The sequence below is a fragment of the Xylocopa sonorina genome, chromosome 9, assembly GCF_050948175.1.
Source record: "Xylocopa sonorina isolate GNS202 chromosome 9, iyXylSono1_principal, whole genome shotgun sequence".
NCBI classification, from domain to species: Eukaryota; Metazoa; Arthropoda; class Insecta; order Hymenoptera; family Apidae; genus Xylocopa; species Xylocopa sonorina.
In genome coordinates, this window is record NC_135201.1 from 5,598,599 (window position 1) to 5,713,887 (window position 115,289).

A 115,289-nucleotide genomic window follows, 5' to 3' on the forward strand; every position below is an offset into this window, starting at 1 on the left:
CAACCGCCTCCGCTAAACCGCCCTGAGGCTGCTCCTCGCGACTCTTCCAGCCACCGTCGACGTCGCGAACACCTAGAAAGAGAAACGCCGCTGTAGTCGAACGGGACACCGGGGTTGGCGAGGGGCGCCGCGTGGATAAGGGTGGCAACTTGGACGGTTAACAGCCGAGGCAAGATGATATTTTCTTATCTTCTCATTACTTAATTTTACGATTCCCACCGATAGCGGCCCCGTCGCCATGGTTACTCTCCCACCTTAAGTGCTCCATAAAAAGATGAATCGCTAGCCAACCATATTTCCAGCCACGGAGAACTCTCCGCTTCTACTTCTTCCGCTCGCCCTAGACTGGTCTGGGAATGGCGGTCGCCTTCCTGCAGGACCGCATGTCGTTTTATCGCTGGTCCTTCGTTTGTTACCGCCCTCCGGGGTTCGATGAATCGTGCTTATTATTGGCTCTGAAGAGACATTTCGGTTGGAACGAACGTTTTGTTATCGGGAGACATTGAGTAACCCCTTTGTATCTTTAATTATATATTTATTCATGCTACTTATACTTAGATTTCTATCTTGTTTCTTGTGATACTCTGTAGTCAGATATTCTGGTCTAAAATTACTTACTATGATGAAACATGCACGTTTATAAGCAATGCATTTACATCAATGTATTCTATAAAAGTTCCAACGAGAGGAAATAATGAGATTCGAAAAAGTTCAACGAGGAACTATCGTTCATAGAATCTTCTATCAAGAAAAATACAAATCTTTTCATACGTACATTAAATAACACCGCAAAAAAAATAGATGCATCTCCTACAGGATTAAAGTCGACCAGAGTCACAGTTGGAGGAATTAAAGGAACATTAAGAGCGCGATGAAATCGCGGCGAACAGAATAACAAGCTTCCCGCGTGCACTCGAACCGCGACTTCGCCAACTCCGCGAGATCGTCAGTGTCTTACTGGAAACTTCCCCTAATCCGTTCCCTCAGAGCAACGTGAACGCGAAATGAATTTTTCAAAAACCGCCCCCGTTCGACCACGAACGACAGACTCATCTGAGATCCATCCGATCGCAGCCACCCTGTCTGCCATTACTTTCACCCTTTGAGGAGCAGCCACGTTACCTCGGGAATTCAACAGCCGACTAGATAGCGCCGCGAGAACGAACGACAGCGATCCGTCTCGGTGAACGGAATTTATATATCGCCTAAGAGAGCTGCACCTACCCCCAGCATTTCGACGGCGACCGCGGCGCAGGTATAAACCCCCGTTCGAAGAAGGGACGAAATTGATCGCGGCTGTGTCGCGCGATTAGACAGCAGCGCTGTCGGAAATCTTCCGCGCGATCAAGTCCTCTTCTGAGCTATTTCTTGCTGATCGTCGAGAGCGAGGAACCATCGGGGGCGATCGACGGGGGCGAGGAAGCGGCCGCTCGCGTCCCCCGCACTCTTCTCTCCTCGTCGACGTCGTCACGGCTGCCTTCACCGAGCGTAGCTCCTTTATCCTGCAGTATCTATCTTCATTTTCTTAATCGCTCCCAGCCGCCGCCCTCCTGCGCCACCCCGCGCTTCTCCCCTTTCAGCTGGCCAAGATGGCGCCCGTTGACGAAGACGTATTACCCGCCGCGCTAACGGCTGAAAGGGATCGGCTACGGATTTCTAAGAGATTGGACTTGCCCGGGGGGGGAACGAATAGGATTTCTTTACGCTCGCGATCGCTGGTAATATCGACCCCTTCGCGCCCCTCGAGGAGATTAACGCGGTCCCACGATCGTTTCTGGGTCCGAGTCTGGCGGTCGATGGAACGATTTCTTCTCGAATCTCGTGATATACGTAGAAATTTCTTTGTAGAAATATGACTTTCTGAATACCATGAAAAAGGAAGCATTAGATTTTTTCGTGAATGGATGAACGTTACTTCCTTCTATTCTATGGGAAATTAATGAATAATGAGTTTGAATTATTGTCAAATAAATTTCACGTTCAACGCGATATCGTACAAGTTGAAGAGAATTAAGAAGTTATTAAAGAGAATGTATAATCGTGGACCATCGATTAATTTCTGTTCGCCTACCACCTCACAGAGATCCACCGATTCGATCGTTCTCTCATTAATCTCTGGAAGCGCGCGCGTACACATGTTAACCGCGCCACGTGTTCGAGAGTTCTCTCGCTCGGGAGGTAATCCGTAGACGAGCGAACGCACGCGTGCACGCACGTACCGACGCGCACACACTCGTCGGAGGACACACGCACAGCCACTACCGGAAGCCGGGAGCACGGAGGAAGCCGAATGTGGGACAAACTCATACCCCATTCATCCGAACCACGCTAGCCGCGTTTGCCTGCTGGTGAAAGTCGAGGAACCTGTCTCTGTCGCTCCGTCCGCTTCGACCCTGACAATTACCCCTTCGTCCGGCTTCGCTTTCGCCGTATCGATTTTTATTTCGACGACGCACTCGTCTCGCTAACTAAATCGGCAAGAAGAAGAAAAAAGAGACCACGAGAGGAGACGTTCCTCGCAGCTGGATCGTCCCTTTGAGAGGAGGAAACGGTGCGGCGAAGCGGAGAGAAATTGGACGCTCGAGGGTGGCCTCGAAGAGTTCCAAAGACGGCGAAGTCGCGAAGAAGAGGAACAAGAAAGAGAAGAAGAAGAAGAAGAAGAAGAAGAACGCGAACGAGACTAGGTGGGCGGATGAGTGGGACGCGGAAGGGGGACGGTTGAACCAAGTTGCCGGTGAGAAAACGAGTTTCTGCCCGGAAAGTCTGGCTACGACCCCACCACCCCGTTCCCCCCGTTTCGTAGGAGGCACGGTGCACCTCACCCCACCCTGAGCGGTGGCAGTATCAACCCCTGTGCCCAGCGCGGCTGCCGTCCGTGTAACTCTCTCCGTAGGTGTGCAAGAACGAAGTTGCCGGTGTCGGAGAGCGCGCGGAAAGACAGAGGGCGAGACGCGGAGACAGAAGGCTGCGCGGGAAGAGCGACGAGGACGGACGTGGGAAAAGGGAGGAAGCGAAACGGCGAAAGGGTACCGCGGAGAAAACGCTGGGGGGGAACAGAGAGAGACGGCCGGTTTTCCTTAGCTCCGCGAGTGGGGGCGGCCATTTTCCCGAGTTCTTAATATTTTCATGATGGCGGCCGGTGCTGGCGGAGCCGGTTGGAAATGGGTAGTAGTGGGTGGCGGTGGGTAGCGGGAGCAGGGTGGCCTGGTGCGCGGGGTGGATGAAAGAGGGTGGGCAAGCGGAACGGAGTACCAGAGGCGGGCTAAGGGGGGCCAGGCGCGGCTAGAGGGGAGAAATTAGAAAAGGGGAGATTTAAATATCAAGCTCCGAGGGGCGGACCGTCGTTCTCTCTTCGTTTCCCTCTGTCTCGCTCGCCCTTCCGTTCCGCCGCGTATACACACCCCTCGCACTTTCCACCCTCTTTCTCTCGTCTCTCGCCCGGTTCTTCTCTTTCCACCCTCCTCCTCCCCCTGGCCTGTTACCCACCGCCACCCTCGCCCGTTCTTCGCTTATGCACCGACACACCCGCGGCGGCGGACCTACATACACGGACGGCGTACACCATCACGCACACACACGTCTATCGATCCTCGGCCAGAGAAAAGGCGTCTTAGAGCCGTTCGACGTCGGAGGACGCCGCTAAGGCAGTGCTACGTGCTAATTGGACGGCCCCTGCCGACGCTTTTGTCCTTCCTGGACCCGACACCAACTTTGTCGATATAATGACACCGTGAGCCCGGCGAGCCGCGCTCCTATTCCTTGCCCACCGCCCCGTGGATGCTACCAGAATGCACCGCCGTTCAATGCTGGCGAGCATATACGTTATTCGGAAAAACTATAGACGGGGCTGGGCACCCCCTCGGTGCCGCTGGAATAACACAGGCATCCCATTGTGCGGAGAATCCTCCCAGGCGACACCTTCAATTTTCCTATACACAGCCTCGCGGAACTTTGCTTCTCTCATCTTTTGCACCGGGGCGAAATCATCCGCTGGTGCTCGCGCGATCGGAGTTGCACCTCGAATTCCTGTATCACGCCGCGGTGAACAACGAACACTAATAACTGCGCTTAATTCTCGCGGAAAGAACGCGCGATTATTAACGAGGATAATAGGAAAGGCTGAATTTACAAGTAACGCGCGACCAAGGGGTTGATGGAGATCTCCCGTTAATTGAAAATCCGTTTCGAGGACCTTTCGTGGGCGGATCTTTTCGACGGGGAAACGCGAACGACGCGATACGGCGAGATTGGTACGACACGATATCCGGAGCACACATGCGGCGCATCACGTGTGCGGTGTGTCACGTGTTTGATGTAGGTCAATGTCTTCGTCTCGGTTCGAAACGCGCGACGCCACAAATCAAACACCCGACTCGGTTCCACCCTGTTCGTGAATCGTCCGCGGACGTTTCCCACGGAATTTCCAACCGGTCCATCGGAAGGCGCGACGAACGATCAGGCCGACAGTTGTCTACGAGAATCGCGTCGTGGAGACGAACCTGGCGAGCAACGTTTAAAATCCTCAGCAGAGACGCTCGACGTTTCCAACGGGGGCGGAATATTGGTTACCCTTTCAGTCGTAAGCGAGCCTCGTAAAATTATTCACCGCGTTATTCCTCCGCTGCTCCTCGGAGGAGGGCCTGATACGGAAGTAAGGAAACTTATGAAAATCTATATAAGGAAAATTCTCAAGAGTAAGATCGTCGTGGGTGGAGGAAGCCTGGGGGCGGCTGGGTAGTTGCCGAGCGCTTGAAAGGAAGGAAGAAGGCGAAAGGGAAGAGGGCGCGAAGAAGGAACAGGGCTAAGGGTGTAGGAGGGGGTGGTGCGAGGGGTCGACGAGTCGAGGGGATGGAGGAATAGGTAGGGAACTCGAATTCGTCCTTTGAGAGGCCGACAGCAGGCGCCAGCCGGAGGAAACAGAGTAAAATGTCCTGGAAACAACGAAGTCTTTCGCTACCCCGACCCTCTCTCGCAGGTATAATACCCCACCTCCCCCACCCGCCAAACGTCCCAAGAAGCTTACCCGCCCTATATTTTCCGTATCTGGAATAAGTGTGCACGGGCTTGCAAGACTGTGTTACGCCCCCTTCTTTAATTACGTTCAGCCGCCCCTCGCGAGCAACTACTCCACGAGAGGTACCCCTTCCGAGCGAGAGCCACCCTCGTGGCCCCGACACCGAACATCGCCACCGCCACCCACCCCCGCCCCCTTGTTCCTGGTTCGCCTCGTTTTATCTATTCATCCGGCTGGTGTCTTCTGTTTTTAGAGACGAAAATTTTCATTGGGATTTAGACAGCGTTCCCGCTATTTCCGGTCGGTGTGCGTGCATACGTGCGCCTCGTTTCCAACGGTGCACCCTTCGTCGCCCTTCCCCCCTGGACGACGTGGCTGCTGCGCCTCTCCCTCTACCTTGGCCGCGCTTCCGTTTCCTTTCGCGAAAGACTCGAGAGGATCTGGTCCCTCGCGCAACCCCCGCGACTTCGAACAGAACCGATAATCCAATAGACTTCGCCTTCTGGAAATGGATGCATATTAAACGAAGCCTATCGCTTCCACGGCCATCGTTCCTACCAACCCCCAGGCGTCGACCACGATTCGGGGGCGAAAGTATCTGCTCGTTTTTCGAAGGGATCCCTCGTCAAGCTGGCGCAATTAGAGCCGCTTTTCTTGGAACGTCGATTCCTTGTCAGAGGTGGAGGCGGGCGGACGGGGGTGGGCGCGAGGGTAGAAAGGGATAAGGGGTTGGATTACTTTCTTACTAATTGCAAAATCGATAGAAGACGAACGAGACGGTGCAGAAGAAGACGGCGGCTGGGTTCCTCGATCGACTGGAAGGGAAAGAAGAGGGAAAAAAGTGTTGGCAGGAAGGTGGTTAATCAGAGATACCGGTGGCGCGCGTGAAACGACGCATCGGCATCCCCTATTTGTGACAGTCCACGAGACCTGTAGGCTGCTGCGCCTCTGTGTGTACGCGTGTCGAGGCAAACTGCCGTGTGTTTGCTCCCGAAATAAAGGACGGTTGATTACCCTGAATTTCGCTCCGCTGCCTCTCGGGTGCCTCTGTCTCTCACGGCACGTGCTTCTTACGATTTCGTCGAGAGTTTTCGACGCGGACCAACGGGAGAGCCACCACCTCGGACGATGATCCGACACTCGGTCAAACGATTTCGCGTCTCGCGCACACGTACGAAACATAAAATTGTATCACGTTTCCAAACGAAAAAGCCACCCTAGCTGACCTTCGCTTTGTCTTTCAATAAAAATCCCTTTTCTAATATAACGGCGAAAGTTCTCAATTTTCCCTTCTAGTCTCCCTACTAGACAGTCAAAGAAGCTGAACTAGAGTCAGTCAGGCTCTCGAGTAGAACTCTGAGAAGCGTCTTGGGAAGAATTCAAGGAGCCAGACGGAGAAATGATCGAACTCCTTTATTCTCGCAGACGAAGAACAATCGCCAGGGAATCGTCTCTCGACTACTTTCAAGCGGTGGATCGAACCAGTGCCTTCGACGAGGACAAGGGAACCGCGGCGGCGGAAAATAGCCGGGTCTGAAAACATTTCCGGGCGATTGAAACGCGCAGATTGGCCCGCGAGAAAGAACCGTGGCGGCCAAGGGGGTTAGGGCGAAAGGAAGACGGGAGAGGGATGGCCGATGGAAAGGAGCCGGGCGGTGGAACCGCTCGATTGAGTCCACTGAAACAGTTTGTGTCTGCGGTCCACCGAAATTGATCCGGCAACACCGCGGCAACTGTCTCCAACACTCTCGAGCCCTGCGCCCACGCTCTCCCCCGCCTCCCCTAGGCACGTTCGATCCCTCTTTCTCCCTTTCCGCCGCCATCGGTAACCGCCACCGCATCCTCTCTCGTCCTCGTTCCAGCCGCGCGGACACCTGTGGTACGCGTCCTCCCGGAGGGTTTTGACCCTCTGCGACGATTTTATCCTGCGCGTCGCTCATGGGGATGAAGAGGACCCGTAAAAATGTCTTCGAAGAGAGAAGAAGGGTATAACGTAAAATTCTTCGAGGTCAGCGACGATTCAAACGCTCGGGAGAAAAGAGGGTTGCGACGAGCGTCCACTGTCTGTCTGTCGTTCGCATTCTGCGAAATAAATTTCAATAGTCTAAGACAAGAGAGAGGGGAAGACGCTCGTAGAGGTAGCGAGAGGTGACGGCGAGAATAAGAAGATCTAGAAGGACAGGGTTGCAGGGTGCTCGTTTCCTAAAGGTCGAGCTTTCCGCGCGCATCGAAGCGAGACGAGGCTACGGGGTGATGGAAAGAGAAGAAAGAAGGAGAATCGAGGGAAAGAAGGAATGAAATAGAAAGCAAGAGCCAGAGAGAGAGAGAGAGAGAGAGAGAGGGAACCGAGAGGGCAAGCAAGCTTGGCGAGGCAAGACGGATGGAGGTCGTAGGACCAAACTCGGAGGAGACGACGGAGACGGAAGGAGAGGTCGTAGGAGGAGAGGGCCGAGGTGGAGGGTAGGAGAGAAATAAAGATGGCCGCTCGTGCCTCCGGGGCCGAGCCACCCACTCGAACCACCTTACTTCTCACGGCAATAAAAGGAAAAAGGGGAGAAAACTGAGGAGCAGAGCTGAAGGTGGTAGGTTGGCCTGCGAGGGTGCCGTGAACGAACAGGGAGGCACGGGCGGGGGGCATCCGCGGGGGAAACAGTTCTTATTGATTCAGAGGAGCCCACCCTCACGGAGGAGCAAAAGCCTGGTGGACCCGCTCCTGGACTTCTCTCCTTCTCGGTCTTCCCTCGCCGTCCCTCGTCTCACCCCGTGCGTTTTACTGAACGAGGGCTCGCGGATCTCCCGTGTCACTTTGCTCGACCTTTTTTCTCCCCTCTCTCTCTCTCTCGAGAGAGAGAGAGAGAGAGAGAGAGTCGCTCCTTTGACCGTGATTTTTTCCGATCCCTTGGCTCGCTTACGCAAATTCTTTTTGCCTCCCTTCGCATTTTCGCACATCTCCCGTTTCCTTCTTTCTCCACGGATTGATTCGTTTAGAGTCTCGCCGCGTACGCGTGTCTCGAAAGAATCTGGGCCAACGGTCAATATTTACCAGCGATTAAAAAGTAACGAGCCCCGCGGAGTGACGTACAAAGTTTGCAGGGGTTATTAAAGGGTAGCCAGGTTCCGCGACTCGCCAGATTGAAACGAGCACATAATTGCCGGTTACCTTTTTCTCGTTTACGGGTAACGCACGACCCGTGGCTGGTGTCCGCCCTTATCCCTTTGGCTAGGTTTACGTTAAACTGCGTAGGTGGCCCACGGGCCAAATTGACTCGGACTTTCCGCCCCCGGCCGGTTACGCTCCCGCGTAAGAGGCGGACGGAGTTTGCGGAGGGAAAAGCGGTTTCAACCACTTTTTTCCGGGATGCTTGTTTACGCTGCCGGCACACGACTCCTCCTCCACCTCCTGTCGGCAGGTGTGCGCTTGCTCGCCGCTGATGCGTCGTCAAATATAAAACGAGTTCGCTTAAAAACCCTCCGCGTACCGCTGTACCCCACTTTGTGATGGCTGGCAAAGTGGACCGATTCTAACCGTCACGAGTGCGAGATACGAGCTTCAAGGGATCTCGTCCAGCGCGTACAGACCTCGAGAAAAACGCTGCACTTTGGTACGATCGCAACGAGTTCTCTCGAAAAGTGTTACGTAGAAATTCGAAGCTTGGATTTTGTTGCAAAATTGCAAATAAAGTGAGACACGAAGATTGTCAAACCGATGAAAGTATAAGGTACAGGCTCGAGAAGGTTCCTGTAAATTGGATCGCAAGTAGAAAAGAACACCCCTTTCGCAACGAAGATCGAATTCTCTAATCTCTACAAATCTAAGAACATTTTGCCATAGATTAATGATAGACAAATTAAACAACGATATTTTCTGATCGTCAGAAGTGATAATCTGAGAAGAAGTCTTTGAAGAGAAAAAAAAAAATGAAGGGAGAGTTCGAACGAGAACGCAAGTAGAGGAAGGGGTGGCTGACGGCGTTCGTCGATTCCTCGAAGCGGATGCAGAAAGGAGAAAGGCAACGTCGTAATTTTGTACGACTTTTCCGTGCACCAGCACCGGCTGAGTCGCCTCCCCGGCCTGGCCCCCTCAACCGCCCCCCTTTTCTCTTTCTCCGTTCCTCTCGCGCCCGTTCACCCGGCTCTCTGGGCAAATTGACTTTTCCTAATAAACCAACTCGCGAGGCAACTTCGGCGAAAATCATTTAAAACTTTCCCAGACTCGAATTCGCCTCTCGTTTTAATGCGGAGGCCCGCAGAAAGCTTGCACGAGGTGCGTGCACCCTCTCGCCCCCACCCACTCCGACATCCCGAACCGCGGTGGAAAGCCTTTCTTCCGCTCTTTCCGCGCCGCTTACACGCCTCCATCGCTCGTTCGTTCGCCGTTTTCTCGTCTCGCATTGTGCCCTCCTCCGTTTCCTCTGAAAAACCAGCGGAAAATCGTGCGGCGAACGATGGAACGGGATGGCGGCCGCTCGATACGGGTCCTCGCGCGCGAACGCCTTTGGTTTCCGGTTCACGGAAGTCTGGTGCTCCTTTTCCGTCGCGTATACGCTAATAATGAAGGGTAGGAAAGAAGAATCGCAAGTAACGATATGGTTCCTTGTGGTATCGTTGATACGAAACATTGACAAATACAAAGTGAATGTATAATCGATGGTAATTGAATTTCTTGCAAGTAGAAATATAAGTGACGTGAACCATGGAACTTTCAGGGTTCTGAATGGGAGCGAGGCTTTGTCGAGAGGCCACGAATGAAGACAACCTATCAATGAATTTCTTCGACGCAAAGATGCACAGAGAAAGTCTCCGTGGATTCGAGACAATAGCTGTTCAAAGTTCAAAAGTTCGAATTGGAACCCGTGGGGAGATCGAGAGAAGTCGAGCTTCTCGAAAACGTTTTTTACCGGTCGGAAAAACGAGCGCGAAGAAACTCCGCCAATATTTGCCAGGCCCCCAAGGATCAAAGAACAACTTTGCTTAACAAATAATCTTTCCCGAGCAAATGTTTGCTCGACTTCCGGCTTTTGAGGAATACCAAACGCTGGGCCGTTCGCGCTTCGAGGTCGGACGCGGCGATTTTTCCGCGCACGAGAATCGAACGAGTGAAAATCACGAGAGAAAGAAAAGAACGCGCACCCTGTAAATTTCGAAAATTGCTGTGAAACTTCGTTTTCATACGGTTAGTCGAGCCGAGCATCGTCTGGCGGTAATTTTTCACGAGCGCAGTATCCGGTGTATCTGAGAGGCTGCGCGTTGGTTTCTCGTCCGCGAGCTTGTTATTCCTGGTTTATGGGTTCTCACGTCGTGCTGCAACAATGTCGGTGGTCGCAGGGGGTGGCTCGTACGTACGGGATTCCGTTACTATTTATTTCATGGCACACGCCCTGCGCGAGATCGCTCCGAGAACGAGAGACAACCGCGATGGTGTACGTTACGAACGCTGGGAAACAGCGAGCAGGGAGCTATTTCGATTAAAAATAACACGCGAATTTCGATTCATTTCGTAGGGGCGGATAGGATAGCTTGGGGACGGTCGTGTTCCGCGTTTGTTGCTTTTAAATGAACGGCTCGTTTCAGTCGCAGACTCGAGGGAGGATTTTAAAACGCTCGATGTAAGATAACCGTCCTTCCTTTCAGCCCAGAAATGTCGCAACACAGCTTCGCCAGGAAAATTAATTTAAATAAACCATTGTCCAGCTGAGTGACTAGAAAACAAAATTCGATAAAGTTGATCGCATCGTTTATAATATATCGCAAGCTCTACACGAGTAATTAGGTACAAAGAGAGCAGAAGAGCAGAAAGTTTTTCAAAATGAAACGACCTCGAGATTAATCTAAATGCAATCACAAATACATGAAAATATCGCAAACCACCAGGAGAAATTATAATCCACAGCCGAATACGAAGGGCATCGAGCGCAAGGAAGAATTCTTGGCCAGCGGCGATCTCGTTTAAAATTCAACCCCTGACGCGCGCGACGATGGGCGCGGAGGGCGCTGGGCGAGTATCTCGAGATAATAACGAGTCGCTCCTTTCCGTTTCCTCTTTTTCTCGGCGATGATACAGGCGCGGGGCGTCGGGGGCCGCGCGCGCGGTCTCGAAAAATTAATTATATCTCGAAAGTTAAAATCGAGTTTGGGGGCGGAGGGGTGGCTCGCGTGGGCGGTAGCGCGTTTGTTTTTGTTCGGCGTCGACCCCAGGCCGCCGGGGAACGGCAGAAATTTTAAACGAAAGTTTACTAATGAAGGCGACTTCCCTTCTCGCCCCCGCGGCACGTCCCTCGGCCTCCTTCCGCGGCAGCCGACCGCCCTGCGCCGCCAACGTTGCAACTGGAGACAGCGGCGCCGGGTATGGAGGAGAGAAAATCCGGCACCGCGCGCGAGACCTTCCAACGAACGGTAGTTTTCCGCGCGTATCATCGCCCCGCGACTCATCTCGAGCGCGTCCTCCTCTCTTTTTTCGCGGACGCGTCCTGTTTCAATGGCGCCCAGCGAGGCGAGACGAGGCGAGACGAGGCGAGGCGAGGCGACGCGACGCGACTCCCTTTCCCAGCGAAGACACACCGCGAGAGCCACCGTGTAGGAAACGCGTGTTTTTCCAAACCGTTCTCCGTTTTCAATGCGCTCTTGTTCCCGCGCTCGACACGCCCGTTCAACCCTCCGCTGGCTCGTTACATCGGTTGTCCCTCCGCTCGATCGTCTCGCTCTTCGTCTCCTCGTGAACAGAACGAAAAACAACGACGAGACGCGGGGGGATGAACGCTCTCGATACACGAATCAGGGAAACGGATGGATGATGATGGTGTGGAGATACGAGGAAACATTAATTGGCGCGATCTGATCTAACGAGGCGAGCGAAAAGGGTTGAACGAGCTGATATCGTGGGCGAAAGTCGTTCGCCAAGACGATCAAAGAGACTTCCAGACAGAGGCACTCGATTCTCCGTCGGATGCAGCGTTTTTCAAAGATCGATAAGAGAGAGTTCTTCGAGCCGAGTAGAGGGAAGCCGAGGGACCGAGCATAATAGAAAGAGATCCCTCCATTTTGCCAGCCATCTTTCGCGCAGGGCCGCCTAACCCACCCTCGTTCCACTAGCTTTTCTTTCCCTACCCACACCCCCTTCGGCGTATCTCTTTCTCTCGTCGTAACACCCGGCCGAAACAAACCACCCCCGGTGCCGTTGGAACCTTTCTCGTCCGGGGGTAAAAGCTACGAGGAGAGCTCGCGAAAGTACGAAGGGTCTCTGGCGAAAGTAAGGGCTTAAAAATGCCCCTCCACGCCCTCCTTCGCCCGTCACGAGGAAGCCTGCCTTCCCTGGCAGCCCCCAAAAATCATTAAAACCATCCCTCGCCGAGGATCCCCATACCAACCCCCTCAGAACAGGCCAGAGACGAGAAATTCCGTCCTTCGGAATGATCCTTCTGGAGATTCTTTCCACGGGGAAGTGGCACGATAAAGGGCGCCTAGGAGATGTTCTACCACCTCCTTGACAAACACCCCGGTATAATCGAGAGATCCGCCGCGCGAACTGTCGGGGAATTTATCGGACAAACAGCGGGGCGGATGGAAATTTCTTGCAATCTTCGAGAGCGCCGGGACGCGTAGCCTCGGACGGCAATTTTATCGGCGACGAGGATCCCCAGGGGGGGGGGGGAGGGGGAGAAAATAAGCAGTTATAGGCCGACAGGCCTTCGATAATTTCCTTGCCCTCGGTACAATTACCGGCGTCGGCAAAAATGACGGAGGCGAGGGTGGCGCGCGGCGAACGATCCTCCCTTCGCGACGCTGCGAACGTAGCTGCACCACCCCTCAGGCTGCGGAAGAAAATTGCGGAATCACTTTCACCGGTGTCGTGACTTATTCAGCCGATGGGAGCCACGACACGTGACACGCGGCGAGGCGTCGCGTGTTACGGCGAGAGGACCGGATGCGAGGGTGGTCCCGAGTGGAAAAAAATCCGTGAACTGGGTTAAAAAGAATCACGATGCGTTTGGGTCGACCAGATGCCGCGTCATGTGGACGCGTGCACTCGTCAACTCCTCGTTCCCCACAGGATGCACCGTGGCCTTGCGTTTCCACTAAGTCTCGCGAACATTTCGAAGTGCACGAGGAAACGGAAATCGATCGTCTCGACCACTCGGATAGAGAAGTTTTAAGGAACCAAGGTTCGAAACACATTCGAGAGACTTTTCTTCGTCGTGGAACGTTCCACGACGAGGATGGCGATATAAATTCGACCGATCTAAATCGAGTCGGCTTCAATTTCGGATCCAGCGACGGGCCTCGCTCGTCTCCGTTTCTCTTCGCCTGGCAATCCTCTGCCCGGTTGCACCTTGTATTCCCCGACTCCTCTCTCGCTCGCACCGCCGTCATCCGCCCCGTTCTCATACTCGCGAGTCCTGTTATTCCAGGATTCCAGTTGCCTAAGACGCCTTCGCCGACCGCAGAGTAAAGTATGGGGCCATACTTCACCCGCGGGGGCTTCCTCGGCTTCCCTCCGCCGCCCAGCCGCCAACCCCCTGCGCGCATCCAACCGGCGTCTAATGAAACTTTGAAAAATCACCGGAATTAACCGAATTTGAATTACACCGCGCTGCTCCCTCTGCGAGCCAGGGGGACAGACGGAGAAACCGTGAGAGGGTGAAAAGTGACGTAACGACCGTTGGAAGGGTCTCTGGATTCCTCGAGGTCCTCCTTTCCACCCGACTCCACGTTCTCTCCTTTCCGTTTCGTTCTTCCCCCGTTCTGTACGTCACCCTCGCACAATGTCTGATACGTACGTTCACAAAAAATATCGCGAGGAACCGACGCGTGAACCAGCAAACGACTGTGTCCAGTAGTACAACGCGTCGAACGTCGACCAGTAGACTGGACTCGCTCGAAAAAGTGACCGTCGCGATAGTTTCCCCGTGGCTGGTGACCTCCCCTCTCCCACCCTGGCCGGGTGGACCTTCTCTTTTTGGGTCCAGTCGCGGGGACGGCCAACCCTAACGCAATCGTATAAAGGCGCAAAACTGGACAAACCAGTTTGCCGTTTTCGAAATCAGGCTCCCTGGTCGAACGGGACCCGGGACTGGCCGATGTCCAGTGTGTCCAAGGGGTGGCGCGCGCGGACACCGGGCGTCCGACTGTTCATGAATAAGTCGCAACAATGTCGTCGTGCCCGCGACCGGTTCCTCTTTCTTTTCCACGGCCATTGTCGTCGGCTGGGCCTTCGAGGGCTGCTGCTGGCCGCTCTCGAAATTTATACAGCACGTCGCACGCGGCGCTCGATGGCGAACGGTCGACGCGTACCGCGCGCGCGATTGCTTTAGAAATTTCGTACGAGGAGCCTTGCGCAAGGGTGGTGGTAGACGGGTTATAAGTAAGTAGACGAAGGGGTGGAAGAGGTGTGCGATGAAAAGTCGGTAAAGGAATCGCGTTTGGACGATCAAGTTCTTGCCTTGGTCCGGGCGGCGGAGAGCCCTGGAACGGAAGGGTGACACGGCTCGCGCGTCACGAGGATTCCGAAGAACGCGCAGTGACACGAGAGGGATTAGTCGAGGACGTGGAAGAACGAGAGGTGGACCAGAGGCGAAAGCGAGCGTGTGCGGGTTTGGTGGTGGCGAGAGGGGGCGGTGGTGAGAAGAAGGTGGTCTCTCTCTCTCTCTCTCTGCAGGCGAACAGGAGGCAAAAAGGGGGCCGCGCAGCATCCAGGAGCCTCGGCCGGGGCTCGTAAACACAGCGACAGAGTCTCTTGTTTTCTTATCTACGGCGGCAACAATGGGCCCCCAAGAAACAAAAGACGAAAGACGGGCTATTTATTTCGGTCCATTGTTTCGCAGTAGCGCGGAGTCAGGCTCGCTAGGTTGCGCGAGGCGTACAGCCGCCTGTGGGAGCGGGATGGCGAGCGCGAGGGTGCCAGGGGGGGACAGGGAGGGGAGGTAATGTAGAGAGAAGAGCTACCTCGAGATGGCTGCAGAACCACACGCCATAAAGACTAAACGCTATGAAACGCTCCGCGGGTCCTCCTACCAAGCCGTACATTGCCTCTCGCCAGAGCCAAGGGTCTATCGTACCTTTTGCGGAGATAACGAGCTTACGAGCTTAATACGACGATGAAATACTTACAACTATAAGTATCGCGAGCTCGTGTAATTATGCTCGTGCATCGTTTCAAATTAACAAAATCCCATTTATAGAAAGTAGAATCGGCTGTCTCTCTCTCTCTCTCTCTCTCTCTAGCTCTGTACGTACACGTGTGTGTGTGTGTGTGTGTGTACATGTGCGCATGACGCTTTCAAGAATTCAAAGGAGCCCAGAATTCATTGGAACCTTTGCCAGCCTTCAACAACCGCGATATGCAATCTTCCCGCGCGTCTCCCGTTTGGTAAACGCAATCTCCCTCCCTCGACCGATCGTTCCGTCCTCGCCGGGCAAAGGAGACCCGTTTTCGATTCCGCTAAACGCGAGACTAATCGACCGCGGCCGATTATCCGCAGAGAATCGAATCGCTGGCTGTTGATCGCGAATAGAATCCTCCAGCATCGCCGCTGGGGGCGTCCTACGGTTCCGCGTTCTTGTCCCCTATCTCTCGCGGGGGTTGCCCAGCGGTGAATTAATTAAAATTTTCGCAGCCACGGTCGAGAGAGAGAGAGAGAGAGATGAAGAAAGAAAGAGAGAGAGAGAGAGAGAGAGACAGGCAACGGTGGGCGAGAGGCTAATTTTCAAGGCAAGAAAATTCTGATTCTAATTTCATGCAAATGGCCGCCTGTGTGCCGGGGCACCGAAAGGGGTGGGAGACGTTCGAGGGAGGACGGAGAGGGTCGCGTGACGTGCGAGGGTGGGGGCTGGGGTGGCCCCCGCGCAACCTCCCCCTAGCCGGCGACACGAACCACTTCTGACGGGGGTGGGCCAGGAGGGGCGTAAGAAGAGCGACAAAACAATGGAACGAAATTTAAATTATGCTCCCCGCAAAATGGCGATCGTATGCAAAAACGATGCTTATCCAACGGAGTAGAAAGTGAGGAGAGGCGCCCACCCCCGACTTTGCAGATGCCGGCGAGCCTCCACCCCCGATGGCCCCCTTCCTTCGTCAGCCTTCTTTTCTGTCGTCCCGCGGTCCCTCTTAATCTTCTCCCCTTTTCTGCGTAGACGTACCGAGTAGGCGCTCTCCGAGGACTGCACCTTGCGTGTCGTACGTGCACGCGACTTCCCTTTCGCTGTTTCTTGCCTCGATATTTATTTATTTATCGTCAGGCCGCCTCGGAGGGTGATGCACCCTTTGATGTACGCATGCGACGATAACAGACCGTGGAATAAATATTACGCGTGTGTCTAGGCAATAATATATATAGGAAACAAAGTGGAGGACCATGAAAATTTCCAGGCTATTCATTAATAGACCAATGGATACTCGTGTCTTATGAGAATCTACGAAGGAACGCGCGTAAATGGTCGCGGATGATTAATCAATTATTTCTCCGTTGCAGTGGCGGATGATCGGTAAAGGTGTACGATTGGAACGCAGAACGCAAATAAAGCATCGCAAGAGTGTAACCACGTTATGCGCACGGCCGAGAATAAACTTCGAACGATGTCTGATGTAATTCGAAGCTTCCGGGAGCGATCCGACCGTTCCCAAGACCGTCCTGGACGGAGCCGCGTCTCCGTATGAAATTTCCCCGCGCGATTAAAAAGGCAGCCGACGTCGATCCGATCCGGAAAAACTGTCTGATCCGATCTGCAAGCGAGGTACAACGTCGGACGTAAAACAATTAAACGGACGATAATCCGATACCGGATAAAAGTGATTGATGGTAATTGGCTCGTATCGAGGAGGGGGATTTCTTTTCGTGGCGGGACGACGGCGTTTTAAGAATCCCCGGAAGCCATCGTGTTCGCTATTCCTGTTGCGGCTGATTTCCTCCGCTCCGCGTCTTCAGGGATAAGACCAGAGGGGGCGGAGGTGCGGGTAGGAACGACGGAGAAGCGGCAACGGCGGGGGCAGGAGGATGGATTCATTTATCTTTCCCGTAGATCTAGCTTATATTTCACCGCCCCCTGAGGCAGATACTAAGACGAATGGTCTCTCGAGCAGATCTTGCAAAACATCACCCCCGCGCCGCCCCGCCGGCCGCCGCCCCTGCCGGCCCTCCCAACGGTGACTTGCCATCGAATGCAAATGTAAAACAGTGAAGAGGCGAGCTGAACTCCTTCAACGCGGCGTCAACCGGTGTCGCGCGTTCCGTCGAACCGCAAAAACCGCCATGAATTACGTACGAAGATCAAGATTGATCGCGGGGTGGACGATACGTTGGAGGAAATCGTACAGAGGAGAGGAGGATCCCACGATTGACCTTAACGTCGATCGTTTTCATATAATCGCTGGTGCAACGAGGATTAACACTGGAACTACTAAACGAGTCTACAATTCTCTAATTCACCTTTACAAATCGTCCATGGTATCCTTCTGGTACCAATCGGTGCATGGTAGGTTTCAGTATCGAATCGCTGCGATCCAGAACACGTGATGCGTTCGCATACGGGCGCGTGTCGCGGAATTAAGAAGCGGCAACGGTTCATAGAGTCGAATGGGGTTCGAAATACGGGTGGGGAGGTGGAAAACGGTGACCCGGACACGGGGTGGCCAGGAAGTGACCACCTGGACGCACGTTCGGCTGACCGGTCGGACGGGTTCGCGATAAAAATTCGATGGAAAAATTCCGGGCGTGCTACGCGTCCGATAAACCGGTTCCCATAATGCCGAAAGCCGGGGGTTCGCTGACCGTTGGCCGACCCTGAAGGGTTGCTCGCGGCTAGTAGGGTCGCCTAAGAAAGGCCCAGGTCACGATCGAAAAAAGAGGCCGACTCGTAGCTTCAAGGAGCGACAGCTTTCCCACGAGTGCGTTTCCGTTGGATTTTTCTTCGACGAACTTGGACGCACATGCAAGTGGGATCGAAAAAAACGAAAAGAGATGAAAAACACTCGAAAACTGGACGAACGTTCGCGAGATATATAAGAAATCGCTTCCTTGCGCGCGGTGCGAGTTGGAAATAGCGATAAAGAGAGAGAGAGACAGCGGAGAGGGTGAACTGAGGGGTGGGCGAGAGGTGCAGCGAGGGTAAATTGGTAACTCTAGAAGATCAAGATGAAAAACGAGCTAAACACTCCCCACCTCTCGACCGGCATGGTCCTTCAACCACCCACCCACGTTCACCTCTCCGTGGAAGCGAGCACAGTCTGGTATACACCAGCACCCCTCTTTGAAACAGCCCTCGCGAGGCCACGCTACCGTTTTAATATTAATGGAAAGGCTGATGGGAAAGCTGAAAGGAAGGAAATTGAAGGAAAATAAAAGGAGGACCGTTCTAATATCCACGCTGCCTTGAAACTCTTCCTGCTGGCTCCTCCGTCCATCCCACTGAACATTTCTTTCGACCATATTTTCCACCCCCTCCGTGTCGTTTTCAATTAACCTCTTCGAGCGTGCGTGTTACGACCAGCAATTTTTGTATGCCACGAGGAACACCATAACGCGGTTCACGAACGGTGGCTATCGGTCCGTTCGACAGGAAATGACTGCGCATCAAAGACGGCTCGATAATTCCACGGGTCAGCTGACGCGCGGCTCGCAAGATTGGCGTAAAAAGCGCGCGAGACTAATCTCGAGCCGCGCGATTAGGAATATGAAACGAGCCGGAGGAATTGGAGGACACGCGCCAGTTGGACGATTCGATCGTAGACAGGGAATGATTTCCGATCCCGCGACCGAGGTCCTCGCTCGACCACCGCCGGATCCGTCCCGATTTGTGAAAAGAGGACGGTGGAAAAGTTGGTTTTCGAAAGTGGACGATGGTCGAGGAACGACCGCAGCCGCACCGATTGTTAATACCATGGGTAATTAACTTGGAACCGAGTCTCGTTTCGGAAAACTCAACTTTCCGCCGAGCGACCGCATCAAAAGGTCGTACCATCGCCATGGAAGAGTTGTTTGATTATCAGACCGTAGGAGGATCGAATCTTTTTTCAATTTCCCATCGCGTGTAACGTCATCAGCCTCCAGTAAAATTATGCAAATCTACTTCTCCCTCGACATCGATATTTCCCCGATCGTTTCAGGATAAAATCAATCCTCTTCCACAGGAAAACAGAAATACTCGATAACACTCGAACATCACGCGCTACGTTCAGCTGGGATAATCGAAGGTATTCAGAAATTTAGCGTAACATCCTTTGGAATAAATGTAACGACGAACGAACACTATAGTCAGCTACGAGAAAATTTCGTTCCAACGTTGCGCATCGAGGGAGGAAAAGTAAATATACGAATACGAGGCGCCTCGATCTTTAACGAGTACCAAATGGACCGTGGATGCGCGAGACAAGCCGCTGCTAAGGTGAGATGGAAAAAGGATGGCGGTTCGTGGCTATTCAACGCGGGACGCGACAATTCGGTCAACGGGCGATACGGCCGCGCGAGCATAAATCCGGGAAGGGTTTCATGAATGTTATAGAACGCGGCGGATGGTCCCGCGGTTCGTCTCCAGGAACGGCTTTCGTCCTTTTATCTGGAACTGCGGTAGCGCTCTCGCGCGCCGGGCAAGCCGGGCGTCTTGGAGCGGGCGTCTCCTGGACGACGCCTCGGATCAATACCGACGCCCAGCGTCTCATTGGCCCCTTCTCTTAGGTGCCATGGAAAATCGCCCAGGAGATGACGGCCAGGAAGAGGCAGGAGGGTGGTTTGCCGTACGAGGGGGAGGGGGACGAGGTGGGAGGGGTGGGGGACGTGGGGGGTTCGTGAGGACGGTTCTAAGGGGGTGAGCCGAGCGGACCTTCCTTCCTCCATCCTTCCACAGCCTCCAGCCATTCTTTGCAGCCGCTTCGCTCTCCGACGCCTCCCTCGGTTCCGTCTTCTTTTCTGGCCACCGTTCATTTTGCATAAAGTGCGACACATTTGACGAGCGACGAATCGAGTCGCGATGCTTTTTCTATTTTTTTTTTTTTTATTGTCTGTTCGAGTATTGGTTCATTGCTCGACGTCTCTCGAGTACGCTCGATACTGTCATATTTCTACCCGTCTTGAAAGATCGTCGTTGCGCTTGAAGAAGCATCGTACGAAGTATCGTTTTCATTGTGAAACGTAGGTATTGGTGTTCCTCGTGTAATAAAAAGGTAATTAAGGGGATCGATGTACTCCGAGTCGATCGAGCGGACCACGGACAGATTCGAGCCACGATACAGGTAGCAGAATCACGAGGTACTCTCCATTCACCTTTTTCCCTCGACTTTAATCGAACGAGAGGGTGTCTCGGTCCGGTTCATTAGTACGCGCGGTAAACTACACGACCGCGTGTCACCGCCGTTGGGGCTCGCTTTAAAAGCCCAGCCGTGAGCTCCTCTTTTTTCCGCCCCGTCCCTCGCAAAACTTCCACGGCTATCGGTGGTGAATCAATGAGAGAGGTGGATCGGAGGTGGATCGCGCGCGTGGCCAAGTGATTTTTTGCGCTTTCAACCCCTTTTTGCCGGTACCCGCGCCACGCTCCTCGCGGTGTCCCTCTTCGACCCTCGTCCGGAGATCCTCCAGCTGGACCTTCTCCACCTTTTTTCCCTCCCCGTTGGCCGGTGAGCGCAACGCGCGCGCCACGGGACACATTATTAGCTTAATAACTCCAAGGGGACCTTTTTTAATCCCCGCCACCCGTTTCACAGGCAGAAGCCGCGCGCCCGCGCCGGAAGACTTTAATTAAAAAATAAACAAGCGACCGGCGGCCCGGTAAACGGCCGCGCGACGAGAGATTTAAAACCCCCGAGCGTGGAGTGCCTGCGGGACATTTGCATTCCCGATTCTCCGTTGCCAACGATCCCGTTTCTTCTTTATCGCGTGTCCGCCAGAGGGACGAAGATTTGCCCGCGAGAACCGCCGCGGGACGGTTCCCAGATTTTCGTCCTGTTCCGTTCTCTGTCGCGGGGCTCGAAAAATTCAGCAGCTCGCGCGTGGCGATGAATTATGAAGCAACACACCCGCTCGGTATCGGGCGAAAAGTTCAAAGGCGTGCAAACAGGTGTATTTACCGCAGCCGACGAGGGGGTGTGGGCTGAGGGGTGGAGGATGTGGGCGATGGGTGGAACAGCGCGTATCGCGAACCGCCAAACAGCGTAAACAGTTTGCATTTTGTTGCATGGCCGACCGTTTAATTAGCACTTAATAAATCCGCTGTACGCGTCTGTGCTCGCGCTCTTTCACGCGCCGCGCACTGATAAACAATCGACTGGCGGAATTTGATGGAGCGAAACCCCGCGCGAAAAGAGTGTCCCACCGCCTGATTGATCCGCACGACGTTTTCTGTTAACCGTTTTCGAAGAAATCTCATTTTTTCGACGACGCGCCAATCTCGATGTATAAACGTAGCCTGTTGGTTTCGATGAAACCTCGCCAAAGCATCCCCTAAGGAAAAAGAGTAACAAGTTCTTTCTCGACGAGGAAGGAATCTTACTCGACCGTAATAATTAGTTATTTTATTTTGTAGTTGACGAAATTATAGTGAATGATTGGAACAATTTTAAGAAGGAGAAATTATCGTCGATATAGAAGAGATTAAAGAATTGTTTTGCGACAAGCACCAAATCAATTAACTTTTTCAGCTTAATTTCTCGTACAATAATATCGTAATAAATTAGAACTATATCGAGAGGGTGAAACGCGAGACAAGCCTATGTATGCGGTTTGAAATTTCACCTTCATCGATACAAGCCTGATACTAGGATACTAGTAATATTGAATTTATTGCAGGCCAAATTTGCGCACGATTTCGGTTAATTTCCTCGACTGCAATTATTCTATCAATTAACCAAATTTCGAATGCACGTACTCTTGACATATAATATTTCTTTCCACAGCCTCGTTTAAAATTAAAGCACCTACAACAGACGGATCGTCGTCGAGAACAACGATCGCCTCTCGCATCGTTACAATATTCCAATAAAATCATCGACTACGCGCTCCTCGTCTAATTTCCAATCGTCGAGCGCACCGACGAACTTCGTAGTTCGCGAGGCACCGAGCACCAGCGCCCACTTTTGCCCGATATTAATATTCAACGACGCCAGACGACGGACGATAGTTGGCCCAATCCCGGAAAACGGAGGTGAACGAGGAAAGATATACCATTTTGTACGTCGAATTTCCCGCAGACAAGCTAAAGTCCAAGTTAGCCACGGCTTAAGGAGAGCCAATGGTAGCGTAGAGGCCCGGCAAGGTGTCCGGCGGCTTATTTTTCCAGGAGGGTGAGCGAGCACCCGGGTGGGGATAAGTCGCGAGGGCGGCCAGGGTGAGTGGGATGGCCAGCTACGAGGCGAACGAGGGGAAAAGACTGGAAAGTGGGGTAAAATAGGCCGCAGGGTGGGGAGGGAGCGACACTTAGATGGTTAAATCGAGGGGGTCGAGGGTGCGGAAGAACAGAAGGCCGAGGGAGGGTTGGGTGCCCCGGTAGGCGTCCGAGCGACTAAGTCTACACTTCGTTAACTCGTTGCAATGTTATTTAATTTGCAAAGTACACGACGCGACGAGAGACTCCGGGTAATCTCGATATTCCAGCGCGCGGAACGAACGTTCAGATGATTCTCCTCCGCGGGAACACGCTGCGGAGCGTTTACTGGGAACGTCGATGGAGAAAAAAAAGAAAAAAATGGTCGACACACATAGACGAGAAACCGTCTGAAGTGGACCCTCGATGTTTTACAAGACAGTCGTCTGAAAAAAAGGGACTAACCGCGGAGAGTCTGTCACCCTGCGGAACCCACCCCTCGCAGGTAGCAAAGTGATCAGCCGAAAATAAGGCACCCCAGAGGAGTTTCTTTCGCGACAGGTGTGCAAAAAATCACGGTTGGAAAACAAGGGTGACGATCTAACCCTAAACGAGAGGCTTTTTTTCTATGGGTAGCCTCTAATCTGGATTTTTTGTCCACGATTTTTCGCACCCCTCGTGGCGCACAGGTAACAGGCATTGTCGTGCACATGCGGACGGTTCGATGGGGGATAAAAAAAAGGAGAAAAAATGGAAGGAAAAACTGTTCAACCCTCGAGTGGTGATGACAGTTCGGTGTTTATATTTATAAGGCACACCGGCGCAGACGATGATGATTTATCTGCACAGATGCACGCGTTCGCCCGAAACGTTCGGTAAATATAAAATCTCGCGCATCCGACTGTTGACTGATGATAGTAAAAACCGATTCGCCGAGCAAACACGACGGGCAATTTCGACGAGGTCTATTTTACGCTATTCGCCGAGCCGTGAAATCCGTACGGAAAGAAGTATCGAAGTATCGAATGCATCCGATATGGGAAATTAAATAACCGATCGTACCAAGTGAAATTTTACATTATCGTCTATTGTGTACGATCTCTTTCACCAGTCACGAATCGCAATGGAGGTGTCGTTCTATTTTTAAAAAATTGTTCAAGAGTGAGAGAGGTGTTGGATCGTGGTAAAAAATGAATTAGATCGGCGCGGATGCGAATAATAGCCGAGAAGCAAACCTTCGAAAACGAACGTCGCGCGGAAAGTAGTTGTGCGATCATCAGTTGGTAGCGGAGGCGCCACGGGTCACCTCGATCCAGAAACGAGAGCGTCGTGTCGGTAAAAGGGGATTATTCCTGGATGTCGTCCAATCTAAATGGATTGTTCGATCCTGCCCCCAGCTGAACCGCTCTCGCGGAGTCCTTTCTCGCGGAACGAGCGATCCTCCTCGCGACGAGTCGTTTCCAGCGCGCGGACGTCTGCGCGAGCATTAGAAATTGACGACGGACGATCGACGACGTTACGGATATCGCGATCGTTCCGCGAGACGAGAACAAGTCGACGTGAAATTTTCATGCGAAACATTAATGGAATACCTCGCGGAAGGTTCATTTTTAATAAGGAAACGTCTGCGGTTCAACAGCAATCCTTTGCGCGTTCGCGCGATAAAAATAGAGAGAGGACAAAGGCGAACGGTTCCAACGGCAGAGAATTCCGCTCGCGAACGCGAGAGATACGCAATTATTTTTCTTCTTTTTTCTTCAATTTCGCGCGTACAGGGTATGGTCAGTCGAACGAGTTATTTTCATCAAGGCCTCCGCCTCCCATCTCCCCCGTCCCCCGATTTCTTTCTCGTTCTTTTTCAACGGTGCATCTCTTTCATCCCTCTCTCCTTGGCTGTTCTAGACGTAGGCAAAATCCGACGAGCTCGCACTCCGCCACCGATGCTCTACGAATAATGCGCCGCGCCTCCCTCTTCTGCGTACCCGATAAATTGACGAAACGTGAATAACGACGTAACGGCTGGCTGAGAAATCTTTCTAATTCAATATCGCCTATATTTCACGAGCCGATGCATCTCCTTCGCGTGCGTGTTCCGCGTCCACCTACGCCTCCTGGGTCCTCCTTCGTCCCGTCGTTTCATCCTTCTGCCTCCGACCGCTTCAGAATTCACCCTACAGCTATCGCGATATATCAATTCTCCGGCGCAACGAAGGGGATGATGCATCGCGTGCGTTCTGTCGTGGCTCAACGATACCAACTCTCTCTCTCTCTCTCTCTCTCTCTCTCTCTCTCTCTCTCTCTCTCTCTCTCTTTACGTTCTGTCTCTCACCTCGCCACTTATTACTCACTATCGCGAATTGCGTAAGCCTCGAGAATATCGATAGTCTAATAATATACGTTGTATTCGCTTGTTCGTGGCCCATCAACGCTCGCCTTTTTGTTGTTCCTGTCGTTCCCGCGTTTTCGGACGCATTCCCCGCTATTTCTTCACCGGACGCCCTGGGGTCCCTCCAGGGAGGCCGTTTCCTCCTCCCAGCTAGCCATAGAGAAACCCAGGGATCGCCGTGTATTGGCAAACCTTGCCCCGCCAATTTTAGATGCTTTGCCTTCTCGTATATTCCTTCTTTTTTTCCTTTCCCTCTCTCTCTCTCTCTCTCTCTCTCTCTATCTCTCTCTTTCTCTATCCCTCTTCTCTTTTCTCCTCGTCGCACTCGCCATCCGGCTGTCCCGTCGTCGCTCTGCGCTTCCCGCTTCTCTTCTTCCTCTTCGTCTGACCACCTCGCTCGCGCGCCGGTTGCCATTTTATTTTCACGAGCGCGCCCCGCTATTTTTGGCCGTTCTAGAAAACCCGCCTCTCCTTTTTCCGGGTCTTGGCAACAACCGCGTCCGTGTGCCGATCGCGGGCGGGTACCGCGCTCTGCGCGGCGGGAATTTATTCTTATGCATGACCGCCGGAAAAATGATTGGGCGATACCGGCGTCTGCCAAAAAGCCAGCGCAGGTTCGCAATTTTTGAGGGTCGCGGGGGTCCAAGCGCGCGTCGTGGCGACCGCTGTCTCTCTTGCCTCGCGAAATCTTTCCGCTTCTCGCTGCTTGCCAAAAGCCAGCAATTCGTCTACATTGTAATTGTCCTCGAGGTGACGAAAAACGCTACGCGGTTACGAGCTCCTCTCGCGTCCCCGTCGCGAGGGACGAGGTCTCGCGCGAGAAATGCACGCGCTCGCGATGCGCTTCGCGATTGCGAACGGACTCGAAAAGTCCAGCGGGGATGGGGCGGGCGTGCAACGCCGAAAATATTCAATTCGATATGTTCGAAAGGGTAGAGGCAACGGAACACGGGGATAGGGAATTTATTTAACGCATTGTGTAAATAACACGGTGCACACGGCGGGAGCGAAACGCGGTGGAAGGCACGGATAATGTGTGCAGTCCCATCAGAATTGTGAGTATTGATCGTTTCGTAGTAAATATATAGTTTGCACTAGCGCGTCCTAGTGTATCCTAATAAATATGGCGGAATAGTGTCCATCGGATGGTGGCCTGGCGAGAAAACTGAACATTTCGTTTCTTCTACGTGGCGAGTGAGGGGAGCGAAAGGAGGGTCAATGACCTCACAGAAAATCGATCGACTCGAGATCAGAAAGGACGAGGGTCAACGTAGAAATTGCAATCTCGCTAATAACAAATCGCTCGAGTATCGCACTGCACCGCGAAATATCGCACGCGTACGGTTTCGAGATCGACGAATTCGTAGATCGCGTCGCTTAAAGGACGGCAAAGATCTCTCGAGGGTCGATGCGAGGGAAACACGAAAGAAAAGCCTGCTATCTGGAGTAAAGCTTGCGCGTCGAGTCGAAGAATACTATTTTCACGATCGACGTGCACCTCGCGCACCCTCTTTAATTGCAATAAACGTACGATAAAAAAAAAAGAGAAATATTAATGAAACTTAGATACCACGCGATACCCATGCTCGCGGCGAGACGTAACATAGCAACAAGGCAAAAAGGTAATGTACTTTCGCAAAACCTAAATTGATTTTTAGCGTATCTCGGTGCAAGTAGACTATAACAGATGCCTATAACAACGCACTCGAGTTCTTCAACGCTAGCGACCAATAGAAACCAATTTACTTAGCACGATAGCTACAGAGGCCGGGCTGCGGAGCAAAACCGCATCTCCCCGTTATTACGTCCATTAAAAGATCCAACCTCTGTTACGGAGAGGGGCAGGAGAGGGAGAGAGAAAAAAAAAAGGAAGAAACCGGAAGAAACGAACCGGGTAAGTAACATGCGCGTGCGAACGTGTAACGAGGGAAAGCTCCGGGGCCTGGGTCCGGAAATTTCCCAAATACCCGGGGAAAACTGGCGTCGAACGTGCGCGAAACACGTACGCGTTAACAAAGCGCGGTGTGCATTCTGTCGGTGCAAGTGCGTCGAGGTGCACGGGGGTCGCGCGATCGAAACCCAGGGATCGAGGAAATCTTTTTTGCAACGCGGAGAGCTAACGCGCGCGTATTGGCTCGGCGTGTTTCGTATCCGCGTATTTTCGGACGATTTTCTCCTCTGTCCGTCGCGCGCGAGAATAAGAGAGAAAGAGAGAGAGAGAGAGAGGGAGAGGGAGGTGTGCTCCTCTCTTCCGCCGTGCCGAGCCGTTCTCTCGCTTCCCTGCCCCTTTACCGCCTCCCATCCCTCCGTCTCTCTCGGTCGCGTTCGCTCGCCCCTCGACGCAACACGCTCGCGCGTCTCTCTACGGAACGGGAGGCAACGGACCAGCGTTTAATGTAAATCGCCACGCACGGGCCGCGCGCGCGAGAGAGCAAGAGGGATGCTTTCGAGCGCGAGGAACGCGGCGGGCGAAGGGGGTTGCGCGGGGGCGACGCCAGGGACGAAGAAACATACATATGTATAGGTAAATGTATACCTACGCCCGCATCACTCTCTCTCTCTCTCTCTCTCCACAGCTAGCCTCATCCTTCTCTCACCCTCTATCATTCTCTTTCCCTTCCTCCCACATCTCTTTCACTGGATACTTCCATCCCGTACGGCGGTCTGTCGGCTCTCTTTTTCGTTCCAGCTCCATCCCTCTCGCGCTCTGCCCGCGTTCGATCGTTCCCGCTCGTTCTGCCCGCGTCGAGTCGCGCGTTCCACCCTCCCCGGTGGAAACCCTCTCTCTGTCTCGCGTGACCGTTCCCCCGGTGGACGAGAAACGCGACTCTGCTCACTGTGTGCCCGCGCGCGCTCTTTTTACTTTCCCGCCGGTTCGTTTTTTTCCTACCCTTTCTTTTTTCCGCTCTCTCCCGCTCTTTTCTTTCGTTCATTTTTTTCCCCCACTCGTCCCGCCGTCCTCCGTCTCTCACGTCCCCCGCAGCACCGCCCCCACGGCCCGACTGCGAGTGATTTTTATAATCTGCTACTTGTTGCGCGGCGGCGGCAGCCGGCGCGCGGCCCGGCCGGAAAAACCGGAAAATAGAGGAAAACAAAAGAGCGCGCGCGGGCCGGCGCGGCACAGAGACCGGCGGCCACGTACGGAGAACCGAACCGGGGGTGGCCTGGCTGGCCAATGGGGTGGGAGGACACCGGGGTGGCCGTCCGCGCGTTCGAGTGGGGACAGGGGGGAGGGTGGGAAAAAAAAAAGAAAAAGGCACCACGGGACGGATCAGCCGCTCCGCTCTGCGCGTTCGCCTCTGTGAAGCTTCTGTTCTCTGTCCCGCGAGCCGCAGCCTGGAACGCTTTTTTCATCCATCGCTGCTTTTCCCGTTTGGTCCCGATCCTGAACTGCTGTTCGAGAGAGAATTTCGCGTACGCCGCGAACATGGCGGAATTTCGCAGGCGAAGTATTCTAGTCGTCGATGGAGGAAACGCGTTTCGAAGAAAGTTCAACGAAACGAACTGGGGATCGACGATGGTCATCCAGAATCGCGAAGGGTAGCCCAAAGGGTTGCGCGACGGAGGGTCGTCAGGGTAAAATAACTCCCGTCGAGGTTGAATCCTCTGGAAACACGCGGTGGCGAGCGTGCGAGAGACGCGCGGGAACTTTGTCTCGCGCCGGCGAGGAGCCGTAGAGCCACGCAAAATGGCTTCCTCCTTTTCAGGAATTATCGCGATGTAGGAAGTCTCGGTCGGCGCGGTGGGGGCGGAGGTGGCCGCGGAGCGGCTGTCGGCCGAAAGTTTAAAATAGAATATCTCGCGAGTAACTTTCATCGGTCGTCAAAAAATCATGCAGTGTCGTACCTAGCGGGGGGCACGGCCTCCCACCCACCTCGCGGCCGCGTATACGCGACGCGCACGTACACGCTCGCGCGTGTACACACACGTAAGCTGTTCAAGAGCGACAGAGAGAGAAAGGAACGAGATGGAGGAAGGGAGTGGGGAGGGGGGAGGTTATCGAGGAGGAACCACCGCGGGAAGAACGAACGGCGGGTACCGCGAAGGAGACGTCGGGGAGCGCAGCCCTCTCTTTCCCCGTCGCGGATCCATCGCGGCTCTAGGATAGGCAAACGCCGCGGCGGTTGTGGCGGTGGTTCGACGGTGGAAACGGCCGAGTGTGCCTACTCCCGGACACATGCACGCGCTCGAACTGTGCCGGCACGCTCGCTCGATGCATCGCCCGGTGCCCGAGAGAGCGCACGCCGGCGTTCCGCGCGAGAATTTACCGCCGGTAACCGCGCTCCGGGCAGGAAGTTCTCGCGGGGCCGAGGAAAGATATTTCAGAGCTTTTGTTGATCACGCCTGCTGATTCCGTAATAGGAATTACCACGGTGGCTCTCCACGGTTCCGTGGAATCGAGCCGTCCCCCCCACCCCCCGTTCGGGACCTCGCCCGGCAGGTTGGAATTTTAAATGTTCGGGGGTTCGATCGGGCGATCGGGGCTCGGATGCACCCCGCGTCACGACGCCGCGGACTTACACGCGATTCGCGGTGCATGCGAGCGCTCTCGAGCGCTCGCTACCGGGGAAATTACACGGTACACTTCGCTCCACGGCTCGAGGGAGATCGAGTCCGACTGAAAATTGTACGTTGAAAATCGAACGATCGGGAAGGATCTACGGGAGCGAGGATCGAAACGGTTGATGGAGCCGCGATTGGCCCAATTTCAACGTCGCCCGAGTTACCTAACTCGAGAGTTGTGTATATACGCCGTTCGTCGTGCACGTCGCGACGACACCCTTTCCATCGCGGAGACGAAGCGCGAGGCGCGGAAACTGGCCGCGTGTGTCGCTTCGTTTACCGTTCCTGATACAGTTGCATAGAACGGCTGCTGCATGGAGCTCTGATTTTCACTCTCCACGCCAATGAATGACGTAGCGAAGATACACCGTGGCGGTGGCGGCGGTGGCGGCGGTGGCGGCGGCGGCGGCGGTGGCGGTGGCGGGTCCGCTCCGCTCGCTCATATTCGCTAGAGCTCGCGCTCGCCTAGCCGCGCGCGCGAGTAGAGTACACACGGGCTGATTCTCGTGGGCGCATGCGCAAACGCGGTGCGCGGCTACGACTCGGCTCGACTCGCCTCTCGGCTCTCCGTGGCTCGCCCTCCCCGCCGCCAAGGTGCATGCATGCATTCTATGCGGCGTGCACCGCATTAGATGCATTTCTAAGTCGCGCCGCAATAAATCGCAGAAATATCGAAGTGGAGAGCCCCGCCGCCTGGCCCCGGAGAGAGCCGCGATTACCGAACCGTGCGCCCGCCCTGCCGTGACACGCGCCGCAACCCGATTTCGACGACTTTCGATCATCCGTAAACCCGAGTGGAGGAGAGCAAGCAGAGGGGACGGAAGGAAAAGGAGACGAGCGACGAAAAATAAAAAAAAAGTACGGCAAATCAGGGAGAGAACACGGGACGGCGAGGAGGAGAAGCAGCCGGCCCAAGGAGGAACGCCGACCAAAGGGGGAGAGAGAGAGAGAGAGAAAGAGAGAAAGAAAGAGAGAGAAAGAGAGAGAGGGGGAGGAGAGAAAGATAGAGAAAAGAGACGCGCGAGAGCTACGTTCGCTGCTGCTCGATTTTCCTAGAATCTGATAAACTTGGTGCGCGTTACGCGAGGGACAATTCGGCTCCGTTCTCCGCTAGAACGGATCCTCCACGACGGCGATCGCGTTTTCGTGGCAGCGTGCGCGCAGGCTACGTGCACACGCACGTGCGAAACTGGTGACGTCTTTGCGACGTGTATATCCCATAAATCCCTCTCTTGCTCGACACCCGGTGGTGGTAGGGGATAACGCACAGGGGGCTGCACGGGACGACGACGACGACGGCGGCGACGACGACGACGCTGCTGTTGCTGGTGAAAGCTTCTTCTTCTTCTTTTCCACGGGGACGGGCGCAGGTGACGAAAAACGGAAACGGAGACGGGAGGAGAGACAAAAGGCGGCGTGAAAATCGAGAGGGTTGGAGGGAGGTGAATAGCAAAAAAAAATCGTAGTCGTCGGGCAAGTGATCGACGAGGCTGTCCGTGGTGAACGCGCACCGTCGACGGTCGAATTGAAATAATGATCCACGGTTGTCGTTCGCCGGGCAGGAAGTGATAAAGGTTACGTTCAGCGACCCGGCCGCGTGCGAGACGCGAGTCGTGCAACGCGGGCAATTTCCACGGGAAAAGGGCCAGCAGGCACGGCCGCGGGAGCAGATTCGAAGGAGGAAGAAAAGAATACGACACACTCTGAGTCACGTGCGAACCAGTCCCTCCCACTTGCGGACGCGGTGCCGCGGATTTCAGTGCACTGAAAATCGTAACATCGCGAAGCGGCATCTCCGGCAGGCTCCGCTTCCTGAAAACACGCGAAATCGACAAGCGCGAGAACAATACCGTCCGCGACCCGATAACGATAGATCGCGGATCGCGACCCGCCTATCGTCGTGCAAGACTGATCGCGAGTGGATCGAGGATCGAGGTGGCTCTCGAAATCGTCCGGGATCGTGCGCCTCCGAGAGAGCTCGCCAAAAAGTGGACGAAACGAACGAGAACCGAGAAGATAGAGAAACGGTGTGCGAACCGCGTCTCGCGGCCCTGTGGTCCACGATTTCGCCGGCACGGTCGCCTCGCGAAAATCGTCGCTCGCGCGGAGAGTTAATCAGGAAGGAAGCACGCACGTTTTTCCACGACGCACGAGATCCGACTGGCGAGGCTGGTCTGCTGCACGAAGAAACAGTGTCGTCCTCGGCGTAACGTCGCGTGGAACGACGAGAACGAGCGCGGCCGGAGCGATGCACGCGGAGATCGGTGCTCCACAGTCCCAGCGAGATCTCTGAAAGAAAACGGGAGAAAGTGAGAAGAGAATCGTCGCGGTCTAGCATCGGCCCGAGCGGATTCTTTCGGTTTAAGCGCCTCGATAAGAGGAGGCGTGCCGCGCGGACCGTTCCGTGGGACTGATTTTTCGCCACCGTTCGCCACGTTTTCCCGTCCGATGATAGACGCTCGCGAATTAGTGACAACCGAGGGACGCTGATCGGTTTCGCGTGGCAGTGTCGGATGAACTGGGAACACGGATCGCGGCAAGTGGAAAAGGATGGTGAGGAGGAGGACGACGACGAGGACGGTGACGAGCATGACCGAGACGATGATAACCAGCGGCTGATTGATCGAGGATCGACGAGCCACGAGTTCCTGTTCAGGTAAACTTTCATCGCTTTCGTCCTAACGGCTACGATTCCGCTAATAGTCGAGCTTCGCGGTATCGTCGAACGCTGACGTCGAACGAGTCCATCGACGATCGAGTCGCGAGGCGCTCTATCGAGTGATATTACGTACGTTCGATGAAACTGGCGGTAAACTTTTTTTTTAAATTCGAGAAAACATCGCTCGACGCGACAGCGTTGATTACTATACTTCAGTCTGCACGTTTTAATCGATCGTCGCGATGGATCCCTTCGACGAGACGTCTGTCGCTTTGCACTCTCACTAACAACTATTAATATTCCTTGCTTGCAGAACTCTGACCGGTACACGCTTTAGCCGCAAACTAACAAACCGAACGCACGCGGATTGGAAGAAAATGGCTGATCCGGACTCTCACGCTGCTCTCGTTTCTTCTCTAATCTTTCTCAACCTTTCGATCGTGTCGTCTGTCCTAGCTTTCTTCGTTGCTTCGCCTGACCCGATTAAACGATCCAACCCTTCCACGAAAACGCACTTTCGCGAGAAAACTTTTCCCAGCGCCATGAAAAAAATCGTATGAAAAAGAAAAAGAATGAAAAAAAAAAAAAAATAGCGAAGGAGATCGCGAAAGTTGATTCGATGCGCGACAAAACAATCGAGGATCCACGATACGCGGGTCCAAGCCGGGCTTTTGTGGAACGATCGATCGAATAGGCGTCGAACGGGGGGGGAGGAGGGTGGTGGGTGGCGGGTGGGCGAGGGTGTGCACGGACGAGGGACGCAGCGCGGGGGCGTAGCACGGTGATTAGTCGCTGTGTTTTGGAAAACAATGCGCAGAATTTCGCCGGCGATAAATAATAAAGAACGGATAAAGTGTAACGTCAGGCGAGAGTGAAGTGGCGCTCGGGTCGCGCGGATGAATAAACAACGCGGGCATATGTAATGCGCCGGCGTCGAATAAAAATTAAATAAAACACGAGCGGAGAGGTTGTCGTATCGAAACTTGAAACATTCATTGTCCCTTCAACGCGTTACCTTTCCCCGCAGCGTAGACCCGAACAATCCGAATGCTGCGGCGAGTCCATTGCCCTCTGCTCTACTCGCTCTCTACCCTCGAACGCGCCGATATACCTCCTCGACGAGACGAAACTCTTCCCTCTTCTTTCTCTCCTCCTCGTCTCCGTCAAAAATCGTGGCTCTGCGCGCAGGCTAGGAGAGGACAAAGTGGCGGAAAGCGCTCCAGGCCATTGTTACGTGTAAATTTACCTGGACCCGTGGGCCCAGGCGATGTTGCGATTCACGCAACGCGCACTCCTCTGTCGTACCGCCGCGCTCCACCCCGAGGAACGACCCTCAAATTAAACCCTTAAACAGGTCCGACCTGGTGGCACTTTGAAACCCGGCTGGTCCGCCGCGAGGAGACGGAGATAATACTCGGATGGAGGGTACGCGAAGGAAAAGGAGGAGCTGACGATGTGTGCGTCCAGATGTGTACATATACGTGTATATATAGCTGTACGCGAGGAGGGTAGGAGATCTCGATGAAAAAATGGAAAGAATATAATTCGAGAGATACAGTAGGTTGCGACGATGGGTTTCTCCCCTTTTACCTAGGCCCCCCCACCTCTGGACACGGGGCATCACGAACTCGCCCTTCCCTCTGGGCCCCCCCTCGTTCCACCCCCCTTTTTTGAGTGGCGGCCAGCTGCGGGGTCAGTTTTCGACGGGCGCGCGGCGCATTAAGGTGTTACGCGAAAAATTAGTCATCGTCCTCCGTGGTGTCTCTCCGTGTTCCTCGTGGTCGCGTGAAAATTCGGTTACCTCTCGCGCGCGTACCGCGCGTAGGAAGCAGGGTGGTAAACGGGCAGCGAGCGATCTCTGTACCCCGGCGGCACGCAACCCCCGTTGCGAGAATCCCCGATGGAGAGGAACGGACAGCGGCGCGAAGGAAGAGCGCGAGAGAGAAGGGAAGAAAAAACAGCGTGGCGCGAGAACAACCACCGGATTGCTTCTGCAGTGATGAACGCGTGATGGATATTAAATGGGCGCACGGTACGCATCGACAGATTAATTCCATTTCCAGCAGGCCCTGTGCTGCTTCCCGCGAGCAAGGTTTTAACAAATACGCGACCGCGCCGCGAGCCAGACGATCGGAAATATTAAACGTTCGTTTCTTTGTCGCTCCATCTCTCTCTCCCTCTCTTTCTCTCTTTCTCTCTCTCTCTCTCTCTTTCTGTTCCCTCCTTTTTTCGTGTTTGCCGTTTTGTCGATGCTCGAAATTTCATGAGCAAATATTTTCCGAGCATCGATCATTCCGCGCGGAGAGTAAAACGGATGCTCGTTATCGTCGAGCGAGCTGTTTTTCACCTTTAAGCAGTCGAGTCGAAGCTCGTGGCGGGGCTGTCTTCGTAAACCTTCGAACCGAGAGGAAAAATGAAAAGAGCGACGTGTCTGGATTTTGATTCTCGTCAAATCGATCTCGCGATGTGGCTCGCGTCGTCGTTGGCCGCGTGTGAACATTGCAAACCCGGCCGGTGGCAGGAAGTTTGAACGCTTCTTTGATACGCGGTCTGTCAACTGAACCCTGCTCGTTTGCCGTGCCAATCGCTCTGGCGTCGAGCAAATAATTAATCGCAAATAATACCCGGTTTTCCGTGAAAGCTGCGAAAGGGTCCCACCCTAAAAACGCGCGGCTATATCGGCTCGTTTAATTTCGCTAATTTCTTTTCTCGCGCCGCCACGGCCCGAAAGGGTTGCCGTTGCAGCCCTCTCCAACGGCTTTCCTTCAGCTTCGTCCGCGGGAGAGACGAGAGATGAGAGACAATGGAGGAGGAGGAAGGGTTCGCGAGACGTTAAAAATCTCGAGGGGGCAGGCGAAAGTAGGCCGTGAAGAGAGGGTAGAGGACGTCGTAAGAGATGAAGGACCGGAAAAATAATTACTTCTCGTACGCGGCGGACGAAAAGAGCGGCTCTAACCACGCGGATGGCTGTGGGGCGCGGATGAAATATTTTGCGAGAGGGACGAAAGTTTCAACTTCGTTTTAAATTCTTTAACTTGATACAGATATAACCTTCTTCAAACGTGCTTCCATCGATACAGTTTACACGCGAGTTTGAAGACAAGAGAAAAAATAAATTATCACACTGTGTAGGAATTACCATAAAGGGAGGAGAAAATTGTTAAAAATAAATGAAGAAACCGTGTCTAAGGGGGAGAAGGATAAAGTGTTTCCTTTGAACGGAATAAGATATTGAATAAGTACCGATTTGCGAAAACAATGGACCGTTCAATTAGCGCAGAGGCACGGAAAAACGTCCCCAAAGAATTCTATTATCGTAACGACCGATCGAATCGGCCAATCATCGCGCGGAAATTGGATCTCCTCGTTCCTTTTTAAGCGACAAAAACTGCCCTTCCCATCTTCTTATCGCCGAACTGCCTATAAAAGTTCCGAATAACAGGCTCGTCGTCAGAGAGCTACTACCCTCGACGCGAGGGCGGCTAATTTCGTACGGCACTCGAACAAATCGCAAAATCTATTCCAAGCGAACGAAACATTCCATCCTTTATTTATTTAACAACGAAGGAATCGAACGAGCAGCGTCGCGTCCAACTTTTTTCTACTTCGAATCCTCCGCCATCTTCCACGGACACCGTCGAAGCGTACAAAACCGCCTCTTCCTCGAAAAGTAAAATCTGCCGAAAAAAGTAAAAGAACAACGATCGTTTCGCGTTGATTCACCGTTGCGTTATTGATTAAAGCAATCAAAGAGAACTCTGTTTCTGCGACGCGACTTTCGAGGGAACCGAGAAGAGCGAACGACGAACAGCCAGTTCGCAGAATAACAGAAAGGGACAGAGCTACGGGGCATCGGAGGGTGGATCGACGGCGGGAAAAGATGGCGTAAAAATGGAGGGTGCAAAGTAACGGTGGGATGGGATTACTGGGATACCCCACCCTCGACGACACTCCTTTCTGCGGATGCCCCGGCGGGAATACTCGCGAGATTTCCAAATTTCGCAACCCGGGGGCAACTTTTTAAGGCGCCGTCCATTAGCGACCGCCGTTCGTCCCTACGCGCGGTCGCTTAACCGCGCGATTTACAAATGGAAATTCCCTTAAGACGGCTCGTGACCGTCCATCGAACGAAAGGGCTATATCGCCTCTATGAAAAATTAATATATTCTCCGCGAAAACCGGTTCGACTGAGGCGCCGTCCAAAGGGTAGCTGGCTCGAAAAACGCAGCCCAAAATCGCGTTCCTCCTCGATCTTCTCGATACTCTCCGCGGTCGAGTCCGTTGCTAGACGAGACAACAATGGACGAGCAGCGGCGGTAAAGCCTGTATCGGATCGGAAAAGCGGAAGATCTAATTTTACAAATATTCTGACATTCCGAATAATTCAAGGCTGCGCCGGTTAGGGCCGGGGGGATGGCGGCAAGCAGGTAGACGCGCGCGGACGTGGGGAGGGTGGCGGCGGGCACCGAGTTAAAACAAACATTTTTGCGCGTGCGAGGTTCGGCCATAAAGCTCTGCCCGGCCAAATGCATTGGCCGGCAGTTGCATAACACTCTAGAATAGCTTCGGAAAATGGTGGACCTTCTCTCTCGCGGCTGGCTTTTTCTTTTTCGGTCTACGCCGCCCGTTCTACGTCTCAATACCGGGAATACGGCACCCCTCCCGTTTCCCCCTCGCGGCTGCGATTCGACGAGATTCGTCCCGGATACACGGACCGTTCTCCTCGCTCGGGTCCAGTCGAAAATGGCTGTTAATACGCGGCCGGCTGTCAAACAATGAACGCTGCTCCGCTGGCGTGACAATATTTCAGGGGATGAATCAACCAACGCCCGAGCGGGGAACGTACAGTTCGACCAATATAGATGGGATGTGTCTAGGCGTTTAAAGAGGCGGATAACCTCTTGCCAGCGAAATATCGAGCCACGCTTAGCAGGGAGACGCGAACTGTTAACAGCGCGACGTTTACGCTCTCCTCCATTCTTCTGTTGGACGGAACGATACTGCCGCTACTGTTTCCTTTAAAATCCCCACACGCCTTGATACACGATTGGCACGAGAGTTGGACACCGCACTGGCCACGCGCGTACGTTTACACACTATTCGCGAACGTACCTTCGCGTCACGCGAAATAAGTCCATTAGTCACTTGGGTGAAAAATGACAGGGTTGACCTAGTGCTAGTTGCTTGGTCTTGGGCCGCGCGGATTCCGCGGGAAAAGGAGCGCAGCTTTATCGCTATTTCGCGATTTCGATAACCACGACCGCGTGTTGCGCAACGACGTGTACGCGTCCGAGAATAGCGCGCGAAATGGCGGATATTTTTTGGAGGGCTCGAGGGAGGGACGCGTGTATCGGTGGCGCATCCTTAGCCAAGCGCGCGAGTGTCTCGAAAGCGGCGGTGTACAACCAGCGACAGAGTTCGTTTGCGGTTCGACGTCCACGCGGAGGGACGCGTCTCTTCGTTCGCGTCGAACCCCTTTCGAGTTTAGAGGCAGGGTCAATTAAAATTATTTATTAAAACGCGCCCAGCTCGAATGTAAACAGAGAGCGAGACCACTGTGGCGCGATCCGATTAAAATCTAATTTTTCACGGATACTCTCTTAATTAAAACATTAAATTGATTGCGTGGTAAGGTCGAGGCGCGGGGCACCGTCTTCTCGAGCTGGGGCGAGCTAACCGGAGGCAGGGTCGAGGAAAAAGAGAGGAGATCGGGAACGGTGGGAAACGGGGATTGAAGACACGGAAGGGGGTGGCCGGAGGTTCGCGCGAAAATAAATGAAAATGAAATCAATTATAAAATTGTTTGAGGAGACTCCGAGGAGGAGCCAGTAACCGATGGATGGATGGATGGACTGGTACAGGTCGATCTTGAATTTTCTTAATTAAAAATCTACAGACTTTGCTTTCAATTAAAAACCGAAACGCCACGGGTCGTTCGTTATCGACGACGAAATAGCGTCTTGTCGCGATCGAACCGTCGTCGATGGAGCAATAAAATCGTCTCCGTTTAACCAACGAAAGAAAGAAAAGTCGAGCGAAGATAAGAGCGTGCACGGGGTTGGTTGAATAGCTTCCGCGTGTCAGTGGAAATTCGTCGAGTCGATTCGCGAGAGAAAGGGCGAACGAGTGAGAGTGGCTCTCTAATCTCCGCGAGATTTTCGCGGCACGAGGACGCCGCCTCGATTTATGATCCTCCTAAATCTCAGCCGTCCTCCCCTCGGCTAGGCTCCTTTGTCCCTGGACACTTTTGCACTTTTAAAACTTACTTCGCCGCGGAAATTTCATTAGAAGTGTCGCGGGCTCTCGTCGCCGGCGATAAGGCGACGCCAACTTGCCCGAGCCCCGTGTTCGCCGCTTTACATCGCGGTCTTTTGAAATATCGCCGTGGATTTCGCCGCCGCGACCGCCACCACGGCTGTCCCTGCCTTCTGTTTCGGCTCGACTTTTCCGCGACTTAATCAGCGCGAATGCCCCGGCCACTTTGCAGATAAACAACGTTATCGCGCGCCGCGAAACGCTGAACAACACAGCTGACTGGTACCCCTCGCGGATGCGAGGACGCAGCTCTTCGTGGTTATCGAGGAAACTGCAACGAAAATCGAACCAAACATTAGGACGCGCGTCCATCTGAGAGTGAAATCGTCGCTGATCGTTCTCGAGCGACAAACTTGCCGATCTACGAGCTAGTCGCGATAATTTCACTCTCAGATGGACGCGCACCCTTGCTCGCATATATACTAGAAATTAGTCGCCGCTTACTACTCGCACAATCCCACGGAGACAATGGAAGCTCCTCTCGGGTCCTTCGTCGCTCTACTGCTTTTTTCTCTATTTCTTTTTCCTTTTCTTCTTTCTTCACGGCCCTCTGCCCCTTTTGTTCCTCGTCGAAGACAGAGCAGACACGCGAGCACAAAAGGAGAAGCGAGCGGCGCTGGCCAGGAACGGTTCGCGGCGAGATCGACGATTCTGAAACGGAAAGGAAGGTCCGTTTCTTAAAAATCTCGTAGCAACCGGCCACCCACGCCAGCAGCTTTCCGAATGATAACGCATCACCTCCTCCTCTTCTTCCTGGGTTGGGTTCCGCGCTGATCGCGGGCGTGATCGCGATGCCCCGGCGTCGAAGAGTGCAGCTGCCGCTGACGGAGGCAACGGCATATGCCGCGTGGTCGGCGGTGCTCCTCCGATTATCCACATGCTACGCGTATACCTTCGAGAATGGACATCTGGCCTGCCCGCGGTGCTTTGCGGATTATTTGCTCGTTTGTTCCGCGCCGCGTACACTCGATAGACGCCTCGATACGCGACCGTCCTGCGAAATTTCCACGCGCTCGCCAAACTTTCATTGAATCGCTTCTCGGCCGTGATTCGTGTTAAACCGTACGAGATTTGTTTGCCTGGAAAGACACCACGGCTTAACACGCGACTGCTTCGAAATTGAAACTGAGAGATGTCTCTGCCACGCTATAAAGTCACGAGCTGGCTCCTCGCGTTTTTTCCAAGACTAAATCGAATTATAGACTACGCGAGGATAGTCGAACAATCGAGACATTTCTCGACGCTGAGAAACTGCTCGAAGCTGGTCCGTGGAGCCTATTTTCACGCGACGAGCGAATTCGCCTCGTTCGATTAAGATATCGGCTAATTCGAATCGCGGGACGAAAGATAACAGCGGTAAGATTCGACGTACGACGGTTTCACGGTGAAATTTGCAGCCCCTAACGAACCGCAGAGCAAATTTCTCCGATAAAATCGCGCCGTCCCGAAAGAATTAACATAAACGAGGCACCTGGGCGGCGGGGCAACAGCGAAACCCCCGTCCCCTGTATCTTCGCGCAAAGTGTCCAGCGAGCGTTCGCGGACGGGGCAGGAACGCGGCCGAAGAATGGCCGTCTCGCTGGAGGGGTGGCTCTCGAGTTCGCTCTCACGGTTGAATCGGCCGCAAATTGCGGCGAAAAAGGTAAAAGTTCGCCCGCGTAACTTTCTTCCGCGTCGAGGTTGGCCCGTCGAGATTTTTGTTTTCATTTGATTACCTCCGTTCACCCTCAGCCGTCGTTCTTGCCCCGTGGTGCACGACGAGGAGGAGGGTAAAGAGGGGGGTGGAAAACGGCTGGTTAGCAACGTGGTGTAGGGGTGCGTGGAAGTTGGCGAAAGCACGCCACGAGATTCCGTTATTTTCACGGGGCCAGAATCGATAGGGGCCACCCGCGCCTATTTCAACCCCCTCTGGGGGTGCATGCCGGGGCTGTGTGTGTGCGCGCTGCCGAGCGGTACGTCGACGCGTCAGGTTGGGTTAGGTTAAGCTCGCGCTTAGCCCGATAGCGCAGCTAGGTCAGATCGCACGCTAGCTGTTTACATCGGGGAAGACCACGCGAGGATCCTAGGTGCCATGACCTACCGCGAAAAAGGAGTCGCGTGCCCAAAATCTCTCACTCTCCGGCCGTCCTGAATCAACTCCACCGCGGCGCACGGGTCTGCCCGTCGAGCTTGCACCTCTTCCTCCTCCGGCATCGAGCCTGGCTTCTCCACCTTCGCGGTTCGTTTCTCACATCGCCTCTCCTCCCGCGCGACTTCGCTGGGATTACTTTCTCATTTAGATTTTATCCAAGGCGGCCGCGCGCGCGCGCGCGCGCTGCCGCCGCTTTTCTTACGTTCCACTCAGACGGCCGTTACCCGGCACTTTCTCGCGGCCAGCCGTCTCCTTTGTTTTTACTAATTACCCGGGACAAGTGAGCGCCCATCCAGCTTCCTTCCTCATCGTTCCCTCCGTCTTGTCCGCCGATCATTAGGCGGCTGGCCAAGAGGGTGTCCCTCGAGCGACTTGCTCCTTTTCTCCCTCTCCCTCTCTCTCTCTCTATCTTTTAAATAACGGGAACGAAATTATTGTTCCAACCGGGTATTGTCCTTCGTCGAGATGGTATCCTCGATATCGGTCGACGCAACGTCGAGCGCGCTGGTCGCGTGGTAACCCGTGGCTCGTGACGCTGGTAAAGGGTAGCGGGCACGATCAGCCGGACCGTAAGGGTTGAAAGCGCGCGAAACCGTCCGGATGATGATGGCCCGTCCGGCAGGCACGAGTCCGTCGATTCGACAGAGGTCCGTTGCAGCTGTCCTCGCAAAAAATCAGCCTCGATTGTTTTATCTGTCCCAGCGGTTCTATCCTCTGGTCAACCAACCGATTCTCTCCTTATTATGATTATCCTAGGCGAAGGGTCGTCGATGATGAGGGTCGGGAACTGAAACTCGTCCCTGTTTGATCGAACTTTGTCGCTGGCTAACGTCACGTTTCTCCGTTCTCGAGAGAAGGGCCGATGGAAATGACACAGAGTAGAGAAGAATCGACGAAATTTCATTACTTCTCTCGGTCCTTTTCTCCTTTTTAAACGCGTGTATCTCGCGGTTAACGGCGAGCAGAGTAGCTGTGTGGCTGATGAAAGGGACGCGTTCGGCTGGGATGTACCACGTGTCACGGTGCCGCTTGTCCGTGTATGCAAATCAAACCGGGCCATTGTTTCCCCCTGCGACCCCCTCCGCCGATTCTGGTCGACAAAAAGATCCAGGTCAAACTTTCATCCGGTTAGGAATTTTTATTTTTCGACCAACGAAACAATAAAAGGGGTCAACCCTGACGCGGAGGCCCGAAGTAGAATGCCGGCAGCGTCGCGTGGTGGGGAGTTTTAGGGGATGGAAGCGGTATTCACCTTTCGGGACGCTCAACGGTCGGGACAGTGTCGTTCTAAGACAATCGATACAATTACGAGGAACCGCCATTGACGCTGGGAAGACGGAGGCAAAAGGGTCGCCGGTGGAGTCCCTCTTTTCTCCCAGTGTGGCCCACCCCTTACGAAAAAAAAACTCGTCGAGAATAAATACCCCGTGGACGATTTAAGAATGTCGATATTACTCGATCGCTTCTTGAGAGAATCGTGCTCGAGAAATAGAACGCGAAGTACAACGAAAAAAAAAGAAAGGAAATAGTACGAGAGGAAAGAAGAACGTTTGCGGAAAAGTGTAAAGCGAACGTGCATTCCGGTTACATTTCGGTTATTGTAGTCTACCGATGGTAATAAGATCTAGTCTATCGACGAAAGGCTCGCGCTAGGGAATGCCGCTCGAGAATTTCCAGAGGCGAGGCACGCCGTTTTGGGGGTGGTCGATCAACCCCCGTGGAAACGCGATGGAGCGAGTTGCGGTCAGCGCTAGGATTCGAAATACGACGGTGTACGTACTCTGTTACGTCGCGTACGCAACGATGTTATGTTAACCTTATCGTTGGGATGGTGGGCTGGCACGTAGTGTCACGCTAACACCCACCAATTGCTATTTGCCACGACGACAAGGCGAAATCTTCCAGACCGCGGCTGGGGCTGGAATTCTCCCGTTAAAACTTACCTCGAAACTCCTTAACGACAACCAAGCGAAATCCACCCACCCCCTCGGATCGAATCGAGTCACCGGCGCGTTACAGGATTATTTACTAACGAAATAGTCGTCCTTCGTTTCCCTCTAGGCGAAAGCGGCGCGAGATATATTTTTCAGCGATTTTACAAATCTTCGCGCGACCTTCGAATCTACCAGGCTTCATCGGCTATAAAGACTAATAATCAACGATGTAGCGAGCGGGGCAAAGACTAGCGCGGCGAGAGACAAACGTTCGATCAACGTTAACAGAGGCCGCTTCAAAGTCCTGGGCTAAGCCAAACATCTCTTCAAAGTAATGGCTGACTTTACCGGTAACCGGTCCCTTGGATCTTTCTACCAAAACCCAATAAAACAAATAGGCAGCGTTTCGCTTGGCCCGCGCGAACCTTCGCATTCTCTTTTTCACCCGGGAAAGAGGGACGCCGTCTCATAAACCGAAGACGAGACGCGTTGCGGTTAACGGCGGTATTTGAAATACACGTCGAACGCGAGGTCCATTCTGGCGTGTACGCAACAACGGCGTGCTAACCTTACTGTCACGCCGGGGCCAAAGGGATGTAAAGCCGCGATAACGCCTCCGAATCGTTATTGGGTGTGATAGAGAAGCCACCCCTCATAGTTTACAAACCACTCTATCGTGGAAACGGAGCATCGTAAACGGGGTACAAAAGCCGCATCCCCCTCTTTGGAAAGAAAAAAACAAAATGACTGAGAGCGCAACAACGACGATATCGATACATCAGATTGCGTGTATAATTACACAACGAACTTGTAAATTATTTAACGGTCGCGTTTTTTACGACTCTGCAACATCGACGAGGGAAATTAATTACACTCTTGAATACCAGATATTGTTCAATGTGAAATTATGCTGAACGAAAGAGAGGGAGTGGAGGAGAGGAAGAGGGAGTGCCTTAAAAATAAGAAAAGATGGAATATTCTTTTATTTCGTACGATCATCCCCTCGCAGCATTCCTCGTATCGAAGAAAAAACGGCTGCATTGGTCGGAAAAATTCCGGGGATACCGGCGCTCGAATAGCGAACAATGTATCGTGAAATGAAATTCGAGGCAGGAATTTCAGACTCATGGATGCTCGTGCAGCCGAATCACCGGCGTAGCAATCGAAATAATCGATAAAACGAACGCACCCGGTGGTTACGGCCGTATAACGTTCGAAAGAGCGAACGGTGGCCGAGGCTACGTCCGATCCCTCCGCGCGTTGGCGTCTTGCGACGCGCGACGAAAGTGTTACGACCCCGTTCCGCGCCTAGCAGGTAATGCCCTCCGCGATATCGCTGAAAAGTGATTTATCCAGGAAATCGGATGTATCCCTAACGTCGATCGTTTTGCAAAGACGACACGGTCAGAGAGAGAGAGAGAGAGAGAGAGAGAGAGAGTGAGAGAGTGAGAGATCGAAAGAGAGAGAGAGAGAGAGAGAGGAAGGAGGGACGTGGCAGGGAACGGCAGAGAGAGCGAGTGTGAGAAAGAGAAGAAGAGAGATGATCGGCGTAGGCGCCTAGTACGTCGTTATCCACCTGGCGGGGTTTGCGCAGCGCAAAACGCAAACGCAGGAGAGCGCAGAGAGAGGCGCTTCAGCGCATGGGGCAGCAGCGCTGGCCGCGGGGGCGGACGGAAGAGGGGGGGTCCGGTGGTGGATGGCCGAGGACGGGACAAGGTCCGGCAGAGAGGGCTGGATAGGCGCGAGCGAGACGGTTAGAGGGCCGCGGGGCTGTTGGGGGGTGGCGAGGGGTGCGCGTCCGAGAGAGGGTTGGTGGCTCGGTGGTGTGATAGAGGCGGCGAGGAGGTGAGGTGGGGGTGCCCGGCACGGGGCCACGGCGCAGTTGCTACTCAGACACGGGGATGCTCGCAATGCCTCTATCAAAGGTTACCGAAAATTTCCTAAAATAACCGCGTTTCGTAATCGCGAGCCGCGTAGAAACCGTGTCCGGTGCGCGCGCGAGGTGTTCCAAAGCCGCGGAGAGAAGAGTTCCGGGTTCACGCGGGTCCCCATGGAGGAATTCGGGAGGGGGGCGCGTCGCGTACTACCGCGAGCCGTTCGACTAAATGAAAGAGGCCCGGAGAAGGATCGGGCCACGGTTGATCGCGGGACCGTCCGGTGGTGAGAGATCGGCGTGTTTCGCGAGGCGACTTCGCGATGGGAACCGAGGGCGCGGGACGAGGTGAAAGACCCAGGAGAAAGAGAAAGGGAGAGAGAGAGAGAGAGAGAGAGGGAGGAGGGATGAAGGAGGAAGGAGGAAATTTCAAGGAGGAGCGAGCGAGGTGGAAGAAGGAGCTTGCTTTCTACCAAGATCACCATCCCGCGACGTACCAACAGACACTGGCGAGTCGCGAGGAGCACGTGGGGGAGAAAAGTCCGGGAAAGCACGAGGAGCGAGCAAGAGAAAGAGGCTACCACCGTCAGCCGATGGGAGAGAGAGAAAGACAGAGACAGCCTCCCGACGCGTCTTACTACGACGCGCAAGGAACGACGCCGCGCGCCTCCCTAGAAGGGGAACTACGGCCCTGGAGGGGGTGGAAAGGGGGTGCCCGCGGCGGGGGTAGCAAAGACGCTCATTCGTTCCTCGGGTCACGTGGGCCCCTTCTTATAACCAAGGTTTTTCATTGCGTCCCGCGGGAAATTCGAACCCCTTTCACGCCGGCTGCTTATGCATCCCTCGGAAGGGATGAGACGCTCGGTTCGATACCGGACGATCCCGCCTACGATCTATGCCTGCACGATGTATCGATGATCGTCTCTTCCTCTTTTCTCGCGATATCACCGCGCGTCTCGATTTCTCTGTTTCGATTTCGTACAATTTTCCAAATTTCAAATCCGATCGATTCGTCCTTTGCGTCGCGTTTTCTTTTTTTTTTTTTCTTCTTCTTTTCTCGTCGACTACGTCTCAGAGGGGAAGGTGATTTTCTTCGATTCTCGGTGGTCGAATGGAACGCCGCGAGGCGCGCCGGAATTGGTTAATTTCGCCGGTGTATCGTCGATACGAATCGATTCCGTTCCGTGTGCGGGGGGAGGGGCGGTTGGTAAAGAATCAGATCCTCGTCGAGCTCCCCCCTCCGTATTCTTTCTGTTTCAGACGCGTCGCACTGTGTTGTTATGTGTTGTCATAGTTATTTCATTGAAAAATTAATTTCACCGTTTTCGAAACACGCACCGATTTCTGTCTGTGAAACACAAAGTCTGAACAACTCCTCTTAAGTTTCTGCCGAAACCGGACTTGATTATTTAGACAAAGCTTTCGTTCGAGCGTTCCTCATTTCGAAATTACGACAAGTAAGAAGACGACGAATAAACGAAAGAAGAAGAAGAAGAAGAAAAGGAAGAAGAAGGGGAAGAAGAAGAAGAAGAAGAGGGAAAAAGGATATAGGAAACCAAGAAAAAAAAATCACAAAAAAAAGCACAAAAAAAGAGTGAAGAGAAACGAAATTAAATTAAACAAAAAAAAAGCATTGCCTTAAGAAAGAAGAGTATACCTACACCGTCGAAGGAACAAGCAAGAAACACAGGGGGGGGAAAAAGAAATAAAAAAACAAAATAACAAAAAAACACTTTAGACGCCTAACAAAGTAAATTGTAAAGATATGACTAAAGTATATTTTTAACAAGTTTTGAGAAACTTTAGATTTTAAACGTAAATTTTAAAAGCGAAAAATGAAAAAAAACGATAAAATTCTTAATAACTAAAAATGTGATCTAAAAGTCGTTGCTACCAAGAGAAGCCTTATGTCCTTGTTTCAATTAGTTCGATTCCAAACGTAAGTACCAGAACCAATCTCGCAACAATCATATATCTATATATATATACACGTATATACATGTACATGCATGGCATGCTGCACGGTACCCACCCCCACCACCCCTAACAAAAATCCTCCACCAGTTCCTACCTCGAAAACGACAAAAAAAAAGAAGAAAAAGTCTGACGCTAACGCGGTCCCTCCTTCGATCTCTCGCGTGGCTTCTAAAATCATAAATCGTCATGCGACTCCCAATAATGACAGCCCTTTTGTGGAACGGCACACCCAGCAACGTCCGCCACAAAGTTGCCTCTCGTAATTGTACACTTTCGTGCGTACAGCGCCGCTTGCCACGGACGTAACACTTATTATAGTAAATCGGTTAAACGCGAGAGCGTCCGTAATCATAGCAACTACACGGTAATCACTACTGTTGCCCGGTAGTATTGCCATTACGTGCATTATCATTCTAATTCGCAGATTATTAAGTAGCATGCAACGATACGACGACCAGGCGGTCTCGCGTCCCAGGGAATCGCGTTCTTCGCGAGTTTCGATTCGACAACGTCCAAACACGACCGGAAGAAGCTCGAGGAAGTTCGATACGTTCAGAAGATTCGCTAGCCTTCGCGATTTCCGAAGGAAACGACCGCTCAGAGGAGTTTAACGCGTGTTCTCGCGACCTCGCGAACATCCAACGAATCGGGTACCGATTTCCGATCAGTAGCCGTTCGAAAAGTCGATTACAACCGACGAAATGGCGGTTAAACGGTCGTCGCGATGCGAGCGCGGAAAAAAAATCGCGTCCGAGATACGAGCGTAAAATCGTCGATCGCGGAAAATGGGGGATCAGCGAGCCTCTCGCCGAGGAAAATTTATCGTCGAGGCTCGAAAAACGAAACGCGATGGGGGAGGTTGAACCGAATGAAAACGAGAAAAAAAAAAGAACGAAAATATAAAAAGGGGTGGAGAGAGAAAAATTGCCAACCGGCCGGAGAGCTCGGTCCGAAAATCATTTTATTTTCCACGCGACGATGACGCACCGCTGCCAGGTCCGGGGGTCGTTGCGATGATGGGGTGGGTGGAGGGGGTGGTGTGCCGGGGTTCGATTTGAAATTTGCTATTTCGCAACCGGAGGCCTGGCTTGAAAACCGGCCGCCGCATGCAACGTAGCAACGCGGAGCACGCGAGCGTTACGTTCGTTTCGGCGAACGAAAATGACGGGTCGAGGGGGTGGTGGGCCTGGGGGGTGGTATGGCGCGCGCGATGGATTTGCAACAGCGCGGCGTTCGTAACGAGCGTTCCTCCTTTTTCATTCCCGTCCCTTCTCATTTTTCTCGATGATTTTCGAGCGGAAAGGGGCGCAGCTCGTTCCGCTCGCAGACTCTCTCTCTCTCTCTCTCTCTCTCTGGCGCGCGCGTGTGTGCAGGATTTACGCGCGTCGGAACGCTCGCCGTTCGAGTCTATCATCCCATTTTGGCTGGGTTCGAGGATGGTCGGTGTTGTTGCGCCGAGAATGCCAGTGGGGGGGGGTGGAGAGGCGGTAGAGGCGGTGGACAGGAGCGGAAAGGCGTTAGGGTGCCCCTCGGTGGAAAGAGGAGGCGATGCGACTCGGTGTGTCCGGTGGTAGCGTGAACTAGGGTGATGCGAGCGGGAGCGAGAGAGCTCGAGGGAAGTAAGGGAGAGAGGGCGAGGGTGGCGGGCTTGCATGCATTTTTTTTCCACACCCCGCGTATTGATCCCGGAGTCATTCAAAATGGCGGCCGGGGCCGAGTCAGCCAATGACTGCCTGAATCGATGACTGCAGCAAGCCACCCCCGGACCGGCCAATGGGAGGCCAATGGGAGGCCGCCGCACGGCGTTCTATGCGGGAACCACCACCCCGGTGTGCGAGACACCGGCCTACCACCTTCCTAGTCCGGCTAGTACGTGCACATGCGTTTGCACGCGTGTATGTTCCCTGTTCCGGGTTCGAGCTCGTCGATGACCCGGGACACGTCGATGATTTCCACGGAAAATTCCCCTACCAACAGCCGTGCCCGAGCTGCGTTTCGAACGAGCCCCCCCAAAAAACCGTTCCAACTTTCGACGATCGCACCGGCCGCCCGGCTATTTCCGTCCAGACCGTTCGCATTCGCTGCGATTAACGGCTTGCCCACCCTTGCCCACCCTCTTTTATTCCACCCTCGCGGAACAACTGGAATCGGGAATCGAGCTTACAGCCGAATCGAAAGGATCGTCATCCCGATTCTCGTCTATCCGCGTCCTCGAATCATCCACCGTGCTGACGACGTTGACCCTTTTCAAGCTTGGATCGCGATTTTTTCCCTCGCCAAAGAGTTCCACCCTCTTGAGAGGCTCTTCGGTTACGATTCAACCTCCGTACGAGCCATTTATCTCGCTCACCTTGATCTTCGATACGTATTTCCTTATCTTATCACGCGCAACTCGTTGGATATATCAATCGCCATCGCGAAGGAACGCGCGGTCGGTTTCGTCCTACGAAGGATCCTCGAAATCGCGGGACGGCTGCCGGACAGGGACGAGAGACGCGTGCAGGGGACTATCGGACGGTGACTGTGCCTCTGAATCGAAGCGCATCAATTTTCTGCCACGACACTCGTTGCCGCACTTTGTGCATAACGCGGGGCAAAGAGAATGTCGAAACTGCACGAGGCACGAGGCACGATTGCATCACGGTCTATAGAGCGTGCAGAGCGCGCCGCGTTACATCTGTGTGTGCATATGTACTTAGATTGGCTCCTATTGACATAGCGACACAGACGACGGTGGTGGTACAGTCGGGAAAAATTGCGAGCGACGCGTTCCACGGCATCGTCGCGACGTTGTCCGCGCGCCCGCCGCGTTCCATCCGACCGCCTCTCCGCTTTGATCTCGTCGAACGGCCGGACGGGCGCAATTCGCGGTCCCGATTTTCCGTCAGAATGAATTAATAGGAAATCGAGCGTACCTCCGCGCCGTTTCCCACCCGGCGTCCGCCCGCTCTGGTATCGGCGAAAAATCGATCTCGCGCGCCGCGAGCGTCGCCATGGCTCGATGATTCTTTTATCTTCGCGCGACGCACGTGCCACACCGTGGTATCTCACTGCCGTTCCAAATTTTTACGCGCCACTCCGCATCTCCGCGGAGGTGCGCGTGCGGGACGACGCCTCGCGTCGAATCTCTCGTGGATTTCCGTTCATCGACGCATCCGTTTTCCGACGATCGAGAGAGATCTCTCGCGGAACGTTTACCCTTTTGTTTTTCTCGTTTTATCGCCCGTTTTATCTCGCTGCAAACGAATCGTTCGTAAGCATCGCGAGATATCATCCGATGGAGAACTGCGAACGAACGGTGTTCAGGTTTTTATGAGAATTCTTCTCGTGTTCAGCGCTCGACGAAGGGTTAGAGGAGCTCGTCGTGGCACTTTCTGCTGCAGCTGTACTAAACGCACGATGGAACGGTTTTTCTAGCGCGGGCAGTTTTTCTATTAAGCTTCATTTGTTTCTTTCATTGCGTAATGCGCCGGACGCGTCGCTCATTTCATCCTACTGGCCAGCACTCCTACCGTTAGAATTCTTAATCCGGATTGCAGTTTAGTTTCGATACTTGCCGCGATGTTTGCTCGTCGAACGGATTTAACTCGTCCTAACGAATTTAGCCGCCCGTATTCTTCTCTCGCTTTTGGTATTATCCAATAATAGACGAGGCTACGAGTGTACGTTTTAAGGGAAAAGGGCAGCGAAATCGGCGCGATTCTCCTCCGCGTCGTTTCGAGGAGGATCGCGTTCCTCTAAAACGATCGATATCTTCGTACGGAACGCTTAGCACGGACAGAAACCTAATAACGAGTCACCCTTTTCTGTATTCATTCAACCCTTGTTCGTTGCCTCGCCACCAGGCGTCACTTCATCACGGGGTGGTTTTCTCTCGAGGGGTCGGAATCGACGAGGTGGCTTCACACGTACAGCAGTCGAAAAATTCGTCTCTCAACGCAAGTCGTCTCTTGACACCCAAATAAACCACCAAACAAATCGAAAATACGAAATACCCCAAATGCAAAGTAGACAATTTTTTGTAACAGAGGGGAAGAAAAATTCTTTCGTACGAAAATCACGAAAGGAACGTACCACTTTCGCGATCGAACGCGAGAAAGAACGAGGAACGGTTCATTCGACCGCGTACGCGAGAAAAAAAAAGAACGGGCCAGCAATAATGCAACGGGTCTCGCAAAATTCTATACGCTCAGCAGGAAGCGGAGGTTACGATCTGACAAAGTGACGGTTTCGCCGTGCACGCACGGTATTCAAAGAGTATCGAGAGAAAACGCATCCCGCGCCGGTTGAACGGCGAGCGAGCGCGGGTCGAGGGTTCTCGTTTTGGCGGCGGACAATCGTACGAAAGAAGGCAAGGATCAGGGCCAGAAGACAAATGTCTTCCTACGCAGAGCCGCGCGTTCTATCGGGGTAGTCGATCGAGTCGATTCAACGAGAGGAAAAGGGTGAACTGGGGAGAAAGATAGACAGAGAGAGAGAAAGAAAGAGAGAGAGAGAGAGAGAGAGTGAGAGAAAGATAGTTGCATCGCAGCGGCACAACTGGCCGCCAAGATGCAAGTGCACGTGCACGTCGTGCGCACCGACTCCGGGTATCCCTCTGTGTCGGTTGGCTCGTCGAGGTTCCAGCTGCCGATCGGGATCGGGGGAATCGGGATCGGGATTGGGATCTAAAATGTTACATGAACGTGTGCACGTACGTAGGTGCAATTGGTCGTTCTCGCTCGGACGGGCCGTGTGAACGGGCGTACACGCGCGTTGCATATGTGCGCGTGCACCGTTCACGGATCCACCCACCCCATCCGTGAAAGAGCCTCGACTCTCACCTGTTTTTACCCCGTCGGTTCATTTGTAATTTAAAACGGGCCTCGATTGCCCAATGCCCGGTCCCGCCTATATCCCGCTGCCCCCGCCCGCGCGTCCCACTTATCGCTGGCCAGTCCATAAATTTATACGTATTTTTCCCGCCTTTCAAACTTTTTGCGGGCTACTTGAAAAGGTATGCATCCTCCCTGTGTGTTGTTCGATTCTAGAGATAGCTAGAATTCCTCTATCTCTCTCTCTCTCTCTCTCTGATCGGATAGTAAACGATGGATTGATGGATTAAGAGACGCGTGGTTCGCCTTCCGCGGTGATCGAGGGTGTTCAGCGAATTTCGTTGCGAGAGTCAGTTGGGGAATTTTGGACTCGCGTATGGTGGGTGATGAACGGAGAGTAGTCGCTGGAAGAGAGGAAGCGTGTACTTAGTTTTCTCTTCCGCAACCTCGTCGGCAATTCCTGGCACGGTAACAACCTGTCGCGACCGGAAGTTCGATCGTGATCGTGGTACAGGGGACCCCTCTCGTTCCTTTCGTGCACACCCCCGCGCCGTTCTTTCGCCTGTTTATGCAGATGCGCGTTGTCGAAAAAATGCTCGTGCGATCCCGCGAACATCTGTCAGATTCGCCGGTAGATAGATCGCGCGGCATGTGCGGACGTTTTCGAACGCGATGTACGTTTTCGTACGAGTCTCCATTGAAGAAGCGCGCGCTCGCTCGCTCGCGCTGGTCCCAAGGTTCTCTCTCTTCTTCTGCTCTCTCTCTCTCTTGGCTGGTTACGCGAAAGGGGTTGGACGATGCGGAAGATCGTTCACTCTTTGAGGCGACAAGCGCGGGAGAGACGGCGAGGTCCATCGAGCACGCTCTTTACGCGCCGTTGAACGTTTGCACGCGCGTGTCGCGTTCGAGGGTGGCGCGGGTTTGGGTAGGGTGCGCGGGCGGAGGCCGAAAAATCCACGGATGGGCTACTTTCTCGCGGTGGAATCGGTCCACCTGAAGCGTGGAAAGCTGGCTGCCTCGTGGCAGGTAGGCCGCCCGTGGAGGGTGGATGCTGTGTGTACGCGGCGAGTGCAACCGGCCGCGGTGGGGGTTGAAACGAGGAAGGAAAAAAACGCAGCGAGGGTGCGCTTCTCCGCCCTCCGGACTCACACTTCCACGTGTACGCCACGTGGAAAAAAGGACGAGACTGACGTAAAAATGCTACGCGTGGGGGGTTGTCGTGGCGTTCGTCGTGGTGGTGGGGAGGGTTGAAAGCGGGCGAGCGAAGGTAGGGAAACGCGGGCAGAGGAAAAGGACGGACTGAACGGGAGCGCGGAGAGAATGCGTCGGGCGAGAGTAAGTGACAGCCGGGGAAGGAAAGAGAGGGATGGCCGAAGAACGAACAGAGGGGAAAGACGTTATCGTGGCAGGAAGGGATGGAAAGCTTACACGGTGGTGGGAGGTCGGCGGACACGTTAGACGGCCGTGGAGAAGGGGTGAGATGAAGAGAAGGGGCCGTCTATTTGACGAGGAGGGTGCGTAAGACGAGTAGGATGACCATCGACCAGCCGAGGCTATGAAATGAACATCGGCGCCTCCGTTGAAAAGTCGACGTCCTCCGCGAGGTCGACGATCCATCTTTCGATCGAGATCTCGATCGAAGGGAGAAAGGGGTGTAACGCAGTCTTCTTTCGTGGTGTGAGTGATTCAGAGCGGAGACTGTAGGGATGAAATTCAGACGATTAACGATGACGAGGTGGATTCTATGGACCACGTACGAAAGGATATCTAGTATGCAACGGCGGAAAGAGTTAGGGTCGATGAAAAAATCCGATTCGTAGGGTCGAGCTAGTGGGAAGGGATAAAAAAGAAAGCGCGTCCCACTCCCCCTCGTTCTGGTTAGTCACGCGTGTGCGGCCATACGGAGCATAAGGGAGGAGGCCATTTTTATACGACGGTCCCCTTCTTTTTATCCGTACCTCAGACTGCCGCTACACCCCCTTATAGAGGAGCCCTCGACAACAATTTTTCGGTCAGTCGAATTCATCCGGTCGTGACGTTCGCAAGTTCGTGGACGTCTCTCCGCGTAGACCGCCTCGAGAGGCGGATAGCGGCACCGAAAAGTTCGCTAGGAACACCGGGGAGGATCGAAGGGTGGTCGAAGAAAGTGGCGGTTGTCTCGGAGGGGTATGGCGCGGACTACGTTGCGACGCGTTCAGCTCGCGGCGGAATTTTCAAGGGCAATCTTGTAAGAACGAGAAGAAAAGTAGGAGACAGAGCGCGCGCCCCCGCGTGTGTGCGTTCACGCTCGCGTCTGAGGACGCGTAAGTTTTCGTGGCCAAGTCGGTGGCTGTGGCGACGATATCCAAGGTGTGTACACGGAGGAGAATGACGACCGGAGAGTTGTTGCACCCTGGCTCTCCGGGTCCTCGGTCTGGGTACGAACGAAACGGAGATACGTCGCGAGGGGGGTAGCAGCGAAAGGAAAACGGGCGAAAAAGGGAAAGATACGCCGTGATACGCGGAGAAGGGAAAGGTGAAAAAGAGAGAACGCCCCACTCTCTTTCTCACCCCTTAGAAAGGCTACCCCCCGTAGGAGACGTCGGCGGAGTCGGCAGCGGAGTGCCCCCCACCCACAAAACGGGTAGCTTGGGCAGAAGGAAGAGGGCGAGAGGGGTGGCCGAGAGTGTTGAGGAAAAGGGGGAGACAGAGCGCGCGCCTCGTCGTAGCTGAGAGTAGTGGGGGCAAAGGAAAAGAGGGGTGGCTTGAAAACTGCTGTCCTAGGGCAGGCTCAGTTTTTCGTCCTCTCGGAGGTAGATTTTGGTCGTGGGAGGACTGGTCAAGGGTCGGACGCCGGTCGAGGGTGACCTGGGCTGGGGCCCAGGTCCTAAGGACCCTCGCTCGCGAGTCTCTTAGACGGAAAAGGGAACTGGCAAAGGGTGCCGGAGGCAGCCAGAAATTTCGCGACCGCGCACCACCTAAGACAACGCCCCTACCCGAACACGCGTTCTTTAAGGCACGAGGGGGTGGCTTTTAGTCAGACGCACGCGGTCTGAGAAGCGCGCCACCACCGGCCCCCGACGGAGAAGGACTTAGCGTTTCTCGCGAGCCGCAGACCCGAGTCAGTTTCGGTTCCTCCTCCGTCAAGGACTCGAGAACGCGGAAGAGGAGAGTGCTTTTTCCTCGATCGTATACACGCGCCGTTGTCGTCGTCGTGAAGTCGTCGTCGTCGTCGTTGTCGTTGTCGTTGTCGTTGTCGTTGTCGTTGTCGTCGTCGTCGTCGTCGACGTCGTGGTGCACATCTTCGTCTTCGTGACTGCAAACGGGATACTGGAACCGACGCACACGGTCTTGCCTGACAGACACGCTTTGCACGCTGCGAGGAGAGAAGTCGACCAAGTGCGTTTACACGATCATCGTTTTCCTCGAGACGTCTTCTAAACCGTATCGACGATCGCCCGATATCTGGCCCCGGTCCAACGTCCGATCCGATCGGAATCGTACGGGGATCTTGGATTTTTCCTTCGATTACGCGCTGCGTGTCCTCTTGCGCGTGTTCTCCTCAGTGCCTCGACCAGACGCGGGACTTTGAAAATTGGAAACCACCGAGTGACTCTCCGCCTCGAGCCCACGGCACACGCTGACGGGAACGTGCGCCCGTGTGGTCATCCCCTCGATCGTACACTTTCTTTTTTTCCAACCGTGATTTTGGTCAGTTTTCCCCTCTTTCGACCAACCACCGGTGATCCACCCCCTCCATCTCGCTTCCCCGACATGCCCGGTACACGTCATCGTCGTCTGCAGTGTTTCGTCGCGATCGTAGACGGCTCGATCCTTTCTTAATCCCCGGCACCAGGCCGGAAATGGAGTGCCTTGTTAAATCGCGGCCGAGCGAACGGGAAAAGCCGCGTCGACGAATCACCGGGACGATTGTCGTTGCCTCTTCGTCGCTGGTCGAACGACCAGCCGACAATCGCGACCGATCGGCTCGCGGTGATCGCGATTCCGTCGAATCGCGCGGCGACGTTTAGTCTCCCGTCGAACGAGCAAAGAAACGAACAATCGATGCAACGAACGATGCTGACGTCTATTTGGAAGGTGATGAGACAACGTCTCCTCTCCTGTCCAGTGTGTCGTTAGTTACGAGGCTGTCGCTCGTTCCGCGCTCACCCTCGATCGCGGATCGTCGTTGCGGTCGAGAAACGGTTCCGCGGTGTAAAATTAATAGGGAGCGAATTTTTGTCAGCCCTCGCACGGCGAACTTTCGACCTGTCGCGCGTCCTCGTGAAACGGAGAATTTTAATAACTCGCGTCGTAGTCGCGTGCAACTCGTCCCCGTCGAATTAATTAATCCCGTTGTACGAGTGAGCAAGGTGCAAAAGAACACGTCGGATCGCTAATGGATGGCACGGTTCGAACCGCGAGATGGATCGCTGTTTCGATGTGAATGAAACACGAGTGCTCGCGAGAAACGCGACGACGAGTCGAGGAATCAAACGATCGAATAACGATTCTCACCCCTTTTTTCTCCATCGAACGTGTGTCGCGAAGTACGCGTCTCAAGGGTGTTCGCGAATTTCCTCGCTGGTTGGTGCAATGTGACGCGACGGCAAGACGTTCCTTGGCTCACGTGTTCTCGCGAAGAATCGTTCCTCACGGGACTCTAATCGTAACGAACCTGAAGGGAATCGTGTTCAGAAATTCGCGTTTCGACGAGTGCAAACCTGAACACGTTCCAATCCGAAGTGACAACCCTGACTTTTCACCAGACGATTATCCAAAAGTTCCTCTCGATCGTTTTCCATTCGGTAGAGATTGAAATCGCGTACAACGAATCTTGTTTCCGTCGCGAGTGTCAAAACGTGTCTCGAGTTGAGAGAGGCCAGAGTAGCTCGACGGATCGCGTTCGCTGTTGGCCTGTCGGAAACGTTTCGATTCGCGAACGATTAGTCCTAGTTGCATGCGTAGAGAGCTGGCTATCAGCGCGAGAGGGTAGTGCTGTGCATAAAAATAGCGTTTTCTTTCTGAATTGCAGCTTCGAGCGGGAGACGCGTTGCAGCAAGAGATTCCCGCGCAGGAGAGGAAGACTGGACAAAGCGGAAGAAGCAGAATAAGACGAGCAAAGCAGAAGAAGCGGAGGAACACAAGAGTAAAAGAAGAGCGAATGCGAGACGCGTAGAAGCGGGGTTTGCGACGGAAGTGACTTAACGGAGCGAAGTTAGGGATAGGCGGAAGTGTGATTAAGATTGAGAACGTGAGAGATAGGGATAGAGAGGAAGTGAACGAGAGAGGAGACGAACAAGCGGTAGAAGAGAAGAAGTGGAAGAAGAAACGAAGAGGAAGATCTGGGATTGGGATAGATCCGAAGCAGCGACAGCAGCAGCAGCAGGAGCAGCAGAAGAAGAAGACGAGGAATAGGAAGAAGAAGAAGAAAAAGAAGAAGAAGAAGAAGCAGAATAGGAAAAGGTGTGAAGAAGAAGCAAGTGAAATATCGTTAGAGAAAGGACGAAGGGAAGAGGGGATAGAAGAGAGAAGAAGCTCGTTAGAGAGAACCTCGCGCCGCATACATATATATTTCAGTGTGTTCAAAAAACGAGTGTACCCAAGTGCAATATTATTAAACCTAAACGATAATAAGAAGCAACCACAACTACCATCGACGATATCGGTAACGATGAGCGGTTAATCGATAATCCAATAGAATTCCTTTTAAAGAGTTAAAGAACCCTAGAGTCGCATTTCGAGGAGGAATATCGTGAACGGACGCGAATAGAAGGTAAAACGAGGGGCCGAAGAAGGTTCGCGGAACGGAAGAAGGCTACGGCTGAAGCACGGGGTTAGAGAAGATCGACCAGCGGCGGATGCCAGCATCTTCGACGGCGCACTGTGCAGACGGGGTGATCGAAATCCTCGCCGAGATAGAAGAACTGCCGTCCCGGTTCGAATAAATCACACGACGTATCACACGCGAGAGCCGACGGGCGAGTCCCTTTTCTCAACGATTCTCGACGGACGGAAGGGCTCGCGCGCGTTGGCGTACGCAGGTACACGCATATTACACACACGAACACGCACATCGACATTACGGGGCTACTAACTACTCAGGGCAAAACGGGACGAGCAGTATCGAATCGACGAGTGCGATTTCTCACCCGGCAGCATAGAGGGCTATATAATACGACGACGTACTTCGACCGAGAGAGATTCGCGTCTGCACGGACTGTCCTTCTCGTTCACACCGTCCGGGCTGGGCAATCCTGAATTTTAACCTGAACTTAAGTGTATGATAGACTTTAAGTTAGATAGGACAAAGAAATAGGGTGTTCTCCGCTGTTGGAGGACGTCCGTTCGCGCGCGCATCAATTCATCAGTCACACACACATACACACGCACACACACACACACAGATCAGTCACGCACAAACGGTCTTAAACTGCGGTCACGCAGCAGAGACACACTCGCATACACGCGCACACAAGTGTACACACGTAGAGGGGAAGAAGAATAAAAAAGAAAAGAAAAAAACAGACACGTATCGAGGGTAAATGCAGACCGAGAAAAGGAGGAGCTGAACGAAGAAGAAGAAGACGAGACGAGACGAAAGTGCAAAGAACCACCGAACTGCGGATACGCGCGTACCAGGTAGAGACGCGCGGTGACGGATATCGATCAACGGGGATCGGTGATCGAGAGTTACGGGAGTAGACGTTTGGTGAGACCGCGAAAAGTGGAAGAGGGGCCATCGATCGCGAACCGGTGTACCGATCGTTGGTGTGCACGGGGAACACGAGTGGCCACGAGGAACCGTAGGTGCGACGAGCGAGAGAGTCGAGCCGAGAGGATCGTCGGACCGGAGCGAGAAGCGTACGGGAAGAAGAAGAGGCGAGGAAAAAAAGGGGGCCAGAGGTGTATCGAGGGAAAGAGTTTCATGAGCGAAGTAGCGGGAGGCAGCAGCAGCAGGCCCGGGAAGTCGAAGCAGGTGGCGAGTAACTGACGTTGCCCGCCGCCCACGTCGCGAGCGTAGAGAAGAGGATCGTTGCCCTTAAGGACGGTCCTCGGGTAAAGGAGACCGCGATAGAGCGTCGAGGAAGATAGGAAGGAACGGCGGCGAGCGCGGAAGTGTGCCGGCCGTCGAGCTGCTTACCGGAAGGGGTGCGAAAAAGCGGGCAAGCTGCGCCGGAAGGGGGTAGCCCGGGCTTCTCGCGAAGGCCTCAAAATTTCGGACGCGACGGCGGCCCTGGACCTACGTGCCCAGACGCAAGCCCAATCCGACTTTGGCTTGGACCACCACCAGCAACAGCATCACCACCAACAGCAGCAACAGCATCAGCAGCAGCAGCAGCAACAACAGCAGCAGCCGCAGCAGCAACAGCATCAACAGCAGCAGCAGCAACATCAGCAGCAACAGGGCCAAAATCCAGAGTCGCGTCCACACCATCACCTTCAACAGCATCATCATCATCATCAGCACCACCCCGGGAATCATCTCCACTCTGGCGATTCGGGGGGTGGGATAGGAGGTGGAGGAGGTGGCGGTGGACCCGGTGGAGGTGGCGGTGGACCCGGTGGCGGAACTGGCGCCGGCGGTGGAAGTGGCGGTGGTGTTGCTGGTGTTGCTGGCGGCGGATCGGTCGGGCCCGAGTCCGATATAGTCGTCAAGATCAACGACGAGGACGACGAGGATATCACCGAGAGGGAGGACGAGGAGGAAGACGAGGATCCCTGCAGCTCGCCGGAACCGGACCTCGAGAACGAGCCGGAACCAATGGAGGTCCAGGCCTCGGCCGTCACTACGGCGGCCGCGAATCTCCACGCGCTGCGACAGCATGTTTTCAAGATGTCCGAGTACTGGCATCAACCGCAACGTGGGCCGCCCCAGCACTCGCCTGGGATACAGCACAGCCCGATCTCGAACTCGACGCAACAACAGCAACACCAGCAGCAGGTGCAACAGATGCACAGCCCGCTTGGCCAGCAACAGCAACAACAGCAGCAGCAGCAGCAGCAGCAGCAGCAACAGCAGCAGACGAACGTCTCGCAGGTGCAACAGACCGCGAACGCGGGGTTAGGCCAGACCGCCAGTCCGCAGCAACAGATGCAGCAGCAGCAACAACAGCACGCGATGTCGATGGGCCAGCAAACGCCCCAGGGCGGGCAGCATCAGTCGTCACCGGCACCGACGACACCCTCGCCGCAGGCTGACCATCAGGGCGCGATCGCGTCCAGCATGGCCCAGAGTCTTCACAGCCTGGCGCAGGCACAACAGACCATGTCGCAGGCCTCGAGCCCGTCGCTGGCCGTTCAGGCGGTCCAGGCGGCTCAGGCGCTCAATCAGAACCTCGGACAGGCGTTGACCCAGGCGTTGACGCAGAACATGCAGCAGAACCTCGGGCAAACTTTGCAGCACAACCTCGCGCAAAGTTTGACGCCGAGCCTGTCGCCGCAGCAGCAGCAACAGCTGCTCAATCAGCCGCAGAATCTCAGCCAGGCGAGCCAGAACCTGCAACAGAACATCCAGAGTCAGGCGCAGAATCTGTCGCAGACGTTGCAGCAACAGGCCCAGAACCTGACGCAGAACCTCGGGCAGAGCCTGAGCCAGCAGGCGCTCCAGCAACAGGCGGCGCAGAACCTCACGCAGAATTTGCAACAGCAGGCGCAGAACCTGACGCAAAATCTGCAACAACAGGCGCTGAGCATGGCCGGCAGCATCGCGCAGAACGGCGCCCTCGCCGGGATGAACATGTCGACCAACCAGCAACAGAACTCCCAGAACTCGATGCTGAGCCCGGGTGCGACCAGCCAGGACTCCCACGACGCCAGCCTGACGGAGAAACTCGTCAACGAGCTGCAGGTGAGAATGAAAAGCGCGTTCGCGACTCGACGCTCGGGACGAACGACGGTTATTATTATTATTATTATTATTATTATTATTATTATGCTTTCTCTCTTCGTTTCTTCGTTTTTCATTTTCTCTCGTTCCGTATCTTTCTATTTTTTCTTTCCGTTTTTCTCTCTCTCTTTTTCCCCCTGTCGCTTCCATTTTTCTCGATCTCGGCTAGGCTTCCCTCGTTCGTAACTGCGGAGAGAAGAGATAAATAACTGGGACGAGGCAACCACCACGATAAAAGTGCATAATGCGCCGATAAATAGGGTCATTCACTTGGACCGACTGACGCCGGACAATACTTTCAAACAGTTTCTACCAACGGAGAAAAATACGCGGCTCGTCTTTCGACCTCGCGGAATCTTCTATTCCCGACTCGCTCGTTCGATCGCTCCGCGACGATCCCAAGACCGATTTTCCGGTTTCCGCGTCTCGCGTGCCCGCCTAGGCCAGCCTAAACGAGAGACGTTGCGATTTCGTTCGCGGTTGTCATCTCAAATCGACTCGAACCGCGATCTCGACGCCCGTTCGTGGATGAGACGAGGACAGAAAAAAAAAGAGAAAAAAAAAGAGTAGCGAAAGAAAGAAACGGGGAAAAGAAACTGAACGACGTGGAGAAAGATGTCGGAGCTGTCGGAGCGCGACAGGATACGACGAAAACGTCGGTATCGGCTTAACTGGATGACTTTCAATAAATCGCGCTACATCGCCGACAATTTCGCTGACTGTTTGAATCTGCGACTGTACCGAGATACACTGACCATGGTTCACGCACATCGGAATACGTTGACTTACCACATCGCGTACTTCGACACGCGTACACGGACAGGCGCACGGTAACGCACGTACACGGGCGAACGGTGGTGAACGAGCGAGCGAGAGAGGGAGAGCGAATGGGAAAGAGAGCGAGCGAGCGAGAGAGAGAGAGAGAGAGAGCAAGGGAGAGTGAATGTTCGCGCGCGCTCGCGCGCGCAACGGCTAGCAGCCGAGCAACCAGCCCAGCCACGCACACATTAGAGTCACGGGGCCACAAATGCAAACGCGGCCCACGCACACCGATGCGGGGAGATGCAGATACGTAGTCTCTCGGGGTTCTTGACCCGCGCAACACAGATAATACTATACGCATACGTCATACGGTACGCCGAGAAGATGTTCTCGAGAAAATATCGCGGCGTGCTTCTGCGATGCCACAGTCCGCGAGCTTCGATACGAGGAAACTACAGTAAATATATCCCCGCAGATATGACTCGGTCTCGCCGCTAATAGGAATCGGAATCCCTTTCAGCTTTTTCTGTTTTTTATTTTTTCTTGTTTCTTTTTTGTTGTTGTCGTCAGCGGTTTAATTACTTTTGATTACTCTCGCGATTGCTCGATTTAATTTCAACGTGCGATGCGATCTCGAAAGAGCACACTTCGCGACCACGAACAGCGTGTATAAAAATTGGTAGAGGAAACAGTCGAAGAATGTCGCGTTTAACGAATCCTCGGCTCTTCTCGACGACGATGTTCGACTGTTTCCTCTGCCAGATTCCTCTGATCTCTTTCAGTTTTCGCGTTCAACGGACACACAAGCACGATGTGGGTAATAATTGTTTTCCCCCGCGAACGGAGGGATGAGCGAGCTTTACGCATCTCGTCGAGTACAGGGGGGCAGTTGCACGAATTACTCTAAGTTAGCGCTTCTCATTCGCTAGGAAAAGTTAGCGATTTTGTAGTATTGCCGGCTAGAAGAAAGGACAGAGAAAAGTAAACTAACACGAGCCTCCTGTCTTGCCCGATAGTCTCGTGCCTCTGCGGCGGGACTCGGAGGTGCGGGAGGCGCCGGCGGAGGCGGAGGAATGGGCAACATCAGCGAACGCACCCTCGAGGAATGCTGGTCCACCCTGCAACGAGTGAGTTGAACACTCAGCCCGTTCAAAATCCCCTTATTATTTCTCCTCGTCACACGTACACAGCTTCCTGCAACTTGTTACATTTTTCTTTTTTCTTTTTATTGCCAAATCGTGAATACAGGACCGACGTGTATTTTTTCCCCCCTCTTTCACTCTCTGTCTCTCTCCTCCTTTGACATTTTCATTTCAAGCTAAGTGTTGCTGCTCCCGCACGTATTATTTCTTTGGTTCCAACGCGCGACGCTTCGTTTTCGTTCTCGACACCGAGAGTTTCTCACCGAGAGAGGGAGAACAAGAGTCACCCTCTCGCCGATTTCTTTTCTTTTTTTTCCAATCTCTTTGTACCTCGTCGTTTTATTTTTCTCTCGCACTTTTTTTTTCGTCGATTATCTGTCACCCAAAAGCTGGCATGCTCCACGTGCGTGTACATGCGTGCATCTCTGTGATTTCTTTGGAGAGCATTTTTTTTAATTTTCCACTCGTTCATTGAGACGTGAACGCACAGCCGATCGGCTGACATCGAAACGAGCGACGCTACCCGACGCTGTGTCGTCGATGTGAACGTTGACCGCCGTGGCGGTTCGAGATCGATTCAGGTGATTCGCGGGAGGATCGAAGGAGGCGGGATTTTTCGTTCACGGACAAGAATCCGTAGGTAGATGACCGGGAGCGTCTCCGACCAACGGTACCTTCCGTGGCCCGCGAGAGACAATACCGCGTTTAATTGTTCCGCGGCGCGTATTCCACGCACGACGCAACCGATTTAATGGGACACTTCGTCGCGATCGATAGTACGACTCCGCGCGTATATGGGCGTTTGTCCTTTTACGAGGCAGAACCGAAATGAAGGAAGGGGGAAGGAAAGGAGGCACCGCTAACGAGCCGTGAATCCAGTTCGACTCTGTGTCCGTTCGACCACCGCGGAACGAGACGTCCAACAGGAACAAATAAAGGAGAGGGGATAAAAAAAAAGGGGGGAAACAAGACGAGGAGAGTAGAAAGAGAGAAACGCGGCTTCTTGGGAAAACTTTTAAATTCCCGTCCCGAGTAGCAAAGCAACAATTTGTTTCGCTAAGTAGCCGTGGCGCTCTTTTGTTTTTGCCACTTCTTTTATTCCCCGTTAACTGCGAGGGGATGAATGGAGGAGGCGGAAGAGTGGCGGGTTCGGCGGAAGCGGTACACGGGGCACCCTCGTCCATCGCCACACCTTGAAAGCGAGTCCGCGGCGGGGCGAAACTTTCGGAAAATCGCAAAAACGCCGCGCGATGGCGAAGTTTTCACGTTTCGCCCGGATTTAATTAAAACGTTCGCCTCCTTTGTGGAGGGGTCCCCCGTATAGCCGGTGGATCCTCCCATCGGGAGGAGCGCGCGTCCGTTCACCGGTCCGTTCCGCGACAAAACGTTAAAAGCGACGCGGTGCGCGCGGCTTAATTGACTTTCCTACCGAACGATCCGGCCGCGATCGAGATCGATCGGACGACGGCGGATCGTGGAGATCGCGACGGAACGGCGGCAGCGGCGGTTGGTTACCGTGGGAAAACAAAAGGGCGCGAAAAAAGGAAGATGGAAAGTCGAGGAAACATTAATGCGTCGCAACGTTGTACAAACACTCGACGTCGAGCGATTCTCATGGGTCTCTCTCTCTCTCTCTCTCTCTCTCTCCCTCGATCGAGGAGAGCAGGGATAACGCGGCATATGTAGTGTTTTTGTTCTTTCGCCGGGACGGAAATTAAAATCCAATTATTTCGACACCTCTGAACGACCCTCAGGCGATTCAAATGAATTTTTTGCGCCGACTCTTGCCCTCCGAATCACCCATTCGCACCCCGGCTCGGTTAAACCGGTTCACCGTCGAAGGTAGAGCGAGCGCGGGGCCATAACGGCCGCTTACCCTTGACCGATCCGGTAGAGACCCGATTCTCAATCAGCGACAGCTGCCTAAACCGGAACTGCGCCACGGGGAAAAGATTAAGACGACGAAAGGAAAGGGTGCGCGGGGCGCCTTAAGAGACAGAGGGAGGTAGAGAGAGAAAGAGAGAGAGAGAGAGAGAAAGAGATCGATACTTGTGGAAACTCGGTGGCGAAATAAGGCGAACCACTCGGATGTGCATCGGAAAAGTTACCGAGTCGAGACTTTTGAATTGATCACGGATCTCTATCGACGATCTTCGATCGCGAACGAAGCGTTCGCCGATCTCTCGAACGCGAGACGCGTCTCGAACCGCTTTCTCACGTTCGGTTTCTGCGTCCCCTTCAACAGGCAGCTCTCGTTTTTTTTTTTTTTTTTTTCTTTTTCCTTCGCATCCAACCCCGTAGAGGTTCCATCGCGTTATTTAAATAACGGTGCTCGCGCGTGTGCCATTGTTTCACTAACCCTTCTACTATTACGGGGAAGGGGCGGCGGAGAGAGGGTTAGAGGTTTCTGTTTCGAGTCGAAGAAGAAAACAGCGAGTACGAAAGATATAGAGGCCGGGTAAGAGGGAACGGAGAGAACTTCCGTGCCGCGTAGCCGTTATGGCGAAGGCAAAATTACGACATCTCAAGTCCAGGGGCAACCATACCTCCTGCCCCGTTCGGTACGTACAAAGTTTCCTGGCTTTTCAGTAATTTTCTATGATTTTCGGATCGCATGATCGCTAACAATAACACGGCCAGCCCCGTGCCGGCTGTTAAGATCCTGCCTAATCGAATTGTTCGATCTTCGCCGAGAGACTCCAGCGAATCCGAGATACGTAAATAGTGAAATTTCAAAGAAACTCTAATCGTCGAATATCTTATTTCGACGCAGAAAGGAACAGTCCCAAGCAGAGGAACTCGTCCGCGTGGGATATCGGCGCGGATCTGTGCGAATCTCATTTCCTGCGCGTTCAGCAACGAGGGAGGGGGGGTCGAGGAAGAGGAAAAATCGTGGAAAACCGGATGACAACGTTAGCCGCGATGATGGGTGTCTGATTAAAGTAGCCGAAAGCGAAGAGGGAAAAGCGTAACGCGTTCGCGAAGTGGCGTGTCGGCGAATACGCGGAGTTCTTTCTCACTCTTCTTTTTTCGCCGCTTCCACGTCATTCGCTCGCGCGGTTCCGCCATGACCTACCCCAAGCGCGGTCGCCGTGGAAAAAAAAGAAGAACCGGGAGGAGGAACGATCGAGAGAGATAGAAAGAGAGAAAGAGAGAAAGAGAGAGGTATCGCGCGCGCCCACATACGGCTGCGAAGTCGCGACCGGGAAGAAGAAGAAGAAGAAGAAGAATCGCGCGCGCTGCCGCGAGTCGGAGCGGGACGCAGCTACGGAACGGAGAGGAAAAAGGGAGGGCGAGGTGCACAGAGGAACAGAGTTTATTCTTTGTGTCGCGCGTATGGCTACGCGGTTTTTTTTATCGTCCGTTGACTCCGTTCTGTTCTGCAGTTCGCGTTCACCGCATCGCTCTCCGCGATAAGATTACATTCACAGGGGCGGTCATGCGCGATGTTCGCGCGGTCCGAAATGTCCGGGCAGATTTTCCGCGTCGAGATCCGCTACGCGTCCACCCAATTCGCCAGGCGTTCTCCGACGAATCTCTTCTCCCCGCGCAAAATCGTTGGTCCCGCGGACCGCTTAGCCGCGAGTCACCCTGTATATAACAACGAGCATATTAAACAACCGTTATCCTACGTGCCACTGGTAATTATTGCAAACACGAAACGCGACGCGTAACGCGACGGCCATTAGCCCGCGCGGCGGTTCCAGTCGAATGCAAAGTAGCTCCTCTCGACCGCGGCGGCGGCGGCGGCGATCGAAGAGAGCGTGGAGGGAAGAAAGAACGGGAAGGCGGGAAACCGAGGAAAATGCAAAACGACGGAACGCCAGGGCAGACTCCTCTGCGCGGAGTTGAGAAATCTCGGCGGCCGGTCACGAGAGCCTTTCCTCTCCTCTCGTTCGAGCTGCCGCGGCAAAAGATCGTTGCCCTTCTAAATATAAGTTTGCAAAATCGAACAGCAAAACTGCCGAGTTTTGCCGTGGTCTGTGCGGCTCTGTGTGTATATTGCCGGTAGATCAGCCCCCTTCTTCTTCTTCTTCTTCATCCTCTTCTTCTTCTTCTTCTTCCTCTTCTTCTTCTTCCAATCTTCTCTTCTCGTCTCTTCTCTCTTCCCTTCTCTTCTTCAGCCGACCGTACTGGCCTGTCGCTTGGTCCTCCTCCGCTAGACCGTATCCTCCGTCGACTCTCTCCTACTCCCTCGAGAGTCTTCGCCCATATCTACCACCTCCTTCGGATCCCCTCTTCGGGTACCACCGACGCCGATCCCCACTGCAGCCCCTCTGACCTCGAAGGTCCGCGAATCCGCTCTTTCGTTCGCGTTGACTTTCGGACAAAATTCGCCTGCTCCCCTGAAACGTAGTCGTAGGTCAGGATCCGGGCCGCGTCACGGCTGCTCCGTACGGGGAACCCGGACGCGCCGTCCCGGTCCCTCTTCCGGCGAAACGACGCGTCCGCATCGATGCTCGCGGTGGTACCAGCCGTATTTCGGCGCGTGGCCGCGCCAGCATGAGAATCGCTCGCGGTAACTTGAGTCAGGGAGGGAATCGTAGCTGCGAAAAAGCGAGAATCGATACACGGTTCAGGATCGATCGACTGGTTGTGCATGGAACCATCCGCGTACCGTTCTCGCGTCAATTTTAGGCGCCTCCCGTTCGCTACTCGACTTAGAGATTTATATCGCGATACATAACTGGAGAGTCTCTCTCGAATGGGATCGCTTATCTCGAAGACGCGTTCGCGTACGAGTTCCCGTTCGAGGATCGAACGGAAAGAAGGCAATCGAAAACGGGATCCCCGTTTCGAGGAACGGATGGAGAGACGCGTATCGGGGGCGAATTGCAGAATTCATCGGTAGCGTTTAAATACTGATGAGAGAGTCGGTCGTTTCTGGCGCGAGGGTTGCACGACGAAGTTGGACGCGTTTGCGAGCGTGAGAAAGAAAACGAAAAAAGACCGACCGCTTTGAAGACGATGAATAATCGAGTCGCGAAGGGGAGCGGAAACTTTGCAGGGAGAGGAGGATCGCGGGTGACGGGGAGCGAGACAAGAGAGATAACAAAAATCCGGCCGCGTGGAAAAAATAACCGTGCCGGAATCTGGGTCAGCGGGGCTGTGCAATCGCAATGTGCCAATGTCAGCAGCATAGATCGCAAGGCCAGTAAAATGGTGAGCAGAGAAAACTCTGTTCGATCGTCGCGAGACGCGATCGAGGAGCAGCGCGATAATCTCGTCGCTGGTGCTGGCCTCGAAAAAGCTCGATACCGCGTAAATCGCGATCCGCGTTACTGGCGGAGATCGCGAGCCTCGATCCAGAGGATGCAGCGTCGCGCGACCGTCGAGGAATTTCGACCGGGCGATGTGTTTCCTTTTCACTTCTCCAGAGGAACGCACACGCTCGTCTTCCATAAAGCGTACGAAAGAGCAAAGAGCGCGCTCGCGGTGTACACGTTGCAGCGGCGAACGGCCGGCGTCATCGTCATCGTCATCTCGTGCATGCGTGGGTGAATAGCCTGGTCGGTCTCGAGCAACGCGTCGCGCACGCGAGACAGAGAGGGGGTGGTGCCACGAAGAGACCAAGGCGGAGAGAGCGAGAAGGAACGCGAGCAAGCCGAGAGATCGGAACGGAGAAGTGTTCTCTGCGAGAGAAAGACAACGAGCATTGCGGCGGCGAAGGGGGACGGGAAAGTGGGCCTGGCGAGGAAGAAAGACACCCGACGCACCGCTCCTCGGAACCTTCGGCTTTCTTTCTCTCTTTCGTCTCCTGTAATTCATTCCCGCGAGACGGGCGAAACCTTGGCGTAACTTTGGAACGCTTCGAGTTTAAGGGAGAACCGGCAGATTTTTCTGCTCAACGTCGAGACCACCGTCGAGCCAAGAGGGTGGACCAAGCTCGAACGAAGCTAGGCTCGTCCTCTTCGCTCCACGGTCCGTTGCTCGACCTATTTCGTGGGTAGTCTCTCGCGTCGACGAAAACGATCACCCCTGTTAGCCCCAACGTAGGTAAGACGTACGCGATTCGCGTTAGCGGGATAGTAAAGGCGCAACCCCACTCCGTACTCTCGTGGATCCGCTCTGGTAGCTTCTCGAGGCGAGCGTTCTACCTTCGGACCTTCGCGCCAGTGCCCCCCACCGGTTGGTATCCGGCCAATCGGCCGCGAGGACGCCGGCGTGAAGCCTACGCGGCGGCGGGCAGGCCGATTCTCGCCGGCGCCCCAGCATTTTATACGGAAAAGACTCTTTAACGAAGCACAAGGTGCGCACGCACGACCAACTTCACGCGACACCACGCGCGCACCGCGTCACACGCACACGGGGAGGCGAGAGTGCGACGAAGACGACGACGACGACCACGACGACGACCACGACGACGACGACGACGACGACGACGACGACCACGACCACGACGAAGACGAGGACGAAGACGAAGACGAAGACTAAGACGAAGACGACGACCTGTGACAAGATTTTCCATACCCTCCTTCTCCTCCTCCCCCTCTCGAAGCCGTAACTTTTTCCCCCGTCGACGAAATCGTAAGGATCGGTGAGGACGGAAACAACGACGCATCCGTTAAACGTACGTCCCATAAAACGTGTCGTGTCTGATTGGCGATTGGAAACGGTGGGACCGTGGGGCCCGGGAAGGACACGCACGCACAGTGGGCACAGGAATGTCGGTCCGTTATCAGGAGGTGGGCATCGAGGAAAGATCGGATAATCGGGACGCGAGGAAAAACCACGCAAGATGAGTGACAACGTGCGCGGCATTGACAGCTGACAGCGCGCGCGTACCGATCCTCTCTTCGTCCCATCCCAGTGTGTACCGTTCTCCACCGGTGTGTGGTGCACGCGCTTCCTTTTCTCGTGTCCTGTGTCCTCTCTCCTCTTCGTCTTCGATTCCCAGTGTCCCCGCGGTAGTGACTCGGTTCCTTTCTTACTCTATCCGCGGCGTCTGCTGGCTCCCTTCGTTCCGCATCTCCTTCGTCGTTCTCCTCCGGCCGTGCTTCGCCGCCCCCACCAGTAAGCGACCGCGCCGCGAAGTGCCGAACGATGAACTCGGGCAACAGTGTGCCATATTTTGTGATCTTTTTACCTAGCTCCTACCACCGCGTTTTAACTGTGATCCACCTACTCTAGAGAACCGTGCACGAGAGGTAAGGAGACATACTACTACTCTTCTAACCTATCGGTCGGCCTGTCCGTCCCGTTTTACCCTAACGAAGGCGGAGAGGACCCAATTGGATGGCGGTCGCGATCCCTGGCTCGCTCGCGGGTCCCACCTCGACGGATCGCGCGTGTGTTCGAGGGGAAAAAAAAAAAAAGACGATCGAGCGTACGCGTCGACGACGGATCGACGGCCAGCCATCCACGTGCGTCTCGCCTCTGTTTGTTGTGCGCGAGCGAACAACCGATTCCGTCAGAACCGTCCTTCCGAGGAATCGCGTACGCCGGCTTACGCATTCCAGAACGAGGACGACGCGCTCCTTCGAGCGCGAAACACCGCCAACTGGATCGGCTCGAAGTCAACGTATCTCGCGGGAGAAAGATCCTTTCGTCTCCCCCAACGGGAGAAACGTACACTTCTCGCGGCTTGTTCCACGCTACCGCTCTCTCGAAATCGAACGCAGCCAGAGAGAGAGAGAGAGAGAGAGAGAGAGAGAGAAAGAGAGAGAGAGAGAGAGAGAGAGAGAGAGAGAGAGAGAGAGCCTGCGGGCTGGTTCCCTTCTCGTTTCGCGTCCTCTCGTAAATCGACCGTTCGATCGAACTTGTCGCCGATTCCCGCTACTTTTGCCGTCCGACGTACCGTCGTGCCTCTCTTCTTCGTTTTCGGGGTGGTAACCCGGTTCCTCGACCACGACCTACTCCAACAAGCGATCGAGGCACCGATCGGAGAGCCTCCAGCGCCTCGACGCTCGCCGTGAAACGCGTCGCGAACAATTTCGTACACTTATCTCCTCTGTACACGGTGCCAGCACACGCGTCCAGGCATTTCTTCAGCGGAGCTCGAGAGAGCCACGGTCGCGTGGAAAGCGACTCTCAGATGGAGAGACACCATTTGCATGTGGCTGAGAGAAAGAGGGAGAGGCGGAGAGCTTGTTCGAGCGATAGAAGAGCGAGGGGGAGAGAGCGAAAGACCGAGAGAGACGGAGGGAGACGGAAACAGACCGAGCGCTGGTAGGAAAAGAGCAGATAAACGGAGAGAGATAGCGCCGCGTATGCAGATCGCGACGTGGCGTTCAAAGAAAAATTCAGTTGCGGGCAAAAACTCGACCCTTTGCCGCTGAGCGGTGGAGCCGTGGGAAATTTCGTTGGCCGCCGCGGTAGGGAACCGCGATTCGCGTTGCACCCCGCGCAAAAACACCCTAGAACCACCGCGCTACTCGCCTCGCGCCTAGTCGTCTCGTCGCGTTCCCTCTTCTCGCTTTTCTTTCCTCCTTTCTTTCTTTTCTCCTTCCCTCTCCCCTTTCCCTCGTCACGGATCGAACAATTCGACGGCGGCTCGAGAAATGTCAAGGAACATAGTCACCGCCGCGTTGGTGGCGGCACGCGGCGTGCAACGGGGTAGAGGGCGAGGAGTCGAACGTGAAAAGGGAGAGAGACGGGACGCCAGAGCTGAGACTCGGACAGATTGAAAAGGGAGAAAGAGAAAGAGCCGAGGAGAGCCACCAGACGTGGCAACGGCGCGAATGCAGAATGCACGCTGACATAAAACATACATATATGCAGGATGCAACGAGCAGCATCCAGCCTTCTCTTCTAGGAGTACTGTAAACGGTGCCTGGAACGTATCGTCGGTCGAACGCGGCTTTACTACGAATCGCTGCTAAACTCGCTCGAAAACGCACCCTGCGACCCTTTCTTCACCCCCTTCGACACCCAACGCGTGACTAACCAGTGTCACGAATCGACTGTTGGTCCATTTCCGTTACGATTACCGTTTCGTTTCGTTCTAATCCCACTTTCGACGTCGAAACCCTCGATCGTAAGATCGCAACGATTTTTCCTTCGCGTTTAACGACTGTACGCGCTTGCGATAGGTCGCGCGACCACATGTTACAGAATACACACCCTGTATACTGGTAGCGCGGGAAACGAGGTCGTTGACACGCGAGTTTGCTGATTTTTCGCGGTGCCAAACGCGGTCCTCTCTATTCTACTCGTCGGGGCTCGATATTTTCGGCGTCGAACCCCTTTTCTTTTCTCTGCGGCCGTGGCCGGGCCGAAACGAGGGACGCGGTCGAAGAAGCGAGGGAACGAACGCATCGTGGCTGCTGAACCTGACCTCCGACAATACGCCGGCGTCGGCGGCATTCCGTCCAAGCCTCCGTGTGCGACTCAGCCTCTCTTTCTCTCCCGAGTCATCGCGTGCTCGTTATTGAAATAAATTAGAGATCGCGGGAGACCGTCGCGCGGCCCTTTCTTTCGATAACGCTACGTTTCGACACCGAGCATTCTTTCGTCCCGCGAAATTGCTGTTCCGCGATTAAAAGGAACCGTGTTAAAACGAAAGGGAGAAAGATAGAGAGAGAAAGAGAGAGAGAGAGAGAAAAAAAAGGGAGGGGGGCGAAAAGCGAGCAACGCAAGACTTCGCGAAAACTTTGTTCGTGCCAGGCTATGGGAACCGAAGGACATCAACTTCTTTGTCCTTCGCCCGTGATTTGTACGCTGTTATGCGAATGCTTCAGGGTCGTCTCCAGTGTCGAGGATTCAGCAATCGGTCGTGCACTCGGTCAAGGTTGCGCGATTATCGGCGCGTTAATACCTTGCTGATCCGCTGTGCAAACGTTCCAACGATAGATACTAACGGCTCGCGCTTTTTATCGTTCTCTTGCGCTCGTTGTGTTCTCTTTAACTCGTTCGAACGCGCGTTCCACGGAGCAACAGAATGTCCGTTTGGGGAATAAAAATAATTCCATCGGAAACGATTGCAACGTTGAGAGCGGCGAGGCGAACCGCGCTCGAAACTCGAGTAGAATCCACGTCCGCTCGGGGAGCGGAGCCCCGATGGAACGTCGTGCGAGTCGAAACGTGCGACACGCGAACGAAATGGCGGTAAGAAGAGCGAAAGAAATTATACTCGGCGCACTCTCTGGCAACAGAACTGACCACGGGCAAACCCGTTCATATTGTCTTACCTTCCCGCAGCCGCGGCCGCGACCGGGCCCGGCGTGTATGCGCGTCGGCGTGTCGGCTGTTAGCATACGCACGATATGATAAAGAAACGTGAAAAAACGCTCTGCACTCCGCGAGCACAAGGTTACTGCCACGAGATGGTGATACCAGCCCACCCCACCAAAGCTATTACCCCCCCAGTCTCCGCTGCGAACGCAACATCGACGCACGTTCGGACGCGTGAAAAATTGCAATCGATAAAATATATACCTCGTCCATCCTCCTTCGACGGAGCTCGACTACGAACGAACGAACGAACAAACGGAGGGAATAAAAAATTTTCGCCTCATGATATCGGAGAGATGACTAACGGCTGCAAAGAGAGGCGGCCGCTGCGAATAACTCGGTGCGAGACGCGAATCCTATGCAAATCCCCGGTGCATCGGCTCGATTAATATCGCAGACGCATTTATAGCAGCTTGTTTAGATCCGGAGTCTCCGAGATTGTGGTTCTGCAACAGGCTGTCGGAGTAGCGCGACCTAAAGAGCGCAAAAAGAAGACGAAGAGTACAGCGGGATGAAAAGGGTGAGGGGAGAAAGACAGAGAGAGAGAGAGAGAGAGAGAGAACTGGCGCGTAATCCGACACGTTCTTACATGGATGCAGCTGGATCTTATATTCAATACACGCGTACTTTTTCCCGCGACGAACGCAGCGTGCGTTCAATTTTTCTCTCTTTTTCCCCGTTCCTCTCGCTGTTTTTCCATCGGATAATTACTCGGCGACGTAACGCTGATCGATCGACGATCGTCCCGACCGATTAAGACCGTTGCCGGTTAGCCTAGAGTACGGTCGATCTTTGGATTCGATGAGAAAACCGTTAGTCGAGAAAGGATCCTGCCCGGTCGCAGTCGTATGCAAAACTAGATGACGCCATGCGGCTGCATCTCCTCGGTCCTCGCGCCTCCTCCGCCGCCGCCGCCGCCGCAGCCAGCCGCCGTTGCCGCCGTTGCCGCCGTCGCGATCGTCCTCGCTTATAATTCGCAAGAATGCGGAAACACCAAGTATCCGACGGCACCCTTCGCGAGGTTCCGTGTACGGGCTCAGAGAACACCGTCGCGTCCCGAGCGTTTCTCGGCTCTTGATACCGAGATTTTTCAGTATGAAACACGATGATCGAGCCGAGCGCATCGGCGGAAGATTGTAAACGGATACGATCCAGACACGCGGCTAATCGCGTATCCCGTGTCATCGCGTCCAAAGGTGTATCATCGATCGCTGATCCAGCCTCCGCTGTTGCGATCGTCGGCTGCGCGAACAAAAATTCCGACCGATCGGTTTGCTCCGGTGCCAAGTGACTAACGGCGAGAAAATTCGTACGGCGAGTCTTCGTTAAAAGTTGGGACGCTCGTCTCGCGTCCGCGCGAGCAAACATCCTCAGTATGCGGCTCGATTTGTACAATGTCCCCTGATAAAGAAGTAAAGCTTCTCCATTGGAATCCGACGCGCGACAAAATCGCGTGTACATATTTACATGTGTTACACACTCGGTGGGCTCGAGAAACGCGAGCCGCCACCTCCGCGGCGGGTTTTCAATTTTCCTCTCGGCCAGTCGGAGGGAAGAACCAGCGACACCCTTAACGACGTGCCGCTCGATGCGTGTCTCCGATGGAAAAGGGAGGAAAAGAAAGAGCCGGGAGGCGGCCATAAATAAGGCGGTAGAATTTGCCACGTGGATTCGCTAATAAACATACCACCCATCGAGATGCCCGGTATATTTGTATGCAAATCGATTTTAATGTGCGACGAGGGGGCCCGGGGGGGGCAGAGCAGTGGAGAACGCGCGGCGAGGGTGGACGAGGGGGGTAAGTGGCGCGGAGGAATAGCGGCAGAGTGTAAATGCACGCTCCCGACGTCGGTCGTACGCAACACGTACGTACAATATACATATTTATACGCGTACAGAGTGTAAAGCACAAACGCGTGCACGTTCGAATACGCATGCGCGCGCGAGAGTGCATGCGTGCACGCATGATGACTCAGAAACGAGTCCACGCGACAATGGGCGCGTGTAGTGGTAGAAGATGAGGTGGAACGAGAGACGAGAACGTAGAAACGAGGAGACGGGGGAGGAGGAAAGGAAAACGAAACAGCGAGGAAACGAAGAAACGGAAATCTTCGAAACCGCTTTGACCCCTATCTGGTTGCCGCTTTGTCTGATCGCCGGTTGCATCAGATTGGCTTGTTCTACTGTGACGCCAGACAGTCTGGAGCAGCGGCTACTTGCCGCTCTCGCCCGGTCGGTCCCGAAAATCTGCGCTGCCTTTCGACGATATCGTCCCACCAGCCTATCTGGCCCTACGAAAACTCGTCGACGCCTACCAGGCTACCGCTAGCTCTTCCTATCCGGGCGACGAAACCGGCGAGACCGCTGAAAACTTCGTTTCCGCGTAAAAACCGCCATCTCTCGATGGGCGCTGAACGTGATCGCCGGTTTGGAAAAAATTCGTAGTCGATTTTTTCAAGATAGCAAAGGCCAGGCCGGCGAACTATGATAAACAAATGAGACTTGGCAACGCGGCTCGCAACGACTGCAGCAGCCAAGGCCTGTCAGACTTTTCTCTCTCTTTGGTCCTCAGTTTTTCTCTTCTTCCGTCTCGCGGCCGCTGCGCGGGCTCCGTCTTTCTCCCGTTGAACGGTGTCTTTCTCTCGTCGATGGCAGGATTTCCCTCTCCGCGGGTCCCGCGGGCTCTCTCGGCTTCTTGTTCATTGCCTCCCACCTCCCCCTCCCCCTCCGCCCGCCCCCCTCGTGCAACCGGCACGGGTGGAAACGCGACGGGAACGAGGAGAGGCTACGCCACTGTGGTAGGGAAAAAGTGGAGGAGGAGAAGGAGGAAGAGGCACACAGAGACTCTTATTTGCTTCTTTCGTTATTCCTCTTATTTTCTTGCCCGCCTTCAGCAGCGGCACCTTCTTCTTTCATTGCTCTGCTTCTTCTGAACAGAGCTAAGCGCGGAGCCACGCAACTACGCCGCGGCTGCGGCCACGGTGCCAGTCTTCAGCCCCTCGCGAGACGCGCACACTCGTACACGCACACGTACACGCGGAAAGAGAGCGAGAGAGAAAAAGAGAGAGAGAGAAAGAGAGACCCGACCCGCCAGAGCACGGTGGTTTATTTTTATTGCGATCATCTCTCCCCCTCGGCCGGCACTCTTGCCACCGCGCCTTTCCACTCTTTCCCTCTCTGGCCGTGCTTCTTCCCGTCTCCTTTTTCTTTCGTTTCCTACCCGCCTCCTCTTTCTTTTGCTTTCTCTCCCTACCGCGTGCTGGAGTTGCCCGTGGTCAGTACTTTCAAAGAGGGATGGCGTCGGGAACGAGCGCGCACCACGGCCTTCGCTGGATGGCGTTCTTTATTTTTTTTTTCTTTCTTTCTTTCTTTCTTCCCCTCCCTCCCCGCGCCACCTTTCTTTCTCGCCTTCTTTTTTTCCACGAGCGCTTTTATTTATTCCCCGGATAAGCGAGCGCGAGCGCTAACTACGAAAATAATCGTGGCAGGTGTCGAACGCGGTTAAAACCGTAAGAATGCAAAGAAGGATAAAGGAGAATAGTCTGAGAGTACTATTTAGGACCGCGACTGGTGGACCGGCACGAGTCGCGTCCGATTGCTCGACACCGTCCTTTAAACGCCGCGTTTCTCACGCGCGCCCAATCGATGAAGGTCCTTCGTTATCGATGGAATTATCGTAGGACGATTTAACCGTGCACGCGCTCAGGCTACGCTGCGCGTCGACGATGCACGAGAAAACCACGATGCACGTGGTCAGTGCGTAACAGATAGACGGTACGGGGAAACGAAACTTCGCGTTATTTTTGCGCGACCTTTAATACCTCGGTCAACGCTGCCGGCGGACTTTGAATGCGGTATCTCGATTGTCCTGCATTGCACGATATCGCTCGATACACTTTCTCCGTAGCCGCGATGCAACGGACCGTTCGATTCGCACAGATCGAACCGCACTTCCCACCATTTTCTGCGCGCCTCTCTTCTGCTGCTCGCCCAAAAATCGGCTGCTGCTCCCTGTAACACGCCACGGTTCGCACGTAACGCGCGCGATGGCGTCCACCGAAATCCGCGCTCTCGCGCTTCCCCCTCGAACGCGCGCAACCGGAACCGATGCGACCGAGAGAGGAAGGAGGGTCCTCCGCGAATAATGATCGTTTCGAGTGGAAAGTTCTCGTTCGAACGCGATTCGATCGGCCGGGATTTTGACGAAAACGAGACTCGATCCTCGCGTTTCTTCTTACCCCTCTTTCTCGAGAGGAGACGACGAAACCGACGAAGAAATGGCGGAGGGAGTCGTCGAGCGAGATAATAAAGCCAGAGTAAATCGTCCGGCTCGATCTTCCGTTCCCGTTGGAGTCTCACGAGCGATATGGGTGTCCCTGTGCGTGAATGTCTTATCGTGACGTCATTGATAAAGCGGCCATGATGGATAGGCAAAGTCTGCTCACAAAGAGACCCCGCCCTATTTTTTCCTTCCCTGCCTCTAGCCGGACACACGCTTTTAGCCGCGTGCTTGACTATGGCACTAACCTTCGCCGCGCTCCACGCCCAAAATAATTTGTACAACGCCGCGGAAGGAAGATGGCGAACCGTCTTCGAAGAACCGTCCCGGCGTCTACACTTTTTCTCGTTCCCTCGCAGCTTATTTTCGTACGCTCCGCGAAACCTCGACGCGTCCGCGGGTTACGCAAGAGACGAGAGAAGAACCCCCTCGAGCGTGTCAGTCGAAAACTGGCCGAAAACTGGTGAAACCGTGAGAGAAAAAAAGAAAAAAAAAAAGAAGGGGAAGACAACCCCGATTCCTCTATTATGCCCCGCGAGCGCTCTCTTTATGTACGATTTGATTCAATTACCGTCGAACAATTGGGCAGATGCCAGGGCTGAGAGCACGTTACGAAGTCGGTGGCGTTCGCGAGAAAAATGACCGTATTAACGAGCTGGATCACGAAACTCCATTGAATTCGGTGTTCAGTAGTGGGTGACTCTATCGACGGCTCGATTTCAAAAGCCCAATTCTCTCTCTCTCTCTCTCGTTCTCTTTACGAGCGAGCACGAGCACCGTGCGAGGTGTCCTCTTGAACGGGTCGTTCACCATGGGCAACTAAGCACGCGCAGCCCCCAAAGAGGCCGAACGTGGCCGCGTGGTCGCGGTGGAAAAATTTTAGCGGGTCGCGGATGACCGTACGGAACAACGCGCAGTGGATATACTTCCTGAACGGCGTCAGCCACGGTGTGCCCGTCTCTCGTACCCCGCTGTATCGCGGGCATTTTCCTCTCTTTCTACCCGTCGGTGTCGAGGGTGGAGGAAGAGAATCAGCCACGAATGTTGCGGCGGTGGCAGTAGAGTACGAGCAGCCACGATGAGGAGTAGTGGAGGAACACACCGTAGGAGAAGGAGCGAAAAGGGGGGACGGCGGAGGACGCGTATGACGAGAAGAAGTAGGGGAGAGACTGCGAGGGAGGTTGTGAAAGAGAGATAGAACCGGGCCCGATTGGCCCCTTCCGCCGTGTCAGCGGTGCCGATTGGCTCGCGTTCCCCGGAATCGTGTTATTTCAATCGATATCTCTTCGAGTAGCCGGCGATTTTTCGTCGCCGCGCGTTATCAGCGCCTTTCCACCTTTTTTTCTTCCCCCGTTTAGCACACGCACAGCGCGCGAGACCAAGAAATCGCTCTGTCCCCCCCTACGATCGGCTTAGTTCGCGAGAGACGCCACACGCTGGCGCACAGCGCTGCGTCCGCGCTTTTCTGTACACGGACGCGCCAGCTACCCCCCCGGGTGCAATCGCATTTTTTTTTTTCTCTATTTCTTTTCCTCCATCCGTTTTCTCACCGCCGTTCTCCCAGCCCCTTGTTCGCGCGCGTGTGTTTCACGCGGAAACGTCCAAATTACACGGCCGGGCGAGTGATCGGTTCGTTCGGTGACACCACGTAGGACGCGCTCGTTCCTTCGTACGCGACGATCCCCTCTCCTCTTTGTCCAATCTAGTTGCCGATTCTTCCGTCGTTTGGTTTGCTTCATTTCGAGGGGGGAGTTATCGTGGTAACACAGTGATCCAAGCCAGAAGCTTTATAAGTATACGTGAAAACAGTGCGTTTCTACCACCGTGTGTGTTCATTCGGTAACCGTGACTAGGGATGTAGGGCTCGATAGCTTGCGCCGGTACTTTCCTCGCGAGAAGAGAATCACGCCAAAGATGTAGTACTCTCCGCTTGGTATCGATGATCGTCCATCGTACCAATCCCTCCCCCGAGCAACGTGGAAAAGAGGACTTTGTTCTTCTAATGGCAACGTGTATCCACGCGGCCATTACGCTCGATTCAGTTCTCTAATAAGTGACTAAATACCAACGGATCGATTCTGGGGCGAGAGTACCGGGGCCAGGGTTGCCGGGACGTAACCGCGATCCGCCGAAATCGGCGGTTATCGTCGTACGCGGGCGACCGCTCGTAAAGGCGCGCGCGTAGTTGGAAAGTACGCGAGAACTCGAAAAGTAAGCACGTGAAAGTGGAACGATACCGTTCTCACACGGCAGGATACTAGTCGTCGTTCTCCTCGTCGTCGTCATCGTCGTCGTCGTCGTCGTCGTGGTCGCCGTCTTCGTCTTCGTAGTTGGACAAAAGAAGAATCACGCCCTCGCGCCTCGTACGTGTGCCTGGTAGAGAGACTGTCGCATTCTCACGCAGCAATTTCTCCACGCCGGTTGCGCAAATATCGGCGGCTCGCTTTAATCCACTTGAAGCTGGTTCCCTCGCCAGTAGAAAGGACCAAGCGTTATTATCCGAGGGAAAATATCTGTATCGACACCGTGGTCGCTTACCTGGAGTTGTAACAGAGAAGGAGGAGGAACGACAAGTCCCAGAAGCTCGATCGAAAAGTACCAAGCGTAGTAGTACGCGCATGTAGAAAAAAGTGAGAACCGGGAAAGACACTGTGGTGAGACAATGTAGACGTCGTCCACGGGGAGGTTTGTCGCCCCGGAATCGAGCTCGCGTTCCCCGGTGCGACCTGGAATAAGGGTAGCCATGTCAGCGTCAAAGTCTTTCGTATCACCGTGCGTGGAGGGCGGGAGGGACTCTTCAGGTCGCGTGCTCGAGATTCTTCCCTGAAGATGTATGGCACCAATGAAAGCCACGGGCTGAACCACGGGCCTTGGACGCCGCCCCCTGCGCCCCAACCGCTCCCGCCGCAAGCCCAGCATCAAAACCATCCCCGACCTCACCCCCACAACCATCCGAGCCACCCGCCGTACGTACCGCCGCCGTATCAGCATCCTCATCACCACTTGCCGCACGAGGTAATTATTGACGATATTCCTGGCTGCTTGAACCGGCTATCTTCTCTACAACTCCAAGAATCTTTCGAAACTCGCTACCCCCTAGCCACGTACCAGACGATCGGTCCCCTGAACGCGTTCAACGTCCGCTCGTCGGCACCACCTGCGTAACGTGACGACCTGCGACGACGAGTAGACACCGTGTGGTATCGTTCGCGCGACGTGGAAACGCGTGGAAACGCGTTCCGGTAATTGGCTACGCGAGGAACGGGGCACAGCTCGAAAGGATCCGAGCTGAAACGGACGAACGGCTCGTCATGGCACCTCTGACCTTTTTTTATCTGGCCGTTATCCACGATGCGTAGCCGTCGATCACCTCTGATCTACGTACGCGGGATTTAGACGCGCGATGGCGAAGCCGGAGTGGACCGTTTAAGGATACAAGTCGAGTAGAAAGTGACCGAGTCGCGAAGTATGTAAAGCCGTCTGTCGTTGCCCTCTTATTGGGCTAATCGAGCTACGTTTGATCGAGGATTAGAGATTGTTACTCTGTAGCTACACGGCAAGGCGTACGCGTGATTAATATCGTAAGGGAAACCTACTACGATGACTTTAACTGCCTATAGCGCAAGTTCGCTTCCCACCACGACCGTCGACGTACGATCGCGGGTATAGAGTGTACCGCGTTCACGAGACAACTATCGACGATTATTATAACGTGTTGCCAGTCCACGTTCCCTGCATGCTATTTTGACACCGACTCGGGTTAAACACTGTCTGGTAATACCTACATTGAAACGGGTTCTCCTCGACGGCGGTGCTCGCTCGCTCGTTCCTTTAGGGAATTCAGAATCTTTAATTGCTCGCCGGTGGATCGCGTGTACCCGAAGGACGCATCGAAGATTAGTTTCTCGATTATACGTCCGGTACGACAAAGCGGACTTGTCGTTGACGAGGTACTTTCCCTGCTTTCCTTCTCCCCCTCTCTCTCTCTTTCTCTCTCTGTTCTTCCTCTTTCTCTGTCCGATGGCTCTTTGCGAGATTAACGAAAAAACGATTTAGCGACACCTCTTGGTGCGTGTCTCGCCGTCTCGACGAATCCACGATGTTTCTTGCGAAATCCGTGAGATCGCATTCGGCGAGCAAATTCTCAGTCCCCTCTAAACATCGTGGCGACGTAGACGTCGAAGGCAAAGGCAGCAAACGTACAATTACCGCAAGGTCTCCCACACCTCTCACAATCGCTTACCGCGAAGAGAGAGAAAAGGAAGAAAAAAAAAGACAATACAGGGAAACAAGCGAAAACGTCGGACAGCAGTAGCAAAAAAAAAAAAAAAAAAAAAGAAACTTGGACACACGGGGCGAGAGATCGGTGGTGCCCTAATTGGTAGCAGGCTCGTGGGGATCCACGCCCACGAGACGCGTCGATATTTTCGTCAGGTGTTGCAAAAGTCAGGGTCGGTTAGGGATCCTCGAGACGGAGGCATCGTTCTCGCGAATCCCCTCTAATCAGAGCGTCGGGATCGAGGGATACGGAAAGACCAGGTTCTCCGATCGGCAGGTTAACCTATAACCGGAAGCGTAGGGCGCACCAAGTGACGGGTCATGGTGCCGCGATTCAGACAGATTAAAGTTGTCGATTATAGAGTAGAAACGAAATAAAAAGAGAGAGAGAGAGAGAGAGAGAGAGAGTGAGAGAGAGGCGGAGAAGGTCCACCTTTTCCTTTATATTACAGCACTATTCGCGAGCACAGTTTAGACAGATAGGTGGGTAGGTAGGAGAATGAGTCAGGCAACGCTAGGTAGGTTAGATTGGACGTTGTCTCCGCGTAGACACACACGCAGACGTTCGCACACCCACATATGTGATCGTATGCATGGAGAGAGGGAGAGAGAGAGAGAGAGAGAGGCGGAAAGGCGCGCGCGAGCGCGAACGTACCGAGAGGCACACATACCTTCGAGTTAATAGCACATGCGAAGTGCTAGATGGCCGGCGTGCGTGGGTGGACGGAACACGTTACGTACGTATGTGTGCCATGGAGAAAAGGCATATGGTCAGCAGGTGAGACCTTTGCTTTGTGTTCCAAGTGTATAAAGTAGCCTACTTCCAGTGACCAATGTTATTCCGTCGTAATTTACTGCGCCAAGGGAGAGACAAAGGGTTGCGTCGCTCGGATCCGTAGGATCCCCTCCGAAAACCGGGCCAACCACTCCTGGCGCCTCCCTCTCGATCATCGCGGGTAACATTCGTGAATCGTGAACGAACCAATTTTTACGACCCCGTCACCAGCTTTCTTCCACGCGCGGCGGAGAAAGAGAATTGATCACGGGGTCGGTGTGCGCGGGAGTAAAGTCGAAGGGCGGGGAGCAGATGGCGAAATCGGTACGAGGGATGGTTTTGTACGAGATACACGCGGGGGTGTCGCGTGATATATTTTTCCATTATTAAGGACATTAAGCCGTCCGGCCGGCGGGCAAGCAACTCTTTCCGCTTTCTTCCTCGCCGTTTCATTTCTACCCGCAGACTTACCCGTTTCTCGTTCGCGCTCTCCTTTTTTTCCGCGGCACCGGGGCGGCGATAAATCAGAAAAAAAGATTCAAACCGCCGCCGCCGCCGCCGCCACCGCCGTCGCCACCAAGGGCGACGGAACGTAATTTTCCGTCTAGCGGGAGATAAAAATGTGATTAATGGACGTATGGCCTTGCAGTTCGCGAAAAACCAACGGGACCGTTTGTCGGACGCCGCGTCGTTGAATTAGCATACGCGGAACGCGGATCCGACGCTACGGACCGGGCGACGGGTTCCTTCGATCCGATCGCGAGCAGAGTTTTCTCAAAAATCTCGACGGCCCACTTGAGACGGTCGTTAAAAATTCGCAACTCGACTTCTCTACCGTCGAACCGTTTCTCGCCCTCTTGACACAACCCTTGGCCTACGGTTAATCGTCGCGAAAACGACCTCGCGCGCCCATAGGTTTGTACACCCTTCCACGCCAAGGAACCGGAGGGGTGCGTTGGAATAAAAAAAAAAAAAGAAATTCCATTAGAAAATAATCAACGCGACGCGGATGGGAAAACTCGACTGGCGAAAAGCCGCGCAACGATATTTCCATTAAACGATGAACGAGCAACACCGGCAATTTTACTCAAATCGACGTGAAATACGACTCGAATTGATTTGTCTCCGGGCAAAAGAATTAGATCCGGGTGAAAAAACAAGGAATAAAAACGAGCGGCAGCCTCTCCCACTCCCACGGGGATTAAGAATCAGGGATGCCCAGTGTCGAAGGTCGCCCGTCAAATATCCAACGCCGCGTCCTCCCCGGAGCGAAAGAAAGGGTTGAAAGTCGTAGAAACTTGAGAACCCTCGGTGACAATTTCAATTCTCTCTCCGCCTTTTTCTCCCCGTCTCTTTCTACCGGCGCGACCCTGTCGGTCGTCGCCAACCCGTTCCTGGACCTGTCCTCGTCGCGGCCGCGCGAAGGGGTGGCCCCTAAGATTCTTAAAACTTCTCGCGAGAGATTTTTCGATTTTAATTACAGTTTTAACATATTTTAATAAAATCCTTCCGAGCCGGTCCCTCTGCCCCGTCGTCGTCTTCGCCAGGGCGCCCTTCTTTTTAATTCGAGCGAAATCCTCCGCGGGGCCAGAGGAGAACCTCCACTCGACTTTTGCCACGTACTGTACACCCTCGGTTTTAACGTTAACCCTTTCGTTCGTTCACCTACACCCACACCGTGGACGGGAGCAACACCTGTTCCCTGAACGAAAACCCGAAATCAAGCGTTCCTCGTCGATCCACCCGTCCGTGTTCTCGGACCCTTCCACCAGTTTCACGTTCCTCCTCATCGCGTCGAGGAACACCGAGGTGCTTTGAGCGGTGCGCGTCGCGGCTCGCGTTTAAAACCGTGCCTCACGACCTAAACGCGGCCTACACGCACGTGTACGCGTGTAAATCGAAAAACATCGATCGGATGGTTTGCTTTCGAAAACCACGGCGACGGACGTTGACCCCTTTTGCGGCCAGCTGTTACGCACTTCCTATTAAATTCATGGAGAACATTCTGCGTACGTATACGCACATCCGTGCCGATACCAGGCGATATTAGCCGTTGTAGCGTGCGCGAACGTTTAGCGAACGGTTCTGCCACGTTTCGCTCTTTCTCTCTCGGTTACTGAATCGATAAACTAATAAGGGAAGGCTGAAGCTCCTCAGATGGAACAACCAGAGTCGACGAAATGCCTCGTATAGAACGCGAGGATCTCAATCACTGAATGATTCCAATGACGATTTCTAGAGAGCGTGTCCGTAGCTCGAGTATCGATTAGGTCGCGATAAATTTCAGCCAATAAATCTCGCGTGAAACTTTCGACCGTCGAATCGTAGGGGACGAACGACGGAACCACCAATCAACGGACCCTGCTAACGAGTCGAATCGCGAGCAGGCAGCCGCGAGCTCGCCTCTATGAATAACTAAAAACGTAAACGATAACGGGGTACACGGTGGTCTATGCGCTCGCAGTTTCCGATTACCGTTCCTCTATAATTGCATAAGAAAATCATGGCGATCGCTCGAACCGTCCACGTACAACGAAACAGGCGAGGCTGAACGTTTACCCGCGCGTTTGCCAACTATCTCTCACCTTCCCCTATCCTTCGTAACAAAAATCGCAACGAATGAAAAATCATCAAAATTCTAATCACCGAAAAAAGCAAATAAAAAAAAAAAAAAAGTAAATAACTCTAACGAAACTGAAAGAAAAAAAAACAGAAAGAACACGCGGGATAAACGTTTCAGCCGAGCCTCTCGGAGGCCAGGAGGCGATGGCGATCGGCGGTAGTTGCGAGCGGTCAGAACTTCCGTCGACTGGCCCATCCTCCGTGTTACGACCAAAAGTGCAGCGTACCAACTAACTGTGGCAGTTCTTCTCGCAGATCTTCATGCACAAGAGCGCGATGCAGATGCACGCGAGGGAGCTCGGAGCGGCGGGCGCGTTGACGGGGAGAGCTGGCGGCGGCGTGGCCGGCGGGCTGGCAGGCCTAGGCCCGATCGGAGTCGGGCCAGGCGGCATGATCGCCGGGAACGAGGTAAAGCCGCACCAGTGCCAGCAATGCCTCAAGTCATTCTCCAGCAACCACCAGCTCGTACAGCACATCAGGGTCCACACCGGCGAGAAACCGTACAAATGCAGCTATTGCGACCGCAGGTTCAAGCAGCTCAGCCATGTACAGCAGCATACCCGCCTGCATACGGGTGAGTATTTGTCCAACCCTCTACGACGATGCCTTGGCGAAATCCTGCCTGGACCGGCGACGGCAGGATTCTGGCTTGCGCGGGCTTGGCCTTCAATTTTCTTTTCCTTTTTTTCGTCTTTCGCTCGAAGAAGAAATTAGTCACGATCGATGGCCACCCCCTTTGACGCACGACGTTGTTTTTTCTCAATCGTTTTTCTGTCGATGTTAATGATCGCTTTGGATTTTGCAAAATAAGGTCAAATAGATATCGGTATCGAAAGGAAGAAAAAGTTTGCATAGGAAAAATTATCTTCGATCGATCGAAATTTCGCGAAGCAGTCGCCTATCTTATCAAACGGAACTATACGGTGTTCAGTTTTTTTTTTTCTTAACTACAACATGCGTCACAAATGTCAGTCCTAATCACGAGGCAAAAGATTGAATTACAATTCTATGAATTTTTAGAGTTTCCAAAAACATTTTCTTGAAAAATGAAGAAGCTGCTTCTACGGTTTCTCGACTTGGAATAGTAATTCTTTTTCCTACTTTTCTTTCCTGTATTTTTTTTTTTTTTTTTTTCTTTTAATTATTACGAAACGATTCGTCGATCTCCAGTGATTGCAGTAAACTGAACGAGCAGCCGTGCTTAATGCATGCATTCACAGTATCCCCGGGACTGATAGTAAATTCTATGAATACCGCATTGCATCGCGACCAGTCGATAATCAATAAATTAATATACTATTATAATCTGTACAAGCGATCGTGCGTTCCGATTGTGGCTAATTTTAATGCATGCTGCGAGATTGCTCAATGCGCCTCGTGCTCCGCTAGAACCGTGGTTTCCAAGACACCGTTGACCGAACACGTTGTCGCACGGTATGCATACAAGTTGCGTATTGCAGATAAGTTCAATTCACGCGGGGCGAACGATCGAATTTATTGAACAGCCGCGGCGTTCGACTAAGAATAGCAGTGACGGAAAGACGCGGAGAACAGACGAGGGACCTGTAATAATGAGAAAATTCGACGGCAAAGCCAGCCAATGGGTCGCGCCCGGGTAGAAAGAATTTCATTAAGGGATGAGCGTAGTCAATCGGAAGGTATTAGCCTCCGTGAAGCGAACGGTCAGCGCTGCCGCGTACGACTGGACCCTTGGAACAGTCTCGTTCGTCTCGTACAAGATTTGCCCCCGAATGGACAGAAAAAAGACCAAGAAAAGGGGCAGGGAGATGGGAAAAAAAAGAAAACGAAACCTCGCCGGTATGCGAGCTATTTAATCGAAAGGCTCGAGAGCTCTCGCTGGTTGCTCGCGCGAGGATAACAGATCGATTTCTAACAAAACATTCAATCAATTTTGTTCGTCAGGGGTTTCGGGAGTTTCCTCGAGACCGTGTGCGCCGGCGATGCGAGCCGCGCGAACCGGCTCGAAAACAAAATCAAACGCGTTCGCTAAACCACGGTTAAACCATGGTTAACGAGGAAAAAAGGGCCGACATTGATTTCACCGCACTTGTTTCACCCCTTCGTCCTCTTCGACGACTACCAACGAGCAAGTAACTACTGCTCAGCAACCCCTTACATTAATAATCACCCTTCCCGCGTACACCAAGCTCCCACTCTACGCTGCTACGGCTGGTACTTCAGCTAACGTCGGTGTACGCGCATCTATCGCATGCACGGCTCTCGGTTTCCGTGTCTTTATCGATGAAACGTTTTAAATAACCGTGTAAGGGGTTCGCGAGACATCCAGGCCCGAAAAATCCCCGGTACAACACCGTTACCATACCAAACTATAGCCCCGTGTTCGTGTTCATCCATCAACCGGGTCCTGCATTAGATCGCGTCATATCATCCTGTGCACCGTAATATATCGATCCTTGGGAAAGAAAATTCCTCATTTTCGAACCCAATCTCCCTCCACGACTGGCACGTACCGATCTCTCTCTCTATCTCTTTCTCTCTCTATCTCTCTCCGTCGATAGAGTCAAAAATCGGCGCGCTCGCAACCGAAATTCCTTCCGAATTCTCCCTCGACCATTGTTTTCCCAAACGATACCGTTTCGCGCGCACCATTTGCATACCATATTGATTTCTCGTTTCGCAGCGAGATCTCGGTGCCGCGCACCGATTGGCCGGTCAAAGTCAAAAAACGGCGGGAATTTACTGCCGCACTGTCGGGTTCACGTGCCACCCGACCACCCCTACCCGATCGTCCGCCTCTCCAGCCACCCCCGTACCCTCCGCACAGTGTGCGCGCACCGTTATAGCCAGCGCATTACAACAATTTCCCTCGACGGCTCGAATATACATATATTCGCGGGGCTATAAAATTTGCAACGTATACGCATATAATTCATTAACCGAAATTCGACAGAATTCGCATTGGGTACGGGGGCAGGCAGAACGAGAAACACCGGGCGCGAAGGGAGAGGCGATGCCACGCGGGTGGTAGGGGTGGGAACGGGCGGGTTAGAGGGATGGCGTGGAAAATGTACGGCGAGGGTAGCAGAAAGGAAGGATAGCGAATATAATATCGGTGAGTGTCCACGATATCCATAGCTGGTCAATAGCTGCAGCCTAGACAAATACCTGCCGAGGGTGTAGAGTCCATCGGTCCCCACCCTTCGCGGGCTTACGAGGGTGACTGGGCGCGCGGCCAATAGGAGGTCAGCGCGCCCCACTCGGGACGACGGGCGCGAAAAAGCGCGGGAATTTTTCGATCGCCCGATCGCTCAATAATGGAACCGAAGTTACGCGCCGCCACCGTCGCACGCGCACCACCAACGCCGAACCATTGCCCACCACCACCACCACCACCACCACCACCACCAGCATCGCCGCTACCACCCCTAATACTAACGTGTTGTATCTACGCACACGTAGATAGGTGTACACACGCGTACGTGTACACACGAGAAGACGATAGCCTAATAAATAGCCGTACGCATTTGCAAGCGTGTCGACGGACAGGCGACAGAGTTCGTATGCAACGGGCCAGAGGCAACCAAAGATTATCCCTTCGGCAACGAGGAAAACTCAATTTTCATGGGATGAAATCTAATGATCGGTCACCCGACGCGCACGGAATTAATCGGTTTTCCCGAACGGCACGAGAGCGGCCGCGTTAGCTTTCGGAAACATCAACGATTCCGGCTCGCTCGCAGAAGGGTTCACCTCCGTTCTCTCTCCTTTCTCCACCCTCCGATGGAACCCAATCGGAACCTCTAAAGATAGACGCGTTCCGGGGTTCGTTCGAGGAGCAAGGAGCTCGCGTTTAAATTCGATAGAGTAATAAACGGCGTGCTGGTTGGGAGAAGGTTGTTACAGGACGACGAGTTCATTAATAGCGATACAAATGGCGAACAGTCGCGGAGGTGTAGAGCACGGTTCGCCCCCTCTCGATGGTGGTCGCGTTTGAAAAAAGGAGCACGTTCGCCCGGCGAAATTGACCGGACAATTTTAAAGCCCACTTAAGACTGCGAAAAATTGCCGTATCGTCGGTGCATGAATAAAAATTAAGTCCTCCGCGAGGTTCCGTGAAGGGTGGAAGGTGGTCCCGACCATCGACACGCTTTCGAGACGAGCTTGCGTATCCGTATTTACGAGGCGACGGGAGGAGTAACGAGGAAAAAAGGGGGGAAAAAGAGGAAAAAACGCCGGACGGAATTACTCTCGAATTCAAAGTGACGCTCTTCTTGTTCCCCGTCTCGCCCCTCGACATCTTTTCCGGTTCTCTTTGGCAATGTCGGTGGTGACCTCCTGACAGAGCCGAGAACTCTCCCCACATCGCGAACCACCGTCAACAACCCCCGCGATCCGTCTCCTTCGCCTCGTCCACCTTTTCCACCTCCTCCTCTCCTACTTTTAATTCGCTAATTTCACCCAGTTAAGAATTTATGCGACGGAACGTCTCGCCAGACGTCTCGAGAAAAATCAAAGCGTCGCAACGGAAAGAACGACGCCAAACCCCTTATCGCAAACGAGGCGGGATGAAAGATTAAACAAAAGCGACTACGTTTTACCTGTCTCGGAGTAGAGGAAAAAAACGAAAGAAAAACCCGTGAAACGTCTGAATTCCCATTAGAAATAATCGCCTTTTTGATTATTTCCCCGCGGGAAGATCGGTCGATCGCAACGAACGCGATACCTTTCGTCAGCTTATGCAATTAATTCACGTAACATGAGCTAATCAACTCGACCATACCGGGATCGTAAATATTTTAACGACCTGTATTAATCCTAATATTAGTTTGCGCGTAGCTATCGTAAATTACTCGTGCTGTATCAAAATTGTGGGAACGCTGGTTCGACCGCGATGTGGAAATGTTTTAGAACCAAGACATTCGTATTTCGATACCCCATCGATCGAGTTCATTGAAAAAAGTCGAACGAACGCGAAAGAAGAGTCGAACTCGCTGCTCGCGTAACCTTGCAACGTTACAACGCGTCGCGCGAGACGTTACGAGCGGAATTACGGTCCCAAAACCGTGCCACTTAATCCTGGCTACCCGTTGCGCACCCCTTGGAACACTGTATCTCGGTTGGACGGAATCAATTAGCTTAAATTCAGGACGGGAAACGTAAACCGTGAACTCTTCTCCTTTGCGATCGGTTAGCGTTCACATACGGCGAAACGATCGAGTAGGAGACGTCAGAAGTCGAGGGTACCGAGAAGAAGTAACGGTCAGAAAGTTCTGTTCCCCGATAGCGGAGAGAAAGGCAATTAAACCGTTAAAAGGTAAAAGGTAAAGATAATTAAAAGTTGAAGATACCGTATGGCCTGCCAGAAAATTAACGTAGTCATGCCGCGTATGCATAGACGGGCAACCAATGAGTCTATTCTAATTTTCTACGAACCCTTCCGCGGCGATGCATTTTTTCCATGAGGGTTCATTTGAATAGGGTCCCCGGCCTCTGCACGAGGGATGGCTCGACGATACGCCTACGCTTCTTTTTTCTACTCGACCTACTCTTCTTTTCTTTCCTTTTTTTTTTTTTCGTTTTTTGTTTCTTCTTCTGACCTTCCTCTCCTCTTTTTTCCTACCCCCTTTCTCGTTTCTTGTCGACCGAAATTCTAGTCAATGCCACCCGATAGCCGTCTTTTCACCGTCCCCTTTCAAAGCGCGCCTCTACTTTTTTTCGTTCATCTTGATCGAGAGTCATTGCAACGGATATAAGTGCATTCAAGCGAAAATGACACATCATTTTTTTAAGGTCACCTTTCAACGATCGCGCGCACTATTGTCACTGTGTACCGTTTGTGATCCGAGATAAGTAATCTCGCTTCGCGAGATGTTTGCTCAAGCCTTGTTGATAGATTCGTGCAAGGAACAAGCGACTGTCTATTTCGATCGATTTTTTAAACGTATTCGATGACAATTCGTGGTTTTGAAACATTTTCGACAGGCACACTCCATAACGATGACAAGCCATGGTACAAAGAAACACCCACGCAATAAGAATCATTTGGACGATTGCAATTTTTCGCAAACTTGAGAACAATGCAAGAAGAACAATGTTTCTAACCGTCGAAGAATTACATTTTTTTCGTAGTGAAGAAACGAAAAGGCTGCGACGATCGTAAAAGGAAAGAGAAAGAAATGCAGGCAAATAATCGGACGTGAAACGAGGAATTGTTAAATAAAACTGTGATGAATATTTTCTTTCCGCGATATTCATCGAGCTATTAGTTTTTCAAAAGCGCGTAAATCTGCTGTACGTCCTCAGATTGTTGCCATGAGAGTGATTTTTTCTACGACTTATCTTATCGCGCGTTACTGATATAGAATAGAATCCGAGATGCATTCGCGAGCAATAAGTGTTCTTCGTACTGTAAAAAGTAAAATCGACGGGAATTTTTCGCCGGGACTCGATCGCCGCGAAAATTCATCGCTGAACCGTGCCACGGACGAAAAACGGGACGATATCTTAATTGAAACCCGTGTGCGGCTTCAAACGGGACTCGCGATTATTATTTCAACGTGAGGAAGCATGGCGCGAGACGTTTCAAAGGGTGGACGTCGAATCGTTTAAAAATTCTTAAAGAGACGCGACTCTTTCGACCCTTGGAACCAACGAAACTTCACCCCCCCCTCCCCCTGGCTCGCATTACTGACTTACTTTTCGAACCCTTTCGGGACCAAGACGGGCAGAGTTCGCCAAGCGCTCGAACGAGAAACGAGAACGACACGGCTAAAGAGAACGCCGGAAAATATTCATCGGGGCATCGCCGAACAAATGTTTCGGCGTGGATAGAAAAAAAAAGTATTCCCGCCTAGGTAAAGACAAGATACACGCGCGATACGTGTAAGCGTACCACCAGAAGGCTGTAATCTCGCTTCATACCAGTTCTCTATCTAATGTATACTCGCATGTAGCAAACGGTCTACAAAATCTAGATTGACTTTCTAAGCTGGCACGAAAGCGACTTTTTGCACAAAATCAGGTACGATCTTCAACGAGGACTGCACGATCACGCTTCAACCGCAGAACCGGTCTGTAGGTTAAGGATACTTCGTGCTCCCTCGCCACGAGCGCATTAATTTCGCGCAAACAAATTTCACGTCGCTCGTCATTAAATTATCATTCTCGCGTTCTCCTGTTTTCTTCTTTTTTCTTCCTTTTACGTCCACGTACGTTCGAGCTTCGCGCGTGTTTTAATGCGTTCTTAATTTAACACGTTCGAGTGGCTGGTTTCCCGTGCGAAACATTTGGAGATCGTGCGACGATTAAATCTTGCCGTTTCGAACGCGACAAATAAAAAATGCAGTGGGGAAGGTCGAAGGCTCGTCGATACGAAGAAATGTTCGCGACGTTTGTTAGCCTAATCGAACTAACCTATGCGTAGGAAACAATTCTTTGACGCGACAGTGTACCACGGTGTACGAAATTGTACGCTAACGGACGTTATTTAATTATCTTAGTTGTTTGGAGAAGCAAATGTTCGCGTCGATTTCGGAACTCGTACAGAGACAGTGTATGAAACTTCATACTCTGAATTAGTTTGGCTACACGTTACGTCATTTGAAAGGAAGATAACCTCGTTTTCTTAACTATTTATATGCTTCACTTTTCTCCGCGTAGAATTGTTCCTGTAATAATATCGTCGTCTAGGGAAAGTTGATACATTAGAGTATATTAACTGGCCCCAGCTACTTTCAGTCGGATTTCCTTCGCCTCTTTATTGGAAAATAGTTCGAATTTATACCGAAAGAACGGGGCGCGATAAAATATTGCAATCTATTTTTAATAATCCGGGCGAACTGCGAATTGCGTATATATTCAAAATTTATTATCGAAGGCCTGGTCAAGCTCTAACGACAATGTAGAATTTTAATGGAAAGATCGTATCGACTGGTCCCATAATGAGACAAGTTGATCCGTTTTGAATCAATAAAGTTAACATTCTTTTCGCGCAGAATATACCTGTCACGGTTTTTCAAACTTTCACTCGCAACGCGTAAACAAGACCAAAGTATATTATTTAGCGGATTTTTCATCGGGCGTAATTAATAAGGGGAGGAAAAAGAACGGCGAAAGAATCGAAAACTGCAGAATGTATCAACTATCCCCGGCCTCTCTGATATATCTGCGTTCTTTCTCGATGACACGTAGTGTTAGACCAGATTCTGAAACCAGTTTCTCAAAACGACTGCCTCTACGATTACCGACACAAACCGCTACTAATTACAGTCGCGATAAAAATTCTTAGAAGGCTATTGATCCTCTAACCGAGTCGATACCTGCTCTATACGCCCGCGATACTCCACGCTTCCTTTCTTCGTCTCTTGCTCTGCCTTTATTCCTTTCTGTTTCCTTTTTTTCTTTCGTTCCTCCGCGTTCCTCTTCGAGAAGGCCCGGGAGAGGAGAGAAGATTTACGCTGACCATTTATATCGGCGAGTCGGGCCGGCGGGTCAAGAATATTGAACACAGCCGGCCGTAAAATAAGATATAGATTTCCATCTAGTAAACTTTCTACACGGCATGTGTGGGAGGCAGCGCAGAACGCCATACGGCATACGAGAACAGCTCTCAGGCCGTCTTACGTTAGAAACTTTGGGCGCAGCCTTGTGTGCACTGCTCGAGTTATACGGTTCGCACACCGATGCGAGCAGGATACCTCCGCGCCGAGGAAACAGGCTCTGAGAGACGTGTGGGCACTTGAAACGGCCGCGAGTGGAGAGACATTCTGCTCGCGATGTGGGACGATCCCGGCTCTGTTCCCTAAATTCGAGCGCAATTAAAAGAAGAGAAGATGGTAACACGCTCGTAAACGAACGACAGTCTCGCAGGGGTGAGAGACAGAGAGACACGATTAAAACGTTGCGAATAAAAATGGACGAGGGGGAACGTGCTCGCCACACTTTCACCCTCCGCGCAACCCTTTGTGCCCAATCTTGGACCGCGCGGAAAGAAAGCCTCGCATCGGGGTTCTTTGTGCGTCGACAGGCCAGAAACGAGCTCGTCATTGAGGATCTTGGTCCTGTCAATAGCAGTCGGAGGATTTCATTCGTGTTCCATCACCGCGATGGGGTGGTTCTGGTTATCTGTTCGGTGACCTCGTTCGAAATCTTCGACGAGTTTTCTACGTTTTTACCCCGTGGCTTAACGAACGATTAAATCTAGATCTCCCTTCGTTCGCGTCGGGTTTTCTCCTTCCGATGGTATCTGAATTTCAACGTGTAACAGCCAAGAAACAGCAGAGAACGTAACTTGGTGTTAATTCCTGCGGGGAGGATAGATGGTGGCTCCTCTCTTTCTCTCTGCGTCGAACAAATGACTCGCGATGAAAAATCGTAAAGACGCGAGAGCCATCAGGACTTAGCTACCACACCACTCGACAAGCCGAACGTTCGTTCGTTCGTTCTGAGACATTAATTTTTACCCCTTTTTTACCCCCATCTGCCTAATGACCCGAAGTCTGCCGTTGCCTCCGCGATGACGCCGTTGGACGGAGAAGGAGGGCGAAAAAAGGTCTCGACGAAATGCCCGTTAAGTGGCGTGAATCGCCGTCGGGAGGCACGGACCAAGATCCTGTCCTGCATCCAGAAGGAACGATCGTTACCACGGATCGGACGGATGTGCCAGAACAAGGGTCCTGGTGTGCCGTGTACAGTCTCCTTCCTTCCGGTATCTTACATAATTTCTCGTCCGTTTTTCTCGACGGCGCCCCAACCCCTCGTCCAACGACGACGGCCCCCTTGGCTCGTTTTCACCCCGTTCAAGCCGAGAACCAGCCACGCCGCCGCAACAATGGGTCTCATCAGGCATCGGGAATAAATTATGCCCGGCTAAGTCCGCCAGAAAAATGACCAAGCCCCGAAATTAGTGCTTCCACTTGCCGGAGGAGCGCAAAGAAACGGCGGAGGAACGAAAAATTGCGACGAACGACGAAATAAAGAAGGAAGTTTAACGCGAGAGAGGCTGCACTTCCGCACTCGGATCGTACCTACAATTCTTGCTAATTAACGCTTCGACAGGCGGAAGACAGGGAGTACGCCCGAGGATCCTGGCAGGCTGCACTTAAACGTCCGATTCGGGAGACGCTCGAAGACGCGCGCGTGTGCGTCGAAGGGAGGAACGTGGGCCATCGCGTGACAAATCGGCGAAAATGATTCGTGGATCTTATAACCAGGGAAAAGTAAACCACAGGACGAGAGAGAAGGTCAGCGACCCCGTGCGCTCCCTCTGGGCGGTCTGAAAACAGAAGAAAAAAGCAAAGGTATCGGTTGAAAAGGAAACAAAAAAAAAAAAAAGGAAAAAAGAAACGATCAAGAGTTTCGGACGGGGCAGGTGAAACGGTTTGAAAGGGTAAAGTGCAAGGGAGATGAAAGAAGCTACCATATGCCCAAATAATGTTCCACCCGCGTAGGACGCGACCAACCGGCACAACGAGTTCCACCATCGGCATCGGACGGGAACCTTCCGAAATATCTTGTGGAATCATCGACGGTGCGAAACCCAGCAAATGGACGAGGAGCGACAGTTCCGATCGTCGATCCTCGAAGAGGGGGGGCAGAGTTTCACCGAAAGTCGGTGAAAACTTGCCTGCGATGATTCGAACAACGCGAGCTACAAGAATATCGATTATGGACAGAGCCGGCGATAGCTGAACGTCTGCCACTCGACGATTCTCAAACACTCCCGGCACGTTTGTCCGTAATCGTTCTCGGAGATATCTAGGAACCTAGATTGCTAGACCTTGCTATTCGACGCGAGCTCCCTGGGTTAGTGGAAATGGTATTGAGTAGCAGCAACGTGCTTCGGACAAAACGGCTTGAGAGTGTATCGGATACGATCCGGCTTTGAAATCATTCACCTTCCAAATGCGATATTCAGCCTCGCTCGTTTTCGTACCTGTGCCGTTCCGGCAACGATTGCGCCCAAAACTTTCTCATCGATTCGCGGTCGTGCGAACTGACACCAGCATAACATTTTCGAAGAATACACGGCTTATCGAAGGAATCATCGAAAGAATCGAACCGGCTGAAAGGGACGTGCCCTGTGCCCGTTACCATGGTCGCCACTAGGTTTTGAAGAGGATGTACCGGGGCAATTTGGCCTAGACTACTGATGATGACTGTACCATCGCGTATACGGAGGGATATGGGCGCGCACACACACACACACGCGCACACACATACACGTACACTCGTGAAATTTCGCACGTACGTACGCGCGGCACATTCGCCAGGGGGTAGAAATCATTAAAGGGGCGTGGCGTGCCCGTGGTTGCCCGGATGACGGTCACGTGAACCAAGATGGCCGCCAAGCGGGAGGGCTCCCCTCTTTGCAACAGTCATTTGTTATCGGCCATTTTATTTTAATGATTTCCATGCATGCGTGAAACGCTCGGCTGCATTGCTCGAGAAAGGGATGTTCTCTCTCCCGCGCGTTCTCTCTCTCTCTCTCTCTCTCTATCTCTATCTCTCTCTTTCTCTCTCTCCATTCGTCTTCTCTCTAGCTGGCCCACTCGCTCTCTATGCGCCTGGTAACGCGTTCTCCTAACGCAATACACGGTATACGGCGCAACGAACGCGCCCGCTAACGCTGCTTTCGCGATCATTTCAAAGCCTATAAATTTCGATTCTATCAGCCGTTAATGCTCCTACTTTCTTTCGATAAATTTCGATGCGACTCGCGATCGATGAGTCCCGCGACACGATCCCACCAGCCACTGTTCTCCGTTACGGTTGAGAAAACCGTGGAAACCTCCGAGGCAACCCCGCGACCGATCGCGAAAACAAGAAAACTGTTAAAAACGAACGTGATTTGTTGGACGCTGATCGTAACGGAATAAGAAGAGACGAGCGGTACCGGGCGGAAGGAAAATAGTAACGAGCACCTCGTGCCCGAAGAACAGCGTCCATAATCATAGTGATAAAACGGGTATAAAAGCGAGCCAACCGGAGTTAGCACGGGAGAGCGATTCGACTCGTTACATTACCGTAATTTGTTTAATAACCCACGGCAGTGTAATCATTGATTCGATTGTTAGAATCGTAATGATTCTGCATTACCATCGGAATAATTAATACGTACGAATCGAACGACGTAATTAAGGGTTGATCGATGGCTTTTTATATCGCTCTAAGTGATTGCTTCTTCCCGGCGATCGGAATATCGTCGCCCCCCAAAACGCTATCAATAATTCCGGCGTGCGGAGGCAAATTAATAGAATCTATCGGAGATCACTCTCCGTGCTCTACTTTTAATCCACATTCGATGTTAAATTACTCTTAAACTGGCCGGTTTGCCGGAACAAATCCCGGCTAAGCGTACTTTAATTAGCACGAAAATGAATGTAACATCATCCTCCGAAAATACTTTCCGACAGAACCAAGGTTAACGTAATCAACGTTGCGCCAGTCCCTCGTAAATTTTCCACGAGACCAACCGAACCCCGTGCAGTCCTCGCCGCCGTCCGGTGCGCCGCGAATTTCCACGAAAATTCGAACGAAATCCACCCTGTTCCCGGGAGGGGCGTTCGAAAAATCGCCTTGTTTTATTTCCCTCGAATCGTCCAAGCCGGATTTGCTCGACGAGGCGAACGCGAAAAATCGTCATCGACCGGGAGGGGCGCACGGCCGACAAATATCATCGCGATACACAAACATTCCAGCCAGCTGGGCGCAGCATTCTCATCCCCAATTTTTCCCTGGCGAACTATGCGTTTGCCCTCCCTCTTGTCGCAAAATTCAAGGTACCGCTCTCGTGTGAATAGCTCGACGAGCAATTCTCTGGAGTGCGGAAGAGAGAGAACGAGAGAGCGATAGAGAGAGAAAGATAGACAGAGCGAGGGGGTATGGGGGGTGGTAGAAAGAGTGGCGAGCAAACGCTCGAGAGGAGCGCAGAGAGACGAGGTCATCGCGGCGCAAGCACAACGCACGTGCGTGTGAGTGCGTGCAATTTAATGATTTCCAGCCGGAATTTCGATGATGGCAAACTGGAATGGAGGGGAAAACGGCGAGAAAGAGGGACGGGTCGCGGGGCGGCGGCGGGTACGGGTGGTAGACCAGGGGAAGAGCCGTGCAGCGTGTGTGCAACGACTGGTTGGACAGAGCCGGCTTGTTGCACACGCGCAAAATCGCACGGGAGAAACAAAGAGGAGAACGCGGAGAAATCGAGGGAAAGACAGGCGAACCGGCGAAAGAGAAGCGAACGAAGGGACGACGAGGACGGTTGTTGCGCGTAGGGAAGAAGGAAGAGAGAGAGAGAGAGAGAGAGAGAGAATGAGAGGCTTGGAGGAAAGCGTGTTCTCGAGAGTGAAAGAGAAGGACGATGAGAGGGACAGAGGGAGGGAGAGAGATAGAGAGAGAGAAGGAGAACGGGAGAGAGATAGGACGTAAATTTTCTAGCGGTGCGTTCATTTGTTCGTTCAACGAAATGCGAATGCATTATACATGGATTGCAGGGGACATTAATTTTCTGCCGTGGACGTGTAGTGGGCCGTGGAGGGCCGCTGGGTGGTCGGTGCTACGAGGCCGGAGGGGGCTCGTCGTTTCCACGGACGAGGCAAGAGGGTTGCAAAGGGAGGGAGAGTACGTACGAGCATCGAAGTGAGCCAGAGGGAGAAACGAAGAGAAAGAGATGGACAGAGTCCGGATAGAAAAGCCCGTGAGAGGTAGAGAGAGGTAGAGAGAGAGAGAGAGAGGAGAGAGAGAGAGATGGAGAAACGTATCCAAGTTGTTACATACTCGCACGTTCGACCACGTGCCAGCAGCTTTTTCCAAGCTTTCTGTCCACTTTTGCAAGCACGGCGGTGATTTTGACGAGTGGACGACGAGGCGTACCGCTGGGGGATAAAAAAGGTGCACACGCGCCGCGGACTGGTCGTGCCCGAGAGAAAAACGTGCCGGGCATTTTCCAGCGGGAACCCAAGGGGAGGAGGAGGGGGGGGGGCGGGGTGCAACGAGTGGAAACGCACGCGCCTGCGAAACCGCCGCGCACTGACAAATAATCAAATATATCGCCACTCTCATTTGATATTCCGAGTTAGTGTAGGTGATGAATGTAATGACGTTATACACCGTCAGGGAATTACGGTCGTCAAGCAAAATTTAATGTCGATGCATGTTTAGTGCCGCCGCGAGAGATACACGGGGCAAGGCATTAAATGAAGAGGTGTGAAAAGAGCATTCGGTACGAACGCCCCGCGGTTGGAACACGCATCGATCTACCGCCGGTGGATTTTCCCTCTGAAAGAAAAAACCTCGGAATAATCGTTCCCCCGATTAACCAAATTGAAAGCAATTACCTGGCGTTAAATTTTATTTTCCACCGAGAGAGAATCGGGACGCGTTGATCAAACTCCCAACGACTGTTCATTAACACGGAATTATATCGGTTCATTTAATGATTAACCTTCGCCGGTTAATATCTGGAAGATCAGATGATGATGCGCCTGGATAATTACCGTGTAAGATTCCTACCTACACTCGTTACCGTTCATAAATATTTAAACTCTTGCGCGTAATTGAGGCGTACGATATAGCTTGTAGCGAAACTCCCCAACGTGTATCTGCTATTTTTGTCTTCTGTAATTATACATAATTAATGGAGATTGATCTCTTTATAATCGACTAAAGTTGCGTGACAATTCATCTCGCGCAGGTACTCGAGTAGAATGACTTTGAGTGCCACTAACAATGAGCTGCTTTTTACGTACGATTCTTATCTTAACTCTTCCACGTGCTCATAACATTAGTCGATGCTAATTCCTCAACTTAATATAACTTTTCCGAGTCTCCGATAGATTCTAAGATATTAATCGTCCCCTTCCTATCGATACCATTGTTCTCTCTCTCTCTCTCTCTCTTTCTTTCTCTACCTATGAATCTTTAAATCGCGTGAAAGAACTTAATTATAAAGGTTATTTAAAAATGTTCCGTGCGATTGTTCGAATATCTGGAAAAAGCGATGTATTTTTGTATCCGATTCAAGAATGTTAGCAACGTCTATAAATCGAAAGAAAGATCCGAATCGAGGAATATCTGCGTCGTTCAGGGACGATCGTCCAACAATTTTTGCACAGAACGAACGACGGCCAGCAAAGTTCTCCATCGCTCGCGTTCGTAACTAATACTCTCCAAGGTCCTTCGAAGAAAGCATATCACCGACAGATTCGCACGCGAGTGCACCGAACAGACGTGTTTCGAGTAACTGCAAACACGATAAAATTTTATGCGCGCATACACACGGCTTCTAAATAAACGCGTCCCGTAAAACGACGCCTGGTCCAGCTGATAAAAATGATAAAGTAAAGCTCGTAAAAGTAATAGTTTACAAGTATCTTCCGCAACCTTTGCTACGTCGTTACGCAGCGTTTTCCAATCTCGCGTCGAACCGCCTCCTCCGTCGTTCGAATTTTCTTTCGCGTCCTCTCGTCCCTCACGTTCCTTCCGCCGCTAAAAAGAGAAGCACACGCGTCGACGTGTTCCTCGCGTAACATCGTGTAATAGATATATTTTACACAGTCCCCGCTGTCGCGACATTAATAAGAAAGATACTACACAATCGTCATGGGAATCTCGCGCGACAGATGCGAAGTTCATTGAAAAGTTATCCCGTCCCGCGTACCCGCCGTCTTAATCCTCCCCGTCCGTTCGATTTTTACGATCCTCCGCGTGCACGGTTGCCCTCGCGTTTCGATTCCCCGACGCTTAGTCAGGCCATTTTGGTGCACCCGTTCTGAAACATTCGACTCGTCCGCCGTTACAAGAATAACACCAGCGAGATATTAAAAAACGCTGCGGCGAGGAACACCTCGAATTATTTTCATTAAGGGTTCGATCGGTTTGAATAAAAGATGAATCGCGATCGAGCGCCGGGAGGAAAGGAAGCGTAGCCGGAACTGGAGAGAAAGAGGGGTAAAGGGAGAGAGAGAAAGAGAGAGAAGGAGTGAGAAGGGGTGGTGGTAGGTGGAGGGAGAAAAATGCGAGAGAACAAAAAGAACAAGAGTGCCCGGGGTAAAAAGGACCGGGGGGAAGAATGTCGATATTAATAAAAGTTAAATTGAGCCAATCGCTCGTGGGAATTAGAATAGAGAGCCCGTTCGACGAGGCGGGCGAGGCGGACGGAAAAGCGCAATAAAAATTGCAACGATCGCGAGCCACCGTGTACCTTTAACGCGAATCGACGGGACGGATCAAATATTTCCCAAGATATTTCCCCGCGCTAACACGCCGGATGCAATATTAATCGGCTTGTGAAATAATCAACGAAGAATTTGCATAAATACTGAACGTGTCGAGTAACGAAAATTGCCGGTACCTATCTCATTAACACGGGCATCCGTAATAGACTAGATTAAAATTGATAAAAGCGATAGCTCCACTTGCGAACGGACCGCAGCTGTCACGATTAATACGCATCGCCGGGAAAGATGGGACGAAATCAGCAAACGGATACGCGCGTTCATTGTTTTAAACCGGAGCGCAGGTCACGGCCCGTTGAAACGCCGCCTCTAATGGTCGTTTTAAAACGAGTGGCATTTTTTACGCTCATCCCTAAATCTGCCCGCTGATACCTGTTGCGCGTTACCCCGTAGGAGGAAAAAAAAGGGGAGGGACAAAAAAAAAAGGAAAAAAAAGGTAATTCAACCGCTAACCTCTCCGTCGTCTCGTCCCGTGTCCTCCTCGTGTATATATATATATATACATATACATATATATACGAAATAGCCGCGCGTTTCCACGATTAATCGGCCGTTCGCGACTCGTTCACGCTTACGGGGACATCGCGACGGCCAATTATCGTGAAAACCGAGCGCGTCCCAATATTTTTCGATCGACAACGAGCGTATCTGCGCTAGCGGATCGTGGATCTTCCGTGCGAGATTAATTTTTCTTGTTACAGGTGAACGTCCGTACAAGTGTCATCTACCGGATTGCGGGCGGGCGTTCATTCAGCTGTCGAATTTACAGCAACACCTACGAAATCACGACGCCCAGGTGGAACGGGCGAAGAACAGGCCGTTCCATTGCAACATCTGCGGCAAAGGCTTCGCCACAGAATCCAGCCTTCGTACCCACACGTCGAAGGTCAGTCATGTATGTACCAAATCCGACGTCCAACAACAACAGGCATTTTGGCTACTTAACGCGGTGCTCGCACACGATTATAAATCGAAACCATGGTCGGAAAGATCCGGAGAACCGAGTCTAGAAATCAATCAGACGGTTGTAACACGTGCGATGTCAACTCGTACGATTATACGCATATTCTATCCGTAGTACTGTTACTTGCCAAATATATCCGCTGATACGCTCTTCTATCCGACGATACATTCTCATGTATTTACGCTGTTTAGACGTTATTTCCTCCGCGCGGTACGGAACACGTTTCTCTGAATGCACACATGGTGGCGGGTCACGCTTCTGTCCGGATAACTTCTGTCAGCAGACTCGATCCTATCTACGATAGGCTTCCATTTTATCCTTTACTCTTTTTTTTTGTCTACGATCGATCATTATTGCGTAGCTTCGTTAAATGCCAGAGGCAAGAACTATCGACAAAAGCAGCAACAGCGGCAACGGCACACCAGCTAACTGGCTCTCGATCTTCACGGGACGCGAGAATTCGATGCACGGTCTTCTACACCCATCTCGCGAGGATCTTGTGCCCTCCATCGAGTCGCCACGATTCATTTTCCGGCTCGTTTCTGACCGTGATCGTAAAACCAGCGCGTCGCGTTAAAAGCCGTGCAGAGAGTTTCGCTCCCGAGGTTCGCAAGGTGCCACGTAACTCGACGACAGTCCCCGCGTGCTGTTGGTGTGTGTCGTAACAATAGAGAAAGATCCTAACGGTAGCTTAGATCATTCTGCTGGGTTCTCTTCGTAACGCTTGGGACTGCTTTGGTTGTGGTTTTTTGTTTCTCTTTTTTTTCTTTTTTTTTCATCGACGAGCCGCCGCTTCGAACTTTGAACGGGAGTTCGCAGAGCGATACAGGGCCAGCCTTCACGCCTTCATCCTATATCGCCCATTACCGGTCGCTAGATCCGTCTGGTGTCGTGTGACTGCAATCTTCGCGTCGAACGATCAAGAGGATCTACGCGAGTCTCGACGTCGCTTCTCGGGGAAGAGAGAAATGTAGCGGTGACTCGAGAATCTCGACACGAGAGTCGTCGTACCCGACGAACGATCGATGTCCACTGACGTTGTCGGTCTCGCGTGGAGAACGAACGCTCTCGCGCGACAACGGAGAAAGCACGAAAGTCGACCGTGAAGAAGCAAAGAGAGAGAGAGAGAGAGAGATGAAAAGAGCGAAAAAAAAATCGGATGATCTGGGAAAAAGATCGCGTCCCCCAGGCACTTAATCGAATTCACCCCTAGCGATGAATCGCAGCACGTAGCGATTACCAGAGGAATCTTGTACCGTGGGGTGGTTTTTTGCCGGCCCCGATCGGCCAACTGAATTTCTCAACCCTTTCGCCGCGCCAGGCACATGTCTTGACGAAAAAACGTGGGAAGGCATCTGTCGAGCCGTCCGTGACTCAGTCTTTTCCTCTTGTTTCTCCTCGCTGTCTTCTCGCGCTTCTTTCGCCGCGGTGAAAAACCGATCGGGTTCTTTTTGCCCCGGCCAATTAGACCAGGCATGTTGCGTAACCAGTCGTAAACTGCCGATCTCCTTCTGTACGCGATCTAAACGAGGAAGCGGTACAGTCCAACGGATTAACCATTAATGCCGCGATAAACGCACAAAACGACTGGCATCCCAACCAATGTCGACCTGCCGATCTCTCATTGGGTGGCTCCGGGATAACGCGAAATCTAATTAATTTAGCCCACACCTAGCCAACCAGCAGGACGTTCAACGAACCACTATCTACTTTCTCAGCTGAGAAGAAGCTGAACAGAAAAGTCCCTTTTTTTTCTTTCTCTATCATCGAACACCAGCTAACCGAGTGTAACGGGAATTTTGCGAAACGAAACGCGGAATCAGGTGCGTCCTAAATGCCACGCGACCATAATCCGCGTTACACGCCGTCTCCTGGGCGATAAATATCGATTCTTTCACCACGCCCCGCTCATCAGGATCCTCTAATTGAAAGTTAATCCTTGGCTAAAGTGTTCCGGGCTTCTACCATCCCTCTCCCCAGTTCCGCGGCCCGATAAATCTCCCGGGTGAACCCCGTCCTCGGGCATCCGACTTGCCGCCTACTTAGACTGGTGCAGACGCACGCGAAACTGGCCTCTGTCGCGAAATCACGGGCAACGGGTTTAATAAAATAACGCGAGACCTCGCGGCTGGTATCGGCGCGAGGGGAGTTAACTGCGACGGAGTTAAAAGTAGCCCGGGTCCAGCGCGCATCTTTGTAACGCGCGAGTCGTGGATGAAAAGAAACCAAGGAGACGACGACGACGACGACGACGACGACGACGACGACGACGGCGGCGGTGGCGACTACGACGACGAAGAAGTAGAAGAAGTAGAAGCAGAAGAAGAAGAAGAAGAAGAAGAAGTACGAACACGAGACACGAACACGGAGAGAGACGATCTTGCGAAAGAGCGCGGAGAAGTAATTAAAAGCAGCCAGCGCGACAGAAACAGAGTCGGTCCGCCTGGTGGAAAATAAAACGAAACGAAACGAAACGAAACAAATGGAGAGGGAGAGAGAGAGATAGCTCATCTTGCGCGGCTAATCGAATTTTCGCCGGGGCAGATTTCTTGAAATTGTTTTCGCTATTTCCAGGCTATCTAGCCCATCCCTTCGTCGACTACTCTGATAGCTAATGAATCGTTGTTTAAAAAGAAGGAAAAACAAAGAGAGAGAGAGAGAGAGAGAGAGAGAGAGAAGAAAGAGAGAAGTAGGAGGACGGAGCTAGACAAGAAAAGGTGGCAAGTGCGAGAGAAAGGGGAAATGAAAGAGTTACACTCTGGGTCGAGGCCTGGCGTGTCGGCGAAACATTATCCCGACCAAGAAAGACAATACACTCCGAGTACAATATTATAATAGGCAGCAGCGTAAATGTATTGTAGGGAACGATCGGTAGCCAGCCGTAGAAACTTAGATTTCCTCCCTCTGCGCTTCCTTCGTGCGTCTTATGAACTGTGTTATCCCTTTCTTTGTTTCGAGCCTGTCGGGCGTACGAGTCGATGTTTCTTCGAATTCACGTGAGCTTTACACGTTCGGAAAGTTCACGTTAAAGGGACGATCATCACGACGGGGATGAGGGAACGCGAGGAGACGTTTTCGATCGAGTCGCGTCGATGATCGACCACGAGGACGGGTCCCGTGTCTCGACCGTGTGCATTTCCAACGCGACGACGAGTTATCCAACACAATTTTCCAAAAGCGCTGCGAACTCGCCCGTGTCTGGTTTTTCTTCGCTGCTTCTCCACGTCACGTTCTCTTACCCACTTTCGCGTGGCACAGAGCCTTCGTATTTATCTGTACAGTTTACCGGTACAAGGGTTGAATGTCGTGCAACACGATACAACCCTTTCTGCCGGCGGACTTTCTCGTACCTTCGACCTTCTTCCGACTCACCTCCGGGGTCTCCCCATCGAGCCCCCCTCTCTCACCCCTCTTCTTAATTGCCCAAGCGCGGGGCTCGGTAAAAACTCGTTAGCCATTAGATTTATTTTTCCTCGCCACGGGGATTCATTCCGTGTTCTAAAAACCACGTGCGCGTTCACTTGCGCTGCTTCTTTAACTTGCTTTCCGTTATTTTAATAATTTTTTTTTCTCCCCTCTCTAATTTTGTGCGTTTTTCTTTTTTTTTTTTGTTTTTCGACAATCGACGACTACGTGTCTAGCTTGACGATCGCGTGTCCAAATTTCGTCGCCGGAGACCGCCGTGAATTCGTATGAACGCGCGTTAAAAAAAGAAAGCACCGTCGAAACGCTTGTTCACTCTTTGTATCGAGCAAGGGACGTTGGAGTGTGGGCATTCTGAAAAATGCAACTGATTCTAAACGATATTTAATTGTCTCGAATTAATGCAAATTGATCTTCATTTCATGCTGGTCTCTCTTTGTCGCAGTGTTCCAAGTACCCATGGCAACGATTAAAGGTAAAATGATCGGGTCATAATGCGGGTGAGCCCATGGGAATTCCTTTCGGGTGTAATTTTGTCGATTACGCTTACAAAATTTCACAATTCATTGTCCATGATAGTAATGAGGAAATCGCGAGTCGTTCCTTTTTCGATCGATCCTTCCTGAACTGAATCAGATTCAGAGGAAATTAGAAATACATGTTTCTCGATCTTATCGCTCCATAAACTTCGCTCGTCTCCGTAACCGCGCGCCGCGTTTTGTTTAACACCTTGCGAATTGCTACGCTAATGAGTCGTCCTTCGATCGAACCCGCGGATCACCTGGGGTATAGGATGCAGGATGCTATTTTTATTCCACTACACCTCCGCTCGCTGATCGAACGATCTCCCATCGCGCGCTAAGCGATCCTCCCTGCTATCCGCGTGGCAAACACGTATCCGCGTTAACCTCCTTCATCGGTAAACATCGTTGTCTGGCGCACCTCCAGAAGGATTTAATACTTCGCCTCTTTTTACGGCGTTAAAATAGAAAATTGGAGCACAGCCTTTCGTGGCGGAACACGCCTCTCGAGCTGGACCAGCTCTCTCCGCCCGACGCTTCTTTCGCGTGCTGCAGTTTCGACGTTTTCCGCGGCTCATCGATCTCGAAACCCACCCCACGTGAAAAAGCTCCACCGTCCCGACAGCGTTCCAGCAAGATCTCTTCTCGTTCTGTTCCGACATATTCTTTTTTTTTCTCTTTTCTTTTCCACGCAAGCCTCCTCCGGTCCCCCTTTGCGGATATTAATTTTTTGCACAGTCCCCGCCCCTATGGGCCCCCCAGTTTTTTTTTTCCCACCTCTCTCTTTCGCCATCGTACACCACCGCGTACGCGCTCCATCGCCGAGCGAGGCCTAATGAAATCATTCCCGCGCCGATTCGGCTGGGGTGGGATTTCTGCCCATTGTGCGACACCCCTACGACGTTTTTTTCTTTCCTTCGCTCTCCTACTAACGAAAGCGCCAGAGGGTCGCGTCGAAACTGCTATTGGCATAACATGGGGGGAAGCTGCATCCTCAACCCTTTACCGGGTAGTTACTTTTTTCCATCGCCCCCTCCCCTACAATATTTCCTTGCTCCTCGGGGGTGATTGGACACGCATAACCCGCGGATTACCAGCGCGTGATACATCGAAAAAAAAACGGCGTCGGCCTGGAATAATATGCGATAGGCGGTCGAAAGAGGAGAGGACGCGAGAGAAAGGGGGACAGAGCGAAATCCACAGAGCCTCTAATGAAAGAAATCACGCGTGTCCCGCCGCGGATTATTTCGCCTCCATTCAATATTCAACGCACTTTTTTTCGACCGCGACTGCTCGAGCGACATTGAAATGAGATTTTTTCAACGCGAGCCGAACAATCGCGACGAAACGTCATCGTCGTTTACGGACTTTCCCTTCGACAAAGGAAAGAAAGCCTCGCAGAAAGGATTTTAATTAGAGAACGAAACAATTTCTCGCGCTTGCGAAATGAACTCTTCCCGTGCACCGGCGATGAACCGAGAGATTAAACGAACGAGACAACCGGTCGACGAATATCTTTCACAGACTTCGTTTGTTGGTGTAACCGAGTATCGTACGAAGGTTGTCTGCTGGCGAGGCTCGCGGCCTCGTTGCGGCTAAAAAAACCAAGGAAAGGAGACGGCGGGGAAATAAAAAAGAAGAAAAAAAAGAGAGAAATGACGCGAAAAGAATTGCGCGCCGCGAGAATGACCTTCGGATTTTATCGCTTTGCTGCGAGAAAAGAGAAGGACCCTCGCGGTCCCACCTCAATTTTTACGGTTCTTTTATCGAGACTCGAGAACCATCCAGGCGAGCGGAAGACCAAAAAGTATGTCTTTCCGCGACAAGAGGACAATGGACGAAGGATAACGCGGACGATGCGAGGATAAAACGGAATCGTTTCGAGGGATCGATGCATCAGCGACGTTAACAAATAGGACACAGGACGTACGCTGGTCGAGAGCGTTAATTTCTTCGATTCGGTCGAAGATCGTCCCTTTTCTGCGAACACAAAATGGCTCCACGGAGCCCAGCGTCACGCATCGCTACTCGTGTGCTCACACCCACTTCCTTTTTACGCCACTCCCTGACCCGAACCCGCTCCGTACGCCTAAAGAAGTTTCGCCGGGCAAATAGTTATTGGTATCGTCGTGGAGTGGATACGAGCGATGTCGCGATGGCAAACAGGACGATGAAGACGCGAGCGAACGGGGCTAAAAAGAGTGGAGGACTCGGAGCTCGGCTCGAGAAGACGGTGAAAGAAAACGGCGCGAGTAAGGGGAATAAAGCGTAGCACTCCCACAATCAGGATTATTGGTAGAAACGCTAAGCCGCAATCTAGAAACGCGTCGAGCCTGTTCGAGGGATCAGGAAGCGTGGAATTAGGAATAGAGGTGTGCACGGGCTCGGCTGCAAGCAGAGCCACGTACAGTCGAGCAGAGATGAATCTGGTCACGGCGAATCATAAAGTCCCTTGGGGATTCGCCCACGCTGCATCCACTCTCCCGTGCACCGAGTTCGACGAGGTACGGGGCAAAGAGAAAGGAGAGAAGAGACGAGCGAGCCAGGCGAAAGAGAGGCGAGACAAGGACGCCGGACACCGAGAACGAACGGAGAGAAAGAGAACGGCTGGCAGAAGGAGAGTCGAGGTATTCGCGGTGCAAAAAGCGAGGATGCAGGCAAAAAAGGAAAAGCGCAACGAAGAAACCGGTTTTTTCCAGTTGGGCCAGGTCGGGGCGTCGAACCTACGGACCGCAGCCTCCCTCCGAGAATAACTTGCATGCAGCGGCAGCAGCAACACCGCTCGACGCCGACGACGTCGACGGCCAGCATCTTCTTCGCGGTGTCGGCTCAACTGGTTCGAGATTGGCCTAGGTCCGGGAAGAAAGAAGGACGCCGGGGCCTTTGGCCCGGCGAAAACAGCTCGGGGGCGTGCCTTGAAAAGAATATCGCCTATCGTCGAACAAGAACACGACGACGCGAAGGAACGTGGGTGTTTCGACGAGCAAAAAAATAGTGGAGAACAGGCGTATGGCCGAGAAACGGGGATGAGGGCAAGGACCCTCCAAACGTGGGGTTCATTGACGCTGGCACACACGTTACCGTCGACCATTCTGCCCACTATTTTGGCCCCGTTTTTTCTTCATCTATCCCCATCGTTTTTTTTTTTTCTCGTTTTTTTTTCTTTCACTGACATCATCTCTAGCGGGTTCTGCGTCGGTTAGCCAAGGTCAAGGAAGTACGGCTGGACCAAGCGTAGCGAAGTAACGAAAGTATCACGATCGTTCGTTTTTTTTTAACCGCAAATATCTATCGATAAATAGTTAGACAAATCGATGAGAAACAGAAAGGCTATGAAAAACCCGGATATATCGATTCAGCCATCCTGAGCGATATCCATTTCGTCTGTGATACCATCGTAGACGAAATGGCGTTGTAACCCGGCATAGGATTAGGAAAAAAAAGTATTCGAAAGGACGATAGCTACGGTAAATAACCGGTGAAGATTGTTCTCGTTAAGAAAGAACCGTAGGTCGTGTACGTAGCGGGGGCTGAGGGTGGTGGGAGTAAACGGGAAGAAGAAGGCTAACTAAAAAGTAAGGCCGACGACGTCTGGTGTTATTTTAAACTGGTCCTGCCCGAGATTCGGCTCTCTTCCGTTCGTTGATCGCCTCAACTCGATCGCTGTTATCCCAGGTCCGGGAGAAAAGATGGGTACGAGTCGGTTCGGTAAAGTTAGGTAGGGAAAGGGGGAGAGAAAAAAACAACCGAAAGAAAGAGAGAAGGACGACTCGACGCGATGAGAAAGGAAAAGAAGGAGTGCAGGAGGAGAAAGAAGAAGGAGGAGGAGGAGGAGGAGAAGAAGAAGAGGAAGAAGAAGTAGAAGAAGAAAAAAAAGATGAAAGAAGGATGCGTTGTGTATCGAAGTCGAGGGGGTGGGGAGTAGAGTAGGCAGGAAGAAAGGAAGGGGCGAGGCGAGTAAAGACCCCAAAACTTTGCGGTCATTGCCGTCTGGTCTCGTTTTAGCCTTTCCTTCCTCCCACCTTCTCCTTCTTCTTTCCTTCCTCTTCGTATTCTTTTTCTCTCCGTTTTAAGCACTCTTTCGAGCAAGGTTGGCCGCCATGTTTTTCCTCGACGCGTGCCCCTACCGCCTCGTGTGCGTATAACCGACCTTCGCGTGTGCGAGAGAGAAAAGAGAGAGAAATAAATTGAGAGATATAAGGAAACAAAATGCAAAAAAATAAATAAGTAACGAAAAAAAAAATGCAATCGAAAAAAGAAACGATCAAAAACGATACGACCGCGAAATTGTCTCGATACGAGGTCGCCAATGACGGAGACAGATACTTGCAATGAGGACGTCGAATTTCGTTCATTACTCTTCATATTATCTGTTTAAAGGATGGCCTTTGTTGGTTCGTCGATCATAATCCTCCGTCGGATGGAGTGTTACATGTTGCAAGAATCGACGAACGAAACAATGACTGCAACAAAGGCCATCGTAATTGTGTCGTAGTAGCTAGTCATTTGATCTATGCTTTGCATTCCCGTTCATCTGTGAGGTCGTGCGAGATCAATCGGAGATCCATGATCCACCAAAGCTGTTGTTGTTCTTTTTTCCTTTCTTTATATATATATTTCTTGTTCCATTTTTTTTTTTTTTCATTTTTTTTTCAACCACCACAGAATACTTCTTGATCGCGTAGTCCGTCCGATCGTTCTCCAGACCTCACGCTATTATTATATACATTCGCCTGTCTGGGCTTTGCTTTTTCCTCTCCACCTTACACATCTTCCTTAATCGTCCCGTTGATCCCCTATCGTTCACGCTCCCATCGAATTGTCTCGTCGAAACACGCGAAACCCATTCAACTTCCACCCTCAGTCCTACACCAACAGCTTCATCGATGCCCACGAGCTCTTTCCATAAAAGTAATTCTTTGCCAGACACTCGAGGTGAATTCCCTTTGCAAAATAAATAGTCAATGGTGGCGGTAAATCGGTGCCCTAACTCTCACTGGTAAATCGTTCTGTTCTGTGCGCTGCCTGTCCTGCGCTTCTGGTTCGCGACTCTGTGGTGGTATTCTGTGGGTCGGCTCTCTACCCTGGTGCGCCGCGTGTGCCTGCTTCCGGTTCCTCTTCTTCCGGCCCCCAAAAAAGGAGTTGCAACAGCGTGTTGTGTTCCAGCAACACGCCGCCCTGATCGGCGGCCCGAACGCAACCAGCTGTCCTGTCTGCCACAAACTCTTCCTCGGTGGCGAAGCTCTCATGGAGCACATGAAGCACACTCACAAGGACCCGAATGCCTCCGGCGTTGCCAGTAAGTATCTACGATAGTTGAGCACCCTCGATTTCGTCCGTGTCACTCTTTCTTTCTCCTTGCTTTCTATCCTACATGTACATGGGAACACCTCTTCTCTGTATCTCTTACGCACTAACGCTACTACGGTTCTTCCATCTTTCGACTAACGCACGACCGCAATCGACGGGATAATCGAACCTTCTGCGCTTTGTCTCCAGGACACCACGGAGGGGAACGATCGCGTAGATCACGACGAACGCGCGTTCTTCGATCTAGAAATGCGATAGAGATGAGAATATAATCGCTAGAAATGTTCCGTTTTTCGATAGCCTCGATATCTATCAAGGGTTCGGCTCGAGGTCGGCTCTACGATCGGTTCCTCTTCGCGGTCTCCGACTTTTGCCGAGGATTATGTCCGTCCTGTCTAACACCAGCTAACGAGAATTCCTTCGAGGAGAAAGAAAGAACGGAGATAGACGTAACGAGGGTGCCTTAATTGCGAGTAAGTCTAAAACAGAGAGAGAAAGCGAGAGAGGTGGAACGATCGCTCTCCTCGAGACTCGAGGGGTGGTTCGTCCTTAGCATTTAAGTACGTTTCACATCCCCCACCTAAGAAACTTGCTTTGGCGCGGGCGATATGCACACATTGTCCTGTCACTTCTTCGTACTGTTTCGCTGAACGGAAAAAGGGGGTGTAGCACTTAGCGCACTCACCTACTAATACTTGCGTACCTACTATTCGCTAATATAAAACCGGTGCTTCAAAAGGGTGTCTCGTTCCGACTTTTGTGCGTGTTCTGTTAAGTGTGTGGGCATACATAGATAGACGTACAGAGAAGAACAATCGACAAGCGCGGACGTGCGCCAGTCAATGAGAATCTCTTTACGAAACCGCATGCCGTTTTCGAAACGCGTCCTGTCTCGTTTCCTCCATCATTTTCTAAGTAAACGGAAAAAAAATATGACACAGTGCCAGAGTATCGACCTGGTGTTTTTCGTCATACCCGATGAGAAATGACCTAAGGTAACCCATTTTTCGTCCGAACGCATCGTTAAAACGTAACGCTAGAGCTTTCCGTCCGAAAAAAAAAGAGAATACGAGGACGACCGAAAGTGATAGAAAAAAAAAAGCCGGAGTGACGAAGGGGAAACTGATACCTGTACACACGTATACATATATACGAGCATGTATATATGTAAAGAATGAAATGAAAGTGTGGGTGAAAAATAAAACGTGGGGTGGAGAGAGCACACGAGGGGGAGGAAAAGGGAAAATGACTGCGATTCGTCGAACTTTTCTTTGTGCGTCTATAAGCGTGCAAGCGCGCGTACGTGCGTGGTGCATCTTGGTTTTTGGGCCGACGACCTCGCTCGTGAAAGGGAGCCAGCAACGGCAGAAGCAGCGCGCGGTGCGTCCGAGGTCAGTGCTCTCCTGGTCCTCGGCTATCCGTGTCTGCAAGGATTCTCCCTTCGCCTTCGAGGTCGACTGGAATGTCGACGTACGTACGCGCGTGTGTACACGCGAATGCGTGAGAAATAAGGTGGAGGAGGAGAAGGATGAGGATGAGGAGGAGGAGGAGGTGGAGGAGAAGGAGAAGGAGGAGAGTGATGATAATGATGATGATGATGGTGATGATGATAATGATAATGATGATGGTGGTGATGATAATGATGAAGATGATAGTGATGATAATGGGAAAAAAAAAGAAAGAACGATGGAGGATGATAAATAAGAATGATATGATGGTGATATGACGATATGATGATATGATGATGATGATATGATGATGATATGATGATGATATGATGATGATGATGATGATGATGATGATAATGATGGAGGAGGTGGCTTTCGTTCCTTGGGAAGCTTTATCCTGCTTAGCATTGACCTTGAAATTGTGTCGCCCTATTGTTCCCTCCGCTGACTGCACAACCTCCGTTGCCGGGGTTTACCTAGCGAAGCGACGGACCGCCAACCACCCGTGTCCAGTGTGCGGAAAACACTACGTCAACGAGGGTAGTCTTAGGAAACACCTGGCCTGCCATCCTGAGACCAGTCAACTTAGCACAAGCCTCAGGATGTGGCCGTGCTCGGTGTGCCAGGCCGTCTTCACTCATGAAAGCGGTAAGTATGATCTTCTATTTGAAGCAATCGTAATTAACAACAAAGTACAATCATACGATTACTTTTCATCTGTTATCGATCTCGTTACTTTACGTTACTCTTCTACACCGTTACGTTACGTTTCACCGTTTCTTAATCCCGTACGTTATCGAATGTTCGTTCGCTCTCTACCGACCGAGCTTCCCGATACTAACCAAAAACTCTATCGAGACCGCTCTGCTTTGCTGTTAAGGTTTGTTGAGTCATATGGAGCACATGAGAATGGACCCGAAGCATCAGTTCGCGGCGCAGTACGTTTTAAGTCGCGCCGCCGCTGAGAGGCGGGAGAGAGAAATCCTTGCGTCCTCGAGTCTAGGTATGATGAAAGTTATCGTAATACATTTCACGTTCGTCGTCGTCGTTTAGAACCGGTGAGAGTACGATGATAACGTGCGTGTAACGACTGGTACGATTCTCGTGTACAGGTGCGGGGTTGGGTGTGTTGGGAAGCCAACCTGGCGGACCTCAAAATTTGCAACAACCACCGATGTGTCCTTCGCCGTCGGCTCATTCAGACAGCAGCAGTGGAAACGGAAGGTTATCGTCGGCCGGTAGTGAACCTGGTACGCTACGATCTTGTTCCTCGTCTTCTTGCAAATGGTCGTCTGGAATAATCGTTAGAGTAATGTGTCGTGGATATCGTAGAGTAATCGATCTTAACACCGTACCTCTAAACCTTTCTTTAGTACACGTTTGTTGAAATGTATCATTATACACTTTAAGTGACCACCGAGCTCTTCGCAACCGCAACGAGAGTTATTGTAGTAAACATTATTACACTTTATCTGAGTAAAATAAATCATCTATGAATTCTTGTGTGAGTAATTTTGTCGTACGATACGCTCAGCTCGCTCCGTTTTATATTCGTCTATTCTATGTGTCTCTTTATATATCGATTAATGACAATTACCGACTAGAACGTAATTTTGTAGCGCGACTTCACACGCACCTCTACTGGCAACACGTCGCACAAGTATACTAACGAGAGCAGACTTTTGCGCAGGTACCGGTCTGCTGAACAACAACAACAATAACAACAATAACAACATGGCGTCGCCAGGGCCAAGCGGAAACAAGCTGAGCGAGATGCTGCGAGCGGGAAGCCAGCCTGGGTCCGCGCAACAATACCACGACGAGATGCAATCGCAGCAGCAACGCATGGCAGTGATGGCCGCCGCGGTGTCAGCTGGTAAGAATCGCCGCTGTGCAATCTGTTTTTCGCGAATCGATCGATCAACAGAAGTACCGCGCGATACACGCTTGACTTGTTCAAGGCCGCCGATACCGTTCTTATCAAGAGACGCGCTATGCCGCTCGAGGGAAGAGATACGGTGGATTCGTTCTAATTATTAAGCCGATAAAAGCTTGATTTACAATTATGTTTTTCCATCGCAACAATTTTTCTTATCTCCAACGCCTATACCAGTTGCGCCCCTCGATCTTAAACCTCCAACAAATCGATCCGAATAATACACTGTTCGAACGACGTTGCGACGGAGATGACCATGTGCGGATCGTTCGATCGCATCTCAACCTGGACGAGTGAAGAAGTAGGATCGAACCGACGCGAGCCGGTTCGATAGGTTATCGCGTATCGCGGATGGATATGAGAAATCGCCATTGTGATCGACAGGTTTGCAAAATTCGGTCTCGCCGAATCTGTCGCCGGTGGACATGGCGTCTCTGGCGGCGGCGATGAGGATGGGAAACAACGGCGACATGAGCGGTGGCGCGCAAGGCTCGACGGGGCCGCAGCAACAGGGAGTGCAAGCAACTGGACCAGAACAGACTTTGAGAATGCACCAAGCGGAAGCCTTACTGCGTTCTCAAGCCGAAGCCGCGCTCAGATTGGCTGTAAGTATATTATAGTCTCTCGCGTGCATTGTATAGATCCAACGTTTGCTCCATTTCGATCGAGATTCGTCGGTGATCGCGAAACGTTCCATCGAAGAACGAACGTTGATCGGATTTTTCGATCAGGTGTCGCAGGCGGCAGCGGCCGCGGCCAGTTCAGCGGTTGGCGGAGACGTGAGACATCACTTGGGACAACATAACGGTGGTAGCACCTCTGGCATGCCTGGACATCACACGAACCAACAGATGTCTCAACAAGACACCTTACCGCCTGACCTTGGTGAGTATATACCCATCCGATGGCAATTAGAAAATGTTAGCCTTAAGATAACCTCGAGCGATTGCCGCGTTTAGTGGATTCGAATGATTTCTTCCCCGACTAGGCGAGATATTTCGCTAGATCCGATTCTATATCATGACGATTTACGGATCCACAGGGGAAGCGCTGCGATTGCAAGAGCAGCGATTAGAACAGGCCCTGAGGCTTCACGGTGATCCTCGAGCATTAAGTTTCACTCTCCAGCACGTCGTCAATCAGCAGAACAATCAGCAACCATGAAAATTCAGTTACTACTGAGACGAGTGGACCCCTTGGACGTCAGAGCAGACGGGCCTGCAGCAAACCGAACGACTCAATCAGCAACCACTTCAGAACATTGACCGTTCGATAACGCTGAACGAGCAACAGCAGCAGGGATCGTCTAGCATCGGTCTTCACCCGCATCAACAACAGCAGCAGCAGCAGCAGCAGCAACAGCAACAACATCAGCAACAGCAGCAGCAGCATCCTGAAGATCGTGGTGTCAAGAGGAAGGCCGACGATATGATCGGTAACTCTGACAACGTGTAAAAGAACGTCGGCGTACATCGACGATAAACCGTCAGCAACCGTTTATCGTCTTCTACGTCGGTTCGAGCACAGACGTCCAAGTGTGGTCATCCGCGAAATTACTCCTGTCTCAGCAGTAGAAACGAATTATTCCAATAACGGGACTCGTCGGTGGGTCCCACTTTTTCAGAGT

The 115,289-nt window shown here is 52.7% G+C and overlaps 2 protein-coding genes across 16 annotated transcripts; both read left to right on the plus strand.

Moving 5' to 3' along the window:
• The first annotated feature begins 31,251 nt into the window (after nucleotides 1–31,251).
• Nucleotides 31,252–56,098, plus strand: LOC143427733 (uncharacterized). The gene is made up of 2 exons (XM_076902140.1): nucleotides 31,252–31,899; nucleotides 55,961–56,098. Exons 1-2 carry the CDS (start codon nucleotides 31,757–31,759, stop codon nucleotides 56,037–56,039), a joined length of 222 nt encoding a protein of 73 aa, XP_076758255.1. The 5' UTR covers nucleotides 31,252–31,756; the 3' UTR covers nucleotides 56,040–56,098.
• A 2,419-nt stretch (nucleotides 56,099–58,517) lies between these two features.
• Nucleotides 58,518–114,856, plus strand: Dati (zinc finger protein datilografo). Of its 15 annotated transcripts, none has more exons than XM_076902103.1 (13): nucleotides 58,519–59,776; nucleotides 61,594–61,704; nucleotides 84,090–84,420; nucleotides 100,762–100,955; nucleotides 104,893–104,922; nucleotides 110,108–110,267; nucleotides 112,162–112,374; nucleotides 112,607–112,729; nucleotides 112,839–112,976; nucleotides 113,405–113,602; nucleotides 114,047–114,267; nucleotides 114,394–114,547; nucleotides 114,705–114,856. In XM_076902103.1, exons 1-13 carry the CDS (start codon nucleotides 58,691–58,693, stop codon nucleotides 114,824–114,826), a joined length of 3,081 nt encoding a protein of 1,026 aa, XP_076758218.1. In that variant the 5' UTR covers nucleotides 58,519–58,690; the 3' UTR covers nucleotides 114,827–114,856. The 15 variants fall into 15 exon arrangements, with proteins under 15 accessions (XP_076758222.1, XP_076758218.1, XP_076758210.1 ...); XM_076902095.1 differs by having other exon boundaries at nucleotides 113,417–113,602; XM_076902096.1 differs by having other exon boundaries at nucleotides 110,135–110,267.
• Nucleotides 114,857–115,289: the final 433 nt, after the last annotated feature.

What these genes read in the sequence shown, in the direction of transcription:
- Dati (XM_076902103.1), top strand. Translation starts at nt 58,691, where the DNA reads ATGGAGGTCCAGGCCTCGGCCGTCACTACGGCGGCCGCGAATCTCCAC. An exon ending in AACTCGTCAACGAGCTGCAG is followed by an intron (nt 59,777 to 61,593) that starts GTGAGAATGAAA and finishes CTTGCCCGATAG; the next exon opens with TCTCGTGCCTCTGCGGCGGG. An exon ending in ACCCATGGCAACGATTAAAG is followed by an intron (nt 104,923 to 110,107) that starts GTAAAATGATCG and finishes CCCCCAAAAAAG; the next exon opens with GAGTTGCAACAGCGTGTTGT.
- LOC143427733 (XM_076902140.1), top strand. Translation starts at nt 31,757, where the DNA reads ATGAACTGGGAACACGGATCGCGGCAAGTGGAAAAGGATGGTGAGGAG. An exon ending in AGCCACGAGTTCCTGTTCAG is followed by an intron (nt 31,900 to 55,960) that starts GTAAACTTTCAT and finishes TCTGAATTGCAG; the next exon opens with CTTCGAGCGGGAGACGCGTT.